Source organism: Hyperoodon ampullatus (genome assembly GCF_949752795.1).
Source record: "Hyperoodon ampullatus genome assembly, chromosome: 9".
NCBI lineage: Eukaryota > Metazoa > Chordata > Mammalia > Artiodactyla > Ziphiidae > Hyperoodon > Hyperoodon ampullatus.
In genome coordinates, this window is record NC_136922.1 from 104,185,353 (window position 1) to 104,329,531 (window position 144,179).

Consider the following 144,179-nt stretch of genomic DNA (forward strand, 5'->3'; position numbering starts at 1 on the left):
AAAAACGCATGCAGAACAAAAGAGCATGCTGAACAGGCAATTCTCCATCCTACCTCAGTCTCCTCCCTGTGGAACCATTGTATTTTTTTTTAATTTATTTATTTTATTTTATCTTTGGCTGCGTTGGGTCTTTGTTGCTGCACACAGGCTTTCTCTAGTTGCGGCGAGCAGGGGCTACTCTTCCTTGCTGTGCGCGGGCTTCTCACTGCAGTGGCTTCTCTTGCTGCGGAGCACCGGCTCTAGGTGCGTGGGCTCTATAGTTGTGGCTGGTGGGCTCTAGAGCACAGGCTCAGCAGTTGTGATGCACGGGCTTAGTTTCTCTGCGGCATGTGGGATCTTCCCGGACCAGGGCCCGAACCCATGTGCCCTGTATTGGCAGGCGGATTCCTAACCCCTGCACCACCAGGGAAGTCCTCCACTGTTGTATTGTAGCAGGAGGGTTTTGTACATGTGTTCATATGCGTGTAGCACCCTTCCTTAAACCAGCGCCATACACATCTTTTTTTTAATACATATGACAACAGAGTTCTATATTAAGTTTCTTTTTGAGCACCCTAACTGACAGAAAGTTGTATCTAAAATTGAATTGGAATTTCTGCAGATTTCAAATGGTTAAGTCCTTATTTGGGCTTCTAGAACTTTACAGAATGAGTTGACCTCTTCTACGCAGTGATGGTTCTGCAAGAATATCAAGACAGCGATCTTCTCTCATTTATCTTCTCCAACCCTCTGTAAGCAGCTCCTTGCTCCTTTTGTGTTTGTTCATCCCTGTCTTCCTTAGTCTTAAGCATAAAGGTGAGATCATTAGGCAACATTTAAGTTAGCTCCTGATCTCTGCTTTTCTAAATATACACAACACCTTGCCTAACCTGTCGATTCCTTTCCTGGATTAGAAGGAATAAGAATAAAGAATTAAGTAGTTAAAGAATGACTGAGTCTCCTACCCCAGCTTCCCCTAAGCAAATTTGCAGGTGAAGCCTGAGGACGCAGGCGGATTACGTGGGCAAGAGAACAACCAGTTGCAGGCAGGCCATGTGAGCAAGACAACATGACAAGGAAGATTGGGAGAAGGCAGCAGTCCTGCACGCAATGAAAAAGTGACGAAGAATCCGACCTCCTGCCTTAACAATTAACTGAGATTTTTTCCCTTTAAAAATGGTCATGGCTGAGCAGAATCTTTGGAGTTGGTCTCTGGACATAAGTCCGCCTTCTCCCCAGATCGCCGGCTTTTCTGAATAAAGCAACTTTCTTCTCTACTGAAGCCTGCCCCTCGACTTATTGGCTGTTGAGTGGCCAGTGGCAGAACCTGCATTTGGGTACACCTCTATCTCTCCCCTCACCTACCCCTTTACCACATGATTCATCTCTGGCCAAAATATTTTGAGTTTCTTTATTCCTCATGTGGCATTGTAGAACTAAAATAATTGTACACATTTCTTGCCAAAGAAAAACATTCATAAGAGTAAGCTTGCTTGGAATTAAATAAAATGAGTTAATTGCTTTTGTGAAAGGTTTGTTTTTGCCATTATAACTTTATTATGCCATTACATAGCATATATTATGCTATCATAGCATTAGGTTATAGATGGTTATCTTCTGAAGACTCTATCTCAATTACCTGAGTTTCACTTGCATAAATAAGTCAAATACTCATGTGATTTTTTTGCAGCTGCAAAAGTAAACTTTCAAAATCAAGATAACTTAAAAAAAAGTGTACAGTGTATCTCCTAAAGCAGAAAAAAGTTTAAATACATTTTGTTCTATAGCATGTTTATAGATACCATCAAATTTTCTTATTGAAATGCAAATCAATGGATTCAACTGAAAGACAATTTAAATCCCCAGCTATATAAAATCTCTATGAACTGGAAATCATTTAACTGTAGGAATTAATTTGGCTCTCTTCCTCAGAGTTTTGAAAATGGAGCTTCGACAGGGTCTCTGTTTGTGAAAGAATTTGTGCTTCGACATAAAGATCAAAACACAAGATTGCAGGAAATATTTTAGGACTTTCCCAAATTCTTAAAATGTGTGTGCAAGGAAGAAAAACACTGGATCTGAGTTAGAAGACTTTGGTTTGTATCCCAGATTTACCTCTTGTTAGTTTTTTATCTATTTGAGCTGCAATTTCCTCACAATACCATTATCTGCATCCTATCATTATAACCAGTATTTAGTGAGCATTTACTATATGCCAGCCACCGTACTAAGTGCCTTACACAGAAGATCTAAGTAATCTACACATCAACCGCATGAGGATCATACTCTTATTAACCTGTGTTACAAATGAGCAACAGGCTCAGAGGGGTTAACTAGCTTGCCCAAGGTCACACAGCCCAAAGTGAGGGAGTGGGAATTCACAGGCAAACAGTCTGGGCTTCCCCACCCCCAACTCAGGGGTATTTGGGGGGGATAATATTTTTTAAGTGCTTCCTTACTTGTGTTTCTTTCATTCTATTCTACACATCTTCCTTTAAGACACTTATGGAATCTTTCTTTTTTAAAAATCTCAACTGGCTCTTGATTTGCACATTTTAAACTCTGCATTTCTTTTTCTTTTTCTTTTTTTTTTTTTGCGATATGCGGGCCTCTCACTGTTGTGGCCTCTCCCATTGCGGAGCACAGGCTCCAGACGCGCAGGCTCAGCGGCCATGGCTCACGGGCCTAGCCGCTCTGCGGCACGTGGGATCTTCCCGGACCGGGGCACGAACCCGTGTCCCCTGCATCGGCAGGTGGACTCTCAACCACTGTGCCACCAGGGAAGCCCCAAACTCTGCATTTCTAACCTGGCATTCAGCATCTTTAAAATATGCTTCCACCCACCCATCTCTCTAGACTATCTCATAGAGACGTACCCTTGTGCTGCCCCTTGAACCCGAGTTGTGCTTTTTCTACTGTTCCCTTTCCTCTGACCAAAAGGTCCTTCTCAAGGGCCATGCTTTTGTGAAGCTAGATTATTCCTGCCTGGAGGGATTTCTTGCCACCATGCCTGGAAATCTCGTGGCAGGGACTGTGTAATTCATATTATTTCCTTAGATACAGGATCACGTAGAGTTATTTGTGCACACGAATTACCTCCTTTCATATCCTATAAGATGGTAGAAAACAATGTACAGCTCTTTCTATACCCATCACAGGAACTTGATGAGTGTTTCCAGAAGACAGGGATTGCTGGCTTTTTTGGGAAGTGGGATGGGGAGGGATTTGTGGCCCCAGTGGGGGTGAATGAACAGCCTTAGTAGTATCACTTCTACTTTGTTTTGCCAACAAAGGAAAGCTGTTAAGCCTCAGGCCATAAGGAATCACAAAGCCAGTCCTTGGGCTACATTGCATTCCAAGTTTACCTGGGGGCGTTGGCGGGGTGGGGGGAGGTAGAAAACCTGAGCTCTTCTCCAGTTCCGGGACTGTCATTCACTAGAAGCTCTTTCAGCCCGTCTTGAAACCAGCATTTGACCCTGTGGTTTTAGGTCGAACGGTTTATGTAATCGAGTTAATAACGGCACCCGGCAGTCAAAAGTACCCTTGCATTTTTGGTTTTTTGCAGTACTCCTCATAAAGCTAATATATTTAAATTGCTGTGAAGTAGACAGCTGAGTATCCCGTCATCTCTTTACAGTAAGGGTTCAGAGTCCTTTCGCAACTGGAGCGGAGACAGAAAAAAAAAAATTCCTTAAAATGTGGCCTCACACAGACAACACTGCCTCCTAGTGTCTAACATAGGTACTGCCTCACATCCGCGGACGGGAAGCCACTGTGGGTTGGAGACGGAGGTTTTGGAGCAGGTTTGAGTGGGTTTTTACCCGCCAGCAGAAACCTCAAGGACAGTGAAAGTTTCATCACAAAATGGATCCCAAGCAAGGAACTTCTGACTTTTCAAAACCAAGATTCAAACCAGGTCTTCCAACTCATATCCCTTCCTGAGCCTGGCAGGTAGGGGTGCGACCGCAGGAGCTGTGGCAGAGGCATGCCCCTTATAAAGGCATTCACTTTTCTCAATGTTTAAAGTGTCATGGGAGCCCAAAAATACTTCAGAGGACCACATCAGACGCTAAGTCATCAGTTTGCACTTAAACGATTCTGCGTGGGAGAAAAGAGATTTTCTTTCTCTTGGAGTTTCTGTTTTATTAAGAGGTTCCCAGAGCCAGTGAACTGAGCTCCAGAGTTTGCAAATACAGGCTACTTGTTTTCCCAGTGCCTGTGTACCGCAGACACACGGCAGGGTTAGGGATACTGGGGTCTTGTAACCAGGATGCGTGACTGGTACACACAGCGTTCCACACTTAGGAAGGTCCCACGCTTGGGTGCACATGCTGATGCTATCTTGAAATTCTTAATACTTTCAGAACCATGGCCCCCACCTTTTCATTTTGCACTGGGACCTGCAAGTTATGTAGCTCGTCGTGCATTTGATAGAATTTCCTACTTTCTCTCTTTTCTCCCCATTTCTTGCCCCTACTCTATGCTCTTGGCACCATGCTATGCCCTAAGCCTTGCCAGGAGAAAGAGAAGAGTCTTGGTGATGGTAGTCTGGACCCATCTTTTGATTCTCAACCCCAGACTCTGAGATTAAGAGTCTGTGTCTTCTTTTGAAGTGCACCTGCCACGGTCACCCCACAACATGGACAGTGAAGCCCAAACATCACAGTTTTGACCCATCATCTCTTATTGGACCCTGTCTGGCTACCATGTTTATTCTTGCTCCCCAGCTGTATCTAAACAGCCAATAACCATCCTGACAAACCTAGGTATCAGGTAAAGAAGCATCTGGGGCTGAATGCTGTTTGGCGCAGGCTAATATTCTGACGTAGTTCTCTTTTATAAAAACATTTTTTTAAATTTTATTGAAGTATAGTTGATGTTGTGTTAATTTCTGCTGTACAGCAAAGTGATTCAGTTATACATATATATACATTCTTTTCATATTCTTTTCCACTACAGTTTATCACAGGATATTGAATATAGTTCTCTGTGCTATACAGTAGGACCTTGTTGTTTATGCATTCTCTATATGATAGTTTGCACCTGCTAGTTGCAAACTCCCTATCCATCCCTCCCCATCCCTCCTCCCCCTTGGCAATCACAAGTCTGTTCTCTACTGACATATCTCCTTTATTTATTTATTTGTTTGTTTGTTTATTTATTTTTTGGCTGTGTTCGGTCTTCTTGCTGCTTTCTCTAGTTGTGGTGAGCAGGGGCTACTCTTCGTTGTGGTGTGTGGGCTTCTCATTGCACTGGCTTCTCTTGTTGTGGAGCACAGGCTCTAGGTGCACGGGCTTCAGTAGTTGCAGCGTGTGAGCTCAGTACTTGTGGCCCACGGGCGCCAGAGCACAGGCTCAGTAGTTGTGGTGCGTGGGCTTAGTTGCTCTGCAGCATGTGGGATCTTTCTGGACTAGGGCTCGAACCCGTGTCCCCTGCCTTGGCAGGCGGATTCTTAACCACTCTGCCACCAGGGAAGCCCTCCTTTTGATCACAAATTTCCTTGTATAACTTGTCATATCCTCCTCCCTGCCCACATCTGGCAGGTTTCTGCTCTCCTGTGTGACTGTCTACTTACCTACCTACCAACATCCTATATTCTTCCTACCTACCTGCCTATAAGATCACACACCGAACACCACCTATGTGCCAGGCACTACTAATAGCTTATACACACATACCCTTCAGTCTTCAAGGTCAGTAGTTTATTTCTTCATTTTCCACTTGAGAAAACTGAAGCTTACAGAGAGGTTAGGTAACCTGATGGAGTTGGAAACATCTCAGATTCTTCTGAACCCAAAGCCCATACTTCTTCCTCTACACCAGCGGTTTTCAAAGTGTGGTCCCCACAGCAGCACCTGGAAATTGGTTAGAAATGGAAATCCTAGGCCTCACCACCTCAAACCTATTGAATCTGAAACTCTGGGGGTGGGCCCAGAGTTTGAACAAACTGTGTTTGAACAAACCCTCGGGGTGACTCTGAGGGACGCTCAAGTTTGAGAACCACCATGTTGTATCCCATCCCTGTCTGCCTTCTCTACATCCTGGAATTGGCAACCAAGATTTTGGACCCTCACATGGTCCCTGAACTGAATCCTGCCCTCTTCACTCCAGCTGCATCAGAATATAAGCATCACTGCAAAGGGCAGATTGCATCCTGGCTCTGGGTTCCTGCTTTTTTGCCTTCTCTCTCCCTGTGCCTTTTCAAGTGGCATATCCCAAACCCAAATCATCTTTTCCCCTCCTCAAACATGGCCCACCCTCACTTCTTCCTTTTGGTTAATTATTTCACTTCTGTACCATATACTCAAAATGGAAATCTGAAGTTCTCTTTACCTTTTGTTGCCTTTGCTACCCCATCTATATCATCTTATAAAATCTTCATCCTGCTCTTCCAGCTGTAATACCAGTTTCCTCAGATTCTTACTACTTCTAGCCTTTTAACTCTAGAATGTCTGTAAGAGTCATTCTAAAGAGCAGTTCCTGAGCCCACCCCTCAGATATAAAAAATCTCAGTCCTTTGGTCTCTCCCTGCCCCACAGCTCTCTATGTGTCTTTTATGGCACCTTCCTTGAATTGTAATAATTTGTGTGCTTGTCTGGAGTGTTGGCACAGTAAGAAAATGAGACTGGTTTCCAGAAACCATTCAATATAATCAGCTTTAGTTTTTAGGTTTTTTTTTTTTTAATGTAGTCACATCAGCTGGCTGATTAGACATCTGCCATTGGAAGAGAATTTGATGGGCATCACCGACATTTTTGCAGACCAATAACGAACATCCCCAATGACCGGAACAAACTCCCAGTAACCCAGAAACCACTTTTCAGTGACCGCATTAAGAAAAGCTCTACAGTTGAAAGCAGAAAGCTTTTTAAATGACCATAGAATCACCTTTGGAAAAGTTGCCTTAGGGCCAGTATCAGAGGTAGACAGATTCTCAGCATTAGGGCCCTAATGACACAATTACCACCACCCTCCTCATTTAGTCTGCTTCATTAAGCCCTTGGTTTCCATTAACTAAATCCAGTCCTTTTGTTGCTGGTTGAGGTAATAAATAGTGAATGGCACCTTTCTCCAGCCACCCATTTGATTAGCTTAAAATGACCTCATACTAGTTTTACATACTAGCATGACTCACACTGATGTCATCAGATCCTGCTAAGTGACTGTTGATTCCCCATGGCAATCAGCACCTTCCCAAAAGCTTCAGCAGAGAAGATTATTAAAAGCCTTTTGCTCTAAATTTTTTTTTTGGACGTTGTACAATAAGCTTTAGCCTTGAGGTAATTGTCTCTGTTGACATATTAAGTCTTTAATTTTTAGTGTCTTGCATGCAAACAACTTGTTGAGAATGAGCCACCCTTACATTTCCAGTTTTGAGTGAAAGCCATTTTCTAAGACTAAATGGAATAAAAAATCTAAATCCAAGAATCACTTTTCTCTGGTTAGAGAATATTAGTCAGTGTTTTAGGTCATGAATTATTAATAATAACACCTGACATTTGTGTCACTCATTTCATCAAAACACTCTCATGTGTATTATCTCATTTGACCTCCCAATAATCCCTTCAGGTAGATGGGTAGGCATTGTTAGCTCCCCTGTTGACAGCAAGGATGAGTGAGTTGATCAGGGTCAGTTAAGTAGCAGAAGGTCAAGTAAGTAGCAGAAGGAGAACTCCAGTCTTATGTCTACTTACAGAAGAGGTTGATACTAAGAAGTCTTTCTAATTATCAGTAAGCAATAACTTAAAAAAAATTTTTAAAGCGGACTGGTGAGCCTAGGAAATAGAGGAAATAGGAGATAAGAATAGGAAGAATGAGGTGAAAGCGGAAGGAGAGAAAAGAAGGAGAAAATTTTCTATTAATGGACATCAAATCTCAAGCAGTTTCAAACTTACAGCCTCTTCTTTTTACAGAAGACTTCCGGATTTAATTATTACCGTAGAGAAGAGCTAGAATTTAAATGGTGGAGATATTTTTTTTAAAGTTAAGATCTGTGAAATCAGAGAGATGAAAGCATGCATATGAGAAAAGAATATCTCTGTTCAACAGCCAGAGTCAAGCTGACCTTAATGCAAAAAGATTCCTCTGCTAAATGAGGTCCCACCCATGGGACCTCATTTACTCCTAGCTGCTCCCATCTCTTCCCTACTGGTATGAACCTGCTGTCAGGTGGAGAGAATAGCCTTCCACCCACACTTCAACTGTGCTTATTTCCCTCTGACATAATCCAGCCCATTCTGGCCCATGACCCAGTTGAACAGATGGATCATGTGTTTGCTCTCATGTGAAGACTCTTTGTAAGGCTGATTTGGAAATTTAAACAAAATCGACGATTCGGTACTGGTGTTGACGGTGAAATATTTTAAAATAATTTGTGGGACTTCCCTGGTGGCGCAGTGGTTAAGAATCTGCCTGCCAATGCAGAGGACATGGGTTCGATTCCTGCTTTGGGAAGACCCCACATGCCATGGAGCAACTAAGCCCGTGACCCACAACTACTGAGCCTGCGCTCTAGAGCCCGCGAGCCACAACTACTTAGGCCCGCGCGCACTGTGACGAAGAGTAGCCCCTGTTCGCCGCATCTAGAGAAGGCCTGTGCACAGCAACAAAGACCCAACGCAACCAATAAATAAATTAATTAATTAAAAAACCCAATCTGCTAACAAGTGCAGATTGCCAATTTAAAAATTAAATAGGGGAGGAGCTTCAAGATGGCGGAACAGTAAGATGCGGACATCACCTTCCTCCCCACAAATACATCAGAAATACATCTCCATGTGGAACAACCCCTACAGAACACCTACTGAACGCTGGCAGAAGACCTCAGACCTCCCAAAAGGCAAGAAACTCCCCACGTACCTGGGTAGGGCAAAAGAAAAAGAATAAACAGAGACAAAAGGATAGGGACGGGCCCTGCACCCGTGGGAAGGAGCCGTGAAGGAGGAAAGGTTTCCACACAGTAGGAGCCCCTTCGCGGGCGGAGACTGCGGGTGGCAAAGGGGGAAGCTTCGGAGCCGCGGAGGAGACCGCAGCCACAGTGGAGGGGAGGGCAAAGCGGAGAGATTCCCGCACAGAGGATCGGTGCCGACCGGCACTCACCAGCCCGAGAGGCTTGTCTCCTCACTCGCCGGGGCGGGCGGGGCTGGGAGCTGAGGCTCGGGCTTCAGTCGGAGCGCAGGGAGAGGACTGGGGTTGGCGGCGTGAACACAGCCTGAAGGGGTTAGTGCGCCACGGCTGGCCGGGAGGCAGTTCGGGAAAACGTCTGGAGCTGCTGAAGAGGTAAGAGACTTTTTCTTCCCTCTTGGTTTCCTGGTGCACGAGGTGAGGGGATTCAGAGCGCCGCTTAAAGGAGCTCCAGAGACGGGCGCGAGCCGCGGCTATCAGCGCGGACCCCAGACACGGGCATGAGACGCTAAGGCCGCTGCTGCTGCCGCCACCAAGAGGCCTGTGTGCGAGCACAGGTCACTCTCCACACCTCCCCTCCCAGGAGCCTGTGCAGCCCGCCACTGCCAGGGTCCCGGGATCCAGGGACAACTTACCCAGAAGAACGCACGGCACGCCTTAGGCTGGTGCAACGTCACGCCGGCGGCTGGTGCACCGTCACGCCGGCCTCTGACGCCAAAGGCTCGCCCCGCCTCCGTGCCCCTCCCTCCCCCCGGCCTGAGGGAGCCAGAGCCCCCGAATCAACGGTTCCTTTAACCCCGTCCTGTCTGAGCAAAGGACAGATGCCCTCAGGAGACGTACACGCAGAGGCGGGGCCACATCCAAAGCTGAGACCCGGGAGCTGTGCGAACAAAGAAGAGAAAGGGGAATCTCTCCCAGCAGCCTCAGGAGCAGCGGATTAAATCTCCACAATCAACTTGATGTACCCTGCATCTGTGGAATACATGAATAGACAACGAGTCATCTCAAATTGAGGAGGTGGACTTTGGGAGCAAAGATATATTATTTTTTCCCCTTTATCTCTTTTTGTGAGTGTGTATGTGCATGCTTCTTTGTGTGATTTTGTCTGTATAGCTTTGCTTTTACCATTTGTCCTAGGGTTTTGTCTGTCCATTTTTCTTTTTTTATTCCTTAAAAAATTTCTTTTTCTTAATAATTTTTTATTTTAATAACATTATTTTATTTTACTTTATTTTATTTTATCTTCTTTCTTTCTTTCCCTTTCTTTTTCTTTCTTTCTTTCTTTCTTTCTTTCTTTCTTTCTTTCTTTCTTTCTTTCTTTCTTTCTTTTCTCCCTTTTATTCTGAGCCATGTGGAAGACAGGCTCTTGGTGCTCCAGCCAGGCATCAGGGCTGTGCCTCTGAGGTGGGAGAGCCAACTTCAGCAGGACACTGGTCCACAAGAGACCTCCCAGCTCCACATAATATCAAACGGCGAAAATCTCCCAGAGATCTCCATCTCAACACCAGCATCCAGCTTCACTCAACGACCAGCAAGCTACAGTGCTGGACACCCTATGCTAAATAACTAGCAAGACAGGAACACAACCCCACCCATTAGCAGAGAGGCTGCCTAAAATCATAAGGCCACAGACACCCCAAAACACACCACCAGATGTGGACCTGCCCACCAGAAAGACAAGATCCAGCCTCATTCACCAGAACACAGCCACTAGTCCCCTCCACCAGGAAGCCTACACGAGCCACTAAACCAACCTTAGGCACTGGGGACAGACACCAAAAACAACGGAAACTACGAACCTGCAGCCTGCAGAAGGAGACCCCAAACACAGTAAGTTAAGCAAAATGAGAAGACAGAGAAACACACAGCAGATGAAGGAGCAAGGCAAAAACCCACCAGACCTAACAAATGAAGAGGAAATAGGCAGTCTACCTGAAAAAGAATTCAGAATACTGATAGTAAAGATGATCCAAAATCTTGGAGATAGAATGGAGAAAATGCAAGAAGCGTTTAACAAGGACCTAGAAGAACTAAAGAGTAAACAAACAATTATGAAAAACACAATAAATGAAATTAAAAATTCTCTAGAAGGGACCAATAGCAGAATAACTAAGGCAGAAGAACGGATAAGTGAACTGAAGGTACAAGAGTGGAAATAACTCCTGCAGGGCAGAATAAAGAAAAAAGAATGAAAAGAATTGAGGACAGTCTCAGAGACCTCTGGGACAACATTAAATGCACCAACATTCGAATTATAGGGGTCCCAGAAGAAGAAGAGAAAAAGAAACGGACTGAGAAAATATTTAAAGAGATTATAGTTGAAAACTTCCCTAATATGGGAAAGGAAATAGTTAATCAAGCCCAGGAAGCACAGAGAGCCCCATACAGGATAAATCCAAGGAGAAACACAACAAGACACATATTAATCAAACTATCAAAAATTAAATACAAAGAACAAATATTAAAAGCAGCAAGGGAAAAACAACAAGTAACACATAAGGGAATCCCCATAAGGTTAACAGCTGATCTTTCAGCAGAAACTCTGCAAGCCAGAAAGGAGTGGCAGGACATATTTAAAGTGATGAAAGAGAAAAACCTACAATCAAGATTAATCTACCCAGCAAGGATCTCATTCAGATTTGACAGAGACATTAAAAGCTTTACAGACAAGCAAAAGCTAAGAGAATTCAGCACCACCAAACCAGCTTTACAACAAATGCTAAAGGAACTTCTCTAGGCAGGAAACACAAGAGAAGGTAAAGACCTACAATAATAAACCCAAAACAATTCAGAAAATGGTAATAGGAACGTACATATCGATAATTACCTTAAATGTAAATGCATTAAATGCTCCCACTAAAAGACATAGACTGGCTGAATGGATACAAAAACAAGACCTGTATATATGCTGTCTACAAGAGACCCACTTCAGACCTAGGGACACATACAGACTGAAAGTGAGGGGATGGAAAAAGGTATTCCATGCAAATGGAAATCAAAAGAAAGCTGGAGTAGGAATTCTCATATCAGACAAAATAGACTTTAAAATAAAGACTATTACAAGAGACAAAGAAGGATGCTACATAATGATCAAGGGATTGATCCAAGAAGAAGATATAACAATTGTAAATATTTATGCACCCAACATAGGAGCACCTCAAAACATAAGGCAAATACTAACAGCCATAAAAGGGGAAATCGACAGTATCACAATCATAGTAGGGGACCTTAACACCCCACTTTCACCAGTGGACAGATCATCCAAAATGAAAATAAATAAGGAAACACAAGCTTTAAATTACACATTAAACAAGATGGACTTAATTGATATTTATAGGACATTCCATCCAAAAACAACAGAATACACATTCTTCTTAAGTGCTCATGGAACATTCTCCAGGATAGATCATATCTTGGGTCACAAATCAAGCCTTGGTAAATTTAAGAAAATTGATATTGTATTAAGTATCTTTTCCGACCACAATGCTATGAGACTAGATATCAATTATAGGAAAACATCTGTAAGAAATACAAACACATGGAGGCTAAACAACACACTACTTAATAACCAAGAGATCACTGAAGAAATCAAAGAGGACATCAAAAAATACCTAGAAACAAATGACAATGGAGACACGACGACCCAAAACCTATGGGACGCAGCAAAAGCAGTTCTAAGAGGGAAGTTTATAACTATACAAGCCCACCTTAAGAAACAAGAAACATCTCAAATAAACAACCTAACCTTATACCTAAGGCAATTAGAGAAAGAAGAACAAAAACACCCCAAAGTTAACAGAAGGAAAGAAATCATAAAGATCAGATCAGAAATAAATGAAAAAGAAATGAAGGAAATGATAGCAAAGATCAATAAAACTAAAAGCTGGTTCTTTGAGAAGATAAACAAAATTGATAAACCATTAGCCAGACTCATCAAGAAAAAAAGGGAGAAGACTCAAATCAATAGAATTAGAAATGAAAAAGGAGAAGTAACAACTGACACTGCAGAAATACAAAGGATCATGAGCGATTACTACAAGCAACACTATGCCAATAAAATGGACAACCTGGAAGAAATGGACAAATTCTTAGAAATGCACAACCTTCCTAGACTGAACCAGGAAGAAATAGAAAATATGAACAGACCAATCACAAGCACTGAAATGGAAACTGTGATAAAAAATCTTCCAACAAACAAAAGCCCAGGACCAGATGGCTTAACAGGCGAATTCTATCAAACATTTAGAGAAGAACTAACCCCTATCCTTCTCAAACTCTTCCAAAACATAGCAGAGGGAGGAACACGCCCAAACTCATTCTACGAGGCCACCATCACTCTGATACCAAAACCAGACAAAGATGTCACAAAGAAAGAAAGCTACAGGCCAATATCACTGAGGAACATAGATGCAAAAATCCTCAACAAAATACTAGCAAACAGAATCCAGCAGCACATTAAAAGGACCATACACCATGATCAAGTGGGGTTTATTCCAGGAATACAAGGAGTCTTCAATATACGCAAATCAATCAATGTGATACACCATATTAACAAACTGAAAGAGAAAAACCATATGATCATCTCAATAGATGCAGAGAAAGCTTTTGACAAAATTCAACACCCATTTATGATAAAAACCCTGCAGAAAGTAGGCATAGAGGGAACTTTCCTCAACATTATAAAGGCCATATATGACAAACCCACAGCCAACATCGTCCTCAATGGTGAAAAACTGAAACCATTTCCACTAAGATCAGGAACAAGACAAGGTTGCTCACTCTCACCACTCTTATTCAACTTAGTTTTGGAAGTTTTAGCCACAGCAATCAGAGAAGAAAAAGAAATAAAAGTAATCCAACTTGGAAAGGAAGAAGTAAAGTTGTCACTGTTTGCAGATGACATGATACTATACATGGAGAATCCTAAAGATGCTACCAGAAAACTACTAGAGCTAATCAATGAATTTGGTAAAGTAGCAGGATACAAAATTAATGCACAGAAATCTCTTGCATTCCTATACACTAACGATGAAAAATCTGAAAGTGAAATTAAGAAAACACTTCCATTTACCATTGCAACAAAAAGAATAAAATATCTAGGAATAAAGCTACCAAAGGAGACAAAAGACCTGTATGCAGAAAATTATAAGACACTGATGAAAGAAATTAAAGATGAAACAAATAGATGGAGAGATACACCATGTTCTTGGATTGGAAGAATCAACATTGTGAAAATGACTCTACTACCAAAGCAATCTACAGATTCAATGCAATCCCTATCAAACTACCACTGGCATTTTTCACAGAACTAGAACAAAAAATTTCACAATTTGTATGGAAACACAAAAGACCCTGAATAGCCAAAGCAATCTTGAGGAAGAAAAACGGAGCTGGAAGAATCAGGCTCCCTGACTTCATACTATACTACACAGCTACAGTAATCAAGACAGTATGGTACTGGCACCAAAACAGAAATATAGATCAATGGAACAGGATAGAAAGCCCAGAGATAAACCCATGCACATATGGTCACCTTATCTTTTTTTTTTTTTTTTTTTTTTTTTTTTTTTTTTGTGGTATGCGGGCCTCTCACTGTTGTGGCCTCTCCCGTTGCGGAGCACAGGCTCCGGACGCGCAGGCTCAGCGGCCATGGCTCACGGGCCCAGCCGCTCCGCGGCATGTGGGATCCTCCCAGACCGGGGCACGAACCCGTGTCCCCTGCATCGGCAGGCGGACTCTCAACCTCTGCGCCACCAGGGAAGCCCTGGTCACCTTATCTTTGATAAAGGAGGCAAGAATATACAGTGGAGAAAAGACAGCCTCTTCAATAAGTGGTGCTGGGAAAACTGGACAGCTACTGGAATGAATTTAGTAGGAATGAAATTAGAACACTCCCTAACACCATACACAAAAATAAACTCAAAATGGATTAAAGACCTAAATGTAAGGCCAGATACCATCAAACTCTTAGGGGAAAACATGGGAGAACACTCTATGACATAAATCACAGCAAGATCCTTTTTGACCCACCTCTAGAGAAATGGAAATAAAAACAAAAACAAACAAATGGGACCTAATGAAACTGCAAATCTTTTGCACAGCAAAGGAAACCATAAGCCAGACGAAAAGACAACCCTCAGAATGGGAGAAAATAATTGCAATTGAAGCAACTGACAAAGTGTTAATCTCCAAAACATACAAGCAGCTCATGGAGCTCAATATCAAAAAAACAAACAACCCAATCCAAAAATGGGCAGAAGACCTAAATAGACATTTCTCCAAAGAAGATGTACAGATTGCCAACAAACATATGAAAGAATGCTCAACATCATTAATCATTAGAGAAATGCAAATCAAAACTACAGTGAGATATCATCTCACATCGATCAGAATGGCCATCATCAAAAAAGCTACAAACAATAAATGCTGGAGAGGGTGTGGAGAAAAGCAAACCCTCTTGCACTGCTGGTGGGAATGTAAATTGATACAGCCACTATGGAGAACAGTATGGACGTTACTTAAAAAACTAAAAATAGAACTACCATATGACCCAGCAATCCCACTACTGGGTATATACCCTGAGAAAACCATAATTCAAAAAGAGTCATGTACCAAAATGTTCACTGCAGCTCTATTTACAATAGCCAGGACATGAAAGCAACCTGAGTGTCCATCAACAGATGTATGGATAAAGAAGATGTGGTACATATATACAATGGAATATTACTCAGCCATAAAAAGCAATGAAACTGAGTTATTTGTAGTGAGGTGGATGGACCTAGAGACTGTCATACAGAGTGAAGTAAGTCAGAAAGAGAAAAACAAATACCGTATGCTAACACATATATATGGAATCTTAAAAAAAAAAGAAAAAAAGTTGTCAGAAGAACCTAGGGGCAAGACGGGAATAAAGATGCAGACGTACTAAAGAATGGACTTGAGGATACGGGGAGGGGGATGGGTAAGCTGGGAAAAAGTGAGAGAGTGGCATGGACATATATACACTACCAAACGTAAAATAGATAGGTAGTGGGAAGCTGCTGCATAGCACAGGGAGATCAGCTCGGTGCTTTGTGACCACCTAGAGGGGTGGGATAGGGAAGGTGGGAGGGAGGGAGATGCAAGAGGGAAGAGATATGGGGTCATATGTATGTGTATAACTGATTCACTTTGTTATAAAGCAGAAACTGACACACCATTGTAAAGCAATTATACTCTAATAAAGATGTTTTAAAAATAAAAATAAAAATAATTTGTATGGAATATGTGTCTTTTTACGGTTTCCTGAAGCAGCCTGGCTGGCTGGCAAGTAATTGTCAATCCATTATTCAACTGTTTATTGAGCATTTATTTTGTTTTCTGCACTGTGATAGGCACCAGTTATAAAAGCTTAACATTTGACAAGTGTATCACTCGTTTCTAAAGCATGTTTGTGGCAGCGGGGAAGGCGGAGATAAATTAGGATTTTGGGATTAACATATACACACTATTATATATAAAATAGATAAACAACAAGGGCCTACTATAGAGCACAGGCAACTATATTCAATATCTTATAATAAAGTATAATGAAAAAGAGTATGAAATAGTATATATATATATTAATGTATAACTGAATCACTTTGCTTTACACTGGAAACTAACACAACATTGTAAATTAACTATAATGAAAACAAAACCTTAAAAAATAAAGCATGTTCATACTCATTTTCCCCCTTACTCTCATAACCTCTGAGATGGATGGACAGCATAGGTATTATTCTCTCCTTTTGGCATGTGAAGAAAGAGGTACACAAGGGTGAAGGGACTTGGCTAAAGTCCCTATTTGCCAGTTAGTGACCAAAATATGCCAAGATAAAACCATTTCTATCGACTTCCACTGCCTGGGTAGTTCACCTAGAAATGTTGTTTTGTTTTTGCTTGGTTTGTGAGTCATGGAATCTTTATACATAAGGGGGATGGGGAGGAAACTGTGGACTCTTCTTTTTTTTTTTTTTCTTTTTTGCGGTACGCGGGCCTCTCACTGTTGTGGCCTCTCCCATTGTGGAGCACAGGCTCCGGACGCGCAGGCTCAGCGGCCATGGCTCATGGGCCCAGCCGCTCCACGGCATGTGGGATCCTCCCAGACCGGGGCGCGAACCCCTGTCCCCTGCATCGGCAGGTGGACTCTCAGCCACTGCGCCACCAGGGAAGCCCATGGACTCTTGTTTCAGAGTGAAAGATTGGATAAATTGTCACAGAACTTTAACCCAATTTGTAGACAAATTTGTAGGGTAAATAGGAAATGATAATCTGAGAAATGAGTGAGACTCTATTAGCATGGTTACCGAGCATTGGAAATTGTGGGAGTACATGTGTCAGTTTATTGTTTTTCATTTATACGTGCCTGTTTGTATATAACATACATTCAGTACAAACAGTTCAATGAATTTTTATAGTGTGTACAATGGAGTAATCACCACCCAAAACAAGATACAGACTATTTCCAAGAACTGAGAATGTTCTCTTAGGTTCCCTCCCGGGCACTACCCCGCCCTCCTCCACCCAGAGCTAGGAGCTATTCATAGTTTTGTAACATGAGTTTTGTCTCTTCTTCACCTTCGTATAAATGGAACCAGAGGGTTTATACTTTGGCTCAACACAGTCCCTGTGAGATTCATCCAAGTTGTGTGCAGCAGTGGTTTGTCCTTGTTAACTGTTGTGTAGTATTCCATGAATGACTACACCATTATTAATTTATCCATTCCAAGGTAAATAGGCATTTGGGTTATTTCTAGTTTTGGGTTGTTATAACAAAGCCACTATGAGCATTTTCGTACATGTCTTTGGAGGATATATATACTATTAATCTTGGATATATACATACTTGGGGATAGAATTGTTGGGTCACCTGGTAGGCATACATTAACGTTAATCAATACTGTTAAACAGTTTTCCAAAGAGGCTAGACCAATGCACGCTCACACCAGCAACGTACGAAATTTCTAGGTGTTGCACAGCCTCCCTACGCTGGTTAGCGCAGCCAGAGGCTTGATCTCACTGAGCTGTGATCATTTCAGCAATCCCGGGGGTGATGTTGTATTCTTTCAACAAAACACACCTAGTTTCAGGTTTTCCTGATAATAGTTTATCTGTGCCATTTATACTTGAGGGTCAGTTTTGCTAAATAGGTCATCTTTGGCTCACAAGAATTTACTCCATTTTCTTCTGGTATGAAGTGTTACTGCCAGGAGTTTGATCATAATTTAATTCTATTTCTCTTATGTATATTTGTTTACCTAGCTGTTCAATGGATGTTTTTTCTTTAAGAAGTCCAGTTATTTTACTAAAATTTATTTATATTTGTTTATTTATTTATTTATTTTGGCTGTGCCAGGTCTTAGTTGTGGCATGCATGTGGGATCTAGTTCCCTGACAATGGATTGACCTAGGACCCCTGCATTGGGAGTGCGGAGTCTTACCCTCTGGACCCGCAGGGAAGTCCCCTAAATAAATAAATAAATAAATATAAAATACGTTTATTTATTTGTTTGTTTATTTATTGTATTTTTGGCTGCGTTGGGTCTTCATTGCTGCACGTGGACTTTCTCTAGTTGCGGCGAGCAGGGGCTACTCTTCGTTGTGGTGTACCAGCTTCTCACTGTGGTGGCTTCTCTTGTTGCGGAGCATGGGCTCTAGGAACGCGGGCTCAGTAGTTGTGGCTCGCGGGCTCAGGAGTTGTGGCACGTGGGCTCAGGAGTTGTGGCGCACTGGCTTAGTTGCTCCATGGCCTGTAGGATCTTCCCAGATCAGGGCTCGAACCCATGTCCCCTGCATTGACAGGTGGATTCTTAACCACTGCGCCACCAGGGAAGCCCCATGTGTATCTTTATAAAAGGCAAAGAGGCAGAAGAAGATTTTATGAAGAGACACACAGAGGAGACGTGATGTAAAGATGGAACAGAGAGATGTGAAGATGCTGGTCTGAAGCTTGGTGGTGTTGCAGCCCCAGCCAAGGAGTGCCGGCAGCCACCAGAAACTGGAGGAGGGAAGGAATCAGACTCTCCTCTAGGGCCTCCGGAGGGAGTGCAGCCCCGCTGACACCCCGATGTGGACCCAGTGATACTGATTTCAGGCTTCTGGTCTCTAGAACTGGGGGAGAATAAACTTCAGCTTTTTTTTTTTTTTTTAATGTTTTTTGGTTTTTTAGCCTGGAGGCATATGGGATCTTAGCTCCCCGATCAGGGATCGAACCCTCACCCGCTGCGTTGGAAGGCGAAGTCTTAACCACTGGACCGCCAGGGAATTCCCACTTCTGCTGTTTTAAGCCACCACGTTTGTAGTTACAGCAGCCACAGGAAACGAATACAAAGATCAATCAAGGTGATTCAGTGAATAGAGAGGCCCAAAGTGATTTAAGGAACTCACTGAACTCAAGTTGCGGAACTCTGAGTCAGTTGTGCACAAAGCCTCCACCTTCCCCCCAGGAGAGGGATTGTACCACGATTTACTTTCCCATAGGGCCAGCAGCTCATTTACTTTGACAGGACAAGGACCTGTAGTGGCCCCAAAGTCCCCAGGTGGCGTCCCTAGACCATTCATTTAAACAGCTTCACCCCCAGTTCAGAAGGCCTGGGACCAAGAACCTGGCTCTCCCCCGCTGACCCGGCGGCTCTTCTCCAGCGCTTCTAGTGGCTACACTACTGAGAGCTCTTTCCAAAGTCCTGGAGGAGTCCTGCCCCAAGACTCGGAGATCCAGACCTTCGAGGAATTAACACCATCTGCTGTATTAATCATATTTTTCATTTTCTGCATTTTATGATGTTTTGACATATTGGGATCCGGCTGGGTAGAAACTGCCTCTCCCAGGGCTAAACCCACCTGCAGACACTCCTTTCATATGCAAACCAAACAGCCCTGGTTCTTATCTCCAATTACTTCCTTTATCTGACTCACACCCCAAAAGTATTGTCGCTCCCCTAAATCACCCCAGGGCCATGTACCAGACTTGTGCCCCAAAAGCCACTGAAACCATTCAAACCAGCCAACCCTAGCCCTGTCTTGCCTTTCCTGTGGGAACCCCAATAAAGGCTGTGCCATACGCCTTCCTTTCCCTCCTTTCTGCCTCCTGACTGGTCCTGGGGCTTCCCCACATGGCCCTGCATGCTGTGACCTGCCTCTCATTTCTCCAGGAGTATAACATTAAACTTTTCTTTCAACAGCATTGCCCTCTTCATGTCATCACTTGGTCACCATTATAAATTAAGACTTGGGCACAAAATACCAGCAGAGTTTAGCCAATGACTGACAATGTTATCAATTAGTGTATGGGTACCCCAGCTGTATTGCCCTCAAGTGGGATAACTTTGAATTTCCCCATGAGAGGAAGTCCAGATGCGCAGAGGTAGCTGGCTAGATAAGTCATCTTTGGGTCTTTCCCTTTCCCACCTCGTACCCCCTACAGGTGTTTTCTGCACTTCCAAAATAAACGATTGGCTTCTGATCCCTTGTTTCTGGATCTGCATCTGGGTGACCCCAAACTAAGACAGAAAAGGAGACAAAAATATACGTGCAAAAAGAAAAGTGTCTGGGTGGTGCAATAAATGTATAAAGATGAGTGAAGGGGAACAAAGGAGGGTGTGGTTAGTTCTACCCACCTGGAGTAGACTTATTGGCACGAGATGGTTCTTGAACTGAGTTTTGTAATAAGTAAGTGAGTTTTGAAATAAGGCAAGGAATCTGGGGTGGGCCAGGGGAGGGAGTGATTTGAGCCAGGAGAGGATTCCAAGAGGGTGAGCAGAGATATAAAACAATCGTGCATGGTGGTGAATTGCACTGAGGATCTACGCTTGTCAAGAGGTGAGGCTGGAGATGTTGGCATATCACGGGGGGCCCAGTGTTCAATCTTATAGGTAACAGGGATGCTTTGAAGGGGCTAATAAATGATTAACTTGATCAGATTTGAGTTTCCCCCTGACAATGCCATGGAATTTGGGAGATGATTTAGGAAGAACAATTGCAAAATCCAAGGTAAGAGAATAAGGATATGAATAAATGCTGTAGCATCGTCAATGGAGGGGATATTCACAGGGATGCCACAGAGGGAAAACTAACAGGAATTGGGCGTAGGGGCTGGGGAAGAGTCAGGAGATGCTGAGAAAAATTATCCCAAACTTGGAAACAAGGTAAAAAGGTAGGCTGCACAGCTTGTCAATGACAAACAAGGGCGAAAAACCCACCCAATGATTATCACAGAATGTACTTTGTTTAGCTCATTGTTTACTAGTGACTGAAGTTCCCAGACGTAAAGAAGTTACATGTTAACTTGTAGATTTTTGTCTGGTAGAGATGCAAATAATTTCGGTTCAGTGGAAAAGAAAACCCCAAAGGTTATGTTTGATTGCCCTCTAGTGTATTAGCGAGTTTTTAATCCAATCCATCAATCCTATTCTAATGTTTCTTCATTAATTTGCTTATACATACCTACCTTCTCATTCGATCTTTGCACCAGTATTAACATCTTACTATTTCCTGCATTAATTAGTGAGTTGAATAATATATTTGACAGATGTTCATTTTACATTTACATGAGAGTCATGATTTTCTCATTTTGAAAATTATAATCTAGTAGAGTGCATGTAGGACGTTGGGTATCTGGCTCTGGTGACAGTGTGGAGAATGAGAATGGTCCGCAGAGAGAAGATCTAGTTTGTTGATAAAGATAATAACATCTCTTTCTATGTGCTTGAACTTGAGGTGTCCTTGTGGTATCCAGAGGTAAATGTCTACTGACCTTCTTTCCTGGAGACAGGAAAGAACTTAGGGAGTGAAGACAACAATTTTGGAAAGGCAGAGGCTCTAAATAAGTAACTGAGCATGATGAGCGTTGGAGTGGTCTCTGCAAGTATACTGTACACACACGCATACACACACTCACACACACTCACAGGGGCAGGACAAAACTACTGCTAATTGCTAATTTGTTTTTTCATCAGAAAAATGGAGTGCTCCTCAAGCTTCATATGCTGAGATGGAGAGTCTACCAAATAATTTAAAAATCAAATTAAACAGCAGAATAATTACTTTCAATCCACAGATACTTCGAGAGTTTCATTGACAAATTAACATAACACTCTTGCTGCAACCGTGTAACAATCAGACCAAACATAAGGATACCAGCCTTTGCTTGTCATCAAAAATAATCTTCAGATATTACTTGTTCACAAGGTGGGAGACTACTTAAAAAGTTACCCAGAACTTGGATATAGGGTCAAAAGGTGGGTGACATGTCCTTTCAAAGCCACAAAAAGGTGAAAGCTCATTGAGGGTTTGTCCAAGAGGATGTTCTTCGACTCGCTCTTCACTGCTGATTACAGGGAGAGGATACGGCACTGTAATAAACGTTTGGCACTTTGCGAGAATATGCACTGAAATTTTTTCTTCAGTTATAAGGTATCACTTTTTTTCACTCATTAAATTTCCTGAACACTTAATTTAAAGCAGGAATTGATGGGGCACCTTCGATTAAGGAAACATTGTACTATTTTAGTTGAATTTTACTTATATCCTTGTAAGTATTCATGTTAACTAATCAAATCTTCTAACTTTCCACTTATCCACCTAAGACATTGACAGGAGTGTGATATCAATGGCTGACATCAATCAATCAATCAGTTATAAAGCACAATTATGAGACTAAGACTTGTTAGTCCCTTTTAATTTTCTTCTCCAATAGAGTAACTGTTTTGATTGCTAGATACAGCAAAGCAAAAGACATGCAATACTTTGATTTTCATGGAGCATTTAAGTTTTATATTTTGAGTAACACTGTCATCAGCAGCTATAAATATAAAATATATAAAAATATAATATATATATTCTATATATGTAATGTCTCTGAGTACATATCTTTGTTCTAGATGTCACAGCATTATAAAGTAAGGGGGTGTGGGTAAATGGTCCCTTCAATAGTTACACATCTTGATTAAGGCTTCTCATTTCTCTTCCTCTGAAGAGCCAGTGGGGTGAGAGTTTAAAATCATTGGGATTTCTGGGAATTCCCTGGTGGTCTAGTGGTTAGGATTTAGTGCTTTCACTGCCGTGGCCTGGGTTCGATCTCTGGTTGGGGAAATGAGATTCCTCAAGCCTCGTGGCATGGTCAAAAAAGAAAAAAATGTCATTAGGATTTCCACTTGAAAGTGAGCTGAGAAAATACAGTGACAGTAATGGAAAATTAACCTAGGTCATCTTGCTGCCTTTTAATATTTCTGAGAAGAGATGGTTATAATAAATGGTCAGTTAAAATACATGTGTCTCCCCCATCCCATGTTGGTTATGGAAAGTGAGCGGTAAGGTTGTACATGTCTGAACACAATCCTGGTAGGAGGGAACCTTTGACAAGACCTACTATCCTTGCTCACTATTTATAGGCAGAAATGAAACAAGTTATGGGAAGGTTTCTTCCAGAAGAGGATAAGGCACTTCTGGAATATCTTTGTCCACATTTTCTCTGGGTTGTTTTTGCTCATCTGAGTGAGACGCTGTTGACATATCGAATTTCTAGGAACTTGTAGAATGTAAGATGCTGAAGGACACTAGTTGTTAGGAATCCAAAGGCGGGGAGAGCTGGAGCTGATAAATGCACTGGCTATATTTAGAAAATGAGGACAAAGGGTATAACTAGAGATTATAGTCCAGTCTACTTAATTTTTTTTTTTTTTTTTTTTTTTTTTTTTGTTTTTTTTTTTTTTTTTTGTGGTACGCGGGCCTCTCACTGCTGTGGCCTCTCCCGTTGCGGAGCACAGGCTCCGGACGCGCAGGCTCAGCGGCCATGGCTCACGGGCCCAGCCGCTCCGCGGCATGTGGGATCCTCCCAGACCGGGGCACGAACCCGTGTCCCCTGCATCGGCAGGCGGACTCTCAATCACTGCGCCACCAGGGAAGCCCAGTCTACTTAATTTTAATTCTAAAAATGTTCAGAAAGCCAGTTGCGAAAATCTCAAACATTGACTTTGTAAAGGACACATTTTATCAGACCAATCCTAATTTTCTTCTACAATAGTGATTAACTACTAGAAGAGCTTACAATGGGTGTGAGACATTTCAATTTTAGGGAATTTTTGGCCTTTAAATTCTGAATAATACACGTCCTAGTAGGTTGTGAAATCTTTGGCACTTACTAATATTAGGTTGATTTACATCACACACACACACATAAAATGATTACCTGGGGGTTAGCATGAGTTACCACGGGGCTGTGATTCCTTGCAACAATTCTGAAGTTCAAAAGGGCTCTGAAAACAGAAGGGTTTTTGTTCGGTATGCGGCAAACTTTTTGGCTGTAAAACTTGACCTGAACCAACGTGAGGCTATTTTCAGTCTTTATACTACTTAGTGTGAGGAGTCCTATATTTCACTGCAGAAATGTTAGAATGATTGATTACAGCACGCTGCCCTGACCCCTGCTGATGTTACCCGACGATCTATACCTGCACCATTTCCTTTCTGAAGCCTCGAAATTCTGAATTCTGAAATGCACCTGGAACTAAAGGCTGTGGATAAAGGACTGTAGAAAAGTATTAAATATTTTCTCTTAGCTTTTTAAAAAGAAAGGATTAAGAAGGCGCAAATAATACGTATGAATGATACTAAATTTCCAGAGGTAGTTCACATTGGCCTCCTTTTTTTTCATAGAATTAAAAGACTTTTTGAGAAGGATCCCCTGGTCTAGCCCCTTCATCTCACACATGAGGCAGCTGAGATCTAGGGAGGCTACGTGCTTTGCTTAAGGTCCTGTATTTCAAAACCCATAGGAGGGGCTTCCCTGGCGGCACAGTGGTTAGGAACCCACCTGCCAAGGCAGGGGACACGGGTTCGAGCCCTGGTCCGGGAAGATCCCACATGCCGCGGAACAACTAAGCCCGTGTGCCACAACTACTGAGTCTGCACTGTAGAGCCTGCGAGCCACAACTGCTGAGCCCGTGCGCCTAGAGCCCGTGCTCTGCAACAAGAGAGGCCACTGCAATGAGAAGCCTGTGCACCACAATGAAGAGTAGCCCCCCGCTCACCGCAACTAGAGAAAGCCCGTGTGCAGCAACGAAGACCCAACGGAGCCAAAAATAAATAAATAAATATATTAAAAACAAAAACAAAACCCATAGAGGACATTCAAAATGGTTTTCTCAGTGACTTTTTATCAAGTCACTGCCTATAAATGGCCCTGTCCAACTGCAGAATCGATCATCTGTAGCCTTTTAGTTTGGTCCTGCCTACCCACCCCCCCCCCCGAGTTAATGAGAAAATAGCACAAAACAAAATAAAAAATGATTAGGATTCCCTTCATCCCTGGTGGGTGGGGTGAGGACTTGGTTTAGTTGCCGTCACGCCTGCGACCTGGGACCTGGGACCCAGACCTGGGGCTCCGCGGTCAGGGCTTGGGATTCAGCATCCACTCAGGGCCACTTGCTGGGTTACATGCCTGAAGCTCGGTGCACGGGGCCTTCACAGCCTGTCGAGAGCTTGTCACCTTCCTGGAGCTCGGACATCCAAGCTGGGTATATGTAAGAAAATCCATGAGGTTGCAGGGCAAATAGAATTCTGATTGTATCTACTTTTTACATAGTCAGACACAAAGCTTTGCTAATATCTAAGAGCCTGGTGGCTACGGGTCAGAACTGTAGCTGGTGATGTGACACTGCTGGAAAGGGAAGAAGAGGGGACACTCCAAGGGGCTGACACAACCCCTCCATGCCTCCTTGCTGTCAGCACATCGTGAAGACGGCAGTTTACGTGCACAGGGTTAAGTGACTTTATACGTTGTAGTATCTTCAAAAATTTTTTTAATTTTTATTAAAGTATAGTTAATTTGCAATGTTGTGTTAGTTTCAAGTGTACAGCAAAGTGACTCAGTTATACACAATATATATATATATATATATATATATATTCTTTTTCAGATTCTTTTCCCTTATAGTTGATTACAAGATATTGAACATACTTCCCTGTGCTATACAGTAGGTCCTTGCTATTTATCTATTTTATATATATTAGCTTGTTTCTGCTAATCCCAGGCTCGTCATTTATCCCTTCCCCACAGCTTTCCCCTATAGTAACCATACTTTGTTTTCTGTCTGTGAGTCTATTTCTGTTTTGTAAACAAGTTCATTTTTTTAGATTCCACAAATAAGTGATATCATATGATATTTGTCTTTCTCTGTCTGACTTACTTTACTTAGTATGATAATCTCTAGGTCCATCCATGTTGCTGCAAATGGCATTATTTCAGCCTTTTTTATGGCTGAGTAATATTCCAATTTATATATGTACCATGTATTATCTTAAATTGTGTGATCTTCACAAAAGTTTTGTAATGAGATGGGGAATGACCCTGAAAATACTTTGTACCACACATAGGTTCATTGGTTGTTTCATCACAGAGTAGTTCAAAGAGTCTTCGAGTTTAAAGAGGAGCTATTCATTTCTTAGCTTTTGTGAAGTATCTTTTTCAGCAAGTTGGGCAAAGTTTAGTAATGAAACGAGTACAGAAGGAAACCAAATTTGATATCAGACTTTGAATAACTGTATCACAGTGTTAAATCAAGATCTCGTGAAATAAGGAAGCACAATTAATCACAAAGTAAAGTGTGTTTTGTTCCATTAATAGATGAAATAAAATGAGAATTATTTTAAAATATTATTTATTTTATTCTTTTACATTTAAATTTTGTGTATGTTTTAGAATAATATTAATGCAGTAGCATATATACAAAACAATATATATATGCACAGACACACACACACACATATACACACACACACACATATACAAAGCAAGTTCAAAAATTTTTTATAGCAGTGTATGATCAAGCATTTGGAGACCAGTGCCCCAGGACCGGCTCCTGCCCTGTACCCTCAGCAGGTGTCCCTGGTTCTGACCCCATCTTGCCTTGGAATGATGATATCTGACCCTGATTCTCTATAGCTGGATTGAACATTTTCATTATTAACGCCAAAATACCAATCTGGAAAAAAATGCAAAAATATTCCTAGAGAGAGATGACAGTTTAATGGGTTTACATTTGCTAAAATGCATTAGCATTATGAAGTGTGGCATGGAAGGGACCTATTCAAATTCCTACTCTGTTGCTCACCAGCCTATGCTCTTGGGCAATTTCTTAACCTCTCTGGGACTTGGCTCCCTCATTTATAAAGTGATGACAATGCATCTTCAGAGGGTTCTTGAAGCTTAGGTTCAAATAAGGTAGACTTTATGAGAAAACCGGAGTGTCTACTGCATCCTTAACACTCTCACTTCTCTCCATGGCTCCCACTCCCGAGAAAGGTCCTTCCCAACCTTTTTTTACACGTGGGCAACCCTCCCACCTAGAGAGCCAATACACTCTCTGAAAAAGAGTGTTGTCTATTTTTTTTCATCACTGCTTCCCTGGAACACAGCACAGGTGTGTGGAAGAACAGTTGAAGGAGCTGTTAAATGTTTGCTGATCATTTAACTTTTCCAACTCTGTAAAGAGGGCATTTCGATATTCCAAAGCTGCAGATGAGGAAACTGAAACTAGAGGTTAAGTAACTTGTCCAAGACAGCGGAGCCGGTCAGTGGCAGAGCAGGGCTTGTAAGCTGAGCTATTTAAGACTAGCATACGTAACCGTAGAAATCCATGGAAACTTTTCTGGAATAGCTTGTCATCTTTTGTGTTTTCCCCCTTATTTTCCAGTACCTTCTACTCCATGGACAAAGTAGCAAAGGCAAATACAAGAGGTGGCTGGGTTTTTGTTGTTGTTGTTATTTGTTTGTTTTTTTTAACCTAGCAATTGATCTCACCGGCCCAACCAATTGAGCTTGAGAACTTGCATCATTTTTCTCTTTTGTCAACTGTAGGTAATCCCAGTGAGGGTTATAAATATAACTGTATCACTATGAGGATGGCTACTGCTATAGGCTTTGTGAAATTCTTCTGATCATCTGCCTGCTTGTATATTACTTGGGGGGGGGCGGTCAGGGTGGGGATTCTAGGTAAGAATCCAGAGAAGAACTAGAAGGCATGATCTAACTCTACTGTTTTGGTGAAATCCTTGCAACTTCTTGGTAGATATTGCATATTTCCAGATACTCCCGGAGCTTACACATCTGCCACCAAAGCAGGGATGGCAGACAGAGAAGTTGTTGCCATTTATTGAATGCTTATGAAGTTCCAGGCACACTTTCTGTCAGTTTATTTAATCTTCACACCATTTCTACATGGTTGGCCTTGTTTCTCCCTCTTTTACAGATGAATGTATTAAGTTTCAGAGAGGGTGAGAACTTGTCCAGGGTAACTCAGATTGCATGTGGCAGAGTCAGAACTGGAACCATGTCCACTTGGATCAAGATCCCCACCTTTAATCACTACTCACACCATCTCTTGTGAAGATAACGCCCAGAACTGCCGGGCTGATTGACAAGTTTTCTTCTTTCCAGAATGAAAACCAGTGACTATCATTGAACACAAGTGTCTTGCCTGATGCATGTGCTGTTTTGGAGTCTGATTGCTGCCTTGGAATCCCGGATCCACCACTTAGTTCTAAACTTGCTTCCCTATCTACAAAATGAGCATAATGACAATAGCACCAAACTCCCAGAGCTGTTTTAGGGATTAAATAAAAGTACTCATGTAAAGCATTTAGCACAGTGATTCATAAGGTTTTTTAAATGTTAGCTATTTTTCACAGGGAACTATATTCAGTATCCTGTGATAAACCATAATGGAAAAGAATAAGAAAATGAATGTATATATGTAAAACTGAATCATTTTGCTCTACAGTAGAATGAACACAACATTGTAAATTAACTATACTTCAATAAAATAAAAATTTAAAATGATACCTATTTTTATTATTAGACAGTTCCCAACGTAAATATGGATGGAGTTCCAAAATTTCATTGTACATTCAGTTGTTTGGACTCAGAACATATGAAGAATATTAGATGTTCTATTTGATTACCCATAAATACTATTATTGTGTCGCTGGCAATGTATGGACTTAGATGTGCATCCCAGAAGCCGGGGCTCTGCAGGATAAGGAAGGGGCACAGCACAATCTACTCTATCCCAGGGCTGTTCTCTGTGGGGGGCCAGGTCCTAGAGCCCTCAAGCTGCCTTAAGCCCTTCCTCTATGGTTCTAGGAGGTTTTCTGCTTCAATATTATTCTCTTCCTGCAGCAGTAATTAAATATTCAGTGCCTCTGGCCGTTGTCCAAGCCTTAAAAAAAACAAACAATCCTCTTCTCCCTGCCACGCTTGCCCTCTGTGCCCTGCATCAAATATCCTGTTTCCTCAGTAGCTGGCTCAGGAAAGCAACCGCTAATGTATGATGATCTGTGAAAGCCCTAAACCTCTTAACCTTCCCAGAGTTGTTTACCTTTTTGAAGAAATGGAATCTAGAGTTTCAGGCAGCGACACAGAGAGCAATCCCAGAATCCGTAGCTCTGGGATATTAATGATGACCTTCTTACAGTGTCGTTTTGAGAATGAAGTGCCCTCAGACAGGGCTAATGGGTCCACTATCTGTTTTCTGACATAATACCTGTAGGATGGAAGGTACTTTGAGGCAGACCCGCTTTACCTGGAAGTTTGACCTGGGATCATCTCTCTTAAGTTGACCTTGTTTTCGTTATCACTTCTTTCCTTCTTCCATTCCTTAAACTAGTTTTTCTAAGAGCTTCTGGATTAAAAAAAATAAATAGTTGTAAGGTAGATGGACTCTGGTAAAAACTGGGACCTCTGATGGGGTATGTGCTTGTTCAGTGACTAAGGGATTGTTGATGTGTTAGCAGAACGCAAGAAGGATATGCAAACCAGTGACAGAGTGTGTGGGTGACAGATAGCTGAAGACTAAGGTTCCTGTATTGTCCAAGCTAAAATTTAGGACACATGATCTAAGTACAAATAAATTTATGGAGACAATGGGACCAAATAATTGAAACTGGGATGTACGTCAAACTTACGATAGCTGAAAGAGCCGGGCAGATAACTGGAGAGAGAAGACTTGTGGTGCAGTAGGAAGAGTTTTGACACTTCTATGTCCCTGTGCCATAGGCAAAGACAAAGATGAATAACCCAAAGCCTCACCTTGCCTCTTCCAAACATAACAGAGAGTTAGTGACATCCTTTTTACGGCACTGGAGGAATGAAGAGCATCTGCCCTCTCTGCTCAGCTCCAGACCAGCATTTCCAACTGCTTCCTGAGCATCCTTCCCTTGATGTCTCGGAAGTGCTTCAAAGGGAACTTGTTGGTCCTTCTTTGATCTCAGTTCATGGCTTCCCCATACACAGAACCATACAAGCTAAATATAGCAATTATTTTGTCTTCCTCTTCCTCACTTAAAAAAAAAAACCAACTGGTCCCTGAGACCTTTTATTTCCATATTTCTACCACTGAAATATCTTTTCTATCCCTATTGCCATCATGACCCTCTATTTCAACTACTTCATTGGTTCCTTAGTTAACATCCTTGCATTCAATCTCATCCTCTCTATTCCCTCCAGACATCCACACACACACACACACACACTTTCCTCCTGCAAAATCTTTGGATATTTATTGTCTAGAATAAACTATAATGTCATACAATCTTGCTGAAGCTTTTGCCCAATTTGATTTCAGACTCTTCTTTCTAACTTCATCTCAACCAACGAACGTATCCGGCATTGGCTCACACCGGACTAGTCATTTCCTGAAATAAGCCTCTGTGCTTTTGCAAATGCTGTTCTTCTTTTCCCACTTTTCATTGTTTTATTTTTAGATGTCTCTCCCTCTGTGGAGCTTGTCTTAGGTCTCCTGATGAGAATTAATTATTCTCTCCTTGGCGTTCCCTACAACGTCCCCATCTATCCTAGCATGTTCAGAGACTGACATGTATACATTTCCTCCTCTTCCCCTCCCTGCACAGGCGTTCATCTTTAGACCCCAATCACTTAGCCCACTGCCAGCATCTAAAAGGTACTTGCTAATAAATGCATAAAGTCAGAGCTGAAATTCAAACCAAGGGAATTTGGCTTCCAAGCCTGGACCTTTCACCAATATAGACTGTGTAGCTCTGAATCACAAAATCTTTAGCACCATGACTGAAGTGTCCTTGGTCACAAGGGAGAGCTGGTAAGAGGATGAATGATTCAACATAGCTCATCTCCACTAATGGAAAAATGTCTCAAATCTTAAGTATTAGTGACGATAGGTCTATGTCAATCCTTTTTTTTTTTTTTTAATCCCTTAGTTATAATCCAAATAGCTGGAACAGAGCTGTGTGATTGTGGCCACAAAAATCTAAGGTTAAGAGAATTGCTAATCAGAGGAAAGCAGTCACTGAGAATCTGGGCAGTAATGATATTGAACACTTTACATGTTACAATGCCTGGTATTTTTATAAGCTAATTTGAAAACTCAGAAAAATCCTTCCTTACAGATAAGGCAACTAAAACTTAGAGATGTTAAATAACTCATGCAGAAACATATTTAAGTTTCTGAGATGAGATCTGAACACAGTTCTGAAAGACTTCCAAATTTAGCCTCTTTCCATACTCCAATAAACGAGTAAAATTAATTTTATACATTTTTTGTTGGTACAAACTAATACAACTAAAAATATCTGGATTGGGACTTCCTTGGTGGCTCAGTGGTTGAGTGTCCGCCTGCCGATGCAGGGGACATGGGTTCGTACCCCGGTCTGGGAGGATCCCACATGCCGCGGAGCGGCTGGGCCCGTGAGCCATGGCCGCTGAGCCTGCACGTCCGGAGCCTGTGCTCTGCAACGGGAGAGGCCACAACAGTGAGAGGCCCGTGTACCACAAAAAAAAAAAAAAAAAAAAAAAAATCTGGATTAAGAATACAGTATAATTTTTATCTTAACTGATAGCTATTTCTTATCAGTTATAATTATTGGGAACACAGTGACCAAATGTTTTCCTGCAAACTACTCTTGCTTAGAATTCATATTGCACCTTGATAAGTAAGAAGCACAAGAAATAGTAAGATAAGACATGGAAACATTGTGGTTGTGTGTCCAGTTTCACATACACTTTGTTGCAACCAGAGTTTCAGCTGGATGAAAAGACAAACTCAGCACGTATGGGTTCTCACTTTGCACCCTCCTACCTGTCACTGTTCAGGTAGAAACTCTTTAAGTTTCCCTGCACATCTTTTCCTGCCCAAAGGGACCAAGTCAATATCCAGTGAAGACATGTTGAAATGGCACAGTCTTGCTTCCTTTATTCCCTTATAATTATATGAGTTCTAGGATGCTTCTAAAAAACGTTCTAGAATGAGCATCAAAAAGGAAAGGAGAGGCCCCTGGGAAGACAACTCCTCCAAAACCTGTTGCTTGTGAGATTGCACAATGGCGAGAAACGTCTGGACTTAGAGCTCTTGGCAGTACATTCTGTCCAGATTGCTTGGCGTCCAATTCCGCTACTCAGCAGTTTCATTCCGATTGGCAAAAGAATTAGATTTTTATTGGATATTACTCAGTCTCTAGAACGTATAGTAATTGCCTAATGGGAGTTCATGGGCATTTGTTACTGGAAATAGAAAACATTCAAGGTGAAGAGCTCAAAAATTTCAAAGTGTATTTGAAATTATCAAAGGACTGGGTTAGTCTGAAGGACCAACTGCTGAGATTCCTTCTGGCTGTAACATACATTGAACCTATGCATACCAGATGCTGGCTTTGAAACACTTTAGCATTTTCCAGTTTTCTCAAGGGCGCCTAAAGAAAGTGCCCAGAACAAAATTAAACTTTTAATATATCCTAATTTGAAAAGTACGAGTCTCCAGTTCTTTATTTCAGAGAGGTTTTTATAATAGCTCCCTCATGGGATTGTTATGAAGATTAAATGTGTGATGGAGTGAAAATGCTTTGTAAACTAAGATACTGTTATAATTTAGTTTTCTCCATGAGAAGTGGATAGGAAGTAGTTACAAATAAAACCATAAGACTGTTTAGTAGAGCAGAAGACCTCATTAAAATGCACATCTGCAGACTTCATCTGTAGACTCTGACATAGAATTGGTGATTGATTCTGATTAGAGCCGTGAGGAAGCACTCATCCTGTTTTGTTGAATGAATAAATGATGTGGATTTGAACTGAAATTGGAAGGACGAGTGAGCTTTGAATGGAATGGATGTAGAGGATGGGGTAGGTAAAGAAGAATGTTCTAGACTGAGGAGCCTGCACGAAGACCAGACAATAGCAATGGTTTGGTCCGCGGTCGGCTGTGCCCAGACGTGTCAAGGGCGTCATGCGAGATGAGATTGGAAAGGTGACTTGGGAACAGATCATGGAGGACCCTGAATGCCAACTTGAGGGTTTGGATCAAATTCCGTAACAATAAGGAGTCACTGAAGGTTGTGGGGAAGGGAGACTGACATGATGTACAAACTTTCTGGGTTTTGCCATGTTGCTTCTCCTAGCAGCATAATCCACCCCAAGATGTCTTGGATGGGCAAAACATGGCGATAGGCTGGCTGGCAGGAAGCTATGGAGTAGTTTAGCAAGAGTGACAGTAGCAGAAAAAGCAGGGTCATAGACACATGGGATTCAATGAACAGCACAGGAGGGGAGCAAGAAGAGGGGTAGGGGATGGAGGACCAGTTTTCCAGTCGGAATCATTGCCATGGGTGGAGGCAGAAACAGCAGTTGATCTGAATAAGGTCAGAGCTTTAGGTGATTTCCTTACCAATCTTGTGGTTTTATGTCTGTTATCAATTCAGCACACTCCGGCCAATCAGCTCCAGCTTGGACCATTTTCTCACACTATTGCCAAGACCTCTGGGTGGTCCTTTGAGTGCAGTGACAGGCCCTTCCTCTTAAAGGAGAATGCCAGCTACTTTCAAAGGAACGGACCCTACTTTTTGGGTACTCCTTTCTCTATTTGTATCCTCATGGCAACAGAGAACACACAGATCGCTCCTACCCAGCTCTGCAAATTAAGATTCACAGAGCTGCTAGGTGGGCAGTTTTTCAAGACAGCCTTTAGTTTTTGTGTTCTTTTTCCTTCTTGGCCCAGCACGACTAGTTAAATGCAGGAAATTAAGATCACATTGTCCGAGTGTGCCTTGACTAAATTCCATTAGATTGACAACCCCAAAAGTCCTGATTATTTTGTTTTTACGTTGTCTTCATATGCATAAAAATGCATTGTAACCAGCATCAAAAGATGTTTATTAAAAGTTCTTTTGAGAGGGATGCTGGGTTATGCAGCCCTCAGGAGAGTAGGAAACGGTCACATCATCTGCCACGGAAGTGATGCTGAATTCTATACAGGAAGCATTCCGGTTCCCCTGTTTCTGCCTTTTTGGGGGTTGGGGGAGGGGAGTAGGAGGCTATTGTTGGGTAGAAGCACGATAAAGAGATGCTCGTTCCTGCCACAGAAAGCCAACTATTGATGAAACATTCCTCTCATTACAAGGAGACTGTAGAATTTTGCTAAGTATGTTGGAGGGAGCAAACCTTAGCAGTATAATTAATAGAGACTGTACTTGAAGTGCTTCTTACAGAATGGGAGGTTTATTTCTCTGTGGGTGTTTTGGCCTTTGTCAAAAGGGATGCCATCAGTCTCTGATCTATAGGAGTTTATGATCTAAGAAGAATAACACACAAGAATGGGTTGTAATGTATATAAAAAACAGTAAAAACACAAACACAGAAATTATACATAACCTTTGCTTTTATTTGCTTTTGATGATGACAGCAAATAAAAGCAAGTGTCATGTATAATTGAGAGGCTTAAAAATTGCTGGATAGGGCTTCCCTGGTGGCGCAGTGGTTGGGGGTCCGCCTGCCGATGCAGGGGACATGGGTTCGTGCCCCGGTCCGGGAGGATCCCGCGTGCAGCGGAGTGGCTGGGCCTGTGAGCTGTGGCCGCTGAGCCTGCGCGTCCGGAGCCTGTGCTCCGCAATGGGAGAGGCCACAACAGTGAGAGGCCCGCGTACTGCAAAAAAACAAAACAAAAAACCAAAAAAAAATTGCTGGATGACTTTCATTTATTCAATAACCATTCACTGGGTGGCTACAAAATGCCAGAAGTGTCCGATGAACTAGAGACATAAAATTATACGAGACATAGTTCTACTCTCAGAGAGCTCCTGGTGTACCAAGGGCTATGGAAGCGTAACCATTATCATGCCATCAGATAAGTGAAAATGTGGAAGGATGTAGGAGGCTCTCTGGGAGCCCAGAGGAGAGAGCGATTACTCCTTCTGGAAGTTGAGGGAAAGCTTCAGAGAGTGGGCAGATCTCCACCTGGGTCAGCAAGGATGAATTCTTTATTTATTTGATTAATTTATTTATATATTTTTTTGGCCACACCACCCGGCATGGGGGATCTTAGTTTCCTGACCAGGGATCTCGAACCTGTGCCCCCTGCAGTGGAAGCACAGAGTCTGGAATGCACTGGACTGCCAGGAAGTCCCTAAGGATGAGTTATTTAAATGACAATTCCAAGCAAAAGCTAAAGGAGTGAAAAGGCATAGAATCAGTTAGAATATATGGTTTAATTAGGAAAATAACGAGTGAGGCAGAAACTATTTGTTGTCATTCCCCTTCTTGCTCATTAAATCCCATTCCCATCAGGCATTGGTACCATATGCTTCTGAGGACTTGAGGCCCCGCTCCAGCCTCAGTATGGTCTTTAAAAGTCTAAACCAATCACAGTCTATCAGTTCCCCTTACCAATGACTGCTTTTGGCATAGGCTGGTGTTATGAGTTGAACTGTCTCCCAAAAAGACATGTTGGAATCCTCACCCTGGTACCTGTAAATGTGATCATATTTGGAAACAAGGCCTTTGCAGATGGAATCGTGGTAAGATGAGATCATTAGGGTGGGCCTTAATCCAGTATGACTGGTCTTTATAAGAAGAGAACACCATCTGATGATGCAGAAACACACAGGGAGAACACCACGTCATGAAGAGGCAGAGACTGGAGAGATGCATCTATAAACCAAGGAACACCAGGGTTCTCTGACTTTCCTCCTAGAGCCTTTCGAGAGGGCTGGTCCTGTTGACATCTTTTTTTTTTTTGTGGCTGCGTTGGGTCTTCGTTGCTGTGCGTGGGCTTTCTCTAGTTGCGGCAAGTGGGAGCTACTCTCCGTTGCTGTGTGCGGGCTTCTCACTGCAGGGGCTTCTCCTGTTGCAAAGCATGGGCTCTAGGCACACGGGCTTCAGCAGTTGTGGCATTCAAGCTCAGTAGTTGTGGCTCGTGGGCTCTGGAGCGCAGTCTCAGTAGTTGTGGCGCATGGGCTTAGTTGCTCTGCGGCATGTGGAATCTTCCTGGACCAGGGCTCGAACCTGTGTCCCCTGCATTGGCAGGCACATTCTTTTTTTTTTTTTTTTTTTTTGCAGTACGCGGGCCTCTCATTTTTGTGGCCTCTCCTCTCCCGTTGCGGAGCACAGGCTCCGTATGCGCAGGCTCAGCGGCCATGGCTCACGGGCCCAGCCGCTCCGTGGCATGTGGGATGTTCCCGGACCGGGGCATGAACCCGTGTCCCCTGCACTGGCAGGCGGACTCTCAACCACTGCGCCACCAGGGAAGCCCCGGCAGGCACATTCTTAACCACTGCAGCACCAGGGAAGCCCCCTGCTGACATCTTGATTTTGACCTTTTACCCTACTGTGAGATAATAAATGTCTGTTGTTTTAGGCTGCCCAGTTTGTGGTACTTTGTTACAGTAGCCCTGGGAAACTCATGGAACTGGATAATGAAATGAGAGAAAGCAGCTAGGGACTTCCAGCGACAACTTCCTCCCTCTCCTTCTTAGAAAAGAACCAAGATGGGGCATTTCTCCCTCTGTCTTTGCCCATTACAGTTATGGTGGATGGAGCGGCTGTACCCATTTCACAACAGCAAGGGGATCTGTCTGAGCACCAAGGCCAATCTGCAGAGTCTGGTAGAACAGAATGTACAGGCCCACAGTGATGTCATGGAATGGTTGAATTATCCTGGGATTTCTGGATTTTCTATTATATGAAACAATAAAATTTGCTATTTCCTGTGCCATCTTAAGGGAAAACACCTTAACTCATACATCAAGGGTTAGTGGTGTCTAGAGGAAATAATTGAAGTCAGGAAGTCTTTTGTTTACTACCAGCTACTGGCCATGGTCACCATTTCCAATAAGTCCTATGCAAAAGGGACACTCCCCAAAAAGGCACATCCTTTATTACGAGGCAGTTCCAAATTCCATTAAGGCTTCTTCCCTGGTGAAGGGGACGGGCCTATATATGACTCTTGAGGTCCTCCCGGCCTTTGTATGTGTTTCCCATCCCAGAAACATTCTCCCACCCCACCCTCTCCACCATCAAGCTATTCTCCACCCACCTTCTGGCTTTCAGCTTAGACACCATTGCTTTGAGAAGATATCATTGACTCCCAAGACAGGTTTAGGTGCCCTGTTAATGGCTTTCTGGGCACCCTGGACTTGCACCAACTTGGATTACACTGTATTGCAACTGCCTGTTTACTGTTGCTATCTCTCACTAGACTCTAAAGTCTTGGGGGCAGAGACTGTAAATGTCCCACTTACTGTTTCATGCCCAATCTAATACAAGGCCTGTCTCATAGTAGGCACTTGATAAATATGTATTAAGCGAATGAAAGACGTGGCAGTGCTGACAGTCTGCAGTCTAGAGTTTACAACATTCTGTTGAGGGCCATGGAAAAGTGGGGCTGGGCAGGGCTTTGGCAAAATACAAAGGAGTGAGCCTTTGCCCCCAGCCTCTGGGTCCTATACTGGGATTCCTCCACACTCCTGACCTTTCCTTTTCCTCCCACCTTCTACTTTTCTTTCTAGTTCCCTTTAAAAATTTCTAGATCTGGCCCTTATTTGAACTGAATAGGTTAAAAAAAAAAAGGAATGATCATGGGTTACCTACCAACTAATCTACTAATTTTCCTAGGGAAAAAGCAGTTTAAAAGTGCTTTTAAGGGACTTAAAAGTTGCTGGTCCAGTGGTAGGACTCCACACTTCCACTGCAGGGGACATGGGTTCCATCCCTGGTCGGGGGAACTAAGATCCCACAAGCCGTCTGGCAAGACCCGCCAAAAAAACAAAAAACAACAACAACAAAAAACATGTGCTTTTAATACCAGTTAAACTACACGGAATTATGTCTCCAGAAAGCTCCTAAAAAATAATGTCAGGAATTTATTAGAGGGAGGGAGGAGGAAGGAAGTGGGACTTTCAGTACCTTCATAACATAGGCGGTAAGTGGTTGCCTACTTTGGTCCCAGGGTTCCAGTAAGAACTTTTGGACATCATCCCATCTTTGATACTTGAAAACGTTTTCCATAATGATCTTGGTGTAGTGTTAACCCAATCTAAGGTCATTCATTTCTAAAGGCTGACCATGCATTTGTTTTATAGGTTTTTCTTCTATAGAGGAAGGCATGCAGTGTTCTGGTAGGTATAAGAATTCTAACGGCAATTTTTTTCTTTATTCATTCAAAAAACATTTGGGTGCCTCCCATGAATGCACCAAATACCGTGCTAAGCATCCGGTGATCAATGGTAAGATATTCAGGAGCCCTATCCTAGCGGAGTTTATATTCCAATGGGAGGACAGACTACAAATAAAAATATAAATTTGCTCCCAATGTTGTGAATGAAAGTAATAGATTGTTGAGATAAGAGAGTAACGTGCAGGGAGGGCACCTAGTGGGTGATCACAGACAACTAATCTAAGAAGGTGACATTTGAGCGGAGACTCAAAGGATGAGAAGGAGTCAGCCTTCGGAAATGGGGTCACGTTCACCGTAAGTCAGTTAAAAATAGCCCTCAGTCTCTCAAGCAGCAAGGTTGGACGTATGGGCAACGAGGCTCCGCCGCCAGCACTAAAGATGGCGGACAGGGGGCGGGGACGGGGCTGCCTGCGCCGTGATTGGTCAGTCAGGAGATGCGTCACGTGGGCTGAGGCGAGCATCCGGGCTCCCGGCAGAGGCGCTGCGGAGGCTCCCGGGAGCGGGCCGCGCGGGGCTAACGCGGCAAGCGGACAGCGGCGGGACCTCCCGGGCAGCCAGCGTGGACGGAGCGGCGCGCGTGCCGAGCATGGCGGGCTCCCTGCCTCCCTGCGTGGTGGACTGCGGCACCGGGTAAGAGCCGCGGGCGCCCACCCGCTCCCGCGCGGCCCCGCTCCAGCCCCGGCGCCGAGCACCTGCCCACGGCCCGCCCCCTGTCTCACCTGGAGGTGCCCCGCTCGGGGCCCGGGTCTCGGCCGACAGCTGGGCAGGTTCGGGCGGCCGGCCCGTCTCCGCGCCCCGCTCCTCTCCTCCACGCCCGCGAGGGCCACGCGCGGAGCTCGCTCCCCTTGATGCGAAGAGGACCGAGGGGAGGAGTCGGGCCGGCTTGCCTTGCCTCCCGCCTCCTCTCTCCGCGCTCGGCCGGGGCCTCCCGGGATGCCAGGTTTCGGGCGGGCGGCTGCAGACCCCGCTGCCGTCACTTGCTTTCTGCCTGCCTGACGGTGCCCCTACCTTCTCACATTCTTAAAAGGGGCCCTCGTTTTGGGTTCCCAAACGCATGCCATTTCTCCTTGCTGATGATTCTCACTTACTTGTGGAGGTTTTTATATTCATCTAGCAAGTTGACACCTTTTTTTGCAGCCCACTCTGCTCTCTTCCAGGAGTGAATGGTTCTCTCGGGCTAAGCTCTTGCTTTACTTTGCGTAGAGTTGCCTTTTCACTTAAAAAAAAAAAAGAAGACTCCATTTTGAAAAACAGTCTAAATTTGGGAAAGCCTGTTTGTGGTATAGTTTTTATTTCGCATTACTTTTGGGGTGTGATTGCTTCTTTTGATGTTGTTGAGATATGCAAAAGAGACCTTAGGAAATTTCCTGTACTTTCTTTCAGTGGCCCCCGCTTCACTGACTTTAGGAAGGTGCTCACCGAATCCATCTAGCTGGTGGTTTAGAAATTCAAGCTTGCCTGCTTGCAGTGTAGGTGAAGTACCTAATAAAGTAGACTGGAAGTAAATTTAGCCTCTTAAAGATCTTTCAAGATGGGGTTTTAATCATTTTTTCCACAAAATATTCCATGGTATGTTCACCTTAGCCTTGATTCTTTTCTGTAGAGAAATGCACTTGGTTTCGTTTCCTTGACAACCTTGTAGGGGTGTCTTCTTTAATTTGCTTCAGTCTGTCTCCTACGGATCGTTCTTTTCTTTTGCTGCTGAAGCCACCGGTAGTGGTTACAGGCTGGAAAAAACTGCCTCTTTGCTTGTACTAATTTTCCCTTTTGAAATACACATTGTACCAGAAGTTCCGGGGCTCTTTATTTTAGAAGTTGTTTTGCTATCCAAAACCCAAGCCCAAAGCAGCATTGATATTAACCCCCCGCCCAGTTGTTGGCTTCCTTATTCAACCCCTCCTCCCAGGAACTGGTGTTCACCCCACACCCACCTGAGGTCTGTTTGTGTCAAGAGTGCAGGCAGCAGGTAAAAGAATTTTTCCTTCTCACATTTTCACGTGAGATTTTTTGTTTTTGTGGTTTGGGTCTTGTAAAACTATTGAAATGCAAAGCATTTCTTGGCAGAAGCAGTAAAATGTGCCCACAAGATTTGTCATACCTCTACTAATAGTAAGCTGGGGACCTGACTCATCATTCTTGCTGTAAATATCTAAAATGTGGTGCGCAGTTTTGACTTTTTGAGGTAGGTGGTATCTCACTTGGAGATGTAACTTCAGAATATCTTTGTTTTATGGCCCAGTTATGTTATTGTCTTCAGGCTGTCGTAGGCTTTGGTGTCAGGACTTAGAAACAGTGGCCGGGAATCTTCCCAGTGGGTTTCACATGGACATGTTCTGTTGTGGAAACAACAGTGGTTAATTATAAATTTCCAGTGTCCAGTGTGTGGCCAGATGGAGCAGCCTGGAAGAGCCTAAATTTATTTAAGCATGTTAATAGCTCTTATATTTCCCATAGAGCTAAGTGGTTTTTGGATTGACTTTTACCTCAAAATACAATAAAAAGGGGTAAAATGCAGATTAAAAATAACTAGGACCAAGGAAAAGAATGGGCCTGGGGCGTCACCCTAAACTGTAGACCAGTGGTGCAGCCGACCAGCGTCACATTTGGCCTTAGTCTTCCTGTCTGACAAAATTATAAGAGGGTCATCATCAGTTATGTAATTCCTGTTATCGGGAAGGAAGAGAAATACCTGTTTCTCAGGTGAAAAAACTTTTCCTAGTACTAAATTCTAACAGAAAAATTCACACTGAATTATACATAGTGGACCTTAATGATTGAGTAGACAGTGTACTAAATAGTATTTTTTAATTGCAAATAAATTTCATCCTGGGAGCCTGGCCTCCTCTAATGAGCCCTGAGACCAGCTCAGTGAGCACAGGCGAGCTGGGAGCCACGATAATATGGACCATGGCTCTGCTTGCTCCAGAGATGAAGCATCATTTACTTAAGTGAATTACTAGGCTGCTTAGTGTTCAGAGAATATCCCACAAAAACTAGTGTTACTTCTCTTAACTGAACTTTTCATATTTTTGAAGATTTTTATATTTTTAAACTTACTTTGAAAAATGTCAGATCTACTGAAAAGCTGCAATAAGAGTACCGAAAAACCTGCTATATATTCTCTATCCAGTTTACCAACTATTAACATTTGCCTTATTGTTCTCTATATACTATACACATTATTATTTTTCTGAACTGTTTGTAAGTCTCAGGCATCGTGCTGTTTTATACCAAGATACTTCAGTGTATCCTTTATGAAAACAAAGACCTTCTCTCATACAGTCACAGACGAGTGATCAAAATCAGAAAATTTAACGTTTATGCAGTAGAGTTGTCTACTAAGTCTGGATCCCATGAATGGTCCCATTATGTCTCTGGACGCTCAGCTCTCTGCCCTCATCCGGCACCGTACACTGTGTTTGCCTGTTCATCATGTCTTTTTAGTCTTATTTCACTGGGCCAGTTCCTTAGCCTTTTTCTGTCTTTCAGGACAGCGACATTTTTGACAGTCAGTTGTTATGGATCATGTTCCTCAATTTAGGCTTGTCTGGTGTTTCTTTATGACAGATACAGGGTGTGTATTTTTGTCAGGAGTACCACAGAAGTGATGTCAAAGCTTCTCAGTGCATCACATCAGAAGGCTTTTCCCCTCCAGCTTTATTGAGATGTACTTGACACACAACGTGGCATAAGTTTAAGGTTACAACGTGTTGATTTGGTACATTTATATATTGCAAAATGATTATCGCATTACGATACTAACACTTCCATCCCGTCACGTAATTACCTTTTTTTTTTTTTTTTTTGGTGGGGAGAATATTTAAGATCCACTTGTCTTGGCAACTTTCAAGTATAAAACCGTATTATGAACTATAATCACTGTGTAGCCCATTAGCTCCCCAGAACTTACTCGTCCTATCAGAAGGCTGAAGATAGTTGATGACGTTCATTTGGATTATCTGGATACGGTGGTGTCGACTAGATTTCTCCATTGTACGGTTACTGTTTTCCCCTTTGTAATTAATGTCATTTGTGGAGAGATATTATGAGATTATGCAAATACCCTGTTCTTCCTTAAACTTTCACCCATTAGTTTTAGTATCCATTGGTGCTGATTCTTGTTCTAATGGATTATTACAGTGATGGTTGCAATATTGTGGGTTTTTTTTTAAACTTCAGTACTTTCTACATTTATTAGTTAACATTTTACTATAAGGATGCACTTTTCTGTGGCTCCCCTTTATTTATTTATCGTCTGTATGGGTTATTGTCTCGTTCAAAGAGTTATTTATGTCATTCTTACTGTATTCAATGGATTATTATTTCTTATTGCCATTATTTGTTTTGATGCTTAAATTGTCCAGATGTGGCCAGCAGAAGCCCATTCAGGCTGTTTCTGGAGTTCTTTAGACATGTCCCCATCATTTTTTGAGCATTTTGTTATTATTCAAAAGACTGCAGTGTAGCCAGTGCAGTGCATTTGTCTTTTTGCATTTTTTGCTGGAGCATCTCTGAGATAGGTTTCTAGAAATGGGATTTCTGGGTCAAAGGCTAAGTGCATGTGTAATTTTGCTGGACAGTGTCACATCCAACTCAGTAGTGTGTGTCTTCACCAGCAACGTGTGAGAGTGCCTACGGCTTCTTACAGACTCACCAGCAGAGTAATTGCCAAATTAAAATTTTTTTTACCAATCTAGAAGGTAGGAAATGATATCTTATTGTAGTTTTAATTTGAATTTCTTATATTATTATGTGGGAAGATGAGCATCTTTTCATGTGGTTAAGAGGCATTTGCGTTTCTGTTTTCTGTCTCTTCATTTCTCTAGCCAGTTTTTCTGTGGGTTTTTAGTCTTTTGCTGCTTTATTTTTAGAAGCTCTTTATGGATTGGGGTGTGGTGAGGGTCCCACAGACCACCCGCAGGCTCATTGATTTGCTAGGAACAAGCACAGGATGATAGTGAAAAGGTAAAAGCAAGAACAGCCAAGGAAAAAGGCACATGGGGCAGAGTCTGGAGGAAACCAGGAGCAAGCATCCGGAATCCTTTCTCAGTGAGTCACACAGATGTGCTTAATCACAGCCAGTTGTGACACACGTGTGAACCGTTGTTTACCGGGGAAGCTTGTTAGAGACTCAGTGCCCAGAGTTTTTATTGGGGGCTGGTCATGGCACCTCCTGCCTAGCACAAACCAGAATTCCAGAGTCCCAGAAGGAAAGCAGGTGTTCAGCATAAACTGTATTTGTGTTAATTTTATAATCTGCTACTTTACAAAATGCTCTTATTGTTTGTATGAATTTTTCCCTTGATCTTTAGGGTTTTCCAGATACAGAATTTTGTCATTGACAAATAGAGATTGTTTTCCCTCTTCCTTTCCGTTTTTAGGAGCTCTGATTGCCTTTTTTAATTTAATTTAATTTTTTAATTTATTTTTGGCTGCGTTGGGTCTTTGTTGCTGCACATGGGCTTTCTCTAGTTGCGGCGAGCAGGGGCTACTCTTCATTACCGTGCGCAGGCTTCTCTTGTTGCAGAGCATGGGCTCTAGGCGCTCAGGCTTCAGTAGTTGTGGCACGTGGGCTCAGTAGTTGTGGCTCATGGGCTCTAGAGCGCAGGCTCAGTAGTTGTGGTGCACGGGCTCAGTTGCTCCGCAGCATGTGGGATCTTCCCGGACCAGGGCTCAAACCCGCGTCCCCTGCATTGGCAGGTGGATTCTTAACCACTGTGCCACCAGGGAAGTCCCATTTTCTTTATTTTGACATACTGCAGTGGCCATTGCCTCCAAATAATGTTAAATAGCAGTGGAGTTAGTGGGCGTTATCCTTTTGTTCCTTACTTTAGTGGAATAGTTTCTGGTGTTTCTAAAATAAGTAAGATGCTGGCTTTTGGGCTGCTGTGTGTATGTACATACTTACACACGTATACAAATATATGTTAAGAATGTTATACAGATATGTTAAGAAAGTATGTGTCAACTGCTGTATTTTGGAATGTTGTAACATGAATGAGTGTTGCATGTTGTATGATTTCTTTATAATAAATGGAACGTGTGGTTTTCTTCCTGAGCCAGTTAATATGGTGGATTTCCTAATATTGAACCACTCTTGCATTCTGTAATAATCCCCACTTGATCGTGCTGCATTATTTTTTGATGTGTAGGTAGATTCTGTTAATATTTTATTTAGATTTTCATGTCAGTATTAGTATGAATTATAGTTTAGTTTTCTGGTGCATTCTTTGTCAGATTTCAGGATCAATGTTACAGTCTCTTCATAAAACAAATTAAGAAGTTTTCTTTCTTTTTCTGTGCTCTGGAATAGTTTAAGTAATTTGGGGATTTTCCGAGTTTTAAAGTCTTGGTAGAATTCCCCAGTGAAACTGTCTGAGCTTAGTGCTTTCTTGAGAGGAGAGTCCTGCTGCTCTTTACATTTCTTCTAAGGCTGGTTAGACTTCCTACCTCGAGTGGAATCAATTTTGGTATGTTGTATTTGTCTAAAGAAAAATTCTATTTCATCTAGATTTTTCAAATTTATGTATGTAGTAGTCTCATGATTTTTAAAAATCTTTGTTTTTATGGCTATTTTTCCCTTTGTTGCTCAAATTTATTTTGTTTTCATCCTTTTTTCTTCATGGCTTACCTAATGATGTGCCTATTTTGTGGATCTTTTTTTTTTTTTTTTAAAGATAAGCTTTGGGGTTTACTTATTAGTTCTGTTATTTTTCTGTTTTTTTTTTTTGTGTATGTGTGGTACGTGGGCCTCTCACTGTTGTGGCTTCTCCCGTTGAGCACAGGCTCCAGACGCGCAGGCTCAGTGGTCATGCTCCACGGCATGTGGGATCTTCCTGGACCGGGGCACGAACCCATGTCCCTTGCATCGGCAGGCGGACTCTCAACCACTGTGCCACCAGGGAAGCCCTATTTTTCTGGTTTTTGACTTATTTCTACTTTTATTTTTATTTCTTTCTTCTGCCTTCCTTTTTTTTTTTTGAGTGGATATTAAATTCATTTTAATTTTCCCTTTATATTGAAAAAGTATTTAATTTTGGCTGTTATGTCTTTAACTATATGTATCCCTTACGTACAGGGATTTGGGTATAGTTTCTCATTATCGTTTTCAAGACATTTCTGTAGTTTTCTTCTGAGTTTCCCTCTTAACTCAATATTCCTATGCTAGTATGTTTAAAAAATTTCAGGTAAAAGGGCCTTTTTGTTTTTGTTTTTAATTCTAGTTTTATTACATTATGGTCAGAGTGCTGTTTATATTCTGTTCTTTAGACTTCACTGTGTCTAAGATATGGTCAATTTTGTGAATGTTCTGTATGTACTTGGAAAGAGGAATATTCCCTATAGGTATGTTTGGAGTTCAGTGTATATCTATATGAGCTATTGTATTAATGATGTTATTTAGGTCTTCCAGTTTTTTGTCCACTTACTCTTTGACTGAGAATGGTGTGTTAAGTGCTCCTATCACTAGTGTGTTCCTTGTTTATTTCTTCTTGCTTTGTGAAAGTTACTGCTGCCTTATTGAGTGCCTGCATGTGTAGATTTGGCTGATTGATTTTGAACTTCACCAGGGGTGATATAGGTGGGTTGTTTGTTGGGAAATCTCCTGGTCTTACGGCCTTTGGCTCTTTCCTCTTGAGCTGGTCATTTTCCCCAGAGGATATACTTCTGATCGTCTGCTTGGAGGGTGGGGTCTGGGTGCTTGTGTTGTGAGAGCTGAGCTGGGAGCACAGAGGGCGTGGGAGAGGGCCTCTGAGCCGTCAGCTTTTTTCTGTGTTCAGTCAGGTAACCCCTTTCCTTTCAGGATGGCTCCCGGACTCACCCAGGCCAGGTGACTTGGGAGTCCAAAGGCGCTTGGCTTTACACTCTCTAGAGTCAGCTTGTGGGAATGCGGGGGTCAGGGAACGGTGGTCACCCCGAGGTGTGGGGCGGGAGGGAGCACTATCACCTCAGGTTCGTGTTTTGGGCCGTGCAGTCCTGGTTCCACAGGTGCCCGTGCAGCCACCCATTCCGGGCCTTTTCAGGGTCCGGGGTGTGTCGGGCTCGTTCTCAGCTTTGCCCACTGCTGGACTGTGTACGCCTGCAAAGCCACTTCCTACCGGCCCTCTGCTCTCCAGGGCCAGAGTTTTGCGGTCACCTCCTCTTTTCTCCCTATTGTTGTGGTTTATATATCTTAAAAAAAATCATTTTGCTTCGGTTTTAGTGGGGCTTCGGGACAGAGTGAAACTAGATCACGTTCAGCCCACCGTTTTACCTTGGAAGTCAGAGTTCACTTGATAATGCGCCAAACCCACCAAGAGGCCACACATCCTGATCTTATATTTACTAGCCATAGGGCAAAGAATGCTGCTGTAGAAGAAGAAATGGACAGGTATATAGGGCAATGTAAAATTTACAGATCAAATAGAGAAAAAGAAAAGAAAGGATATTGGATTTAGATAAAAGAATTAATAAATTTGAACTTACATGTGTAACTGTGTCCTATAAACAGAGACTACCCTTTTCTGTATGACAGACAACCCAAGAAACATTTGAAGACCTTGATCATATGTTAATATACAGGGTACAGTGTGGGGAGTGTATATTATTTAGAACTCTATCATTAGGACCTGGGAGCAATTTTAGTTTTATCAAAATCATATTCTGAGTCAGTGTAGTCACTTTTTAAAAAACGGAAAACATCTTAGGAGAGGGTAGAGCTATTCTGGTTGAAGTTGGACGTTTGAGACTGGACCTCATAAGAGGTCTCAATCAAAAACTCCCTGCAGGATACAGTTTCAAAAACACTGTTTTAAAATGTGACATTTCCACTTTCAAACATAAATTAATCAAGCTTACATTGTCACCTTCTGCTCTAGACACATGGTTGTAGGCGGGATATATATAAGTATGTTGAGTTGACGGTAGTCAGATTAATCCTCCTCACTGCAGGCAGTTACTGCTGTGGGCAGAGGGGCCTTTAACAGGAAGAGTGAAAGCAGTTTTGCACAAGGACCTTTTAAAATGTTTGGGGCAAATAAGGATATACGTTATTTACAGAAAGAGACATTGGAGGATATATGAGAATAGGATGGAAGGCGAAATGGGGTAGATGGGTGTAGGAGTGAGAGTGAGACTTTTTATAGGTACCTTTTTAGAGTGTTTGGAAGTTTGAGAACATATTTGGTTAACAGGCAGAGTTGTAACTCTTGGTCTTGCTTTATGCAGCTATTGATCTGTTTCCGTATCTTCTGTCTGTCCTGATTTCCGTATGAGAAAAGGTCTCAGGTCAGGGGATGTGTGGAAGGTGGCACTGAGTTTGAGAATATGGCTGGCAGTCTGTAAGCTTAGTTTATGTATTTTTTTTTTTTGTTTTGTTTTTTTTTTTTTTTTTGCGGTACGCGGGCCTCTCACTGCTGTGGCCTCTCCCGTTGTGGAGCACAGGCTTTGGACGCGCAGGCTCAGCGGCCATGGCTCACGGGCCCAGCCGCTCCGCGGCATGTGGGATCCTCTCCGACCGGGGCACGAACCCGCGTCCCCTGCCTCGGCAGGCGGACTCTCAACAACTGCGCCACCAGAGAAGCCCTTAGTTTATGTATTTTTGAGAATGATGCTTGCCCCCACCATGCTGGCTGTCCTTTGGGAAGATGGTGTTCAAATAAACAAACAAAAAATCAAAGCCTTTTAATGTAAAAGTTGTTGATCTTAATTCCTTATGTACACATGTTTGGGAAAATCTGATTGATGTGTCTCTTCATGTATCAGGTATATCAGATGTACACAGAACTGGAAGAGAAACGATACAAAATTTTAGTGTAGGGAGAGACTTTCAAGGTAGAAACTGCGAAGGAAATTATTCAGGAAAATAACTGGTAGATTTGATCACCTAAATTGTTTAAACAATTATATTTCAGAAAATGTATAACTGAAGGTAAACAACAAACTCAGAAAAATTAGTAATATATATGAGCAAGCATTAAAATCCTCAGTATGTAAGAGTTTACACAAATTGATAAGATCCAAAAGTCTAGTAGAAAAATTATCAAGGACAATTCATGGAAGAAATACAGATCATGACTACACATCAGATAACATTCAGTAGTAAAATAAAATTATTGACTGTGAGATCCTTTTACTTTTTGAATTAGGAGATATTTTCCAGAAATGGTAATGTTTAACATTGAAGTAGGGATTGTTATTACTCACCTTGAACCAATGAAGCAACTAAAGTAGGCGGGATTAAAGTCAGAGCTAGTGCTGCGCTTTGAACCCAGCACTGTGGGCCCCATTAACTCCCTCACAATATGAAAATATACTGTTTTGCAACTATTTTTGCTATGAACTTCCCTCTGAGAACTGCTTTTGCTGCATCCCATAGATTGTGTAGGATTGTGTTTTTACTGGCATTTGTCTCAAGGTATCTTTTAATTTCCTTTTTGGTTTCATTGTTGACCCATTGGTTTTTTAGCACAACTGTTTTCAGATTATATCTATATATGGCCAGTAACATAAGTCTGCTTCATTTTTGTTGGTTGTGTTGCATTTTATTGAATGATTGCAATATAGTTTATCCTCTATTTATGGCATTTGAGTGTTTCCAGTTTTTTCGTTGTTTTGCTGTTATAATGCTGTAGAGAACATTTTTTGTGCATATCTTTTCATACATGTAAACGTGCTTCTGTGGGGTAAATACCTAGAAATGTGCTATTTGGACAGTAGGGTGTATGCGTTTAAAACTATTTGAATAATATGGTATATGCATTTATAATGTTGATAGGTAATGTGAAACTTCTCTTTGTAATGACACTTCATCCTTTTAATAACACCCATGTATAATTTATATTGGCCCAGATTTTGAATGCTTTTGCATTAAATTTATAGGTGAATTTAGTGATATATGATGTTTCTTTTAAAACTCTTGACTCATCCTGTATGAAGAAGGTGTGTCTCTATTTGTCTCCTTGTATATGGAGAGTTCTTCACATCATATGGTTTATTCTCACGGGTAATATTTTTCTGTGTTGTTGCCATTGTGAATGGGATCTTTTCATCCAGTGTATAGTCTCACTTGTTACTGGTAGGAAAGTTGCTGATTTTTGTCTCTTCGTTGAGTAACTGGCCATCTTGCTGAATTCCCTATTGCTTTTAGTTTTTCACTTAATTTCCTTTGATATTCCAGGTCTGTAATTATGATTTACAAATAAATTTTGCCTTCTCTTTCCCAGTACTATTCCTTTTATTTAGTTCTTTGTGATTTGTATTATCTGGTTCTTCCAAAACAATGTTAAATGAGAGTTATGGTGGTGGGTCTCCTTGGCTTCATTCTGTCTTCAATAGGAATGCTTCTGGTTTTTCACTGTCTTTTGGTTTGAGAGATTCCCCCCCCACCCCATTATCTCTTCCTAAGGATTAACTATTTCTGTTTTGAGCCTTTTTTTTTCCCGCTACTAGATTTTTTTCATCACACCTTAATTACATAAATAGTTTGCATTGAAAAGCATTTCCTACATTTTTTTTTTCCATAGAATACTTAAACACACAGTATTCTAAATAAGACAGACTCGGTACATCTGAGTCCTTTCTTCTGAGCCTCTAGCCAGTATTAAACTTCAACATTGTAGGTACATTTTATCTGATAATGTGGTAGGTGTAGATGGTTTTGTTAGAACGTGAGCGTGAGGATGGGGAGCTTGCGTTACCTAAAAATTCACAGATGATGGCATGTGGTATAGTTTAGCCAGTGATTCCTGGGCTGGTTGATCATCAGAACCATGGCAGGGGAGGGGCAGGGGATGTTTAAAATACGGATGCCCAGGCTCCTTCTCTGTGATTCTGGGACAGGTCCTGGGAATGTGTATTTTCAGAAGCTTCCCAGGTGATCTGATCAGTCAGGCTTGGTACACTCTTTCTAGATGCCTACCCAGATGATCTTAAACTCACCTGCCAGATAATGTGGGCCATGCTACTGTGAAAAACTCAATCTGAAACCATGTTTCTAACAGGTGACCATTTAAAAAAAAGTATAATTCACATCACTTATTGTACGGCTTTCATTTATTTATTTTTACATTACATTTTTCTTTTTTTTAAATTGAAGTATAGTTGATTTACAATGTTGTGTTAGTTTCTGGTGTATGGCTAAGTGATTCAGTTATACATGTATATATTCTTTTTCATTATAGATTATTACAAGATATTGAATATAGTTCTCTGTGCTCTGCAGTAGGACCTTGTTGTTTATCTGTTTTATATATAGTAGTTTGTATCTGCTAATCCCAAACTCCTAATTTCTCCCTCCTCCCTCTTTCCCCTTTGGTCATCATAAGTTTGTTTTCTGTGTTTGTGAGTCTAACAGATGAACATTTTGGGGAACATTTTGAGGACAAGGACCGTGTTTCCCCTCGTCTCCCTCTCTCAGTGTCCTCATATGTGCCTGCTACATAATTTCTAGCTAGTAAACTGGTTGGAATGTTTCTTTGTTTGCATAAATGGTGTCTTGAACACTTTACCTGTTTAAGAGTTGTGTTTTACTTGTTGATTTCTTTTTGGTTGTGTTCTTTGTATAGTTGCACCATTGTAAGATTACCTCTAATGGGGTGTGCCAATCTAGCACTGGGTTGTCCTCCTAGGAGAGAATTTTAGGAGGAGCACTTGTTAGTTATATTTACAGTGTTCTGTTTAATAGGGTCTTGTTGAAGTTCTATATGAACCTGTATTGATGAAGATTTTGTTAAAATTTAAAATTTGAATGTCTCTTAAAAAATATTGTTACATATCCTTACGTTGTGATTATTCAAAGTGAGAAAACCTCAGGTGTATTTGATGCTATATAAAAAATAGCACAGGAAGATTCAAAGACATTAAATTACCATAAAGTGATCTGAGTAATTTGTGCTTTTGCCAGTGGTTTTAATGGTTTCAGTTTTGCTAGCAAAGGAAGGGAAGACCTCATATTAGTTGTTAGTGCCTGCAAATATTAATATAGTTTAATGTTAGTTTGCCTCAGTCATGAAGATCATTGTTTGCCGAATGTCACTGCTGCAAGGTACTCATGTGATTCTGTGACAGAAAGCCTCCCTCCTGTGAGGGCTGTGCTGTCTCAGAACACGGTGACTTCAGAATCTAAACACTCTAGCAGCTGTTGCCAAGTGGCATGTGGTAGTGGCATCATCAGTATATAGCTGAATTTTAGAGCTGTGGGCCTGAAAAGGGCCCCATGCATTTCTGCAGCCTGACCTTTTGCTGCTGTGGGCCATTGTTTATGATTTCAGGGCACAGAACGTGGGATGGAGTTGAGCCATGGTTGTTGAAGGACACCTGGTACTTTTAGTTTCACTGCCGGTGCAGTTTATCTCCATCACTTCACAAATTAGTTTGTGGTGTTTAGAGTGGGCACAGCAGAAAGACTGAGTAATATGATTTGGGACACAGAACGTCCTGTTTTTTAAAAAAAATTTTCAGGGACTTCCCTGGTGGCACAGTGGTTAAGAATCTGCCTGCCAGTGCCTGGGGTATGGGTTTGATCCCTGGTCTGGGAAGATCCCACATGCCGCGGAGCAACTAAGCTCGTGTGCCACAACTACTGAGCCTGCACTCTAGAGCCTGCGAGCCACAACTACTGAACCCACGTGCCACAACTACTGAAGCCCATGCGCCTAGAGCCCATGCTCCGTGACAAGAGAAGCCACCACAATGAGAAGTCTGTACCGCAGCAAAGAGTAGCCCCTGCTTGCCGCAACTAGAGAAAGCCTGCGTGAAGCAACGAAGACCCAACTCAGCCAAAAGTAAACAGATCGATAGATTAAAAAAAAAAAAAAAAATTTCCAAAAATTTAAATTAGGAAATATTTCAAACATACAGAAAAATAATAGTAAAAAATAACTGAAGCATATAGCTAGCACTGTTGTAGTGCTCATTCTATTTATCTTTTTAATATATTAACTCACTAATCCTAGGGGGTAGGTTGTATTATGATCCTCCTTTTAACAGATGGAGAAACTGAGATACAGATAGTTACACATTTGGCAAATAACAGAGCTGGGATTTGAACTTGGGCAGTCTGGTGCCAGAGTGCATGGTCACAACCAATACAATACACTGTTGCCTTTCAGAAATACTGAAAGTAATATAACGGACCTGAATGATACTTAGCGCCTAATTTTAATAAATGTTAGCATTTTTCTATACAGTTGACCCTTGAACAAAAGTGGGGCTAGGGGCACCGACCTCCCCGCCCCACAGTTGAAAATTCGTGTATAACGTTTGACTCTCTCAAAACAACGACTAATAGCCTACTGTTGACCTTACTGACAACATAAACAGTCGATTAACACATATTTTGTTGTATGTATTATATGCTATATTCTTAAAGTAAGTTAGAGAAAAGAAAATGTTGTTAAGAAAATCATAAGAGAAAATACATTTATAGCACTGTACTGTATTTATTGGTACCATAAGTTTACATCATCTGTTTACAAGATGAATCATCTGTCAGTACCTACATCAGTATTATGCAAAACACTGTAGATGTTATATGTGTTACTAACACTAGACATCAAAAATGAAAAGAAATGTGAAAAAGGAATTCATATTTATTTACAGTGCATTTCAAGCATTAATAACGAAGAGGCAGCAGTATGATGGAAACCTAGTGTAACTGATACATCTGCTTCTCGGTAGCCCAGCCTATACACTGATGGGTGAACTGTTATAGAATTTTTATGGTAAACAGTATTACAGTCCCATTCATAATACAGTTTTGGAAGCATTGTTGCATTTTAAACACCACCACTTACCTGTGATGATAGACTGATCTGCAGGTTCTCCAGTTACTGGAGAGAGAGAGAGAGAGAGAGAGAGAGGCATGCTGTAATGTAACTCTTTGAAAGCAAAGTAAGAAAATGAACACATTATTAATTTTATTTATTTTGTTTTATTTTATTTTTTTCATTTTATTTTTTTATTGAAGTATATAGTTGATTCATTTATTAATTTTATATTATATATCACTTAACCTTGTGCCCGTGTAAGGATAGGCTATCCAGTTCAGTGTAGGTCTTGCACACGATCTTCTACACATATATTTTTGTATATTTGTTGGAAAAAACCCACACATAAGTGGGCCCGTGCAGTTCAAACTTGTGGTGTTCAGAGGGTCAGTGGTATAAATATTTGTTTCAGGTTATTTTTTTTTTTTGAAATAACCCTATTACACAAAACCAAGTGCGAGAGGTTGTATTAGACAATGTCTTTGGTCTTTTCTTGTCCCATCTAATTGTTTTTCTGACTGTCAGCATCCCCCCCTTTCAAACACTGGTTCCTTCCCCAGCAGTTGGCCAGCGATTGCCTTTTCTTACACCTGGTAAGAACTCATTCAGCAGATACTTAAGGAGTGTCTGCCACAGCCAGGGCTGTGCAGGGTGGAGATAAAATCAAGAAGAAGGACCCTGGGGCTTCCCTGGTGGCGCAGTGGTTGAGAGTCCGCCTGCCGATGCAGGGGACATGGGTTCGTGCCCCGGTCTGGGAAGATCCCACATGCCGTGGAGCGGCTAGGCCCGTGAGCCGTGGCTGCTGAGCCTGCGCGTCCGGAGCCTGTGCTCCGCAACGGGAGAGGCCACAATAGTGAGAGGCCCGCGTACCGCAAAAAAAAAAAAAAAAAAAAAAAGAAGGACCCTGTTCTGGTCATGCTGCAATTTATAATCTAACAGTGTGGGAGGTGGGCTTCTTTAAGTACGAGGTGGGTGGTGTGGCTGATGAGCGAAGTGGCCCCTGTTAAAAGCACAGACTTAGGTGCAGTGCAGTGATTCTAGTGATTTCTGGCCTGCTTGTTCGCTTCTCTGGACTTCTTTAGCCTTGGGTCAGTCATTCACTTTGTTTATATTTGTTATTTGGAATTTACTTCCAGAAAAATGGTTCAGTTGAAGATGATCCAGAATTCTTAAAGTTCAGTATATATTGCCTCCCCTGGGCCCTGGGTTGGCTTCGACTCTCCTTTTGGGTCTGGCGAGCCCTGGAGTAGAGGACTTGTGGGTCCACTTGGTTTGTGTACTTCGGTAGAACTTGGGAGTGCCCTCAGATGGCTCTTGCCTTTTATAAACGCCTTGTTGGGCCTGACAGGTCTCAGGGCCTGGCCTTGCCCAAACTCTTGTGACACCAAGACCTTAGTTCCTTGGAGACTGAGCAGTAAGGCATGATGCAAGTGGACCCGACTTGCTTTTTTTTGTCTCCCTAAACCTTATTTATTTAATGTGTGTTCAAAAATAGTAAAATTAGCATATGGTTAAAATACATTTAAAAATCATAAAATCAATTTATTAGAACTTGGAATGTATTAATCACATCAAAAAATTTAGTATCAAGCATCTTGAAATAATTCGTAAAATAGCATGAATTAATAAAGTTGCCTTCAGCACTGCTAGGAAGTGTTTTTATTCCTTGGGAGCATTACTGTAGAATGATGGCTCCTTGTCTCGACCTGACCTCTTGGTACAGAGGGCCTGCTGAGAAGGGGGGCACTCAGGAGTCTTTCCAGGGTCACATTTCCAGCAGATGGTTCCGGGGGGTGGTCCCCACCCCACTTTTTTTTTTTTTTTTTTTAGGAGATAAGCAAATGCTTTTGGAACAGATGGTAGTATTTTGGCATTCATTTTAGTTAAGACTTTTGGAATCCATCGTAAAGAGTATCTTGACAGAAGATGGGCTCGTTCTGAAATGAGGTGATAGAGAGCTGCTTCTGTCGGATGCTCTCAGGACCTGGCAGTAGCTCTTCCAGACAGGTGCCATGATACTTTAAGAAAATTATGGAATTCCCTAACCCCCCCAAAAGTTCATGAAGTTTGGGAAGTAAGTACATTTTTTTGAGAGGCAGCTCTGGAATTAGAGCCTGCATATTCAGATTTGGGTTCTTTTTCTGTTCTCTAGCTGTTTGGCTCTGGGCAGCTTAATTAACTTCTCAGTGCCTCAGTTTTCTCATCTGCAAAACAGGGATAATATTTACTTCCTTTGTAAGATTTTTGTAAAGATTAAAAGAATATAAAAGCACCATAAAATTATTAGGGATACACAAATGTAATTCATGTGTTAATATATGAATTTTTCCAGTAGAAACAGGCATAATATTTTATGTTTTTGTAACTGCTTGCTTATCTGAAATTGGCGTTTGATTCTTAGTCATCACGAGGTTTTTTTTTTTTTTTTCTTTAATTTCACGGGCATATTTTCAGTCTTGATATTTTAGGCCTTGGAGAGCTTATAATAAAAGACATTAATGGGATATAGAGGAGAGTATTATTATCTAAACATGTGTTGATGACTTTGTGCTTTTAGGTATACCAAGCTTGGCTACGCAGGCAACACTGAGCCACAGTTCATTATTCCTTCATGTAAGTAAAGCTCCACCCTCGGTTTATAAAGGATTGTGTTTCTTATAATTGTTCTAAACATTCTAATTCTGTTTTTCAAGGTATATGAATTTACTTGCCGTCTTCTTTTAGATGACTGTTCTGGTTGCTGGGGAGTTATTTATGTTGGCATCTGGCTGCTGAGTATTGCTATGGGCCGGAGCTGTCACCTAAGCCCTCCCAGCTTTCTAGTCCTTTGATTCTCCTCTGATACAGTCCTTTGTCACAGTCATTGGAGTTTCAGCTTGGGTGGTTGGCAGAGGCCTTCATTCAGTCATACATGTCTGAGCTGCTTACAAGAAGTATATGTGGTTCCTTAAGGTTAATTTGTAATTTTAAGTAAGTACAGTTTTATTAACTTAGCACTTTGGTGGACTATCTATTGTATTACACTGTTCACTTTATTGAAAGATTTTTTTTTTTTTTGAAAGGAGAGGCCTGTTTTATTATGTTCTGAAGTGTTCTGTTTTTGTTTCAGTGTTAGTCAGTAGAGCATAATAAGGGAAGAAACGTCCCCATTTTGGCCAGAGTGCATCCTGCCCACTCTTTATTCACAGGAGACCCCAAGGTCAGGTTGGTAGTCCACAGGGTAGAATTCTTCTCTGAAACTGTTTAACTTCCGGGTTATTTTTTGGAGACCGTTTATCAAAGAGGCAGGTATGTCAGTCAAGAGTGAAGTGAAGTTCTGCCTCCTAAATGTAGCCCTTGTAAGATAAGCCACGACCTTAGAAATTGTAAGCCGTTATGGGCTCAGGGACTTCTGAGTAACAGGCTCTTTGACCACCGTGGAGCGTGAGCAGCCTCGCAGAGCAGTGGGGAAGGAGCTTAGTTATTAGTGTTTGTTCAAGGGAGACTAAAGCCTTTTCGGTGGATATGGGTATTCAAATAGCTAGAAAGTGCACCCTCGTTCCTTGAGAACATTTAATTCACCTCATTCCAGGTCCTTGCTTGCTGGATAACTGATCATGAACTGGATTTTCTAGGTCTAAATACTTGGTTACTATGATGGGGTGTCCTCGACAATAGGCACGATTGGTCTGCTGGTCCTGATTTTAAATTCATGGTTTGTTGTATTAGTTTGCTAGGGCTGCCATAACAGAATACCATAGACTGGATGTCTTAACCAACAGAAATTAATTTTATCACAGAATAGAAGCTTGAAGTCCAAGATCAAGGTGCCATCAGGATTGGTTTCTGGTGAGGCCTCTCTCCTTGGCTTGTGGATGGTGCCTTCTCACTGTGTCCTCACATGGCCTTTTTTTGTGTGTGTGCATGGCTGAGAGAGAGACCTCTGGTATCTCTTCCTCTTCTTATAAGGACACCAGTCCTGTGGAACTGAGGCTCTACCCTTATGACCTCATTTAAACTGAGATGTCCCATCTCCAACTACAGTCTCATTGGGGGTTAGGGCTTCAACATAGGAATTTTGAGGGGACACAGTTCAGTCTATAACAATTGGCATTCTGTAGGATAGATCAGTCTTCTGTGAATTTTATATTGTGAATGCCAGAGAACTGGATCATTCCATGCTGAATTGGTAAATTGGAATTGGACTTTCTGATTTTTCAAAGCAGATTAGTTTTAACCCTGTGAAGTTCAGTAGCTCTAAGAGGATTACCTTGCACCTCTTGCTTTAATACAGTTGTCGGCAGCATTCAGTTGGCTGCACCACTTCACCTGTCATCGTTAACAGAGAGGGGATTGAAGTCAGCTATTAGCCGGATTCCATTCACTGTCAGCAGGCGCGGCAGCTCTCGCATTGGTGCTGAGAACAGCAGTGGTAGAAGCTAGAAAGAAAAAGGTCAAGGAGGCAGGAGTAAAGGAAGAGTTACACCCTTGGCTGAATTTGTTGCAAGAGTTAGAGAAGCCATGGGGGACAGAAGGGAGTGTGTTGGGACAGGTGGACCGAGGGCCTCGGGTACCTTGGGCAGCAGGCCTGCTGCCCTCCCAGTCCTGGCATCCGAACCCTGTTTGTCCTTACAGAGGCTCTGTTCACAAGGTGAAGTTCAAGATGCAAAGTGGCTTCCAAAGAGAGAAGGGGGCTTGTCTGTACATGTGTGGCTGTGTGGAGAGTGCCGGAACAGGGCCTTTCTGGTTCTGGGGGGAACAGAGGGGAGGCACCCCCCAGGCAGAGGGGGCTGGGAGAGCGGGCTGGGAACGTGGAGAAGGGCCAGCACTTGTATCTTAAGGAACTGTCATTTTATTTTGCAAACGGGGAACCTTCGCATTGTTTCCCAGGCTCCCTCAGGGGCCTTGTCCCAGACTAGAGAGTCGCCGAGCCCTGTCCTGGTCCACCAGGGCAGCCCTGCCTGTATCTTATTTATTTGAGCTTCTGTGCAGAATTTGCTTGATTGTTTGAAGAAAGGTTTTCTCTACCTATTTTTTCTTTTCCTTTAAGTTGTTGGAGAAAGTTGAGAGTCATTGAAAAGTTTCAGGCAGAGGAGTGTATGTGTGGTGATCACATCCATAGAAAGAGGATGTGGGAGGGGTCAGGAGAAAGTGAGTACATTTTAGACAGTTGATGTTTGAAGAGTTCAGGTGTAAACGTCCTGTAGGCAGCAGGGTAAAAGGTTTGATGCTCTGGGGGAAGGTCTAGACTGGAGACAGGGATTGAGCCCAGAGATGCTTTTGTTTCTGAATGTCTTTTAAATCTTTATTTTGGAAAACAAAAGAAAGAACGAAAGATAATATAACAAAGACCCATTTACCTACCACCGGGAATGAACGAATGTTAACACAGTTGCACCTTGTAAGTACCTACTACAGGCTTACATCCGTGTGCGCGCCAGCCCCCTTTCCTCTCCTGTCCTTCCCCGCTCTCCCTCCTTTGCTGGACATTAGCTGTATTCAGTCCGCACTTCATCCTTATGTTACAGATGCAGGACACAACGACAGTATGTAGTATTTTGTGAATTTAAACATTTCCAAAATGATAATTATACTGTAAATAACTTTCTACATTGGTTTTTTTTAAACCCTCAATATTTTGTTTTCAAGATGTATCAGTGTTGCTATATACAGATCTAGATCAGAAATCTAATACGTGAATCTACATTTGGGCATTTTCCAGTTTTTTCTCTGCTGTACAATGATACAGTAAGTATCTTCTTATCCATATGTGCTAGTTTCCCAAGAGAAAACATGAGAAACGGGGTTGTTTCATCACTCAGGTGTGCACCTCTTCAGCCTTGTCAGCTATTGCCAAACGGCTTTTCCGAGCGCCTGGACTGATTTAAATGCCCATCAGCAGTGGATGGGTGTTTCTGATTCTGCACATCCTTGATGACAGTTGATCTTATTTGACTTAAATTTTTGCCAGTCTAATGAATGTAAAATGATGTCTCATTTTATAAGTCTGCATTTCTCTGATTACTAGGAAGGTTGAGCACCTTTCATTGTCTGTGTATTTGCCCATTTTTCTGTTGCATTTTTTTGTCTTTTTTATGGAGTTACAGAAACTCTGTGTATACTTTGAATACTAATGTCTTATAAATATCCTCTTCTATTTTATTTATTTATAATTAATTTATTAATTTATTTATTTTTGGCTGCGTTGGGTCTTCGTTGCTGCGCGTGGGCTTTCTCTAGTTGTGGCGAGCGGGGGCTACTCTTCGTTGTGGTGCGCGGGCTTCTCATTGCAGTGGCTTCTCTTGTTGCGGAGCACAGGCTCTAGGTGTGCAGGCTTCAGTAGTTGTGGCACGTGGGCTCGGTAGTTGTGTCTCGTAGGCTGTAGAACGCTGGCTCAGTAGTTGTGACGCACGGGCTTAGCTGCTTCGCGGCATGTGGGATCTTCCCGGACCAGGGCTCAAACCCGTGTCCCCTGCATTGGCAGGGGGATTCTTAACAACTGCACCACCAGGGAAGTCCCTCTTCTCCTATTTTAAGATGTCTTTAAAATTATTTTTTAATCCCAGAAGTTTAAAAGTTTCATGTAGTTCAGTTTTTCAGTCTTACCTTTTTTATAATTTGTTTCTATTAAAAAATGCATTTATAGTCTAAAGTCATAAAGACTGTCTGTATTTTCTTCTAAGAAAAAAAATGTTTTTTTATGGTGTGGGAGAGAGAGTTAGTTGTTTTCCAAATGGAAGGCCAGTTGCCCCAGCACCACTTATTGGAGGGTGCCTCTTCAATCATATTGAGGCACTGTGTATGGTTGGGAATATTTATGGTGTTTTTCTGTTGCAAATTCATACTGTATTAAATACTATTACTTTGGCATGTCTCTTTATATCCGATAGGTCTGGTTCCTTCTCCTTTTTCTTTCTCAGAGTAGGTTTGACTATTCTTAGGCCCTTACTCTTTATCATAAATTTTAGAATCAGTTTAAGGTCAATGAAAAATTATGATGGGATTTTGATTAGAGACACATTGAATTTGTAGATTAATTTGGGAAAAACTTGATATCTTGGGACTTCCATGGTGGTCCAGTGGGTAAGACTCCACACTCCCAATGCGGGGTGCCTGAGTTCGATCCCTGGTCAGGGAACTAGATCCTGCATGCATGCAGCAACTAAAGATCCTGCATGCTGCAACGAAGATCCCGCATGCCACAACGAAGACATGGCGCAGCCTAAATAACTAAATATTAAAAAAAATTTGATATCTTTATGAATTGAATTTTCCTATCCAGGAGTATGGTATATATGTTTTATTGTTTTTTCATGTTTCTTATGTTTTTCAGTAATGTTTTTCAGTATCCTTTAAAAAGCTCATACATACCTTTTGCCATATTTATTTTTAGGTACCTTTATTTTTTTTGCTGTTGTGAATTTTTTTTTAATTAAATTTTCTAATTGTTGCCACCATAGTAGGAATGCTGCTGAATTTTTAAAGTTGTTTTTGAATCCAACAGTCCTGCTGCCCTGTCTTATTTGTTCAAATAGCTTGCAGGTTCTCTTAAGTTTTCTATGCAAGCTATTGTATTAACTGCAAATAATGGTTATTTTGTCTCTTCCAACCCCAGTACTTCATATTTTTTTCTTGATCTGGCTGCACTGGCTAGAACTTCTATCAGTGGCTAGAACTTCTGTCAGTGACTAGAACTGGGGATAGCTGGTGCTTTTGTCTTTCTGTTTTAAAAAGAATGATTTTACTGTTTCACTAGTGATTGCTGTAGGCTTTTGTGGAAATGCTTTTTCAGGTTAATACAGTGCCGTTGTATCCCTAGTTTACTAAGAGATTAAAAAAAATTTTTTTAAAATTATGAATAGATGTTGACATTTAAGGCTTTTTGTGTATCTCTTGAGATGATTATGTGGTTTTGACACTTAGGCTCCTAATATGAATTACATTGATATATTTTTCAAATGTTGAACACTTTTATTTTATTCTTGAGATAAACCCTACTTGGTTATGAAATATCAAGTACATGCTGAATTGTATTTGCAAATATTTATTTGGGATTTTTCTATCAATGTTCAAAAGTGAGATTAGTCTATAATTTTCTTTATTTTGTACTAGTTTTGTTTGGTTTGTACATCAAAATTATACTGGCTTTATGAAATGAGGTTGTTAGCTTTCTTTTCTGTTCTTTGGAATAGTTTATATAAGTTAGGAATTATTGTTTGAAGGTTTAGTAAAATGTTTGACATTCTTTTGAGAAATATACTGGATATTTTTATTTTAAAAATTACTGTTGTTGGGATTTCCCTAGTGGTCCAGTGGCTAAGGCTCTGCTCTCCCAATGCAGGGGCCCCGGGTTTGATCCTTGGTCAGGGAACTAGATCCCACATGCCGCAACTAAGAGTTTGCACGCTGCAACTAAAGTTCCCACATGCTGCAACTAAAAGATCCCACATGCTGCATCTAAAGATCCCGCATGCCGCAACGAAGATCCCACGTGCAGCAACAAAGATCCTGTGTGCCGCAACTAAGACCTGGCACAGCCAAACAAACAAATAAACAAACAAATAAATAAATGTTAAAAAATAATTACTGTTGTCTGTCAACTGCTGTAGCAAGTGTTCTTGAGATATAGAATTTTTATCTAAATCTTTAGGTATATTCTTCCTTAGATATACTCTCCCTGATAATCTTCCTTAGATTGCTTTCTGATGACTTTTTAGCACTTGGAGAATAGCCTGTGTCTTCTGGTTATACACATTCTATACCCATACAGTTTTTTTTTTTTTTTTGATCTGCAGAACTTTTTTTACCTTGTTCTTTATTAAGTTTAATCTTGTTAGTTTTGATTCATCATTATAGCTAACTGAGGTGCTTTGTTTTTTAATTTGTTTAAATAATTTACAAGCTCATACATACCTTACAACTGTATTTTATTTGTGTTTAAAATATTTTATTTTGAAATATATAGAGTCACAGGAAGTTGTAAAGAGAGTTTAGAGAGGTCCTGTGTACCCTTTTTCCTGTTCTCTCCAAAGGTTACATCTTACACAATCATAGTACAATATCAAAACCAGGAGTTTGACGTTGGAACAGTGTAAGTGCAGTTCTCTGTCATTTTATCCCATGTGTAGATGCCTGTAACCACCACTGCAGTCACGATATAGCACTATTTCATCACCACAAAGAAGTTGTGTTATTTCTTGATAATTACACGTGTTATTATTTTATTATTACACGTGTTATTTCCCATGTTGTTTCTTGATAATTACACGTATATCCCTCCCCTCCACCGTCCTTGCCCACTGACCACCACTAATCTGTTTCCGTCTCCATAATTTTGCTGTTTAGAGGATGTTATAGAGATGGAGTAATACAGTATATGTGTCCTTTTGAGATTAGCTTGCTCATTTGGCATAAAGCCCTTGGGTGCCATCCAGGTTGTTGCATGTATCAGTAGATTGTCCCTTTTTATTGCCGAGTGGTATTATTCCAGTGTGTGGATGTGTACCACAGATGTTTAAACATTCTTCTTTTGAGGGGCATCTCGGTTATTTCCAGTTTTTAGCTGTTACAAATATAGCTGCTATGAACAGTTGTGTACAGGTCTTTGCGTGGACATAATTTTTCATTTCTCTGGATAAATCCTGTGCATAGCACAAGTTGTATGGCAAGTTTGTGTTTAGTGTTTTTCAGTAACTACCAGAGCGCTTTCCACAGTGGCTGTGTCATTTTGCACTCCCACCAGCTATGTATGAGAGAGCCAGCTTCACCTTGACAGCGTTTGCCATTGTCACTGGTTTACTTTATCTGTTCCGGTAAGTATGCAGTGATGTCTCATTCTCCTCCTTATTTTTGTTTCCCTAACGGCCAGTGATGGCAAACATCTTTTCATGTGCTTATTTGCCATCTGAATATCGTCTTTGAAATGTCTCTTCGTGTCTTTTGCTCTTTTTTTAATAATGTTGCTTGTATTTTTACTGTTAAGTTTTCAGGGTTCTTTGTATATACTAGATATGAGTCGTTTGTCAGACATGTGGTTTGCAAGTAATTTCTCCCATCATTTAGCTTGTCTTTTCATCCTCTTCACAGGGTCTTTTGCAGAGCAAAAGTTTTAACTTTCGATGAATCAGCTTTTTGATTCATTGATTTTTCTCTATTTTTTCTGTTTTAAATTTCATTAATTTCTGCTCTTTATTTCCTTCCATTTTCTTGCTTTGGGTTTATTTTACTCTTCTCGGTTCTTAAGGTGGGAACTTAGATTATTGATTTGAGACTTCTTCTTTTTTCTAATGTAAGCATGTAGTGTTAAAAATTTCCTTCTTAGCACTACTCTAGCTATGTCCCACACATTTTAATATTTTGTATTTTAATTTTCCTTCTGTTCATGCAGTTTTTATTTTCCCTGAGACTTCCTCTTTGATCCATGGATTATTCAGACCTATGTTGTTTAGTTTCCAAGTATTTGGGGGATTTTCTCATTATCTTTCTGTTATTGATTTCTGAGTTAATTCCATTGTAGTCAGAAAGCACACTCTTATGGTTTTAATTCTTTTAAACTTGTTGAGGTTCGTTTTATGGTCCAGTGTTAGATTTATTTTGGTCCCATGTGCACTTGAAAACAATGTGTGTTCTGTTCTTGTTGGGGGGAATGTTCTCTTCATGTCGGTTAGATCCTGTAGGTTGATGGTGTTGAGTTCTTCTATATCCTTGCTGATTTTCTCTCTACTTGTTCCATCACTAGTTGAGAGAGAGGTAAAGTCTATATCTATAATTATGGACTTGTCTTTTTCTCCTTTGCGTTTTTGTTTCATGTTTTGCAGCATTCTTTGGTACACACACATTTGGGATTGCTCTGTCTTGACAGATTGACTACTGCTATTTAATGTCCCTTTCTATCAGTGGTAATTTTCTGTGCTATAAAGTTTACTTTTTCTGATAGCAGTATGGCCACTCATACTTTCTTTGATTAATATTTTTGTGGAGTACCTTTTTCCATCTTTCTAGTTTTAACCTATATACAGGCATACCTTGGAGATGTTGTGGGTTTGGTTCTAGACCACTGCAATACAGTGAATATCACAATAAAGCGAGTCACACGAAATTTTGGTTTCCCAGTCGATTTAAAAGTTATGTTTACACTGTACTGCCATCTGTTAAGTGTGCTATAGCATATGTCTAAAAAAACAGTGTACGTACCTTAATTAAAAAATACTTTATTGTGGGCTTCCCTGGTGGCGCAGTGGTTGAGAGTCTGCCTGCCGACGCAGGGGGTGTGGGTTCGTGCCCTGGCTCGGGAGGATCCCACATGCTGCGGAGCAGCTGGGCCCGTGAGCCATGGCCGCTGAGCCTGCGTGTCCGGAGCCTGTGCTCCACAGTGGGAGAGGCCACAGCAGTGAGAGGCCCACGTACTGCAAAAAAAAAAAAACAAAAAAACTTTATTGCTAAAAATTGCTAACCATCATCTGAGCCTTCAGCAAGTCATAGTAGTAACATCAAAGATCACTGATCACAGATCCCCTTAACAAATATAGTAATGATGAAAAAGTTTGAAATATTCTGAGAATTACCAAAATGTGGCACAGAGACATGAAGTGAGCAAATGCTGTTGGAAAAGTGGCACCAGTAGACTTGCTTGACTCAGGGTTGCCAGAAACCTTCAATTTGTAAAAAAGACTAAATAAAAGCAAAGCACAGTAAAACCAGGTGTGCCTGTATATTGTTATATTTGAAGAGAGTTTCTCATAGACAATGTAGAGTTCAGTCATGTTTTTTTAATCCACTCTACCAATATCTGTCTTTTAACTGGTGTGTTTAGACCATTACATTTATTGTGATTATTGATTAGTTCTTTTTCTGTTTGTTCTTGCTGTTTTTCATTTCTTTGTTTTGTTTTACCTAACTTCCTATGGATTACTTGAGTATGTTTTAGAATTTCATTTTGACTTACCTGTGGTGTCTTATTTATTTATTTATTTAGGTTGCGCTGGGTCTTAGCTGTGCCACGTGGGATCTTTGTTGTGGCATGCAGGCTCATAGTTGCAGCATGTGGGAATCTAGTTCCCTGACCAGGGATTGAACCCAGGCCCCCTGCATTGGGAGCGCAGAGTCCCAACCACTGGGCCACCAGGGAAGTCCCATATCTGTGGTGTTTTGAGTGCTTCTCTCTGTGTAGCTTTTTAAGTGGTTGGTCTAGCTATTATCTTATATATACATAGCTTTTCTTCGTCTGTGGTGTCAGCATTTACCAGTTTCAGTGACATGTAGAAACCTTATCTCCCTTTATGTCCCTTTACCCTCCTCCCTTTCTGTTATAATTGAGGTTATACATTGAGAAGCACATTAGCATTATAACTTTTGCTTTGACTGCCAAACATAACTTAGCAAACACAAGAGGAGAAGGAAAGTAATTGTAATTTCCATATTTTTGCTCTTGTTCTTCCTTTCTTCCTGATGTTCCAGGATTCCTTCTTTTATCATTTCCTCTCTGTTTAGAGAACTTTCTTTAGCCAGTCTTTTAGAGTAGATATGTTGGTGACAAATTCTGTTAGTTTTTGTTCATCTGAGAATGTCTAGATTTGCTCCTCATTTTTGAAGGAAATTTTGCTGAATATAGAATCCTGAGTGGGCAGTTCTCGCAACACTTGAAAATATGCAACTTCCTTTTGGGCTACCTGATTTCTGATGAGAAATTTGCTGGAGGCGTTCAGAATTTTTTCTTTGCTCTTTAGTTTTTGGATTTTTTTGGGTTTATCCTCTTTGGAGTTTATTCAACCTTAAATTTATAGGTTTATTTTATTTTTTTGCCAAATTTGCCAATTTTTTTTTTTTTTCTCACCACACAGCTTGCAGGATCTTAGTTCCCCAACCAGGGATCGAACCCAGGTCCCCTGCAGTGGAAGCGCGGATTACTAACCACTGGGCCACCAGGGAATTCCCAAATTTGACAAATTTTTAATCATAATTTCTTTGGATGCTTTTCCAGCCCTACCTCCTTTCTCCTCTCATCTGGGACTCGGAATACATGAATATTAGATCTGCTGTTGTCCAGCCCACATGTCCCTGAAGCCCTGTTCATTTGTTTTTCAGTCTGTTTTCTCTTTGTTGTTCAGGTTGGGTTATTTCTGTTGCTGTCTTCAAGTTCATTGACTTTCTCCTGTCGTTTTCTGCTGCTGAGCTCATCCATTGACATTTTTATTTCAGGTATTGTGTTTTCTGGTTCTAAAATTTATGTGGGTTTTGTCTTTATATCTTTTATCTTTGCTGTGACTTTGTGTTCCTTTGCTGACTTCCTTTTATTTTTCATTTGTTTCAGGTGCATTTGTAGTTGCTCATTGAAGCATTTTATGATGGCTCCTAAAATCTTGTTTGGTAATTGTATTATCTGTGTCATCTCAGTGTTGGTATCTATTGATCATCTTTTCTCATTTTACTTCAGATATTCCTGGTTCTTGCTATGGCGAGAGTTTTTTTTTTTTTTTATTGAAACCTGGACATTTTGGGTATTATATTATGAGATTCCAGATCTTATTTAAATCTTACGCTTTGGCAAGTCATTTCTGATATCGCTCCAGCAGGGGAAGGGGGATACCCTTTGTTAATGCCAGTTTGGGGCTGAAGTTCAGGTTTTCCTCTTGGCCGTTGTTGACACTCATTTGGGGAGGGGCTCCATGTTGCTGCTGAGTGTGGGCAGGGGATCAGACCCCTGACTAGGGCTCTGCAGGTACCATCCGCCGGGAGGGTGAGGGGTGGAAGTGCTGGCTTTCCACCGGGCCTCCTCTGGCAGGACCCCGGCGTGGAGGCAGAGGGGTGGAATGAGTCCAGGCTCCCGCGTGGTGTCTACACTGCGCGTGGGGGGTTTGTTTTTCTGTCGTGTTTGACTGGAGTTGGGCAGTTGTATGTTTTCACTTCCCCTTTCACCTCCTTTGGCTGGAGACAGCAGGCTTTGGGGGACTGTGTTTGTTTGTTCCCATTGGTGTTTCTGGGTTGTTGGCTTCCCTGGCAGCCAGTGTAGGACACATGAAACAAATGAAAACCTAAAAGTCACCAGCGTGTTGTTCCTTGGGTCCTGAGGTCTCTAGCCAGTCTGCTGCTTTCTCTTCACCGCTCAGCATTTTTATGTTTCTTTTCAAATATAAAGTCCAGGGATTCTAGCTGCGCTTAGTGAGAGGAGTAGGGAAAAGTATGTTTACTCCACCTTTCCAGAAGAAGTCCAAATTTAATTAATTTTGAATAAATAATACATTCATGTGACATACAAATTAAATGCTGTAAAAAGATGCACAGTGAAAATTAACTCTCTACCACCCACTTCCCCTCTTAGATGGCAGCTACTGTTTCTGGTTTCTTCCTTCCTGAGGTAACTCTACATGTACCAGCAAATATACACAGACATGTTTTTACCTAAGTGGTGGCATACCACGGACACTGTTTTGCACCTTGCTTTTTTTCTCCTGATGCTCCATCTTTGAGAACGTTGTGGGTCACTTCATGAACTCCTTCATTGCTTTTCGTGGCCTCATGATACTCCATTGCATGGAGATGCCACATGTGTGTAAGCTGTTGGAATGTTTAGGTGCTGATCCTGGTATCTGTTATATTTGTTGTCCTTTCCATCTTAATGTTCTCCGCACACTTGTTGTCTTTGTTTACACCTGAGTCAGGGTCCTGTAGGAAGCTGTGGTGTGCTGGAGAAAGCTGCGGGTGATTTAGATCTGTGTCCTCCGATGAGTCATGTATATACTCCCTGAATACTCAGAGATGCCCACTGATAGCTACTCTTTAGACACATTTCTCCATCATGTTCGCAAGGACTGTTTGGACCACATGCTTTTCATAGGTATGAACAAAAGATTTTGAATATAAGCTCCATAAACCTTTACTCTCTTTCATGGCTGTAGTTGCTTCCGTGTAATAGTTAAAAGAAGCACGCTTTATGGTTTGTTGCTGCTACTGCTGCTAAGGGCCACTAAAACATAGATCTCCTGTGATTTGGGGTCAGAGTACTTACATCTCCCTTTTGGGAGGGATAAGATTTACTTTGTTGTCAGGTGAATTTTTGAGTATGGTAGCTTCATTCTCACTAAGGTTAGCATTGTTTTCTTTAAGGTGGTGAGTTTTCTCTTGGTTAGATATATTGCCCTCAAATTTTTGACAGACTTGAATGAAGTCATGAAATGAAGAATCTTTTTGTCTTTGTCTCTTTGCAGTCTTTATGTTGACTTGGAAGTTTAATTCTAAATTTGTGCATAGTTAAGTTTGGTCTTGCCCAGAGGGTGGAATCTGGCACTGCCACATGGCGAGGAGTTTTGAGGTCTGCTGCAAGCCCTCTCTCCAGGGGCCCTTGAAATGCTAACTGGTGCATCGGATGATTCTGTGTCAGTGTGCCACTGGATGGCATGGTCGGTGTTCAGAGATGGGTTGCGTTTGTTTCCACAGGTTGCCGTAGTAAGTGTTGGCCCTCCAGACTTTTCTGGCCCCATTCGCAGCCCCGTGGCCCTGACGGGCTCACTGCTTCTGACCTGGATGCTTTCTCTGGGCTCAGCCCCCAGCATTTCCTGCAGAAATTCTGTCCTTTAGATTTGCGCCACCTTTCGTAACTTGAAAGCTTCGAGACTAAATGTGGCAATGAGTTGGAGTGAGAAAAGGAGATGGGCAAAGTGATTTCTGTCCTTTTTTTTTTCCACCTCTTCAGCCTGTTACTTAAAGATAGCTTTCTGAGAAAAAGGATTAAAATTCACTCCCGTAGCTTTGTTGCTATTCTTCATTTGTGATAAATGGGGGATTTCAGATAATCTACCTTTAAAAATAATTGTATTTGTTTACTGATTTGTTTTGGAATAAATTTGATGAAGAGTAGTTTTTAGGAACTCAGAGTTTAACCAGGGGTTAGGAGTTTAAATGGAAAATTGAATCTTTGTGAAGCTTTCCACATTTCATTAGATGTTAATTCTGGAGTTAAGTTTTATATGATTATTTACTACTAAGTATATTCCTAAGTATCAAGGTAAAGCTCTTATTAAAATAATGTTTCAAAAAAGCCATTAATATTTTTACATAATACAATTGTTTGATTATTGTACTTTTCTTTTTGTCAGATACTAGTCAGCAACCTCTTAGTTTTTCTTTTAATGGGAAATCAGGTTTTTTTTTTTTTTTGGTAACAAGACTAAAAATATGTTTTAAATCTGACAGAGTTTCATGAAAATGACATGAGGCGTTTTTCAGTTTACTCTTTTCTTCTGTATTATATTTAAAATTTTGTCTCCTATATTGTATTTTAAAATTTGGAACCTATTTGATACTCCATGGGCATTTCACTTACTATCTTGAGGAATTTTTTTCAGATGAAACTGAGAAATTTAGTAATGTAGCTTTTGTCAGCATTAAAAGCAGACCAGCTGAGTTCTTTTGTGCCATGCTGAAAACAGTGCTGGAACATGGTAACTTGTTTCTGTATTACTTTATGTACTCATTGGTAGAGTCTTTTCTATGAACACACTCGACCCCAAATAAAACCCTAACATTGGAAATTTACTTGTCCATACATAGGGATTTTATCATCCTCTCTTGATCGTTGAAATGAATGAGTGTGGTGATGGACTCTTTGTGCTGTTTTTCCCAAGGTATTGCCATCAGAGAGTCTGCAAAGGTGGTCGACCAAGCCCAGAGGAGGGTGTTGAGGGGTGTCGACGACCTGGACTTCTTCATAGGGGACGAAGCCATAGACAAACCCACGTACGCCACAAAGGTAAACGCCTACTGGGATCCGCTTCTGCAAGTGCACAGCCAAGAGCAGAGCAGCAGGATGAGTGATGCAAAGTGGCGCTTTATGTAGAAACTGTACTTGTGAGTTGTAGAATAGATTTTATTCTTACGTGTGAAAAGAGGCTTTGTTGTTGTTTTTGATGAGGGTATTTTTGATGTGGGGAATCAAGTGAACTTACAAATGCAGAGTTGACTCAGGGACCGCTGGGTTGTGTGGAAAGCAAGGTCTGTTCCTGTGGAAACCTGCAGGTTGACTAATTAACCTGTCATATGTGGAAAGTTGCAGATTGATCAGTTAAAAAGAAGCACTAAAGTTATCTAACTAGACATTTGTTCTAAAACAAACACTCCCCAAACTCCAGATCGAATGGTATTGTCGATTAGCTCTGCTTTTCCATCTGTTACCCCATTGTTAAGACGACTCTTTGTGCTTAGAAATGGGTGGAGTAGAATATAAACAGTAATGTCATGTAATCTTTCTGGTCAAGTGCCTGTTGTTTCTTTATATAAATTAGCATACACTCCATGCAGAGGAACACTGTTCAACAACTTGCCGTCTTCCATCTCTTCCGGGCCAGTGCTGTTGTTAAACTGTTGCTCTTACTGATGTGAACTGAAGCTTGATGTAGTTTGGTTTCTCTTGCTTTAGTGGCCAATAAGACACGGAATAATTGAAGACTGGGATCTAATGGAAAGGTTCATGGAACAAGTGATTTTTAAATATCTTCGAGCTGAGCCTGAGGATCATTATTTTTTAATGGTGAGTAACTGGACCTAAGAGGAATATATCCCTGTAAATTCCAAGTTGCGTAGATTTTAACACTCCCCAAGATGTTCTTCCCTGGGGAGTTTTTAATGCCTGCTAAAGCTGTTTGTATGAATGGGGGTGCTTTTTGGGCAAATAACGGAAAGCTCAACAAAAATGCCTGAAAACCAAAAGCGGCTTATTATCTCATGAAACAAAAAGGCCAGAGTCAGGCCACTCCAGGGCTCGTTATTTCAGCAGCTCAGGGATGGAGGCAAGGACCAGCCTAATTCAGTAGTTTGGCCTCTTGTGTTGGTTACCTTCAAGCCCCAGGATGGCTGTCCAAGTTCCTTTACCACCTCTTGTTGTATTTGCTGTCAGAGGTAGAAGCACTTTTTAGGAATTAAGAATCCCTTTCCTAGAAACCTTCCCAGCAGATTTACCCCATCCATCCATGCCTAGCCTGGTCCCTTGCAAGGGGAATGGAATTACCTTGACAGGTTTAGATTGATCAAGATTCTCTCCCTTGGGCTGGTGAGGGGACAATGTCTGATCACCTGGCCCCAAGAGGGTAGGTACCTAAACAGGCCTCTAACAGCAAGGAAGGTGGAGGGAGGAATGGATTTGGGTAGGAAACCAACTGTGCACTTGGATGTCCTCGAGAAGTAACTGGATGACTCTGATTTTTGCTGCTTTTATAGCAGAGGAAACTGAGTCAAGATGTTATTTTGCCAGGGTTTAAATCACACTCTAAAATAAAATTGAGCTGAGTTATGGGCCCTGATATTGTGGTACTTAATTGATCTTGTTCAAACAAAATAAAGCATTACAGAGAAATGAAAAGAAATATCTCTTGGTTATGGAGTCTGTTCTACTTGTTTGACTCAACTTCACATGTTTCCTTCCATGAAATGTTCTTTTTAAGTTAAAATTAATTACATGTACAAAACACTTGCTTTGTGGAGAGCAATTGCACATAGCATAAGCTGCACATTACAACCTACGTAATTTAGCTTTGGATTTTTTCCATGCAAGTGCATTGTCAAATGGTCCCTGGTCCCCAATTATATAGTTCTTTCTAATGTTAAATATGGAGTGTTGTTTAGAATTATCTGGCTTAAAATATGTTAACTACAAGGCTATTATGGTAGTTAGTGGAATCTATATATTTAATATCTATTACAGCAAGTCCTTGAAAGTGCCCTGGTCTTTTTTTCTGGCTATATTGCCATAACTAGGAATTGCCAAGTGTGAATACTGTGTTTTACAGGCCACCATGTGTTTTCTCTCCTGTGCGTCTACAGTGGTGTATGTAAAATAAATGGAGCCAGGAAACTGACAGTGTGTCTGAGTGGCTTTGTCTTTAAAGCCTCAGTAGATCACAGATTCCTACCTGTCCCATCTGGCGTCTTTCCATCTCTCGCGCATTGTGTAACAACTTGTTGGACAGGACTTCAGGAGCGCATGCCGCCCAGCACTTCTGTCTGCCTCAGCTTCCCATGCCAGGTGGTCCCCTCTCACTCCACTCAGAGGGACGCTTAGTCCTAGCCTGTGGAGCAGACACACACCACCAGGACACAGCCTACAGGAATTGTTTCCTACAAGAAATTATTTTCTGCTTTAGCTGGCATTATAGGCTAGTAAGATAAAACCACTTTCTCGGAAGGAATTGGAGGTGTTTGGTGTGAATATGGAAAAGTCCATTTGCCAAAAATGAGTACCTGTAATGAATATTCAAAAATAATCAAGTTTATTAAATTAAACAGAGAAAATATTGTGTTCTGTGTATTGTGCTTTGAATTTTGCAAGGTCAGTTCATTGCATGATGTGACTGAGGAAGTAATGAGAATGGTACATTTCTTTCAGGTTTATGCCCTTAGTCGTCAGTTCATGGAATAGTTCAAGGGGAGTAAAGCAGGTATAGAGATTTATGGCCGAGCCTAGAAGTCAGTTGAAGACATTTACTGAACTGCTATATCAGATAATGCTTTTTGGTATAAGAGAGTCTAAAGGGGTTAAATTAAAGGTCCCTCAGTAGCCCCCCAAATTGTTCTTTCTGACTGCGGTGACCAGATGCCTGAGCGTATAGGTGAGAATGAGCTCATTACGGCTCACGTTTTTCAAGACATTTCAGAGATTCGGCTGTATCGGTCATGTGGATCGAGCAGATAGCAAATGGGAATCCTACTCTTTTCTCCAATATTGAAGTGCCCAGAGTTCAGAACAGAAGCATGTATTTTAAAGAACTGCAGTGCTCTTGAGTGGAAATCGAGTTACAACTTTAGAAGAGATTGGCAGACTTTTTGAATATGAGTCAAGGAGGAAGAGCAAGCAGCACGTGCTGATCAAGAACGCCTGAGAGCCAGGAGCCGGGAACATGGACATCCCGGCTTAGAGAGAGGGAGAGAGAGAGGATCGCCCTTCCTTCATCTGGGTCCTCAGTGGCTCAGATGACACCCGCCCATGTTGGTGAAGGCGTGTCTCTGTTCTCAGTCCGCTGAATGCTAATCTCTTCCAGAGACACCCTCACAGACACACCCAGAAATGATGTTTTACCAGCTCTCCGGGTGTCCCTTAGCCTAGTCAAGCTGACCATGACATGTGGTAAGTCCTGACTCACCATCATAGTTGCCTTCCTGGCTCTTGAGAATGATGTAGACCCGCTGTGTCCAGTACGGAAGCCACCGGCCGCTGCGAAGGCTGACAGCCCTGGGTACGCTGAGTCCATCACCCCTGGCCCATGTGCCCTCCACCTTACAGTGCCTTGTCATCTCCTCTCCTGGTCTCCCTCCCTTCAGGATTTATATTTTTAAAAAGGTTTCTTTACTGCAATTATAGAGAGGCTTGTGGGTGGAGCAGTATTAGGTACATGTGTTCAGTTTGCTGTCTTTATCCAGAAATATGGATTGGTTTTATGGAACGGATTAATTCTTTATTTTTGAATTAATACCAGATGATGTTTCACCATTATTATGAATAAATTTGTTTGTGTAACTTGCATTCATGTGATGTTTTAATCATATGCTTCAGTATTAAAAAAATAAGAAAAACTTGATATCCCCTATTTAGATCTTGTTGTAAATAATGGTTTGGGGAAAGTTCCATTTAAATTGGTCTCCTAAAAGAACAGTTACTGGTGGTAAACATAAAAGAAATGGAGGATTGAGGAAAAAATGGGTTTATGATTATGATTCTCAGAACCCATAAGAATATGCCTTTAATAATGCTGAATTTGATTCAGGAGCCAGGAGAACCTATTTAAATTGTAAACATTCCCTTAAATAGAAGTATGTAGATTTTAATGTAAATTCTTCACAGGTGGCGAATCGTTTGGCAGCAAGTAATTAAATATTGGCTTTAGCAAGTTAAGGGTTTTATTTTCCTTACATCCATTTGTAGTAGGGAGGGCAGTGCTGGCAGGGCAGCATCCTGGTGTCATTAGCGGTCTCTGTGCTCTGGTATCTCTAGCGTATGGCTTTCATTCCAAGGTCACCTGATGACCCCACGCTGGCTCCTGCAGCTCCATCACCACCTCTGCATTCCAGGAAAGAAGGCATTAAGAGCAAGCAGAAGGGAGTCTACTGCTCGAGCCTGCCTTCACCCCTGTAAGGAGCTTTCCTAGAAGCCACATCCATCAGCTTTTGCTTCTTATTGGCCAGAACTTAGTCACTTAGCCATCCCTGTCCATGAGGAAGTCTGGGAAATGCTTTTCCTCTGGGCCTGTGATTGATCAGTGGTCTGTCATTAAGGCAGAAGGGAGAATAGGTACAGGGAAGGCAAGTTGCAGTGCCTTCCATAATGATGTGACTACAGGTATGAAGACAGTGGCAAGGTGAGAATTCATTCAACTGTCTTCACAACTCTGGCTGGATGTGGCGAGTGTCGTCCCCATTGGGAGCCAGGAGGCCAGGAAAAGCCATGTCGAGATGCACTGCTGCTTCTGCTCTGTGTTGCCGTCTTGCCTCTGTGAGTTTCTCCATCTGGATAAATAGATGAAGAAGTTGTATTGGGGGTTTCTGTGGTCTTTACACACAGGCTGTAACCCAGGGTTTCACAACTCTTGTAAAGATTTTTTTTTATTATAGAGCTGTAAGTGTGATTTAGAAAATTTGAAAGGTATCTGTGGGACTTTTTACATCCCATTAACATAAATATTAACATTTAGCATATCTTCATTTAATCTTTTCACCCATGTTTTTGTATGACTTTGCATTCAATATTGTGTCCCCTGTCCCTCTTCCCCCATTTTCTTACACTCTTTCATTGTCCTCATTTTAATGGCTATACAATCCTCTGTCCAGTGAATATTTCCTATCTGTTTAGCAGTTTCACTATTTTTAGATGTTTACTTTTGTTTCCAATTTCTTGGTTTTCTAAGAAGTAATATGAAGTAATCTTTGCACAGTGTTTTCTATATTAGCATTTTTTATATTAAAAATATAAAAATTATATATGATTTGGGGGTACAGAAGTATTAATAATTTTGAATCTTTAGCATACCGTTTCACGCTGAAATCTTCAGTGTGCTAGAGGCCACGTTATTAGAACTCTTGTCAGCATTGATTAATATTTTTGATTATTTGTTGTCAACTTGCATTTTTAATAACTTTGACCTTAAACATTTTTCATGTGTTTATTAGCTGTATTTTCTCTTCCGTGAATTGCCTATTCATGTCCTGTGTTTTGTACATATCAGTGTTTTATTGCTTTTCCTATTGCTGTGATTTCTATGATCTTTTTTTTTTTTTTACCTAAAAGTTTCTTTTGTGATAAAATGTACATAAAATTTACCATCTTAACCATTTTTGAACGCACAGTTTGGTGAATTGAGTACATTCACATTGTTTTGCCTCCCTTACCAGCATCCGTCTCCAGAACTTTCTCATCTTCCAAACTGAAACTCTGACCCCCTTCCTGCTTCCTCCAGCCCCTGGCACCCCCCATCCTACTTTCTGTGTCTATAACTATAACTATTCCAGATCCTCATATAAGTGGAATCCTACAGTATTTTTCCTTTTGTGACTGGCTTATTTCACTTAGTATAATGTCTTCAGGGTTCAGCCACATTGTAGCATGTGTCAGAATTTCCTTCTTTTTAGGGCTGAATGATATTCTGTCTTATATATATGTATCACACTTTGTTTATACTGTGAACTCTTCCATATAATAGATAGGAAGCTTTTGTCAGGAGCAGATACTTTTTTTCTCAATGGATTTTTTTTCCCTTTGTAGATTATGTTTTTGAATCTGTAAGTTTTTACGTAGTAAACTGTTTTCCTTTGATGTTTATACATAATTTTCATCCATTTGGGATATATTTGGAACATCATTTGACACTGGGCTTAAACCCAGGAAGAATCCAGGAGCCAGGGTCAAATCTACTTCTTGCTGGGAATGTCTTCTGTAGGCTCACTTTTTGCTTCAAACCAAATAGGCAGCTCTTAGCCGGCAGGCAAGAAATGTTCCTCGACTGTGCTCACACTTTTCATGCCTTTTTAGTCTTCTTCTCTGGATCCTATTTTCCCCTCTACTCAGTTTAAATGCTTTGTTTATAAAGTTAACTTATTACGGTGCTTGCATTTCTCTTCATGGTGAGAAAAGATTTTATAGCTCTCTGTAGCTAATATATGTACTTTCTTCCAGTGTGACTTACATCATCGATGGTATAGCTGACATTGATTCCGCGCTCGCTATGTGCCCTGCTCCTCCCCTCACCAAGTATTTACACGTATTCACTCATTTAATCCCACCAACAACCCTGGGGGGAGGTAGTTACTAGGCCTGTTTTTCAGGTGGGTAGGAGGTGCTTTAAGGAGATACATTGTAGCCAGTACTGCTGGAAGGTGCAGCTATTACTCATGTGCTTTAAATGCAAGAAATCTAAAATAGTAATCATAACACAGTGCCAGCTGTGTGCTGGGCACTTTAAGGTATGAACAAATTTAATCTCAACCCCCTGAGGTGGGCATGTTAAAATAAGTTATGTTGTTGTTGGGTGACTTTCAGATCCCTTATTTACAGTCTGCTTTGGGTGACTTTATTATTTCTCACATATGTCTTAAGATTGCTTTCTCTCTCCCATCCAGGGAATATTCTATAGTGATTCTAATCACAGTCATTAAAACTTACTTGGAGGCGCTGCGTTTGAGCTTTCCATCATTGCTGCACAAGAGTCTAAGCTAAAGCCCCCAGCGAGCTAACAGCCAGACTTGCTTATTTGTTTGAAGCGATAACACGCACAGCACAGAATTCAAAAGGTGCAGAAGGATTTCCAGTGCGCGTGTGTCTCCTCCCCAGCTCTGTGCTGCCCACCCCCGATCCCCTTCCTGGAGGAAAACACCTTTACCGGTTCTTAACCAGAGATAATTGTGCGCAGGCATATGGATTGTACATAAACTTGTTTTATAAAACGGTAATGAAATACACATATGGTTGTAACCTTGTTTTTTATTGTAAAACCTTTAAAAATTGTGATTAAAAACATGAAATTTACTCCCTTAACCTTTTTTAAGTGCATAGTTCAGAGTGTTACCTGTATTCGCATTGTCGTGTGACAGGTCTCTAGAACCTTCGCATCCTGCAGAACTGAAGCTCTGCCCGTTGAACAGCTCCCTTTTCCTCACCCCCATACACCTTGATTTTTTTTAAAAAAGTTGTTGATACAGAAGAACATTTAAGAATGTGTAAAGTTTGGAGATGCCTTTCTCTTTTCACTTACCTGTTTATCATAGAGATTGTTTCATACCAGCACGCAAAAAGCTCATCCTTTTTAATTGCTGCAAAGTGTAGCATTTTATGGATGTGGCATAATTTGTTTAATCAGTTTCTAGTGATGGGCATTTAGGTTTTTTCTTTTTTAATATTTATTTATTTGGTGGTGCCGGGTCTTGGTTGCGGCATGCGGGCTCCTTAGTTGCAGCTCGCACGTGAGATCTAGTTCTCTGACTGGGGATTGAACCCAGGCCCCCTGCGTTGGGAGCATGGAGTCCTAACCACTGGACAGCCAGGGAAGTCCCAAGGTTTTTTCTGATCTTGGAAGCAATGCTGACTTTGGACCTCTCTGAGGCACCTTGTTTTTTCTTGCCTAGAGAATGTAATTTGATTTTGTTTCATGGTCTTAGCTAAGAGACTGTCTTTAGTGAGTTTCTCACTGGTACTTGCTGATGATTTTAGTAACAGTAACTCACCACATGCTGGGTGCTGCCCTGAGCACTTTATTTAGACTCCTGTGAGGTCAGTGCTAATTACACACTGAGAGAGGAAACCACCTTCTAAACTTAGTAAAATTGAAGGTGGGACGAGCTCTCCTTTTACCCGGGCTGGTGTGGCATGCCACTGTGTGACAGGTGTGTGTGGCCTTAGTTCAGCTGTCCTACTATATGCTTTGCTTTCTGGTTTTAATGTGTTTTATTTATGTATTAGTATTTTAAGACTTATTATTTATAAAAATAATTCATAATAATTCATTAAAACTATTTTAATATAACTGTCCTTCTGTATAATATATTTACCTGTGTTTAGGTATGATTACTTCCTACTGTGCTTAGTGATCAAGTTGGTACATTTCCACATTTTCTTACCTCCTCTTCCTTCCTCTGTCACCTGCTTTTGATTGATTATGTTACTAAACTTATTCTACTATTTACAACTTTAGGTTTACTGATGTCTCTGATACTCTATAATAAGACAATTATCTTTTGATTCCATGGTACAAGGATATCAATGTCTATATTCTGTCCTTCCATCTGTACCTCTCAACTTGATGCTGGTTCTGCTGTTTTAATTTATAATGTTTGCATTCTGTTCTATAGCTATTATTCCCTGGAAAGAAAAATCTTTATTCCTACATCTTAAATGGATTAATTGCTCACTGTGAGTCTTTGGCCGTACTTTCTGCATTCTTATCTTCTAATAGTTAATTCATGAAGGTTTCATAGGAACCAAATTCTCCCAAGTTCTTATATGTTTAAAGGTCCTTTGTTTTTGCAACATACTTGTTTGGCAGTGTGGCCAGATGTAGAATTCTTGGGTCACACCTTCCTGCCCTGAAGACTCTGTAAGTGTGGCCCCAATGTGTCCCAGTGCTACAAACGTCGCCCTGAAGACTCTGTAAGTGTGGCCCCATGTGTCCCAGTGCTACAAACGTATCTGTGTTGATGACCAAGGCTGGCTGTACTTTTCCTGCTTTAAGGGTGTTTTAGGTGCTTGAACTAAGCATAACAAAATCCCACAGGCTGAGTGGCTTACACAGCAGACATGTGTTTTCTCACAGTTCTGGAGGCTGTAGGTCCGAGATCAACGTGCTGTCAGGGTTGGTTTCTGGTGAGACCTTCCTTCCTGGTGTGCACATGGCCGCCTTCCTGCTGTGTCCTCATGCGGTCTTTCCTCTGTGCATGTGCGAGAGAGCTCTCTGGTGTCTCTTCCTTTTCTTACAGAGACATTGGTCCTCTCGAATTAGGGCTTCCCCCATGACCTCATTTAACCTTGATTACCTCCCCAGAGGCTTTGTCCCCAGATGCGGTCACACTGGGGGTTGGGCTTCAACATAGGTATTTTGGGAGACACAGCTCAGTCCATAACAAAGGGTAATGTGGGAGTTTTTGCCAAAAGGCCCAGAGAATTTTTATTTATTCTTTTTTTCTTTCTTTCTTTGTCTTTGTTTTGCAGCTTAAATATGTGATGTATAACCATATTTATTGACATGGAAAAATGTTCACAACCTATTGCTGAATGACAAAAAAGCAGGTTTATTTATTCTTTTTATCTTTCTGTAATCCTGTTAATTTCTTCCTATTTGATAATGGTTATTATTTTTAAATAGATATTTGAATTTTTTGAAATGTCTTTATCATGATTTTCATCTGCTGTATTTTTACATTTTTCTGGGTACATGTTTTTTTGTCTGCCATTTGTTTTTCCCGTTACTTTCCTCTCTTCCCTCTCTTTTTCTTTCAGTGTCTTTATATGGTCTTTGGCTGGTTTCTCTGTGTTTCTTTCCTCATCTTTGAATGAGGGGAATTCTTCCTGGACAGGCTGTGTGTGTGAGTTGAGGCCGGGCGGGGGGCAGTGTCTGGGTGAAGCTGCTTCTGCCCAGCTTTTTCTGCCTCGCAGCTGATGGCAAAGATGCTTCGTCTAACCTTGTGGCCTGTGCTCTGATGGCAGGTGGGGCTTGGGGAGGGAGACTTCTCAGCTGTTCTGCTCAAACTGGTCTTTTTCCAAGCAACGGCTCACTGCTTTTCCTCTCTCTGGAGACCTGTGTAGCTTGCCTGGGGTCTGAAGTCACCGGTGTTCCCTCTTGGCATCCTTACTCGTCTTGGTGGGGTTATTACTACCTTTGGCAACTTGCTGCAGGGCTTTTCAGTTTCAGGGTGTTTGGGTGTTATGTTATCGAAGGTAGAGTTCCCTTTTCTGTAACTTGTTCCTGTCTTGGGGTGGTTAATAAGAGCAGAAGTGTTTAGAGAGGACTTTACTCTGCTCTGTCAAAGCTTTTTTTTTTTTTTTTTTTTTTTTTTTGCAGTACGTGGGCCTCTCACTGTTGTGGCCTCTCCCGTTGCGGAGCACAGGCTCCGGACGCGCAGGCTCAGAGGCCATGGCTCACGGGCCCAGCTGCTCCACAGCATGTGGGATCTTCCCGGACTGGGGCATGAACCTGTGTCCCCTGCATCGGCAGGCCGACTCTCAACCACTGTGCCACCAGGGAAGCCCTGTGTCAAAGCTTTTAAGCCCCGCAGCCAAAGTTCTTTAAGACAATTTCTTTAAGTACAAACTTCTTGAGAGTACGCTCTGGGTGTACACTACCTGTAAAATCAGGAAGTTGTACAGCATCCTAATTAACATGCTTTTAGGTTAACTTTTTTATGATTCTGATACAGTTACATGAAATCTGGGTGAACACTAAATATAGTGAATGTTTTCTTACAGACAGAACCTCCACTGAACACACCAGAAAACAGAGAATATCTTGCAGAAATTATGTTTGAATCATTTAATGTACCAGGACTCTACATTGCAGTTCAGGTAAAAACAAAGTGATTTTTATGATTCCCAAATGACCTTAGCTGTCTAATAGTGGAAGACATGGTGATTCTCAAGGCCTCGGTTGTAAGATTGTGCTGTGCGTTCTTCCTTTTCCACACCCTACACACACACCCACACACACCCACCCCATTCAGGTTTGAACTCAAACACTGTACAGACCATGTTCTGTAATTTATATATTTATGTTTTTACTGCTGGTATAGAGTTTGTCCAGCTTTTGTCTTTTTACATGCTTTAGAATCTAATGTATTCTTCTCTGGGTGACAAGATCGATATGATGGTTCTTTTTTGGCTTCTTTCACTTCTGATCATAAAAAAGGAAAGATACTATAATATCTGCTAAAAAACAAAACATATGTCTCTAGAGGGTTCCACCTTTGGGATTTGGGCTCCTGTGGTTCCATGAGCTTGTAGGACTCCCTTTGAAGCTACTTGTTCTTAGTGTGGGGATTTTTGTTGGTTTTGGATGTTGTTATTTATCTGCCACCCTATATAAGGGAATTGACTGAGATTTGGGGGAATAAATTTTTAAAAAGTATCTCCTAAAATGTTTTCTGCCTATTCCAGTCCCTTCTAAGAAAAAGGAGAAGGAGTTGCATAGAAAATTAATTTGGGAGATGGCACAGGCTGTTGCCTCTGGTGATTCTCTCTAGCTTTTCTTTGCAAAACTTTGATTTATTTTATTGAAAACTTGACCCCTCCAGATGAAGTATACAAAATTTGTGTGTTGTTCAATTTGGAATTTGAATTTTGGGGGGAAGATGGAGGATAGGGAAGGGAAAGAGGTACCCATAAGAAAGGTCTTGTTGATTGAACCTAAGAACAATCAGGTGCAGTCCTTGGGAAGAGTTTCCCCGAATGCTGATGGTCTCCGTGTCTTTGGTGCAGGCAGTGCTGGCCTTAGCAGCGTCTTGGACCTCGCGACAAGTGGGCGAACGTACATTAACGGGGATCGTCATCGACAGTGGGGATGGGGTCACCCATGCTATCCCAGTGGTAAGCAGAGTGTTGAGTGCTTCACTTTCTGTAGGCCTCCCCCGACTGGACGTAAGGGGAGAGACTAAAGGAAAAAACCCTTCTGTAATTAAAATACCACTTTAGAAACCGTAACTGTACTTAGCAAAGGTAACAAGAGTCTTTAAACTCAGTTATGTGAGAAAGAAGAAGAAAACCAGTGTCTTCGGTGCTGGCAAGTTGGAATTCATGCTGGGAAATTCATGCAGTCAGGATGTCAGCAGTCCTTCGGGGTCTCCAGGGCTCTGCTTGATCACCGGGGGTACATCACCAGGAGGGCCTTCCTGGCTTACGTTCTGAGCTGTCAGCTTGGGTATCAGTAGGTGTGGTGCACGGCCGCTCTGAAGGATGAGCTCTGTGTTCTGTGACAAGATGCGGACGGCTTTACCCAGCTCATGCTTTAGAGAAATCGCTTCTTGTTTTTCAAAATTTATTTAAGAGCCAAGAAGGGGAGATTGTTCCTTTTGACTTGCAGAATGCTCTGCAGTGTCACTTTTTGGTTTTAATTTTCAAAATATTAGACAAGTGATTCCTAATTCAGGTTCAAGAGACAATGTCTATATTTTTCTTTCGGTCCAGTGGACTATTTAAATGAATTATTTGAAGTTTGCTTTTTTTTTTTTTTGCGGTACGTGGGCCTTTCACTGTTGTGGCCTCTCCTGTTGTGGAGCACAGGCTCCGGACGCACAGGCTCAGCGGCCATGGCTCATGGGCCTAGCCGCTCCGCGGCATGTGGGATCTTCCCGGACCGGGGCACGAACCCATGTCCCCTGCGTCGGCAGGCTGACTCTCAACCACTGCGTCACCAGGGAAGCCCCTGAAGTTTGCTTTTTTGAAGATGAATCGAAGCTGCCTGCAAAGGGACACACAGTGGACAGTCAGACCTCTTCCTTCTCATCTTCCTCCTCCAGGCCCCCTGCTCAGAGAGCCCTGTTACTAGTTATTTATGTATATTACAGGCATATTTTCTGCATATATGGTGTGTGTGTGTGTGTGTGTGTGTGTGTGTGTGTGTGTGTGTGTGTGTGTATAGCTCCTTTTAAAAATGCAAACTGGGTTTTTTTTATAAACCATTTACTTTAATTGAAAAAAGAGCCACCGTTTTCATTTCAGGAAGTCGGAGGAATGATGTACTAAAAGGCTCTAAGGCTTTAGTTCCTGAAAGGCCAGGAGTCGCTGCAGGGGACGGTCGATGTGGTCCCCGTGCCCTTGCCGGTGTGCCCTCCGCGGGGTGAGGGAGACGGGGCAGAGCCTGCTCTGTGCTCGGAGCGCCCCTCGGCCGGGCTCCGAGCACCTCCTCCTTCGTGGGCTGTGACAGTTGTTGGTGCCCCTTGAGGAGTCACGCTGGCCGGCCTCCTCTCTGAGGGCTGCCCTCAAAGATGGGCACAGACCAAGGTCTTGAGAGGTGCCTGTGGGCCCTGCTTCTTGGCCTTCCTCATCCATCTGATTGAGGAGGAGAAAAGAAAACGAGTGCCACACAGTGGACAGGCCCACAGAGAAAGCCGTTGTTCAACTCTTTTATGTTTCTTAGTTCAGTTTTTTTGCTGATTATAAAAATTACATTTGTTGTGCAATATTTGGACAAAATAGAGAAATGTGAAGAAGAAAATAAAATGACTCATAAACCCACCCAGAGGGCTGCATCATACTTCTGGTTGTATAGCCTTCTAAGCTCTTTTTCTTAAACACACGTGTGCACATTTTAAGCAAAATTGGAATATCCTATGTCTGATTTTGTATTCTAATGGTACAAGGTAATCCTAAAATTATCTTCTGCATGTTGGTTTAATCCCTAATATTTTTTCGTAGGGTTAAATATTCTGTGAAAAAATAGTAACTACATAATAGCCCATCACGTGGGTATAACCTTACTCACTTATTTTCCTGTTGTTGGACTTGTGGGTTGTTTTAATATATTTAATGCCATGATGAAGCTGACTGATACTTATTTAACGCTGGTTGAATTCATTTTAGAAAATGTTATATGTAAGGCATGGATTATAAAAATTGTGAATAGTTTGTGTTAGAACTCATATTCTTAGGAGTTTTGAAGTTGATCTTTATTATTTTAATAATTTGTACATACCTTTTTTCTTGATCTTAAAATATTTTATAAATGGCTCAGACTCTTCGGAAAGGCCACACCTACTCTTACTTGTAGAAGTAGGTACATCAGAAGAAAGCACACGAGGAATTCAGTGACTTGTTCTTGCAACTTAACTGGCGACTGTATCTGTGCTTACGATCGTTAGAACTGATGCCCCCGAAACGTGGAGTCACTCCTGTCCCTCTGTCTAAGGGGCACCTGGCACAGAAACCGCTGCTTCACGGGAATCGCGGAGTGTTTCTTCTCTACCTGATGAAGCTGGGTAGGGCTTCTCTCTCTGACTGTCAGCTCTGTAGAGCAGCCGGAGGCTCCGAGCCTGGCTTCCGTGGCGCCATGCCCGCAGGGAGACGCACAGTGGACAGTCAGACCTCCTCTTCCTTCTCATGTTCCTCCTCCAGGCCCCTGCTCAGAGAGCCCTGTTACTAGTTAGTTATGTATATTACAGGCATATTTTCTGCATATATGGGTTGTGTGTGTGTGTGTATAGCTCCTTTTAAAAGGTGTGGGCCCTCGGGGCCTCGGGCCGAGCTGCGGGCCGCGGGCAAAGGACTGTAGCTCCCTTCCTGGCGCTGGCAGGGGGTGGCCCAGCGAGAGGATCCCAGCTCCTCCTAGCGTGGTCTCACACGGCAGAGCATTTGGGTGAACTGGCCAGAATCACTCCTAACAAGTGCCACTGTTTGTACAGTAAACGGGACCGTTTATTGAGTACCTAACTGCTGGTCCCACACAGGGCTGTGAGCTGGACTTCCTCTGCTTCATGAATTCTGTATCATAAACCCCGTCTGCCCCATATTATGGATGAAGGAACTGAGGATGAAGCATGTTACCAGACGTGTCCACGGTCGCTCAGCCCACAGATGTGGAGCCGGATTGAGTCCAGGTTGTTCGAAGCCATGTCCTGCCTGCTAACCCAATGGTTGACTTTTAAATACAGGTCGATTTATAGTTGTTTTAATGATTTTATAGATAAACTTCTTCCTTTTTGTTAGAGGAAGAAAAAAATGATTGATCCATTGTTCTGACAAACGGCAGTACTTTCTGGAAATGAACCATTTCATGTGGTTTTTCTCTTCACATTCCTGACGAAGACGTCATTTTGGTGGCTTACGGGGCATCTCCAGTTCTACTAACGGAACTGTGCCTGCGGTCGTTTGAAAAGACCTCCAGACCTGAGCTGTGCACAGAGCGGGGACTCAGTAAATGCAGTGACGCGGGCGGGGCGGGAGACTGACTCAGCGCCCAGGGAGCCCTTCTCTCCTGGAGTCGCTCACACGCCGTCTGTCTCCTCTTCTTCCTAGGCAGAAGGGTATGTCATTGGGAGCTGCATCAAACACATCCCTATCGCAGGGAGAGATATTACGTATTTCATGCAACAGCTGCTGAGGGAGCGGGAGGTGGGGATTCCTCCGGAGCAGTCGCTGGAGACTGCCAAAGCCATCAAGGTAAAAGCAGGAGCAGACGGGGCCGCTTGCGGGTGACAGAGGAATGGTGTTTGGGTGCTTCCCTTGCTGCTGAGACCCCCCGCCCTCACCTTCCTTCCTCCCCACTCCCCGCGAACGTGGGTCTCGATCTGTTTACACTCGTGGAGCTTCTAGCTATACATGAGAACAGCCTGATCGCTGGGATCGAGCACCCTACGCAGTACAGCATCGTTTCATTGGTGCCTGAGCAGGTAGAACCTTCAGTTAGCTGGATGCGTTTCCCACGTCTCCCTCCAAGTTCATTTCTAGAATAAGGAACAGGCAGCAGCAGCAGCAGCGACCGTTAGGAATCCTGTGAAGTCAGCCAGTATTCAAACTAACTTCCAGTACCTGTAGTCTGTGGTTCTGTGCGCTGTGAATTACAGTTGAGAGTAATGCTGTTCTAGGGTGGAATCATAAAACAGAATCCACATGTAGTTTCCAGACTGTAATTACCATGCTGGAAAAGTTACAGGAGGTTTTAAAATGAAATCAGTAAGAGTAGAAGAAAAATGGCTCATTGGTCCTTTTTTAAAATGCCCGCTTGACCTGATCCATCAGTCTGGTCTTTGTATGACTCTGTATGTAGCAGTTGACAGACCCTGTTGAAAGGAGCTTTCTTTTCAGGTTGCAAAATTAGGACAAATTATTGTGTTTTTTTAAAGCCAAAATGCAAGAGATGCTTAGTAATACAAGCGTGATCTTCATATAGATGAAGAGCAAGGGTTTTGTTTGTTTCTGGAGAATTTAAACGTGGGGATGACACAAGGCCTTGAGCATGCACTTAGCTTCTGAGCCGCAGGGGAGTTTAGCCTGTTCTCCCGCGCCCCCATCGCTGCTCCCTGGTTTCCTCGCACTAAGCACCCAGGACCGGGCTGGCTAAAAGGAAAGGAAGCATGGGGCGGGGGCGGGACTCCTGCGTTTCACCCGCCACTCTTGGTGAGCACAGGTGTTGTGAGCCCGGGTGCTCTGGCAGTCGTCAGGGCTCCTGTGAGGAGGGGCCCGCTGCCCCGTGTGCCCAGGACGGGAGCACCTCGAATGCCCAGCCAAGGCACCAGGGCCCGTCCTTCCCTTCTGGTGCGAAGGTTATAGAAGCAACATAAGACTTTCTTTTTAGAATAAAATATTTCCCCAACTTTCCCTCTTCCTCTCCTTGCCTTCCTTCAAGGAAAGAGATTTGGATCTCTGATCCAGGTTCCCTCGCCACGCCCTCTTTCACAAATGGGACCCGACCCTCGGGGTGGATGTGGGGTGATCAGAGCCCTGAGTGTGATGACCGGGAGGCATTTCCTTTACTTGCTGGCTCTCTGGGGTCCGGTTCTGGCCCTGACCCTGGAGCTGGCCCATTCCGGCCCTGACGGTGTGTCGCTCAGCAGTGAAGGTCAGGCGTGCAAGAGACTCCTGTGTTCTGCAGATGAGCTGCACCGACCCTGCTGTTTGTTCTCGCCTCACTTCTCTCTGTGATGGAGGAGATCCTGGAAAGGGTGGTTAGAGCCCCTGCATCCTGTTACTCCCAGGGTCACAGGTGGGCCTGAGTCTGGTGGGCTCTGGCACACACTGTCCTTGCGGTGGGAGTCCAGAACTTGGGGCTGACAGGGCTGCTCTCCGTCCAGCTTCACCGAGGCGTTTCATGTCATCAGTTAAGGCAGTTGAGGTGCCCTAAGAAATCGACTAGGCCTCTTAAGGCAATGTAGTGTTTCTGTCTCCAGTCTGTGGATTTAAAGTCACATGGACTGACTCGCTCTGTTGTCAACGAGCAGGGTTGTGTAGCTTAGAATTCGACAGAGTATATCAAGGATGGTATTAGGATCTGTTTCAGGGATTCTCAGAAACTTTAGACTTCATATCATGAAAAGACCTTCAGAGGTCCTTCTAAAATGTGTAGTGAGCTCCAGCTGTGTGCCTGGTGTTGAACAAAGCCCACCTTGCCCACAGGCAGCTTACTTTCAGAATCTGCCACCCAAGTGCCACCTGCTGCTTTGCTGAGGTTAGCTCTCAGGACAGATGGTCAACCCAGAGATCCCCAGCCAAGCGTCACCAGATGCTGAGGAGACACTTTCCACCTGTCAGGCTGGTCCGGTGCTGGGGTGGAAACCATGAGTGTCTCCTCTTGTACGGGCGTACGGCAGCTCCATCCTGCCTAAGCGGGCCTTTTCTTTTGTCCGTGGTACCTGCCGCCTTCTAGCGTGCTGTGTCACTTACTTATGTATCACGGCTGTCACTTTACTCTCTCGACTCTCAGCCAGAGCGTATGCTCCAGTGGGCAGGGGTCTGCATGTGTTCTGTTCACTTGAGCATCCCGTGTGCCTAGGCACTCAGTGAATACTGTCGTGGAGCTGATGACTGTGCTGTGTTGGGCTGCACGGCAGGTTCACGCCCCACTGGTGGACCGTGGTAGGCATGGGGGTGAGACCCACCGCATTCATCGTGGGGGATGCGGTCCACTGGTGCAGCGTGGATGGTGGTGTGTGCCTGGCCAGGCGCTGTGGAGGGGCCCAGGAGGAATAAGGAAAGCGGAGAGGGATAACTTTAGACGTCACTTCAGATGATACTCAGCAAAATTTGATAGGGTAAAGCTGAGGTTCATAGCCGAGCTGCAAAGGAAGCAGATTTACAAGTCCAGAGCGTAGTCGTGAAAAGTCTGTGAGGCTTGGCCACACGTCCATACTGGAGTTGTGTGTGAGTGGGACTCATTTCAGGGTGTTTGATGCTGGGGGTTACTGGGTACTTGTCAGAGGGCAGACTCTGGTGACATCTCTTCGTGTGTGTCTGCAGGAGAAATACTGTTACATTTGCCCTGATATCGTCAAGGAATTTGCCAAGTACGATGTGGATCCTCAGAAGTGGATCAAACAGTACACGGGGATCAATGCAGTCAACCAGAAGAAGTTCATTATAGATGTTGGCTACGAAAGGTTCCTGGGCCCTGAGATTTTCTTTCACCCGGAGGTAAGATGTTAGCTTTTTGAGTGTGAGGTATGGCACCTGTGGAGCGATACTGCCACCTCGTGTGTGTACGGAGCGTCCCCGGTGGGGTTTCCTGAGCAGCTCTCAGGCCGCCTGTCGTGAGGACACTGGGGTACACGCTGCACCCTTTGCAGCTCTTACAGCCCCTGTGCAGGTTGCCTGCTTGACTGATGCCCCTCTTTAGACTTGGTTCTCCGTTAGAGATAATGAGTGATTAGGGAGAAGCTTTAAGAGCAGTAGAAGATATGGAAATGAAATTAATCCATAGTAATATGAAAACGAGTTAATCCCGGGGACCGAATGCAGTCTGCCTTTGTATGGGAGTAGGGTAACATGTAACATGTAACCTTTCCATCCTTGGTGATGGTCCATCCTAGTTGCAGTTTTTAACCCAGTTGGTCCTGCTGTGTTCCCTGCTGCAGGTTAGTTAAAGCTTCTGTCTGAGGACTAACTTTTCCATTAGTTAGATGGGCTTTAGGAATTACAGATATCATCATTTTAACTATAGTCACAAAGAATTATTATTACTTTTGCAGAAGCAGTCATCAAGAGGCAACATTTTAAGGTTTAAATAAAGTGGATTTTATTTGTATTTTGGTATATTTTTCTGCCTAATTCAGTTTACATTTGATAAGTAGGTTACAAACTGCTGCCTGTTTTTAGATGTGTATGACCATTTTGTATAGGGAAATGGCACACAATGTATGCCTTACTATAATCTAATAATCATGCCTTTGATATTACTGATTTAAAATAGACATAAAACCGAAAATGTCCAGTGAACAGCTGGTGAGCAACTGGATGTTACCTTCTTCCCCTTGAGTACGTTAAAGCTTTCCTTGATTTTTAAAGTGTATTTAAAGTTTTTTTAAGTTGAATTATTTATACTTTAACTTATTTAACTTACGGAATTGAATCCAAGACTGCTTACTCAGTGACATGATTGCTACCATATTGACTGTTTCATTTAAAAGCCACCCCCCTGAACCCTCCCCAGGCTTCTAGCTCATGTTTACAGTGTGATCTTTCATTGACTGTGTTTTTTTCTTGTATCATGGCTAGTTTTTTCATGATGTTAATATTCATAAGTGGTATACTTATTCTGTACTCACAGCGTTTTCATTACATGGCACATACATCATGCACACGCGTTTCACACTCTGACAGCAGGATTCACCGTGTGTCCTAATGCAGAGCTGGTCTGTTTTTGCTACTCTTTGATGTTTTCCCCTTGCTGACCCCACACATGTCATCTCCTGAGGGCACATGTCACCATCACCTCACGCACAGTCACTTGGGTTCTTCTGACATATGAACATTTGACGTAGTCATTCCAGTGTGACGGTTTTAAAGGTATAGTACATTCTGTATTTGTTAAAGTTACTTTTTAAAAAGGTTATTGAGAGAAATGTGTAATGTTTCTTTTATATTTATATGAAATTCAGTTTGCCAACCCAGACTTTATGGAGTCCATCTCGGACGTTGTTGATGAAGTCATACAGAACTGCCCCATCGATGTCCGTCGTCCACTGTATAAGGTATAAGCTGCCTGGGTAAGGTGCTCGGGTTCATTCCACAGTTAAAGGCCCAGCATTCTTGGAATAATAGGTTCTTAACGTCAGTGTGCAGATGTTCCTGTTTCACTCCTGTCTTACAGGATTTGTTAAAGGCCAGCATACTGGGGAAATATTTTTCTTGGAGTGGAGATGACTTAAATGTTTGGAAATAGGACTCAGCTCACCAGAAGTGTTTAAGTATTCTCATGGCTTTATTCTTACCTGGCCAGCTGTATTTTAAACTGGACAATTTTAACGTTATGTATTGATGGAAAGATGAAGGGTATCCTTCCCCTCATGGGTTCCATGAATTCACTGGTCTTGCTTCATGCATATTTAGGCTTGTGCCAAATGTGCTGTTGCCAGGAAGAGGTCAGAGCCGGAAGTGAAGCAATCAGGTAGAAAATACTCATGTAATTTTCAGCCCTCAGCCTCTGCCCTGTCTTACCTTCTCAGCCCAGGGACCTGAGTTTAAAGAGGAGCATATTAGGCTCAGGAGTGAGGGCTTAATAAATTTTGTTTCATCTACACAATGGGATACACTACGCAGTCTTTAAAAAGAATGAGGTGAATCAGTGTAAATTCAAATGAAAAGATGTCTGTAGTATACATTGTTAAGTGAAAAAGCATGTTGTAAAGTTTACACGTAGTAGTATTTTATTTAAAAATATAGTTTGCATATATATATGAAAAGGTTTTGAATGAATGCTAAACTCTTAAAGAAAATAACATATCTTTGGGGGTAGAAGATGCATAACTTTTACCTTCTACTTCTTGTGTTTTAAGATTGAAATTTTAGAGTTAACAAATGTTATTTTTATTATTGGAAAACATTTTCCTATGTAGACAACTTTTTATGGGTGAAAACAAATTATAATTCTATTTTTATTGTTACATGTCCTTAATTAAACAGCTCTCTCCTCCAACAAAATGTGCAAGAAAGGGAAACTAGAGACAGGTGGGAGTATTAGTAAGTTTAGTAAAATACATGCCTTGCTCTCCCTGCTTCTTAAATCTCACTTAACATCAGCTGTGTCTTCTTGTCCATGAAAGCAAGGAACAGGTGTGCACGTTTTAGTCTTTATTTCATCCTAACGGAAAAGAAACTTCTGCCGGCGGTTACAGATTGTTCATGGCTGAGATTTTTTCTCATCAGACAGTTTAGTTCACTTTCAGTACATTTACAGGAAGTAGAGATGGCCTTGTAACCTGAGCTCCTTGTTTAATAGATGATGGCCCTGAGCCCCAGAGATGGGAAAAGGAGGCAAAACTAGAGGGACCTGGGTCACATGGAGCAAACTGGTCTTGGACTTCTAAAAAAAATTACTGAGGTATAGTTGATGTACAATATTATGTAAGTTTTAGGTGTACAGCATAGTGATTTGCAATTTTTAAAGGCTATATTCCATTCCTAGTTGTTACAAAATATTGGCTCTGTTCCCTGTTTTTGTGCAGTAGATCCTTGTAGCCTGTTTATTTTATACGTAGTAGTTTGTACCCCTTAATCCCCTACTCCTGTCTTGCCCTTCGCCCCTTCCCTCTCTCCACTGGTAACCATTAGTTTGTTCTGTATATCTGTGAGTCTGCTTTTTTTTGGTTATGTTCACTGGTTTGTTTTCTTTTTTAGATTCCACATATAAGTGAGCTCATAGTATTTGTCTTTCTCTGATTTGTTTCACTTAGCATAATACCCTCCAAGTCCATCCATGTTGCTGCAAATGGCAACATTTCATTCTTATTTATGGCTGAGTAATATTCCCTTGTGTGTGTGTGTGTGTGTGTGTGTGTGTGTGTGTGTGTGTGTGTGTGTGTGTGTGTGTGTATACACCACATCTTCTTTATCCATTCATCTGTTGATGGTCGCTTAGGTTGCTTCCATATCTTGGCAATTGTAAACAATGCTGCTATGAACGTAGGGGTGCATATATCTTTTTGAGTTAAGTGTTTTCATTTTTTTTGGATACATACCCTGAAGTGGAATTGCTAGATCATTAGGTAGTTCTATTTTTAGCTTTTCGAGAAACCTCCATACTGTTCTCCATAGTGGCTGCACCAATTTACATTCCCACCAACAGTGCACGAGGGTTCCCTTTTCTCCACACCCTCTCCAACATTTGTTTTTGTGGTATTTTTGATGATAGCCATTCTGACAGGTGTGAGGTGACAGCTCACTGTGGTTTTAATTTGCATTTCTCTGATGATTAACGGTGTTGAGAAACTTTTCACGTGCCTTTTGGCCATCCCTATGTCTTCTTTGGGAAAATGTCTGTTCAGATCCTCTGCCCATTTTTTGATTGGGTCGTTTGTTTTTTCTCATGTTGAGTTGTATGAGCTGTTTATATATTTTGGAGGTTAACCCCTTATCAGTCGTATCATTTGCAAATATCTTCTCCCATTCAGTAGGTTGTCTTTTCGTTTTATTGATGGTTTCCTTTGCTGTGCAAACGTTTTAAGTTTAATTAGGTCCCATTTGTTTATTTTTGCTTTTATTTTCTTTGCTTTAGGAGACAGATCCAAAGAATATTGCTGTGATTTATGTCAAAGAGTGTTCTGCCTGTGTTTTCTTCTAAGAGTTTTATGGCCTCTGGTCTTACATTTAGGTCTTCAACCCATTTTGAGTTGATTTTTGTACATGGGGTTAGAGAGTGTTATAATTTCATTCTTTTATATGTAGCTGTCCAACAGACAGTTGAGTTTTGAGAGGGGTTAAGCGCCGGGTAGGATCACTTAGCTAAGTGGCAGGGTTGGATTTTGAGTCCGCTTGCCACACCTTTGAAAACGCGTGCTTTTTCCACCACATCACACTGAAGATTGTGTAAAATGTGGCAGGAAGACGATTCCGCAAAGAGGGAAACCCTGTCCCGACTGCTTCACCCCCTGGAAAAGTCACTTCACCCCTGAGGCGTTCGAGGGCTTTCTGCTCGGCCCTGGTCGCCTGAACCTGCTCCGCCAGCCGCGTGGGTGCTTCTGTGCGGGACCTTGGCCGAGCTACGGCAGCCTTGCGAGTGGTTTAGGACCTCAGTAGGCTTGGTGGGGGGCTGACTGGCGGTGGACCGTGTTTGTCTCCTTTGTCGGGCTCTCTACCCCGTGGGGAAGGAGGGACACAGTGGGGCCCGGTCTGCGCTGCCACCCAGCAAGCAGGTGAGAAGCTAACCCTGGTGTCTCGGTGCTCACAGCACACGTTCACTTGTGTGTTCACGGACTGTCCCCTGCGGGGCGGCTCCCCTGGAGTGTCACCCTGGTGGTCACCCCTGTGGGGGAGCCGGCTGGCAGGCACCTGGCTCCCGCCCGTGGCCCATCGCTGCCACGTGGCCCGGCCGCACTGCCAGCCCTGGGCGTGGGGAGGGTGAGGACTGTCTGCTGGCACCTCTGCCACAGCCACCACGAAGGGGACTTGTTTCCAGAAGAGAGGGCTTGATGAGTGAATGCAAGTGTAATATCGAAGCCTAAAAATGCCCTTTCCTGCGTGTTTGCCTGCCAGGTAATGGCTGTCGTCGTGCTTTTCCCCATGGTGGTTTTAGACCAGGGGTTGGCCAGCTCTTTCTGCAAAGGGCCAGATGGTAAGTATTTTCAGCTTTGTGGGCCATTCGGTCTGTGTTGCTGCCAGAGGACACGTGAGTGACCAGGAGGGGCTGTGTTCCCAGGAACTTTGTGTATGAAAACAGGCGTTGGGGACGTAGGCGGGAAGCGTGATTCTCACACTTTCCGGCTCAGGCCTCACACACTCATTCACTGACTGCAGCCAGGGCTGCTGTTGGGAAAGGCTCCTCTCACCCCAGGGCCCTGTGGCCCCCGCAGGCCACTGCTCTGGCCCCTCGTCTCCAGAGGCCGTCACCCCGTGTTCCGGGCTCCCGGGGCAGCATCCTGGGCGGGCGGCCTTGTTCTTCGGATTCGCTCTGAACTTTTGGTCCCGCTTTCCTCCTCCTCCTCCTCCTCCTCCTCCAGAGTTTAGCCGTGAGCTTGCCATGGAAAGAACCTTCCACTGCGACATCTGTGTTCATGAAATGCACACATGTACAGTTTGTGGGATTTTGAAAGTAATTAAGAGACATACTACATACAGGTGCTTCTGCAGAACACGTGGGCGTCTTGCTCTGGAGAGCTCTGTTCACGTGTCTTTAGGTAGCATGTCTTTCCTCTCCAGCCTTACCGTTACTTTGTCATTCCCTCCTCTGTTACCGATGTTTCTTCCTACCTGCTGGGCCCCCTTTTGTCAGTGTCCCAGACACGTGCCCTGGGGCTTAAAAAGTACTCAGTAACCACTAAAGAAGTAGGAAGCAGGTTCGTACCCAAAGAAACTCATGATTGCCAAGGGGAAGCAGCCTGTCTGCTGAGCCCTGCTGGATTCCGTGCCTGGGCAAGGTGCCCCTCCAGGAGGCTGGTTTCCTGACTTCTGCCTCCGTGCACTGTTCCCGCAGTGCCCACAGGCTCAGACGGGTTGCTGAGGTGGCCGAACCAGCCAGAGGGGAAGCCACAGGCCTCGCAGGAAGGGTTCTGAGGCTGTTGCTTGGTGCCCTGAGCTCTGCTGCTCAGCTCACAGCCTCAGAGGAACGTGTCTCCCCGTGGCCTCACCTGCTCCCAAAGGCGCTGTCTGGACCAGTCGGGCCTGGACGTCTTATGTTTCTCAGGCTCAGTCTTGGGAACTGTAGGTGGAGTTGCTTATGGAGAAGTGAGCAGGAGGAAGCACCCGAGACCTTCTTGGTCTTTGAGCTAACACCTTCCTCAGGCTAGTACACAAGAAAAAGAAGTTGGTGGAGAATAAAATGTGGCTTTGAAAATTTAGAATCTTCAAAAACGTAAAACAGTTTTTTTTGGACAAAAGGAGTTATAACCTAATTTTTATTTCAGTCTGGCCTGTAGATCAGAAGGGTATTCACATGCCCGCTTTTTCTGTTCAGTCTCTAAGTATGATGGAGGTCGGGTCTGGAGGGGACTCGTGTGTGAGAGCCAAGTCTTGGAGGCCTGTGATTTCCCCACGAAGCCAAGTCATTGCAGGCAGCAGGTGCTGCTTGAAACAAGACGTTTTCGGCCCTGGCTGTCCATGGGCGTCACCCCAGCAGCATTAAAATATACTGATGTCTGGGTCCCACCCCCAGAGATTCTGATGTAATTGTCCTGGGCATCTGGATTTTAAAAGCTTCCCAGATGATTTTAATGTGCAGCTAAATTGAGAACCACTGTTAGCAACTAGTCCACTCTGGGGTTAGTCAGCGTTTAGTAGCTTTCCTGCTTTACTCGAGGGCAAAGCCAGTTTTGAGTTGCTTTGTAATGCAGCTGGGTCTCTACTAAATACAAGACACTATTGTTGTTAACTTAGAGGACTTAAGTATGTATGAGAGATGGATCTTGTCTTCAAGAGCTTATAAAAAAGCTAAAAATAATACTGAAATAATTCTCACGGGAACCACCACAAGCTAAATGTCGTTTATTGAGGTGTCATGGAAATTTAATGAGAAGGGCTCAAGGACGGCTTGGAGAAGGTGGCAGGGAGCTGGTCTTAGGGCTCAGCCTGCAGAGAGGAGGTGGGGATGCAAGCCAGGGGGAGGGCACTTGGCATAGGTGGCAGCGCGGGCGCAGGGCAGGGGCTGCAGAACCCCGCCCCGGGTGGAGCCCAGAGTGGTACTGAAGGTGGTGGGGAGCAAGTCCCGGAGGGGGGGCGGGGCTGGCAATTCAGTATTTTTAGACCTGCTTTGGCAGTGGGCTGGGAGTTGTTAAAAATTCTCATTCCTTGTGTTTGTCAAGCAGACGTGACTGCATCTTGATGTGGTTCAAGGAATGATTTTTCTGGAACAGATTGCTTGAATTGGGTTGTATGTAAGTATGTTAATACCTTTTAAGTCAGAGGAGCTATTGCAAAGTGAGTTATATATGTATTTTTATTCTTAATGGTGAACGAGTTGAAATATCTTTAATACTTAGAGATCGAAATACACATTTTAAGACGTTATTGGTTTGTTCCACCCTTTTCACAGTAGACCTTCTATTCAGGTGAGATCCCAAGTGCAGTCTGACGTGTGAGCAGATGGGCGGGTGGTTTGGGGCCAGCTGGTGGACAGAGCAGGCTCGGGGCTTGCCGGTCCGGCCCCCGGCTCCACGCGCACCCCCATAGTTGATGCTTCCTGCCCAGGTGTCCAGAAATGACAGGGTCCATGTGCCGCTGGGGAGGGACGAGTGACGTCGCAGCTGAGCGTTGACCTGCCGGGTGGAGAGGAACTTCCAGAGGCTTATTGTTATGAGAGAGTGAGGAGGGGCCGATGGTGACTGTTTTGACACCGTTTTGACAATGTTGAGCAAATGTGCACTGAGCCTCCAAGGAGGGCCCGGCCTCACGTGGGCACCGGGATAGACCCTGACGGGAGTGTGTTGGGCTTGAGGCCAGCGCCTCATTCTTGTTCCCAGGACCTCTAGCTCCTTGGAAGAGGCCCCATCCGCGTTAGGGAGGACGCCCTTAACGTTGACCACATCTGCAAAGTACCTTCACAGCGACACCGAGGTTGCCGTGTGGGTCAGTCATTGGGTGCTGTAGCCAGATCAAGCTGACACACAAAGTTAACCATCCAAGAAGCCAGGAAGGAGCAGTCGAAGAAAGAAGAGAAAGAACACTCTGGGAGTCAAGGGGGAGACAGCTGTCATCAGCTGTGTCAGGTGACGCTGAGAGGTCACCCAGGACGAGGGTTCTCGGTGAGGGTGCGGGCAGAGGCCAGGTTACAGCAGCTGAGGGGAGGAGTCACTGGGGGAGAAGACGTGCAGGTAATTCTCGGAAGACATTCGTCGTCGGTTTTTACGTCTCCTTTGGTTAGGCAGCCGTTTCGAGCCAGCCTGGAGTTGGATTTCCTCTAGGACAGGGCGGGGCATCATACGGCCCACCTTTGAGAAGTAAGTTTGTTCAAACTTTGCTGGGATTGCAGTCTTTGGGTTCTGTCTGAGTAAAAAAGCTCTTGTGCCGGGACTTCCCTGGTGGTCCAGTGCTTAAGAATCCGTCTTGCAATGCAGGGGACGCCGGTTCGATCCCTGGTTGGGGACTAAGGTCCTACATGCCGCGGGGCAACTAAGCTCTCGCGCTGCAACTACTGAGCCCACGCGCCACAACTAGAGAGCCCGCGTGCCACAACTAAGACATAACGTGGCCAAAAATAAAAATAAATATTTTTATAAAAGTTTGAGAACTGCTGTAACAGAATAAGTTGCATGCTTCCCTAAAAAGCTGTGAATTTTTTTATTTTAAAAAAAGCTCTTGTCCCTAAAGAGGGACAAGCCTTTCAAAATTTCCACGTAGGGGTGGTTGCCGGGAGAGTTGTCGTCTTAACCTGTAGCATGCGGTGGGGGTGGAGACTTCACTGTGAGCATCTTACTTTGTGCCTCTGGTTAATGGAGGAATAGCATGGTGGATAGGGGCACGGCGTGTCTGTCAGACGGGATTAAGAGTACGAATAGAGTCTCCAGCACAAAGTATACTTAACGTTACAGGAATGGGAGTTTTTGTTATTTTTAATACTATATAAGGTATTGAATGAGCTTATTATTAACATAGACTTTGTCTTTCTGGCTTAAACGTCAGGTGGCTAACAGGCTATGTGTATTGTTCATGATGATGTATGCTAGGATGTTCTTTACTAGCATAAAGACAGGGCCTTTGCTTTTGTAGAGGTAGTTTACGATTGAGGCTTTTATTTGACATCATGGGATAAACAGTTACGCAGCAGAGTAAGCTGCAGTTTGTAGAAGAACCCAGTCCACACGGTGGTCTGGGTACGCAGATAGCGCAGCCGCACTGAGTGAGGAGGTGCTGTGCAAATTGGGCTCCGCGGCCTTTCAGCAGGTTGGCGGACAGCACCATAAAACACCATCTTAGTGTAGGAAACGTAGACTCTACAGGTGAGCGAGGATTATCGTTTCTGGCTTAAAATGCATTTAGAAAATTTGAGAAGTGCCAGAGTCTTTAAGAAAGAAAACAGTAACCACTGACTTTATAAAAACGACTGAACTTTTCCCAAAGTGGTTGTATCATTTATACTTCCACCAGCGATGTGCAAGAGTTTCATTTGTTTGTATTTTAACCTAAACTTGGTGTGTAATGGATTTGGTTTGTATGATCCTGATTACAAATGCTGTTGCCTATCTTTTCACGTACTTATTTGTCATTTGTGTATCTTCTTTTGTGAAATGTCTGTTTGAATCTTTTGCCCATTTTTTAATTGGCTTGTTTATATTATTATTGAGTTGTAAGAGTTCTTTTTATATTCTGGATATAAGTCCTTTGTTAGATGTATGTATTGCAACTACTTTTTCCTAGTCTGTGGCTTGTCTTTTCATTTTCTTAGTGGTATCTTTTGAAGAACAGAAGTTTTCATTTTATAAAGTTCAATTTATCAGTTTTTATTTTTTACGGTTCACACTTTTTATGTCCGATCAAAGACATCTTTGCCTACATCATAGTCATGAAGACTTTAAGAAGATATTTTCTTCTAGAAGCTCTGTAAGCTTTAGCCCTTGCATTTAAATCTGTGATCCATATTGAGTTAAATTGTATGTGTGAAGTAAGGTAAATAAGCAAATGTTCATTTCTCCTCTGTGGATATTAATTATTCAGCATCATTTGTTGCAAAGACTATTCTTTTCCTGTTGAAGTGTCTTGGCTACTTTGTCTGAAATCATCTGACCACGTATACACAGTGTATACACAGCACCGTTTTTTGTTTTTTAATTTTTATTTATTTATTTTTGGCTGTGTTGGGTGTTCGTTTCTGTGCACGGGCTTTCTCTAGTTGTGGCGAGCGGGGGCCACTGTTCATCGTGGTGCGTGGGCCTCTCACTGTCACGGCCTCTCCCTCTGTGGAGCACAGGCTCCAGACGCACAGTCTCAGTAGTTGTGGCTCATGGGCTTAGTTGCTCCGCGGCATGTGGGATCTTCCCAGACCAGGGCACGAACCCGTGTCCCCTGCCTTGGCAGGCAGATTCTTAACCACTGCTCCACCAGGGAAGCCCCACAGCACCGTTTTTATTGTTGTCTGAATGAATGAAAAAATGAATCTTCTGTGTTACACCTTTGAAAGCAACTCAAGATCTTGCAATGCTTCTGATCTTAACGAACATTCGTTTTCATACCCTGGTGAGTTAATTTTTAAATTAAAAAATCCATTACAGAGATATGAGAAGTAATTGCAGCAACCGACCCAAGACTGTATCCTGGAGTGGAGAGAAAAATGCTAGAAAGAGTGCTAATAGTGCAGGTGACAGAATTGGAAGAGCAGTGATGGATTTAGATAAAGTTTTTTTTAATCAATATAATTCATGAAGTCGAGAATTGAACTGTGAGGCTTATTCTAAGATACGATGCCCAGAATATCAAGAATGCTTTTAAATTGTGATTCTCAGTAGCAAACAGATACGCAGTTTATGTGAAGGTGTTAGCAGGCGAAGAGACCTGTCTCTTCAAGAAGGTGGGGATCAGAATGCCCTTGTTTGACTCTGTTAAGGTTGCCATCTGACCTGTCCGGGACTTGGTCCTGGTTCTCGCAGCTCCTGGCCAGGTCGAGGAGGAGCGTCGGTGAGCAGGGATGACCCCTGGGAGCGGCGTGGGTTGGTGGCCCCTTGGCTCTGATAGGAGCCGAACCGTCTCCTGTTGTTTCGGAGCGATTTCTCCACAGGTGACTGGCTGCAGTGGTGATTATTCATGATGTTGATCCCAGGGTAGGATGTTGTCTGGAAGATCTAGATTTGCCGTTTGTCAAGAGAAAACGGGGAGGGGTGTTGGTAGGAGACGGCCCTTTGAGAAATGGAACAGGCAGCGTGTTTTCACTTGGTTATAGTTGAGGAAGAAGCACCGAGAGAAAGAATTTGTGACACAGGAAAAAAGTACAGTTTATACTTTCTTGATAGCATTAGCTCTGCTTCGGTGATCATCTTTTCACATAGATTGAAGTGTGTTATTCAAACAAGCGATGGGGCGCGTGGGGTGTGTTGTGGGCAGGTCAGTAGGCCAGCGTGGGCGGGTGATCTCACGCAAGGAAACCTCTGCTTTGTGTCTTTTAGAATGTCGTGCTTTCAGGGGGCTCGACGATGTTCAGGGACTTTGGACGTCGCCTGCAGAGAGACTTAAAAAGGGTGGTGGACGCCAGACTGAGACTCAGCGAGGAGCTCAGTGGCGGCAGAATAAAGGTGAGGCCCCTCGACAGCACAAGTCAGCGGGCGCCCGTCTGGGCAGCGAGGGAAAAGTGCAAGATGCAGCCACTCTCAGCCACCGTGTGAAGTGACATTCAGAGGTTTGTCACCTGGACTCACCCCAGGTGTGCGGTCAGGGCGGATACGGACCTCGTGAGGCAGCTGCGCAGCTTTACACTGCCCACCGACCCACGCACGCCAGCAGTTTCCTTTGTGTGTAGGAGGTCAGGCGTGTAGTGTAATGACCAGCATCCCAAGGAGACGGGTCAGTTTACAGTGAGGAGATTTAACGGCCTTTGGGAACATTCTCATTAAACCCAGGTGACTGACACGGGCAGGGCGTTAATGCTGTGTTCCTCCAAGATAATGATTCTTAACTAGCTGGTGAATTAACTCAGTTTACCCAGGCAGGCTTGGGCTTTGGTATGGGGTGAACGGGAGCTAACCTGCGTGTCCTCACCTAGTGTGATCACACTGTTGGCAAAGTGTAATTCTTATAGTATTTTTGGGACACTTAGTGTTATTTGGAATTATCTCTAAATGCTAAAACATCTAATTTGTTTAGTTAAAAAAATCAGTTGGGTTATTTGCTTGGATATTTTACTTTTTAAAATGCCTTTAGATAGAGGTAACCTGCCCTTGACTTGTGTGCTTTCTTCTTTGCACCTCCTGGGGCCGGGGGGAGGGGGCTGGGGGCTGGGGGCCACGTGAATTTGGCAGCAGGAGCGGCTGAGAACCTTCCTTTCAGGGCAGAGTGCAGAGGTGCTTGAAGCTGAGGGCAGGGCCTGGGGCGTCCAGTAGGTGGAAGGGCGTGTGCACAGGTGAGTCAGCGCACATCACTTCCCCTTCCAGCCCAAGCCCGTGGAGGTCCAGGTGATAACGCATCACATGCAGCGCTATGCGGTGTGGTTCGGAGGCTCGATGCTGGCCTCAACTGTAAGTCCTTTTCTAGATTATGCTGTCTTTTCATCTCTGTGTTCCCTGCTGAGTTTGAATAAATACTGTCTTTTGGAGGTTAAATTATGTGTGTTCTAATTGTGTGTGGCTCTAAACAGCCGCACGTTTAATTCTGAGATAGAAGAAATAACTTTAATGACCATTTAAACTGCACAGCTAATTCGTAAGCATCCTTGCCAATTAGGGGTTACAGAGAATATGGATAAGAGAATCCAAAAATAACCTAAAACATCTTGCATTAATCATTAGTTCCAGTGACTTTTCCGAGTAATTACTACTTTCTTGCCTCAAATTTGGGACTGGCTAACGAACTGCTGATTTAGGGTGAGCACGTAGCTGTTCCTAAATAGAAGCTGAATGAGTTTGGAAAAAATGAAATAAGCTCCCATTTTGAAGAGGTCAGAGTCTGTGACAGAGGCCATCGGGGAGAGGGTGGAGGTTTGGGGTGAGGAGAGTTTCTCGTTTGCTTGGTCGTTGACTTGGTTTCATTTCCCTTCTGGAGCATTTATGCTCCGTCTGCTGGTTGCCTCTTGTAGCCGGAGTTCTTCCAGGTCTGTCACACCAAGAAGGGCTACGAGGAGTACGGCCCCAGCATCTGCCGCCACAACCCCGTCTTTGGAGTCATGTCTTAGTGGCGGCTTTGACACCGCCCTTCCAGTGGTGTCACGGCGGGTGTGCAAGTGTCCTTCAGACCCGGAGGAGACCGGCTCCTGTACGCAGTGCGTGTGCTGTGGTGCCGGGCAGCCCAGCAAAGCCATCTCCGTGCCCGGCCTCCCCCCACCCCTCCCTGCTCTCCTCTCCACCCAAGCTTCGAGTCCACAGATCCAATTCCGGAGGAATTCAGCTGCGACTCTCAGATTTGTTACGGAAAACCCTAGAACACGGCGCAAAATAGCTCCCCACCTAGGGCAGAGTATGGGGCTCTCAACCCTTCTCCTCCCAGACTATTTTTGTAAATAAAATGTTATAAACTTGAAATACAAATTGATGTTTATATTTCCTATCATTTTGTATTTTATGGTATTTGGTACACCTGGCTGATCCCGAGCACGAGTAGATGTCGATGTCATGGAGTGTTGTCATAAAACGTTTTTAACTGTGAGGCATGTTCTGATGTGTTTGTAGGCAAACAAAATAAAGCAGAGCAAACTTTTTTGGCCACATGTTTGCTGGGAAATGGTTACACTTTATTGGAGCGATGGGAAGTGTAAACACTAAGCAGTGTTGTATGAGAATTATTACAGACAACGTATCTTTTCATTTGCTTGTTGGAACTTTCTGGAATTTTATAGAAGATGCCGGTTTGTTGTTGGTGAGTGCTGGATGAAATACTACCTTGCACCATTGTAATAAAAGCAGTTAGACTCTTTATAAAGATCTCCTCTCGTGCTGTAGTGGTCTTTTGGTTTTCCCCTTTGTGCCTGAACTTCTTTCAAAGAACACTGAAATTCGTTTCGCGTCTTTGGAGGCTTTGATGATTGACACCAAGTTTTGGGGAGGAAGTTTCCTAAAGTGATGTGGATTGCCTGTCCTGCAGTGACCACTCGGCCGCTGGAGGTGGTGTGGATGGGCCTGTGAGCGTGGGGGGCCGGGTGGAGGGACGCACATCGTGGTTCCCACCACGCCTTCCTGGGAATTCAGAATTCATGGCTTTAAGCTTTGAGTAGCTGAGTCTGACATCTGCTGAGTGGATTGCTGGCTTGAAAGGTAATTTGCTAAATTAGGAGATTTAGTTTTACCCCATTCTTTATATAATACTTAGGTTATTTTTTTTTTCTCTCTCTCTTTTTTTTTTTTTTTTTTGCGGTACGCGGGCCTCTCACTGTTGTGGCCTCTCCCACTGCGGAGCACAGGCTCCGGACGCGCAGGCTCAGCGGCCATGGCTCACGGGCCCAGCCACTTCGTGGCATGTGGGATCCTCCCGGACCGGGGCACGAGCCCATGTCCCCTGCATCGGCAGGCGGACTCTCAACCACTGCGCCACCAGGGAAGCCCTTTCTCTCTCTTTTTTTTTTTTTTTTTTTTGCGGTACGCAGGTTAGGTTACTTTTTAAACTGTTATTTATGGTATTTCTTCTAGGTCATGAAGTATGTTTTTTTCTCTGAAAATGTGCCTTTGTAAAGAAACATTTGGTTTTACTTTTTAAGGTTAAGAAGTTTGGGGTGATAAAGGAATCTTTCTGCCCAGTGTGGTGAAATCGGTTTTCCCGGGCCGTAGGCGGGCCCTGCCACTTGCGCCTGATGCTCAGCGACCCCAGGCCCTCCAGCTCCTCGGTGGAGAGTCTCAGGCCACTTGGTTCTAACTTTGTCCAAACTCTGCTTTGGATGCTGCTGGGGTCTGCTCTGCTCAGGGCCCCGGGGCCAGGCTGCTTTCTCCTGGTCTTCCAGCCCCTGTATCCCAACTCTCCCAACTCTCGTGCAGGCGCCCCGTGCACCCTGCATGTGGGCGGGAGTCACCTCCCCTGACACTGCTTCCGCCGCCTTCCTCGCTGTTCAGGAACCGTGGGGCCCTCGGGGCCCCTCCTGTCTCCTGTCTCGGTGGGCGTCTTCCCACTGGGGCCCTTTGCCTCCCCAGCTTCACCGTCTCTGCGCTTCTCACAGAGAACGCACCGTTTCTGCCTCGCTTGGTCCCCCCTGGCTTTGATCGGCCAGGTGCTTTGCTGGCAGGTGCATTTCCCCCAAACTCCTAGAGCAATGTGCTCCTGTGTGCCAGTGCCGGCCCCGGGCTTCAGAGGGGTCGTGCCCACTTGCTGTTTTAGCTGCCCCTCAAATGACCCTGTGTCAGGAGCCCAGTATCACCCACCTCGGCTAAACTAGAACTAGTGTAACCCGTCCTTCAACCACAGAACTTGTAAGGCTCCCGTTGCCCTTGTTTGGGACAAGATTATGTTTGAGACTGTACTTTTGTTTCTCATCTTACAGAATCTTCATCAGAGCATTTCATTTTAACATAACGTGGGTGGGACAGTGTCGTACATGAGAACGTGACTGGTGTGATGAGGGGCCCTCAGCTCCGGCTGAGACCCCTCCCAGATCCCGTGCATCAGGATGGGGGGAGTGGCAGGGAACAAGGAAGGCATTCATTTTTCACTTTCTGTTTTTAAGCCCCGTAGGTGATGCCCGTCTGTAGCTGGGTCTGAAAACCCTGCGGAGCGGAGGAAGGACTTTTGAATCTGGATCTAAATTCTGGCTGTTCCTTAGGCAGGTGGTTTCTCTTCTGTTTCCTCATCTAGCTGAGAATTGCAGCGGCCCCACTGCTGTTAGTAGATTGGAGTTATAATTTTTTTGTTTTTTCAATAAGCCTGCCAGATACTGTAGGTAGAAATGGGATGTGATTCCGCAATGTGCGTTGGTCATTCTATAAGGAGGAGAAATGCTTAGAGTCGTTAGTAATTTTAAGAAAACCTACACATACCTTTTCTTCAGATGGAATTAGCACTGGATCATAATGCAGCAATGAGTTAGGTATTAATGGAGTTGATGGGTAAAATCAACCTTCTGTGATGCCTTATAAATGCCTTAGAACTCTCAGCGAACAGTTTTCTATAAAAAATTTCAAGCAATGCACACTTTAACAAAACATTCTAAAATGATAAGTCAGTAGTTTTTACAACTATTAAGCCTGTAGATACGACAAGAAGTCACTTCACCGCATTTGACAGATATAAACATAACTTTATGATGATAAGAATATTACAGGAACGCCTTACTTAAGGAAAACCTGGTTAACTGGTGTGTGACCATCTGCCGGTGTTCCCTTACTAACAAGATGCGGTGCGTGGCTCTGGGTTGCTCTTTACAACCCACCTGTGGGAACAGCCTCTCAGTTTTTGCAGAGGGAGCATTATCACCTCCTCCTGAGGGCTGCCACTTCTGCTTTTATTAATTTTCTAGCCAAGATGGGATCAAAGAACATGAGGCTTATGATTTTTTTCCTAAATGTGTGAGGGGTAGGGGAAGAACACAGGAGAGGGAAGTTCAAGATACCAGTGGGGAGGCTTCCCTGGTGGCGCAGTGGTTGAGAATCCGCCTGCCAATGCAGGGGACACGGGTTCAAGCCCTGGTCCGGGAAGATCCCACATGCCGCGGAGCAGCTGAGCCCATGCGCCACAACTACCGAGCCTGTGCTCTAGAGCCCGTGAGCCACAACTACTGAGCCCACGTGCCACAACTACTGAAGCCCACACGCCTAGAGCTCGTGCTCCACAACAAGAGACGCCACCGCGATGAGAAGCCCACGCACCGCAACGAAGAGTAGCCCCTGCTTACCACAACTAGAGAAAGCCCACGCGCAGCAGTGAAGACCCAATGCAGCCCCCCCCAAAAAAAGACACCAGTGGGGGGAGGGGTAGGTAACTCCTTGATCAAGGTCCTCGCAGAGGTGGGAGATGATGTGGTCCAGAGTCGAGGGGAGGAGAAGCCCAGGATGCACCAGATCCTTCTAGTGGAACAGATCCACAGGGCAGGGGACGCCCTTCAGTGGAACTTCCATGTAGCCCGGATGGAAGAGGCAGGAAGGCAGCGAGTCAGCTTCCTTAAGGGTGGGGTTTTGCTGGGCAAGTGTGGCGACAGGGCAGGTGTCCTGGGGGTTCTCTGTCCTTGAAGTCTATGAAGTCCGGGTAGGTGGGGGAGTCAAGGGAAGGGAGGATTGAAGGTCCTGAATTTCAAGGTCAGGGGGGTGGGCTCATAGGGAAGATGTCAGTGTTTAAGATTTCAGAGGTGGAGCACTTCCCAGTGAGAACAGGATCGTTGAAGTGAGTGGTCATCGTGTAGAGGCCATTGGACATGGAAGAGACGAGGGACTTTTGAGATGAGCGTGTTGGGTAGATTGGTGCGCGCTGGCATCATCCAAGTGGGGTGGGGCCTTGGAGGTGAGAGCAAGATTGGGACCCAGTCGCCAAAGTCCCGAGTCCGTTTGCGTAGTGGCCCCGAGCTGAGCACAGAGTGTGTGGGGAACTTTGCCAAGTGCTGACTGCACGTGACCTTATTTAATCTTAGCAGCCTGTGAAGTTGGCATTACTATTATTCCCCCATTTTCCAGGTTGGAAACTATGGCTCAAAGAGATTTAATCACATGCTCGAGACCACACAGTTAGGAAGCAGAGAAGTCATTATTTGATCTAAAGTATGCATTCACTGAAATCATGCCATTTGCAGCAACATGAATGGACCTAGAGATCATCATAGTAAGTGAAGTAAGTCAGAGAAAGACAAATATCACATGATACCACTTACATGCGGGAACTAAAAATATGATACAAATGAACTGATTTACAAAATAGAAACAGACTCACAGAAAACAAATTTATGATTACCAAAGGGGAAAGGGTGGGGAGGGATATATTAGGACTTTGGGATTAACAGATACACACTACACCTGGCTCTGTGCTGGGAGCTGCCACTGTATGACCAGTGTGAGGATGCCTCAGTTTTGGCTATGCGTGTTCCATAGACATGCTTTAGTTAAACACACTGGGATTTGAACGTTCCTCTTTGGTATCACGGTGTTATTTCAGGGGGTGGTTGGTGCACAGCATCCTGAAGGGATCAGCCCCAGAAGGGGTTTCTCTTGCCCTCGGCCCCAGCACCGTCGATGTGTGAAGCCTTCTTTGACCTTCCCCACCGAGTCAGCCTCTTCTTACCCACGCACCAGCTATGCCCTCTGTCCCTCACCTGACTGAGGTTCTGGAAAACGGGACTGATTTTTGTGCCCCCAGGACCTTCGCAATGCCCGGCACGTGGTGGGTGCCCGTTAAATATTGAATTAAAATTTCTGTTCACACGAAGACTCCATCCCTGGTTTTTCCAGGCTGGGTATGCTGTATAGTGAGAAGTGTTGTGTGTTTGGGTAACCTTGGATGAAAGCTGGGTTTTGGGTGTCTGGGGTGTTACCCATCATGACTTTAAGACTTTTAACGATATAACATCTATCTCTTGAATGGATAAAGAAGATGTGGTACATATATAAAATGGAATATTACTCTGCCATAAAAAAGAATGAAATAATGCCATTTGCAGCGACATGGATGGACCTAGAGATTATCATACTGAGTGAAGTAAGGCAGACAGAGAAAGACAGATATCATATGATATTGCTTATATGTGGAATCTAAACAAATGGTACAAATGAACCTATTTACAAAATGGAAGTAGAGTCACAGGTGTAGAAAACAAACTTATGGGGGAAGGGGGGAGGGGTAAATTGAAAGATGAGCCTTGACACACACACACACGACTACATATAAAATAACCAACCAACAAGAACCTGCTGTACAGCACAGGGAACTCTAGTCAATACTCTGTAATGACCTATATGGGACAAGAATCTAAAAAACAGAGTGGACACGTGTATATGTATAACAATCACTTTGCTGTGCACCCGAAACTAACACAACATTGTAAATCAACTGTACTCCAATAAAAAGGTTTTAAAAAGATGGAATTGTACACAACATCCTTCCCCCAATCTAGCTCTTATATCAAATAGATCAGTGGTCGCCTGGGAGAGGATTGGGGGGTGGGGAAGGTTAGGAGGAAATGTACCTACCAATAGGTATGGGGTTTCTTTCTGGGATGAGTAAAGTGTCCAAAGTTGATCCTAGTGAGGATTGTGCAGCTCTGGGAATACACTAAAAGCCATTGAATTATACACACTAAGTAGGTGAATTCTGTAGCATGTTAATTATATCTCAGTAAAGCTGTTAAGAACTTAGTAGGTTTCTGAAAAAAAAAATCTGGCTCTTAAGCCATGACTCCAGTAGGTGTTCCGTATACCTGACAGGTGGGTGTGCGATGCCGTAGCACACGTGTGTGAGAGGACCTCCCTCCGCTGTGTCACCGTCTGCAGTGTGGTCAGCCGGAGAGCCCAGCGGAAGAAATGACCCCGCAGGAATCTTGAAGACGTAAGTATATTTTATGGTAGCGATGGCCAGTTCATTCTCCAACTTAACTAATACGCCTATCGAGCTCTCGTGTGACTGAAGTACCGACAGTTTTGTGATGAATTCATTTTTTAGGATCCCTGCATTTTATCTCATTTGTAAAAAGTACGATTGTGCTGAACAGGCTTGTGAGGTTAATCAAGCATGTAGCTTATTTCAAACCGCAAGAGAGCGCCATTAAGAATATTTATCTGTTAAATAATCCTTTATCTGATTGAAGGGCCACGAGAGAAAGAAGTGCGGGGTGCGCTGAGACACACCGCAGGGGCCCTGGGTGGCGTCACAGCTTCCCGAGCAAGTGACACCCAGCTGAGACCACGAGAGACGCCAGCCGGGTGGAGGTGTGGGGAAGCAGCCAGAAGGGGCTGATGTGGCAATTAAATGCCTCACTAACACACAGGCCCGGTATGGATGAAGTAGAGGCATCCAAGGTGGGGCCGGGTGCAGAACTCGGTCTTTCTCTGGAGACCAAAGTCCTCAGGCACGTGAAACAATTTTAAACATAAGAGTGGATGATCCGGTTGGTACAGCCATGCCTGGAAGTTCCAGCCAAGAGCTGTAGCTTTTCTCGAGAGTCTGAGCAGACGTGGAAGAAAAGAGGGGAGTCAGCCAGACGCGAGGGCTGCTCTGGAGTGTTCTCTTGGGAAAGTTGTCTCGTGAGACCAGACGGTCTGGCAGAGGCAGCCAGGGAAGACAGGCAGAAAGTTCAAGCCTTACCCTGTAGAACAGTGGGCAAAAGGAATCAGAGCAGCCAGCTCCTACGATCTTCAGATGAAGGTGGGGAATGGGTTTTTGGGGTTTTAGTATAATAGAATATACGGCCAGTGGATGCAGTTAGTTTTCAGTTTTAAAACTGAAAGACAATTGCTCCTGCTGAATTTAGAAGTAGTAGGTGTTTTTCACTCTTCTTAGCTCTGTGCTTTGTTTCTTTTGTAGAAAAAGCTCCTGTGATTTGTCCGTAATCAGTGGTATTTGAGAGCTATTACAGAAGGACTTACGATACAGCACAGTGTAGAAAAAGTGCTCTAAATAGTAACTAGAAATAAGCTATCAAGAGAAATAAGTTTGTGAGCTATAAAGGTACAAATGACTGGTATTTTCCACTGACGTGACTCATCTTCATTAGGATGGTATACTGAACTTGCATTTCTGATTATGCAGTCATTTTCTTGAGCTGAATTAGTATGTTTTAACATTTATTCATTAGCTCTTAGTCTATGATAAATTAAACATTATAGGTAATCAGATCATTATTGCGTGATATCATTACAGTGCTCTGAATTAGAGTTTAAGAACATTATTACAATAGTGTACGTAACTTAAATGTCCCCTACTGGCAAAGATGAATAGCATTATGAACTTCCTGGTGGTATGCCGTTCATGTCCGGGTTGATTTACAGTTGAGTAACTTTTAAAGAGCTGACAGCCCTTGTGCCGAGCCTTTGTGAACAGTGTCCCTTCCAAGAAGGACGCCACCCTCTGTAATTTGGTGGTGATCACTAAACCACTCATAATAATATGTGTACTAAGTTTGTCGTGGCAGTGCCCTGAGAAGTTGTTATATTCATGACATAGTAAAGTAGGTGCCTGGTTTCACAATGTCACATTAGGAAATCAGCTACCTGAAAACAATAATGATGTCGATAGGGCTTAAAAACCACACCTGGGGATAGTTTTTCAGGATTTTGTTTTTTCTTAAAAAAAAGAAAAAATCACTGATACATTCACACAAAGGGATATACATTTTTGAGCGTATATATTTTTTCTTAAATCTTATACTCTACCATTCCAGTGGACTGCTCTAGAAAGCCTTGGGGCTGTAAATATTGGACTTCTGCTTATTCAGTTCCTTACCCAAGGGGGATGCTTGTTGCCGGTGTGAATAGAATGAGAAAGGGACTTGGTGTTCTTTCCCCAACATCAGAGATGGATTTGTGGGGATGAGAGTTACAGACCTTTAGACCAAGCAGTTCACCTCTCCCCGCCCTCCCCACGACCAGGTCCTCTTGACGATGTGGGATGAGAAATGACTGATGGTGAGCAGAATTGCAGTCTGTGTCCACCGCACAGAGTAGGGCTTGCTGGGTTACACAGGACTTGACCCAGAGACCCCATGGAGACCAACAAAAATTACTCAGGCCTGCTCACAAGTGAACTGTGGCTTAATACCAAGCAACTGCTTCCGATGTGCTTGTTATAGCAGAGAGATGAAAAACAAGTTCCAGGCTCAGATATATTTAGGAAACCTTGTGTTAAAGAAAGCACATTCCTTTTTTCTTTTTTTTTTTAGAAATCATCTTTCTTTACTCAGTTGACGAGAGCTTTTGATATGCTGGGATGCGTCGTGTCCTTCTGAGCACAATGTAGTGCGCTGCGTTCCGCGTCTACACCCTGGCCCCCGAAACAGTAACACCTCTCGGCACCAGTGGTCCAGAGGACAGAGTCTGGGGAATCTGTCCTACTGAGATCCCCCAGGGAGAGCCGCCTTCGGATCGGGTTGTCGGTGGAGGGCCCTCTCTCATTGGTAGACTGAGGGAAAGCGAGGTTTCTAAAAAGGATTTTTTTGTTTTTACTTTGGAATAATTACTTTTATTTTACTGTGAACTGAAGAGAAATGATAATTCTGCTTCTGATGGTCATTGGTGATAAAAAAAATTAAGGAAAATTGAAGTTACAGAAACTATTTTGGTATTTTGCAGAAAGATTGTAATTAAGAAAATGGGCTGTTTGGCATTTCTTTCCGTAATTTTTCATTTCTTATGCTCTTATTCATCATCTGAGTTGATGCACGCGTTCAGTGTGTTACAGTCTGCAGGCTGCATTCATGCAGTTTTTCTGTAAGGACATAATTTCTATCTGTTCGAGTTTGATTTCAAATATGAACAAAATCCCTGACAGGAAAAGATTGAGAGATGCCAGGGGTTCCTACAGTGCTAACTGGGGTGGGGGTGGGGGATTGGTAGTGTGGTGGTCACTGGGACAACCATTGTTATTTTTTAGGGAAAACAGATTCCTTTTAACGAGTATGAAAAAAATAAGAGCGATATGACGTTATGCTACATCCTTTGTTCTTGGGTGAGAACCCCCAGTTTTCTTTACTTTAATCTCCAGTCACTATTGTGTGCTTTGGGGAATATTCTTTTTTTTTCGGGGGGAGTGTGGATATTCTTAAAGAGGAAAATAATTTTTATTCATTTTAATAGTTTTAGTGGGCATCCTCTTTGTGGTTAGGGCAAAGAGTTTCTAAAGGGCATTTACTTTCAGCCTTTTTTTGATTCAGAACTTCGGAGGGTGTGGTCAACCTTCCATCGCGTAGGCTCTTCCCGTTCTTATCCAGGGGGGACTCTGATTGTCCCCCTGCCCTGCTCTCTGGCTGTTTTGCTTCATGGCAGCACCTCTTCTGGAGAACGTAGAGGAAAATTAAAGATGAAAACGGCTTTCTTTTAGTTGTGGGAAAAATAATTGGTGGTAAAGAAGATAAAACTTTGTTGTATGGAAATAAATGAAGAACCACATAAGTAAGAGGTGGCTTACTTAGCGCTGGTGGAGCGTAGGGGTCCATCCAGGGGAAGGGGGCTCCGGGGCGCCCTGGTGGAGGCTGTGGGTGCGGGGGACCTAGGACGGCTAACTTCCCCACGTGATTGGTTAGGGGAGCATGTTGGGTTTTCCCCAGTTGGTCCTGCGTTGGAAGTGGGGGCAGAAATTAGGGAAGCTGTCCGTCATTGATAGAGTCCTGGCTGTCTTGGGCTGGTTGCTGCACATGTGGTTTGGCTTCCTGGGCTGATGCTTGTCGAAGAAAAATTAATCAGTTGATCTAAGAAAGAACTGGAAAATTTTATTTGAGCCAAATTTGAGGATTATAACCCGGGAAGAGCATCTCCGAAAGCTCTGAGAACTGTTCTGCCCTTTACAAGCCAAGGCATAGTTATATAAGTTTTTTCTTGAGACAGAGCGGTGTACATTAAATGATGTCTTATTGACAGCTTGCACAGTCCAGATCTAAGTGCCATCGCAGCGGGCCACGGGACCCTTATGAGCTCAAGGAGGAACGTTATCTTTTTTTTTTTTTTTTTTTTCTTTCTTTTTGCGGTACGCGGGCCTCTCACTGTCGCGGCCCCTCCCGTTGCGGAGCACAGGCTCCGGACGTGCAGGCTCAGCGGCCATGGCTCACGGGCCCAGCCGCTCCGCGGCACGTGGGATCTTCCCAGACCGGGGCACGAACCCGTGTCCCCTGCATCGGCAGGCGGACTCTCAACCACTGCGCCACCAGGGAAGCCCATGGAGGAACGTTATCTTTTAAGGAGTTGTCTTGATGCTGGGAGAATGTTGCTGTTTTTGGTTGAGCAGGTATTTTTGCTGATGGGGGAGGTTTGATTGATTTAATGGTTTAATGCAGATACACAGTGCACAGTGTGGGGAGAGAGGAGGCCAAAGGGCAGAGAAGAATTTTTATGTTTAAATTTTTCTTGTCTTGCCATAAAATATGAATTTTATTTCACACGCTGCAGGTTGTGGGTCTGAGGCAGGTTGTCACATATGGTCTGGCTGCTGTCTGTTCATATATTTAGTCTCTCAGTTGGAAAAAGGAAATTTTGAGTGATGTGTGAATGATCCAGACTACATTTTTAAAAAGTTTTTTCTTTTTTTTTTTTTTTAAAGAATACATATGCTTTATTAATTTAAATTTTTGGCTGTGCAGTGCGGCATGCGAGATCTTAGTTCCCTGACCAGGGATCGAACCCACGCCCCCTGTGTTGGAAGCGCAGAGTCTTAACCACTGGGCCGCCAGGGAAATCCCATCTACATTTTTCCATTCCCCAAAGCACAAAAGTTGACTGCCCCAACCCTGAGTCTATGCTGCTGTGCTGCTGTCACTTTATTTCAATAAAACCTTTGAAGTATTTCTACCACCGAATACATTTTTCCTTAGAAGACTTCAAGTGGTGGTGAAAAGAACCTCAGACGTAGCTGCTATGCCAGTGTTCTGGTCCCTGCTCTGGTCCTGCTGTGCTGTGTGGTCCCTGTGAGTCCCTGGGCCTCCACTGGCCTTGGCGTGGATATGATGAGGTCCCACGACTCTCTCTGGGGTGTTGTGATGATACAGTGAAGCCCTGGAAACAGTTGAGGAGACCTGTATCAGTTTCCCAGAGCTGCAGTAACAAAGTACCACAAATAGGTGGGCTTAAAGCAACAGAGATTCACTGTCTCACGGTCTTGAGGCCGGAAGTCTGAGACCAGGGTGTCGGCAGGGCCGTACTTGTGGCAGCAGAACTCTGGTCTCCATGGCCTGCTCCCTCTGTGCGCGTCTGGGTCCACCTTTTCCCTGTTTTTAAGGACACCAGTCATCTCAGAGGAGGGGCCCACCCTGCTCCAGGGTGACCATCACAACTATTACATCCTCAAAACTACTTATCTCCTGGGACTTTCCTGGTGGTCCAGTGGTTAAGACTCTGCGCTTCCATTGCAGGGTGCACAGGTTCGATCCCTGGTTGGGGAACTAAGATCCCGCATGCTGTGTGGCGTGGCCTGAAAAACCAAAAAACAAAAAGCTACTTATTTCCAAATAAGGTCACGTTCTGAGGTACTGCGGGTTAGGACTACGACATATGGGTTTGTGGGGAGGCCATTCAGTGCATAACGAGACCCCTGAACACACAGGCCTTGGGTTCCTTGGAGCTGATAGGTATCCACAGTGCTCCTGGGGTCTCAGTGGGCAGCTGTGAGCATGGTACCCAATCAGTTTCCTCACCTGTAAGAGGAGGGTCGTGATGCATACCTTGTGTGTTTGGAAGGATTACATGGAAAGGGCTCAGCACAATTCCTGGAACAGAATAGCTGTTAGAAATGTAACCAGGGACTTCCCTGGTGGTCCAGTGGTAAAGAATCCGCCTTACAATGCACGGGACGTGGATTCGATCCCTGGTCAGGGAACTAAGATCCCACATGCTGTGGGGCAACTAAGGCTGCGCGCCACAACTACTGAGCTCGTGGGGGCCTCAGTGAGAGAGCCCACATTCTGCAAACTACAGAGCCCAAGTGCCCTGGAGCCTGCGAGCCACAACTGGAGAAGAGAAAACCTGCACGCCACAACTAGAGAGAAGCCTGTGCACCATAAGGAAAGATCCCGTTCGCCTCAATGAAGATCCTGCAAGCTGCAGCTAAGACCCGACGCTGCCAAAAACACATAAATAAATAATAAATAAATATTTTTTTTTAAAAATAGAAATGTAACCAGGAGCCCCTCGGTCTGCAGGAATGCAGGGATCTGCATGGGGAGAAAGGGAACAGCGTGTCTCTCACTAAGGGATTGGGTGTCCAGGTTCAGGGGAGAACCTGCTTCCTTCAGCCTGCGCTCTCAGCCGATCTGACTTTTCCAGACATGGAAGGCCCAGCTCAGGGCTCGCTTCTCCTCGAAGCAGTTGGCAATCTTCCTGTGTTCCTTCGGCCCAAGGACTTACCGCTCCCTGACGCCTGGGGCTCTGTTCCTGAGGGCAGGGCCTCGCTGAGGGTCTTCTCTGCACACTGGACTCCACGCCTCATCACCAGGCCCCTCGCTGACTGGTGGCAGGACCCCGTGCAAAAAGAAAACACGGACCCCTGTGCGAAAATTATTCAGAATTTCAGGATGGCAGGCGTAGGTCTTTCGACCTGGGTGTGGAGCCCTGTGTGATCACGTGGCTGTTTGTCCACGAAGCCGCCAGAGTTTCCCAGGAAGAGACAGTCAAAGGACCAGAGGCGCACAGGAGGGAGATGCGGCTGGATGCTGCGAGGACCGCCCACCTCGCAGGAGCCACCGCTGGAGGGGGAACCCCTCCCTGGAGGGAGAGGACGCTGCTGTTAACACCCTGACTTCCTCCTGGTCCTTCGTTAAGGATGCCTCTTATTACAAGGCTGTGTCCCTCCCGGAGGAGCACGGGGTGAGACAGTGCAGGGATGGATCTGCCACGGGGGCCGGGCGTGGTATTTATTGATTCATGAGTCTTCTTGTAAAGCAGAGGAGAGAAGAAACAATTATGTGCCAGAAAACACATTTGATTTCTTAAGGGCATCCATTAAACTTTTACGCCTGAATCGTAAATTAGAGCAGCCTCAGGGCTGCCTGGAAGGGCCTTCTGCTTTTTCCCGCCTGCGCGTTGCTATGGTGTCCTTGAGTTCAGGGTTTAGGGGGAAGCTTGAGCATGGTGGGCAGACTTGTGGCTTGTGGCTCAGCCCTGGGACAGAACATGGACACTCCTATTGATGGACCAGTTTGCTTCTCCACCTAATCTCCTTTTCCTTCTGGTCAAGCACAAACTGATTATCCAGCTTAAACTTGTTGTTTGTGTCAGACAAGTAAAGTGAAGAATTAAAAAATTCTCAAAAATGTGTCATGAATATCATATGCTCAGCATAGTTGGCAGGGCCCCCAGTGGGCATAGACTGTGAGTATCACTTCCAAAGCGAGTCTCTCCTTGAAATAAAGTAAGCACAGGATTGTAAGAACAACCGTGTCCACAGATTTCATGCTCGAGCTTTTATAAACTATTGATCAATTCAAACAACATTTATCTATCTTTCACTTTCTCAAGATTGTCTTTTTTTTCCCCCAAAGTGTATTCTATTAATAAATGTTAGAGGTTGGCCAAATTGAGGTTGTCCTTCAGAACCGATTATTCTCATTTTCGATTTGCAAAACATATAGTTTACCTACAGATAGGATACATTGAAAACGAGATAAGTTATTTCAACAGAGTTAGGTTGGGAGGGGATTTTAAGAAATACCTGCATCAAAACTTGCTTCTGCTCTTGATACTTTCAAATTTAAATAATATTCAGCAGCAGAGAGCTTGAAGAATAATATATAGGTTTAGTATAGAATTCCTGAGGGAATGAGCAGGAGTTTGCATACAAAATACAGCATCCCAATGTTCCACTTTCCCATGTATCAGGGTTTTAGTTACAGACCACAGAATGCAAGTTCATTATTTATTTATTTATATTAATTAATTTTTAATGAAGTATAGTTGATTTACTAGTTTCAGGTGTACAACATAGTGATTCAATATTTTTATAGAGTATACTCTACTTAAAATTATTATAAAATATGGGCTTCCCTGGTGGCGCAGTGGTTGAGAGTCTGCCTGCCGATGCAGGGGACACGGGTTCGTGCCCCGGTCCGGGAAGGTCCCACATGCTGCGGAGCGGCTGGGCCCGTGAGCCATGACCGCTGAGCCTGCGCATCCGGAGCCTGTGCTCCGCAACGGGAGAGGCCACAACAGTGAGAGGCCCAAGTACCGCCAAAAAAAAAAAAAATTATTATGAAATAATGGCTGTATCAAGTTAGATTTTAAAAGAACAGGAGTGCTGGTGGCTTCAGAAGACCCAGGAGGGCCAGAGCACAGTCATCAGGAAAAATGCCTGGAAGCCAACCAGAAATGTAGAACCACTGGCCCAGCCCACCATGTAGCTCCTGCTCTCACTGCTACAGCCTGAAAAAAACACAAGGCTGTAACCCTGTGCTGCCCAAGATGACTTCTCAGGATGGGGCTACTCCTTCCCATTGCTGCCTCCTGCCCGGGCAGACCCTGGTCACATGTGGAACGCCAGCTGCAAGGCCATCTGGGAAAGGTCATCTGTGTCCACCTGGGTGGATGCACCCTCTGGGGTAGACCTGTCATCTGGGGTAGACGTGTCCCCCCAGGTGGATGTTTCCTCCTGGGTGGATGTGTCCTTCTGGGTGGATGTCTCTTCTGGGGAAGACGCGTGCCCCTAGGTGGATGTGTCCCCTTGGGTGGATGTGTCCCCCCTGGGTGAATGTGTCCTCCTAGGTGGATGTGTCCCCCTGAGTGGATGTGTTCTCTGGGGTAGATGTGTCCCCCTGGGTGGACTTGTCCCCCTGTGTGAATGTGTCATCCTGGGTGGATGTGTCCTCTGGGGTGTACGTGTCCCCCTGGGTAGATGTGTCCTCCTGGGTGGGCGTGTCCCCCTGGGTGGATGTGTCCTCCTGGGTGGATGTGTCCTCCGGGGTGAATGTGTCCCCCTGGGTGGATGCGTCCCCCTGGGTGGACACGCCCCCCTGGGTGGATGTGTCCTGGGTGGGTGACTCATGCTGCTGTGTCTGGGAGAAGGCAGTTGCAATGCCCGGTTCACTTCAGGCTTCCTCAGACTCCAGCTCTTTTTCTCCGTACATGTGTTACCAGTCTGATCCTAAATATGGTGATTTATTTCCTTCGTCGGTGCATCTGAACTCTGTCTCTGAAGCTGTTAAAATGAAATCAAATTGAGTTCCTCTCCGGAAGCAGCACATGTGTGGAAGAGGCTGAACTCAGGGACCAAAGAACTGAAAGAACAAGAGAAACGATTGTGTGGGAAGGACATGCTGGACCCTCTGTCCCCTTTGTCAGAAGATGCAAGGACATAGATTGGCTAGTTTCACATTTAGTAAAGTTGTATTTTTAATAGGATCAAATTCTTTTAACCATTTTAGAAATGAAAATGTTATCCAGTAACGCAGAACTGGGGGTCAGCTGAAGACGGAGGCTCAATTTTACTATCAGATTGGAATATGAGATGTACTGAGGATTAGAGCAGGGAAAAAACAGAAAGAAAGAATTTAAACTGCTCTTGTAGTAGCTCTATGACTTCTTCTTCAGGGTGAATAATGATTCCTATCAGGCAAATAAGAAAATATTCCCATTTCATGAATCTAATTATCTACAAACAAGATTTCAGGGGTAGAGGAGGTTGGTTAAAAATACTTAGTGTAGGGACTTCCCTGACAGTCTAGTGGTTAAGACTTCACCTTCCGATGCAGGGGGTGCGGGCTCGATCCCTGGTCAGGGAGCTAAGATCCCACATGCCTCGGGGCCAAAACACCAAAACATAAAACAGAAGCAATACTGTAACAAATTCAATAAAGACTTTAAAAATGGTCCACATCAAAAAATCTTAAAAAGAAAAAAAACAACTTAGTGTAGAAGCCTATTTTTTTCCCCTCCATATATTTATCGGTCTAGTGTAAGAGTGGAGCTTTTATTTGTAAATAAAAGGATCTACTTATTTTGACTGCTTGTGAAAAAAAAACAGTATCAATAGTAGTTTCAATACATAAGGTTTTATTTTTTCCTGTAGGCAGGCCCTCCATGGCTGGCATCACGATTTCCCTGAGGGCCTCGGGGACATGCTCCTCCAAACGTTCTGACCTACAGTCCCTAGACTGTGGCCCTGGTCCTCATAGCCCAAAGTAGTGGCTGGAGTGCCAGCTGACACACATGCTCTCCAGCCAGCAGGATGAACAAAGTGGCTAGAAAGGGAGTGGCTCCTCCCTCTTCAGGATATTTCATGGAAGCACCATCCAGCACTTTCTTGAACTTGATTGCATGGCAATAACCAACTGCCAGCGACGGTGGTAAAATGGAGTCGTTTGGCTGGGGGACAGTGGGCTTAGCTAAAAATCAGTGTTTCATGATTAAAAAACAGGAGAGTGGATGTTGGGCATTGATGAGCAGTCTCTGTCACAGCTGAGCTGAAGGATCAGTTTTTTTTTTTTTTTTGCGGTATGCGGGCCTCTCACTGTTGTGGCCTCTCCCGTTGCGGAGCGCAGGCTCCGGACGTGCAGGCTCAGCGGCCATGGCTCACGGGCCCAGCCGCTCCGCGGCATGTGGGATCTTCCCGGACCAGGGCACAAACCCGTGTCCCCTGCATCGGCAGGCGGACTCTCAACCACTGTGCCACCAGGGAAGCCCCAAGGATCAGTTTTTATAGATCTCTGTTTAAAAAGGGTGGACTGATGCTTCAAGGACAATAGGGCCTCCTCTCCTGGCCTAAGTGCTTCAGAACTGCCCCTGCCCCGAGATCCCACATGTGCTGACATCAATCTCCATTTCCCAAGAGTCAGGTCGGTTGCTTCAAGGAGCACCAACGGGGTTTTCAGGCCTCTTTTCTTTGATCTTAGCCTAAGGAAATAGGACACTTTCCTGGAAGATGCTCATTGCTGGCTTTTAATTCCCCATGAACACAGACGATTCTGTCTTCTTCGGCCCGTTGAGACTAGGAATGAGGTGATAGAAATAACAAGAAGAATCCTTCATTTTTATCTTACACTATCCATCTCCTTCCTTATTCCTCTTTCCCTCTGTCTACTGTTTAGAGCAAATAAAACAAATTAAAACAAAGCGCCTGTGTGAGTCTCCCAGGGCTGCTGGCACAAACTATCACAAACTGGGTTGCTTAAAGAACAGACATCTATTCTTTCCCAGTTCTGGAGGCTGGAAGTCCAAGATCAAGGTGTTGGCAGGGCCAGGCTCCCTCTTCTGGCTTCTGGTGGTGGCCATTGTCCTTGGCCTTTCTTGGGTCGCAGCTGCATCACTGCAGCCTCTGTCTCTGCCACCCCATGGCCACCTGCCCTCTGGTGTCTGTCTTCACATGGCTTTCTCCTGCGTCTCTTCTCCTTTTCTTTTTCTTTTTTTTTGGCTGAGCTGTGCGGCTTGTGAGATCTTAGTTCCCGACTGGGGATTGAACCCGGGGCCATGGCAGAGAAAGCACTGAGTCCTAACCACTGGACCGCCAGGGAATTCCCTCTTCTCCCTCTTTTTTTTTCTTTCTCTCTTTTTTATTGATGTATAGTTGACTTACAATATTATATAAGTTACAGGTGTACAATAGGGGGATGTACAATTTTTTTGGTCAATCCCAAACTCTCTAACTATCCCTCCCCCTGACCCTTCCCCCCGGTAACTATAGGTTCTCTGAGTCTGCGAGTCTGTTTCTGTTTTGTAAATAAGTTCATTTGTATTATTATTATTTTTTTAGATTCTGCATATAAGTGATATCCTATGATATGTCTATTTTTCTGTCTGACCTCACTCAATATGACAATCTCTAGGTCCATCCATGTTGCTGCCAGTGGCATTATTTCATTCTTTTTAATAGCTGAGTAATATTCCCTTGTATATATGTACCACAACTTCTTTATCCATTCCTCTGTTGATGGACATTTAGGTTGCTTCCATGTCTTGGTTATTGTAAACAGTGCTGCAATGAACATGGGGGTGCATGTATCCTTTCAGACCATGTTTTTCTCTGGGTATATGTCCAGGAGTGGACAGGACTGCAGGATCATATGGTAACTCTATTTTTAGTTTTTTAAGGAACCTCCATACTGTAATCCATAGTGGCTGCACCAACTTACATTCCTACCAACAGTGTAGGAGGGTTCCCTTCTCTCCACACCCTCTCCAGCATTTGTTGTTTGTAGATTTTTTGATAATGGCCATTCTGACCGGTGTGAGGTGATACCTCATTGTAGTTTTGATTTGCATGTCTCTAATAATTAGCGATGTTGACCATCTTTTCATGTGCCTCTTGGCCTTCTGAATGTCTTCTTTGGAGAAATGTCTGTTTAGGTCTTCTGCCCATTTTTGGATTAGGCTGTTTGTTTTTTTAATATTGAGCTGCATGAGGTGGCGACCTGCAAGGGTGACCTAATCGTTCAGACCCAATGGGAGGGGTATCAGAGGACTCACCAGGAAGGCTGGGTGCACAGATTTGATCGAGAAGATTAGAACACGATGGAGGAGTGGGTAATCAGTTTCTCTGAAATTCTAATTAGGGGTAGCAATTGGGATCTGTAGTTTTTTCTTCTGTGCCGTCTCAACAAAACCAGTTAAGTCTTATTGCATCTATACATCACCATGTGTACAGGCCATAAGCAGGAGAAGGCCTATTTAGCTTGTTGCCTTTTGGCTTTTAATGGAACATCAATTTATACCTGTGTATTAAGCTCTTAGTGCGTATTGGATATTACCTTCCATTTTTCTGTCAAATACCTCTCCCACTTCCCCTTTCTCAGGCATCAGGGAGGAGTCTCTTGTGACTTTAAAAATGGTGAACATGGGACCTCCAGGAAGTAGAGGAATGAACCAGGTGCTCACTAGACGTATGTTGGACCCTCCCAGAACTTTCCGATTGAGTTATTAAATTCCTCAAGGTTTTAAAATTCTACAATCAAGCATCAACTTTATTAATTCCACAGTCTGTTAAGAAGTGGTCCCATTTAGGAATATTACTCAGCCATAAAAAGAATGAAATAATGCCATTTGCATCTCCATGGATGGACCTAGAGATGATCGTACTAAGTGAAGTAAGTCAGACAGAGAAAGACAAATATCATACAATGCCGCTTATGTGTAGAATCTAAAATAAGACACAGATGAACTTATCTATGAAACAGAATCAGACTCACAGACATAGAGAACAGACTTGTGGTTGCCAAGTGGGAGAGGGTCTGGGGGAGGGATGGGGTGGGAGTTTGGGGTTAGCAGTTGCAAACTGTTATATAGAGAATGGATAGACAACAAGGTCCTACTGTCTAGCACAGGGAACTGTATTCAATATCCTGTGATAAACCATAATGGAAAAGAATATAAAAATAGAATGTATATATATGTTTAACTGAATCACTTTGCTGTACAGCAGAAATTAGCAGGACATTGTAAATCAACTACACTTCAATAAAAAAAATAAACAAAGAAGTCAGACCCAAAAGAAATGGTCCCATTGAGAACCTAATGGCGTAAGCCTTGTTCAAAGTGTACCCAAAGGCATTGGCAGATTAGATGAGCAGCCCTCTCTAAAACAGGGAAGTAAGAGTCATGGGACCTGTGATGGTTATTTTATGTGTCCACTTGGTTGGCCTCTGGTGTCCAGTTGTTTGGCTGAACACTAGTCTAGATGTTACCATGAAGGTGTTTTGTAGATGTGGTTCACATCTACGATCAGCTGACATTAAAGACATCACCCTCCCTGATGTGGTTGGGCTGCATCCCATCAACTGACGGCTTTACGAGCAAAAACTGAGGGTTTCTGGGGAAGAAGGAATTCTGCTGCAAGCCTGTTAACATAGACGTCCTGCCTGAGTTTCCAGCTTGCCTGGCTGCCCTGCAGATTTCAGACTCAAGACTGTAACACCAACTCTTTCCTGACTTCCTAAATGGTCAGCCAACACTCTTAAGTTTCAGATGCGCCAAGTCCCTCCAATCATGTGAGCCAATTCCTTAAAATAAATCCCTCTCTGGCCCCTGCCCTCACATCCATGCACATCTCCTTTTGGACCTGCTATTGGAGCCGAGACTGACACACCTGACCTCCAACCCCCTCTCTCGGGCTCAGGGCATCCTGGGAAATTGCCGGCAATGCTCTTTCCTCCTGAGCCCGGACCCGGCCTCAGAGGATACTAGAGATACTAGAGGATACAAACCAGAGGATACTAGAGAGGGAACCTGTTTGCTTTTCTAATTCTAGGAGACATTCTTCATGGGTGTTGACTAATAAATCAGTAATTACTCTCATATTAAGCACCAGTTAATTAATTTTTCAGCTAATGTTTGTGGGCTTCTGATGCCACAGTACTCTGTTTAACATTAAGGGATAAGAGATGGACAAGGTACAGAGCATGGAAAGATCTGGGCTGAGCTGGGAGCTCCTGGGGGCAGAGGCAAGGGAGTGGCCAGGGCAGGGAGGCATCACCAGTTCCCATGACCTCCACCACCCGCTACCTTTGATAAACCGCAGATACGGGAGGGAGGCAAGGCGGGATGCATGATGGGCGGAGAGAGGGGACCGCGTAGGCACCTGTGAGCTTGAAGCCAGAGAAGCCTGGGTTCACAGCGTCAGAGGACGCGCCCACCCCATCCCCCTTTTTAATGCTAGTGATCGTCAAGTGACCTCTTCGAGCCAACTAGATATTTCGTGACAGCAGTCACTGGGTGATGAGGGAGTCGAGTCTTTAAGCAGAAAGGACAGCGGGCCAAGGAGGGTGTAGGAAGCAGTGATGGAGTTGTGCTCTGGCGTGTGGAAGGCTACGGAGGTTGGGGGGTCTGACTGAAATAACAAATGATGCCCTTAATAAAGGAGGAGGAGCTTTGAAATGAATAGCAGCCCAAGATTGGAGATGAATTTTTTAAGTGTTTTCTAACACAAAAAATGTAGCAAATCAATTCCGACCATTAGGAAGTCATGAAGACCTTGTAAGAAGAGCTCATTGCCAAAGGCAGATAGGGAATTCGTGGTGGGTCTGAAGGCCTGGATACAAGTGTCTCCAGGCATTAAGGGAATGGGCTTGCTTGCCTTTTGAACCCAAGTCATTATCTTTGAAATATCTCAGGGAACCGTGCAGAGAAGGCCAATCTGGGTGAGGAAGCTGCATTCCCACCCCCACTGCGCCCTCACCCGGCCCAGCCCGGCGGCTCTGATAGGGCATCAAGGGGTGTGTGGTAACGAGCTGGGTCTGCATCCATCTGGTGCTCCTGGGACGCGCTGACCCCCTGGATGGTGGCTGTTGACCGCTGGCAGATGTGATGGGACCGCTGCAAACGTGGACAGGAAGCAAAGGACTCGGGAGCCTGGATATATGGGGAGCTCCTGGGACCGGAAGAAGTGAACAGTGGGTCTTGGATCATCACACGTCACAAACCAGGAACATTTGGACCGTGGGCTGCTAGCTCCTGTGGGTTTTTGGGTCTAAAGCACACTCATGAAAATTCCCCCTTAATCTTTTTTTTCCTTAATAAGTAATTTTTTTTCATTTTTAAATAATATTTTTTATTGAAGTTTAGTTGATTTACAATGTTGTGTTAATTTCTGCTGTACAGCAGAGTGATTCAGTTATATATATACATACATATATATATATATATATATATATATATATATATATATATACATTCTTTTTCATATTCTTTTCCATTAGGGTTTATCCCAGGATATTAAACATAGTTCCCTGTGCTGTACAGTAGGACCTTGTTGTTTACCCATCCTACATATAATAGTTTGCATCTGCTAATCCCAACCTCATACTCCATCCTTCCCCCAACCTCTTCCCCCTTCCCCTTAATCTTAAATTGTTCAAGCACACCATTTAAACACGGGTAAATGACCTTGGCCTCTAGCTTTTTCTTTCTTTTTTTTTTTTTTTGTGGTACACGGGCCTCTCACTGTTGTGGCCTCTCCCGTTGTGGAGCACAGGCTCCGGACGCGCAGGCTCAGCGGCCATGGCTCACGGGCCCAGCCGCTCTGCGGCATTTGGGATCTTCCTGGACCGGGGCACGAACCCGTGTCCCTTGCATCGGCAGGCGGACTCTCAACCACTGTGCCACCAGGGAAGCCCTGGCCTCTGGCTTTGATGTCCTCAGACCCCTTCCTCTTCAGCACAAATCCTGCTTCAGCTTCTGGACCCCTGACACTGATGCTGGTCCCTCTTCACGGCCATCTCTGTCTGATTCACCTTCCTGTGGGTTTACTGCTCAACTCTCGAGCTGTATGTTAAATGCCTTGATGGTTGCAATCGTACTCTACTTTGTAAAGTTCAATAATAAGTAGTAATGATAGCCATAGGTAGCATTTACAGTGTGCCAGGTCCGTACATGGATCCATTTAATCCTATTATAAGTGAGGACAGGCCCTGCATCTATTGAGTATTTGCTGTGTGCCAGACACTGAACCAGGCCATTCACCGTAGTTTGATTATATCATCCTCAAATCTACTGAGGGCCTAGTGTGTTGTTTTTTTAAAAATTGAAGTAAAGTTGATTTACAATGTTGTTAGTTTCAGGTGTACAGCAAAGTGATTCAGTTATACATATATATACACATATCAATTTTTTCAGATTCTTTTCCGTTATAGGTTATTACAAAATGTTGAGTATAGTTCCCCGTGCTCTACAGTAAGTCCTTGCTGTTTATCTATTTTATATATAGTAGTCTGTGTATATGTTAATCCCAAACTCCTAATTTATTCCTCCACCCGCTTTCCCCTTTGGGAACCATAAGTGTGGGTCTATTTCTGTTTTGTATATAAGTTCACTTGTATCTTTTTTTTTTTTTTTTTTAGATTCCACATCTAAGCGATATGATATTTATCTTTCTTTGTCTAGGCCTAGTGTTCTTATTCTCATTTTACAGATGAACAAACAAAGAGGTGGGCTGGGGCCCCGTCAAGCAGGGAGCAAGTGGGGGAAGAGGAGGACTTAAATATACCAGGTCCTCGACCCCGAACCACAGACCGCCAGTCCCCAGGGACCTCCAGAATGGCAAGACCACGCATTTCTGTCATGCGATCCCCTCAGTCTGAGGTACTTTGTTACGAGAGCCCTAGCAAACGAATACGGTATTCATGGTTCAGATCCTCAAAAACGCTGGTGCCTCCAAACCACCCCCAACGGCCTGTGTGCTGACTTTGACCACAGCAGCCTGTGATCCGTGGAGTCACATGCCGGGCTGCTTCACAGAACTTTCCATGAACTTTCTCCTTGAATTGACCGGCGATCCTGGGGGTGGAGGGTTCTCAATATCTGCCCAACTAGCTTGGAAAAGAGGGAGAAGACTAGGACTTTGCTTAAGCCTAGAACAAATATCTTCCCTTGGATGTCATCTGATGCCTTTTATTTAAAACTTTTTTTGACTTAATTTTTTTATTTTTTAATATAATTTTAAAGGGTACACTCCATTTACAGTAATTACAAAATATTGGCTCTATTCCCCGTGTTGTACAATACATCCTCGTAGCCTGTCTTTCACTCAGTAGTTTGCACGTCCCACTCCACCATCCCTATATTGCCTCTCCCCCTTCCCTCTCCCCACTGGTAGCCACTAGTTTGTTCTCCATATCTGTGAGTCCTGCTGCTTTTTCGTTATATTCACTGGTTTGTTGTATTTTTTAGAGTCCACATATAAGTGATGTCATACAGTATTTGTCTTTTTCTGTCTGACTTATTTCACATAGCACAACACCAATCATCATAATAATAATGACATGGATTGGTTTAAGCACTTATACTCTGCCAGGCACGGTTCTAAATGCTTTCTGTGATCAATTCCTCTAATTCTGACAAAACCTTGTGAATCGCTATTGTCATGCTCGAACAGAAGCATGAAGAGGCACTTGCTGACTAGCATGTGCTTAATAAACAACGTTGATTTTATTTTTTTGCACCTGAAAGGCCTTAAAGATTAGTATTTGGTTTTTGTTTTTGTTTTCACTATTCAGATAAAATAATTCTGGCCCTCATCTCCAAAATTTGTGGGAGGTTTGGCATCTCATTGATATTTTGATGATTTTGTGGGCCGAGGGGGATATATACTCCCATTTTTCCATGCATAGAAATTGAAAATACTTATTTTAAAATTAGGGATGGTGATAGAAAGGAAGCTGGGTGGAGACAAATCAATTAAGAACTTGGAAAGCCAGCTCAAATAATCTACCATATTCATATTCTTCAATACCTTGCCCCAGCAAAAACATAAGCTATGCTGTATGTAATGAGATACTGTGCACATTTGGATTAAGGGATGGGTTTGCCAGGAAGCTGACTGGGGTGCTGATCTAGAATATATATTTAGACAATATTTAAGTAACTCAGAAACACAATACCCGCTTCCCCGTATCCTGACATAATGAACAAAATGTAAATTATTAGCCCCATTCATGCGATAGTAGACTCATAAAAAAATTCATTGCCATCCACTCCAACTAGGGTAGAACGTTATATGACACTCAAGGCATTTAATGAATGTCTTATTTGGAATATAAAGAGATATAATATGTTTACTAATAGAAAAGTCATGTCTTTCCACCTTTGCTAAATATACGCTGGCCGAATGTTAAAGACTTGCTCTGAAGGGGCATCATAGTCCTGATTTTCTGGGCAGAACTTCATTTCCCGGTCCAGCTCTGCTTTACAGTGCCCTGGGCTGGCCCCCAGCAGTGTCTGGGTTGGTGCGCCCTCTTACCTCTCTTTCTGTACACCTTCCACATTCTGAGACCCCCATCGCTATTCCTCACATACCTGGCTTCCTAAAGCTGCTTTTGTGACCCTGAAGATTGCCCCAGTCCGCTTTTAAATGGGGTCACCAGAAAACAATACAGGACACCCAGTTAAATGGAAATTTCTGATAAACAACAAATAATTTTTGAGCATAACTATGTCCTATGCAATATTTCCAGCACATTCCAAACATTGTATGGGACAAACTTATACTAAAAAGTTACTCATTGTTTACCTTAAACTTTGTTACATCTGGCACCTTTCCTTGCCCTGGTAGACCTCAGTAGTGATTTTGAGTAATTTCTTGGTAGAAAGGTGTGTGTGTGTGTGTGTGTTTGTGGTGGAAGTGTATAAGTGACTGCTTGATTGGGTAAGTTAATTTGGTTTATAATTTAACAACAAAATCATCTCTTAGTGAAAACAAGAATATGAATGGTAAGCCCACTGTACAGAATGCTGTCCTGTACACGATCACTGGACACTTTGACGGTGCTTGTGAGAGGCGTGTCTCTTTTCCTTTATCAGTGAGCACACGAGAAGGTCAAGTGCCTGTTCTCCACATTCTGCTTCTCCAAACCACAGGAAGCTTTCTTTTGGTTCAACCCACTCATGCCTTCCATTAATTAGTACATAACGGTGTTTAAAAGACCTGAGCTGAAAATCTGGAGGCCAAGATTTCAATCCTGGGTCCTCACTTATTAATTGTGTGAACCTCAGTGTATTTCCTTTTTTTTTTTTTTTTTTTTTTTACTGTACGCGGGCCTCTCACTGTTGTGGCCTTTCCCGTTGCGGAGCACAGGCTCCGGACGCGCAGGCTCAGCGGCCATGGCTCACGGGCCCAGCCGCTCCACGGCATGTGGGATCTTCCCGGACCGGGGCACGAACCCGTGTCCCCCGCATCGGCAGGCAGACTCTCAACCACTGCGCCACCAGGGAAGCCCCTCAGTGTATTTCTTAACCTCTAACCCTCAGTTTCCTGGTCCCCAAATGGAGGATGTAAATTGAGCTGTCGAGGTTGCCGGGAGGGGGAAAGCTGCTAGGGATGCGAGAGCGTGAGATGGGCCGTCTCTGGGTACCTGGTCCTTCGCTCTCTTCCCTGCCTTTGCCCTCCGACTGCTTAGGTTTCCGGGGGTTGGGGGAGCGTCACCCGTCAAGATGTGTGATTCCGGATGCCCGCGGTCAGCCTGAACCTTGGAAGCAGGTTTCCAGGCCGCATGTCCCATAGGCGGACACCAGAGGGCGTCCCAGCACCGCCGACCGCTCTGGTCCTGGGCGGCTCGCGGATCTGGCTCCGGGCTGAGCGCCGAGTGTGCGGGGCCCCGCGTGGCTGCAAAGTGCTGCGCTCACGATCCATCCTCAGAGGGCAGTTCCGAGCTGAAATCCGAGGGAAGGGAGGACAGATTACATGCATGAACCCTTCCAGGTTATTTAAAAACTTCATCACAGCACGGAGTGGTAATGAACCAAATGGGATTTGGGTGACAGAGAGCAAACTATTTTGCGATCTTACCTTCAGAGAGGGTGTGCCCCTAAAACCCTCATGGCCCTTTGGAAACGAGAAGTCAGAGGAAAGGCCGAGCCTAGGTCCAGGGCCCCCCGCTCCCTGCTGGCCGTGCACCCAGCTTGCTCACTGTGCAGGATTCGCCCGGGAGGTGGACCCAGATGCCTGAACCCAGGAGGGCTGAGGTGACTGTCACCAAATCCTCGTGCTGGGGGGGTCCAGGAGCCTCCCTGTCTCAGGGCTACAATTTTTTTTTCTCTCTCTCTCTATCTCTCTCACCCCCCCCCCACCCCGTGCTTCACCCACCAGAAGCCGCAACTCAGAGGGGGGCAAGGTGCTGCACCCCAACTGTAGGATTGACCCCGATGGTGAGAAAGAGGTCAGCTCAGCACAGGAGTCAGTATGCACGATGGCGATGCTGAATAAGGAAGAGGATATAGGATCAGTACTCACTGCTTAAGAAGGCATGAAAGGGCTTCCCCGGTGGCGCAGTGGTGGAGAGTCCGCCTGCCGATGCAGGGGACACGGGTTCGTGCCCCGGTCTGGGAGGATCCCACATGCCGCGGAGCGGCTGGGCCCGTGAGCCATGGCCGCTGAGCCTGCGCGTCCGGAGCCTGTGCTCCGCAACGGGAGAGGCCACAACAGTGAGAGGCCCGCGTACTGCAAAGAAAAAAAAAAAAAAAAAAAGGCATGAAGGTGTGTCATCCATTTAAGAAAGCTTTTAGCTTAAAATGGATAAAATAAGGTTTTGGTGAACGAATAAATGGAACTAATTGAGTCATCTAGAAATTTTATGTAAGAGACCATAGCTGAGAAGTTGCTGTGTTGATTCGTAAAGACAAAGGTCCTCCGTACTTGGCCGGCTTTAATGGATGGTAAGGATGAAAACGTTTCCACAGGGCCTTTGGGAGTGAGTGTTGTCAGGGAGCCGCACGGGTGGGTGCGTGGGGATGGACAGACGGCAGGAGGGCCCCTCCCCTCCATCCGCCCGAGATGCTTCCCCCTCCTCTCCCTTCTCCATCCATCCCCTGTTTCTAACATCCGCTTTGCACTGTGGTGTGTGAGCCTGGGTCATAGAAACCCCATCCTTCACTTCCTACACCCAAGGCGCCCACCGCCACACTGATGGGCTGGAGCTGCCTTACCATCTCACCTTGAATGCGCAGGTGCCCAGAAGGAAACATTCAGCACCTTCTTGACCCTTGAGATTTTGTAGTCTTATTAGGAAAACTATATATGTTTATATGTGATCAAGGTTAAGCCTCTGATCTATCTACAAATGCTGCAGGATTTCAGAGGAGAAATGAGAGTGAAAAGATGGTGTTTGGCTGGACTTTCGCTGTCAGGTGAAATGTTTTGGAGGGGAGCCCAGGGTGGGTGCTGGAGCCGGCATTATTCTCAGTTGGAGAGATTGGGGGTGAGCCGCAGTGCACCTCACCAGCAGGGTGATGTAGAGAAATGACCTTCTTTTACACAAGGCACTTTTTATCTGACAGGAGAGCTGAGAACGCAAACACCACTTCTCAGAGAACAGACCAGTGCACCAAGGTATAGGACTGTGATCCCACCTGCCTGTTTCACTTGTCTTCATAGGAGTCTAAGATTGACCAGTAGATTTAACTGAAGTTCTTTCAAAAGAGCATCTAATCCACACCAGGTTTTAAATACGAAAACCAAAACATTTAGTGGGCTATATTCTATGGACTTTTATGCCATATACACATCTTAGGCACAGAGCTATGGCTTTTGAAATACATACAGCACTGCCTGATCTATGCCCTTGGGTTGTGCAGTCTTGTTCTTGGCGACCTGGAGAAATTGGAAGGTTCTTCATCACCAGCAGGCTGTGGGCAGCCCTGGAGATAAGAGGTCTGCAGAGCTCCTTGAGGCCACAGGGGACACGTTGGACAGCGGGACGGTGTAGTAGTTCTATTGTCCTAAAGATAATGGAAGATGAGGAGATCCCTTACTTGTAGGATATTTAATTCAAGGCAACCAAAATTTGTTCGATGCGCTTTCTAGAGAGAGTGAGCCTCGTAATGAGTGAGAGTTGGACTGTCCCCTCAGGGAGGGTGGTGGATGCTGCGATGCACCACATACATCTCCCTCCCCCCTGCCCCCAGTGATGAAGGTCTTAGCTCCAGCAGACACCTCTCAGCCGGCAGCCCCCATGGGGATGCCTGGGCTGCAGAGAGCCTCCCCAAGGTCACATCCATTGCCTGGACCCCTGTTCTCCCGCCCACTCCCCCTCCAGCGACTCGCTGAAGTGGGGGGAGGGGGGTAACAGAGTCACTGCCGTCTGGCCTCAACTTGGATCAACTCTGAAGGGTGGTCCCTGGCTCCCAGCCTCCACCCAGGGTCAGCTGAAGTCTTACTTAGACTGCATCCGGCTTGACCCCTCCCTCTTCCCAGTGCTCCCCTCCCCTCCCCTTTCCTCCCCTTCCCTTCCTTTCTCTCCCCTTCCCTCCCCACCCCCACCCCCATCCCCACCCCCAACCCCCTCCCCACCCCATCCCCATCCCCATCCCCATCCCCACCCCCAACCCCCTCCCCATCCCCATCCCCACCCCCACCCCATGCCCATCCCCATCCTCACCCCCATCCCCACCCCCAACCCCCTCCCCACCCCCAACCCCCACCCCCACCCCCACCCCCACCCCCACCCGCAACCCCCTCCCCACCCCCACCCCATCCCCACCCCCCTCCCCACCCCCACCCCCATCCCCCTCCCCACCCCCACCCCATCCCCACCCCCATCCCCACCCCCACCCCATCCCCATCCCCATCCCCACCCCCACCCCACCCCCACCCCCATCCCCACCCCCACCCCCACCCCCACCCCCATCCCCATCCCCACCCCCACCCCCATCCCCACCCCCACCCCCCTCCCCCTCCCCACCCCCACCCCCATCCCCATCTCCATCTCCGTCTCTATCTCCATCTCAGAGTTGGCCTCCCAGGACCCATTCTGGCAAAGTGGCTTATGGTTTCACAGAGGAGACAGCCTTGTGATCACGTGATGGCTGTGTGGTCTGCTAGTGCAGAGGTGTGCACGCCAGAGAATAGGGAGAGAGGATTTTCCCCTCTTGGGGGGCGTGGTCACATCAACCCGAAACTTTATTATTTTTAAGGATGTAGGAGTTCCCCAGGTGGCCTTGAGTGAAGAGGCAAAGGCACAGAGACTGGTGTGCAGAGGGAGGTGAGCACTGCAGCCAGAGGTTGGGATGGCCCGGCACCCAGAGGGCGTGGAGAGACCAGGCAGGACCCGTGGAGCCTGGGGTGCCATGCTCGGGGCTTCACCCTGTGGCCAGTGGAGGCCATGGAGGGACTGCAAGCAGCAGAGGAATGTGAGCATATTTCTCTGCAAGAAAGACCATTATTGTAGCACAGCATGAACTGGGGGTAGGAAGGCAGGGTTCCCACCGAGAGCTGGAGGCCCCAGATCACTCCTCTCTGCTGATTCAAATGCCTCCAGGCCTCTAAGATACAACAGGGATGACATCTCCTGTGAATGGATGTCTCCTTTCCTTAATGCTGCCAGACCCCCTGGTGTGTATCACACAACTCCACTCGTTCTCCTGTGGATTCCCGTACAGCCCCTGTAAGTCCATCAGTCATTGGATGTGCCATTGATCATAGGATATGCCACTGGCTATAGGTTGTGCCAGTGGCTATAAGGTATGCCTCGGTCATAGGGTATGCCAGTGGTTCTAGGGTGCGCCATTTTTTTTTTTTTTTTTTTTTTTTGCGGTACGTGGGCCTCTCACTGTTGTGGCCTCTCCCGTTGCGGAGCACAGGCTCCGGACGCACAGGCTCAGTGGCCATGGCTCACGGACCCAGCCGCTCCGCGACATGTGGGATCCTCCCGGACCAGGGCACGAACCTGTGTCCCCTGCATTAGCAGGCGGATTCTCAACAACTGCGCCACTAGGGAAGCCCTAGGGTGCGCCATATTTGAGGCTGCCTCTGCTCTCTGAACCAGATCACACTTTGACTTTTTTTAATCACAGTGAGAGAGAAATTTGAAGACACCAAGATATAGAAACGGGCTCATGTGTTTGGAAGGCCCTATACGTTCTACCAAGGGCAGTGGTCGGAGTTTCCCGCTTGCTCTGCATCTCGGCCCTGCCTCTGGGGGGGGGACTTAGAATTGTCTGAGCAGGCACTTCCCTGGCGGTCCAGTGGTTAGGACTTCGCCTTCCAATGCAGACAGTGCGGGTTCGATCCCTGCTCCGGGAGCTAAGATCCCACATGCCTCGTGGCCAAAAAACCAAAACATAAAACAGAAGCAGTATTGTAACAAATTCAATAAGACTTTAAAAATGGTCCACATCAAAAAAATCTTTAAAAAAAGAATTGTCTGGGCAGCGCTCTGCCGCGGGGGTGCACACAGAGGCACACAGAGCAACCGCAGAGGGGCTTTCTCACAGGACGGGCAGACAGAAGCCTGGCCCCCTCATCAGCAACACCACAGAGGGGTTCTCTCCATTTCTGTCATGTTTTTAGCCATTAGAGACTTGAGGTGAAAACCAAGGACAACCTCTTTATCTTATTCGGAGCACAAAGGGTGCATCTCTCCCTAATCTGTGACTTTTCTCAGGGGAGAGATTGTCGATGTTGGAGAAATCCAATGACCGCTTTCTTTTCTCTCTAATCTGTACATATCAGAAAGAGCATACAAGCAGGGTTTCCTTCCTCAGGTAATTAGGAGATAAGCATGTGTTCGTATTTTCCATTGGATGAAGGCCTGTCTTCCTGGAGAAGGCTGGCACCTGGGTGGACCTTGCCGTCAGCTCTGTTGGTGTCACTTGCTCCAGGAGGGAGGAAAAAGGATTACGTAGCAGTTGGGGGGTTCCGTCCCTCTCGGGAGTTTTCCAAGTAGTTACCATTATATGATTTATTTCATCTTCAAATTTTATCGAGGACCTATTACATGCCAGTGTATCAGTCTCCTAGGCCTGCCACAAAAAACTACCACAGACTGGGTGGTTTAAACAACTCAGATTTATTGTCTCCTGGTTCTGGAGGTGGGAAGTCCCAGATCAAGGTGTCTGCTGGGTTGGTTCCTTCAGAGGCCTCTCTCTCCTCAGCTTGTAGACACGTGTCTTGATCGTCACATAAATACATGTCTGCCTGTCTTGTATGCACGTCTGACTCTGTGTTCGAATTTCCCCCTTTGATAAGGACACCAGCCATCTTGGATGAGGGCTCCCCTACTGACCTCATTTTAACTTGATTTGCTCTGTAAAGACCCTATTTCCAAATAAGACCACGTCATGAGGTACTGGGGTCAGGGCTCCGAAATACGCATTTCAGGGGGGACCCAGTTTGATCCCCAACAGTTGGCGGGGTGTGAAGTCCTTCTTTCCCCTTTGCCCCATGTCTGGGGGTGTCTTGGTCTATATTTATGTCTATGCCTAAATCCATATAATTTGCAAGAACGTATGCATGCTTCCCCAAACCATGCAAGGGACGTGTGGAATTTCGTTCCTGTAACAGGTCAGCATAGTGACCCATAAGCCCAAGAAGAGAGAGGCGGACACCGGGTGGCCAGCACTGCCAGGCTGCCGGCCTGGGCTCTGCCCACAGATGCACATGCACGGCCAGAGTCTCCCTCATAAAGGACGGCCCTCCCTTGGACCTTAATTTCTCTCCAGAGCTGGAGGCCCCGTGCTCATTGCCTCTGCTCCAAGCTCTTAAGCACGACCCAGATCCCTCTTTTGTGTCCTTTCCAGAATTAAAAGAACCTTCTCGGTCAAGCCTGCAGTCAATGACATCTTTTCTGGCGGCAAAAAGTAAACCACGTCTGACATGTGTGATTCTAACGCACGCTCTGTGCCGTGCAGCCCCTCCCCCGCCTTCTCCAGGGAGCCCGCTTGGGGCTGAGCCACCCGGCTCCCCAGCGAGGACCCGGCGTGGACCCGGCTTCCCCGCAGATCTCCCCCACAGGAGGGGGAGGGAGTGGGGGGCAGCTGCCGAAGGCGAGGGGCGCGTGGAGCTTTAGGGATAAATTGCGCGTTTTCTTGCAGACATTTTGGCAACTGTCTGCCAGTGTAATTTAAATAGTTTTCTTCTTTTAAAACATTTATTTATTTATTTATGGCTGCGTTGGGTCTTCGTCACTGCGCGCGGGCTTTCTCTAGCTGTGGAGAGCGGGGGCCACTCTTCGTTGCAGTGTGCAGGCTTCTCATTGCGGTGGCTTCTCTTGTTGTGGAGCACAGGCTCTAGGCACGTGGGCTTCAGTAGTTGTGGCACACGGGCTCAGTAGTTGCGGCTCATGGGCTCTAGAGTGCAGGCTCAGTAGTTATGGCATGCGGGCTCAGTAGTTGTGGCTCGCAGGCTCTAGAGCGCAGGCTCAGTAGTTGTGGTGCACAGGCTTAGTTGCTCCATGGCCTGTGGGATCTTTCTGGACCAGGGCTTGAACCCGTGTCCCCTGCATTGGCAGGCGGATTCTCAACCACTGCACAACCAGGGAAGTCCCTAAACTGTTTTAAAAAATTAAATCCTGTCCAAAGTTTCCAGTTTAGAGCCGCAGACGGTGTGTTGGTTTCAAGCTGTTTTTCAGGATGATCTACTCAGAACTGGATCTGTAAGAAGCAGCCAGGCCAAGCTGGGAGGGCAGGCCAGGCGCAGGAGTGAAGTCAGCCGTGTGTGCCTAGCTCCCGCCCCATCCATCACCCGCAGCCCCAGGACCCTGGGGACCACTGGCAGCATCAGAGAAGCTCACAGAGTCTGCGTTTCTGACCAGACAGTGCATCTACTTGACCAGCTCTCAGATAAGACAGCCGTGTAGCTTCCTTGTAGAATTACAACCTTCTAGCATTTTCTATTGGAAATCTCTGAAGAGATTCTGAGAATGAACAGCTTCTTGGTGCAAAGATTCTCATCAGACTGTTTATTCCCTCTCTCCCCATGAAGTATGTCGGGAATAAAATTAGAGCCGATCATGTGTCTGGCTACAGTCATCTGGTTAAAGCACTCAGTCATTGGGCAGTTGTCACTCAGAAGGTGGTTTCAGAGACCCTCCCCCCTCCCGACAAAGCCACCGAAGAGCATGTTTCCCACTGCCCCCTCTTGTGCATTCATTATTTTATTTATGTCCCTAAAAATGGCCACCAGGTTCCCTGGGTCTCCATCACTGTATTTGCTTCTACTCTTGGGGAGGGAGAGGGACAGTGTGATGGGGGAAGCAGAGGTAGGGGGTAGGGGGAGGAGGCGATCTGAAAGTGGCGGTGTGAGATGGAGAAGGCCTCGGGACACCTGGTGGTGAGGGATGTGTCCTGGGAACCAGTGATGTGCTCAGGAGGCCGGAGGGGCAGGGCTGGTAGGGGAGGGAACGGAGGAGGGCAGGTGCCCAGGGGAGGTCGAGCCCTGCCACCCTCCGGGTGGGGAGATGGGCCTTGGGGAATCTGCAGGCAGCTGCGGGGCAGGGGATGGGAGGACGGGGTTGAGGGGCTCGTGGTGATGTGGTGAAGAAAGGGAGGGTTTTCTCCAGCTTTGGCCCTGCCGGAGCTCCTGGACCCTCGCTGGGTGGCCGGGCACCGGGCTCCCGGCTGTGGGCGGGTCAGCGTGTCCCCCATGCATGGGGTCTGCTTTTAAGTGCTCGTGTATTCCAGGAGGTCACGTTCAAAGCAGGCATGGACCACCATTCGGAAAATACAGTCTGTGGATTCCCTTACTTTTGGGGAGCAGTCGTACCCCATTGTGAGTTTGCGGCCTGTTATGAATGACGTGGAACATGGAGGTTCCTCTCGATGGACCCCATGCCCTGAGCGACCCTGACATTCCCCACCCCAGGCCCCGGCTGGCTCACCTCCTCCAGGTCTTCTCCATCACCTTTTCTTCTAAACCCACCTGTCCCCTGTCCCCCGAGGATGTTGCTAGGTGGGTAGTTAGCTGTCTGACAGACTCGGGGCAACACTGACCTTCTGATCTGGGGTTATGACATCAGGATGGTGACTTTGGACATTAGCCCGACTGTGAATTGGCTTGGGTTCTCTGTATTTCAATTGTCGTGTGCCGTGTCAGCCAACGCCTGGCTATTCCAACAGTCCCATGTTGCCGGGTCTGTCTCCGTAACAGGGCCCTGGCTGGCCCTGACCTGCAGGGTGGCCATGGGACTGAAACGCAGACACAGCTGGTCCTTGCTTTACGTGACAGGCGTGTTCCTGGAAAGACACACATTGCAGCAGATTTTCCCATGAAAAGTAATGGCCGATGAGGCAGTCCTAGGTGTGTCCCTCTACATTTTTCTACTAACAATCAATATAACATTTCCCACGATTATTTGTAACAATAGCCTACATTAAGTGACAGTGAAAATACATAGCACACAGTGTGGGCGCTAAGAGGTGGGGTTCTGGAGTGGGGCTGGGATCAAATTCCAACCTTTTCATTTCTGGTCAAGAGATCTTTGGTGAGTTATTTCACCTCCTCTGTGCCTCACTTTCCCACCTGTCAGATGGAGGTCATAATAGTTGCTACTTCATGGGGTTGTCTGAGAATTCAAAAGGTGTACATTCCTGGCTCATTGTAAGTGCTCGATAACTTTTAGTTAAAGGTGTTCCCTATAAAACGAAAGGGATAAAGAAATATGCGTGTGGCTTCCTTTGGTTGTAGAGGTCTGTAGGGCTTGCTGGAAAGACACAGATGACCCTGGGGAAGACAGGAGGGTGACTGGTCGTGGATGAAGGAAAACGTCACAGAGAAAGGAAGGGGGAATAGAAGGAGAGAAGGGCCACCGTGACATCGCTGACACATCACGATGACATCATCAAACAATGGTGTTGCACTGTTGGTGGGAATGTAAATTGGTGCAGCCACTATGGAGAACAGTATGGAGGCTCCTGAAAAAACTAAAAATAGAGCTACCATATGATCCAGCAATCCCACTCCTGGGCATATATCCAGACAAAACTATAATTCAAAAAGACACATGCACCCCTATGTTCATAGCAGCACTATTCACAATAGCCAGGACATGGAAGCAACCTAAATGTCCATCGACAGATGAATGGATAAAGGAGATGTGGTACATATCTACGATGGAATATAAAACAAGAATGAAATATTGCCATTTGCAGCAACATAGATGCAACTAGAAATTATCATACTAAGTGAAGCAAGTCAGAAAGAGTAAAAGACAAATACCATATGATACCACTTATATGTGGAATCTAAAATATGACAGAAATGAACATATTTACAAAACAGAAACAGACTCATAAACACAGAGAACAGACTTGTGGTTGCCAAGGGGGAAGGGATAGGGGTAGAGATGGATTGGGAGTTTGGGGTTAGCAGATGCGAACCATTATACAGAGAATGGATAAACAACCAGGTCCTACTGTAGAGCACAGGGAACCATATTCAATATCCTGTGATAAACCATAACGATAAAGAATCTGAAAAAGAATGTGTGTTTATGTATACCGGAACCAGTTTGCTACACACCAGAAATTAACATTGTAAATCAACTATATATACTTCAAAAAAAACAACTGTGCTGCAGAAGGAGATGGTGCTGTGACTTCTTGCAGCTCCGACGCACCCACAGAGCAGAGATGAGGCCACAGACTCCTCATCACGTGACTCCCTGGCCCCCTGGCTCCCAGCAAAGGCTGCCCGATTGATTTCTCCTTGCTCACATCCCTTTAGAACATCACATTTAAATCAAAGAGAAAACCTTGTGTAATTTCCTGGAACCAGAGCTTCCTGACTTTTTGTCAGGCAGGCAGCAGGACAGGAGAGAAGCCAGTCCTACCGTGCAGCACTGGGAATCCCACGGAGCCGGGGGAACAGGGGGTCTCGCAGGGGTGAGGGCACACCCAGGAGGGTTGTCACGCCCTAAGCACTGCAGCCTGGGCAGCTCCCTGCCGTCCCGCGGATCAGCCCACGTGCACGGGCTTCAGAGGATTCCAAAGCTTAAATGAAAACTGCCCACCGAGTGGAGGACTGTTTACCATCCGATCCAAACGCCTCTCCCAGGGGCCTGTCGGCAAGGTGTGAGCTGTGAAGAATATTTCCCACTGCTTTCCAGAATGAATGCTCACACGTCCATTTTAACTTTACTTGCATGGCTGGCAAGAAGAAAGATCTAGACTCGTAATCTGAGAGATTTTGTAAGCTAACAAGAGAATGGATTCAGTTTACATAGAGGCAATGTTACTCAGAAGAGATTGGTTAGGTCAAAGTTATTGGGTTAATTAGAGCAAGTTGGTAAGTGAGTTCAATTTTCTATGGCAAACATTGTTCCTAAGTCTAAGAGGACAGGCATGATTTTCTGCAAAAGCATATTCTAAGATTTCTTCTAACAAACATTTAAGGGGATCTTGAGTTAATCTAGGTTTAAGGTTATAGGTAGGTAATGAGAACAAGTTCTCTGAAGATGGAGGCTGATGATGATCAGACACAGAGCATGTCCAATCTGACCTTAAAGGAAACTTGGTCCCCCTTGGCAGGGAATATATTTTGTTCTGCTGCAAAGCCTGTGGCTGTAACGTGAATGAACAAGGTGCAAGCGGCAAACAGGAGAATGTTTTCCATATCATGCAGAAGTCACATTTTTGTCAGTGATTTTTCCTAGCATGCAAACGAGTAAAAGAAGAGCACATCAAGCTCCAACTAAGCAGAAGAAAAGGGAACAATAAAGAGAAGAACAGAAATCAGTGACCTAGACTGCAGATAAACGAGAGGAAATCAATGACACTGGAAGTTGCTTCTTGGAAAAGATCGACCAAATTGATAAATCTCTAGCAAGACTGATTGGGAAATAAAGAGATAAGGCCCAAATTACCAGTGTCAGGAATAAGAGGGACATATCCTACATAATAAGGATAAGAGAATATTTTGAACAATTTATGCCAAAAAATCCACAAATTCCACAACTTAGATAAAAATGGGTAAAAATCTTGAAAGACAAACTATCAAAACTCACCCAAGAAGAAGTAGATATACTGAATCACCCTGCATTTATTAAAAAATTGAATTTGTAGTTAAAAACCTTCACATAAAGAAAACTATAGGGCTTTCCTGGTGGCGCAGTGGTTGAGAGTCCGCCTGCCGATGCAGGGGACGCGGGTTCATGGCCCGGTCTGGGAAGATCCCACATGCCGCGGAGCGGCTGGGCCCGTGAGCCATGGCAGCTGAGCCTGCGCGTCCGGAGCCTGTGCTCCGCCACGGGAGAGGCCACAGCAGTGAGAGGCCCGCGTACCGCCAAAAAAACCCGAAAAACAAAAACTTTGTCTTTGAAATGTCTTTAAAATCTTTGAAATGATTCTAATAGTTTCCTCTTCCTTCTCCTTCTTCGCCTCGTCCTCCTATTTTATTTTTGAAAGAACTGGGAAGTAGGCATTTCTTTATGGCAAAGGCAAGGTGAGTGGAATCTGCTGGTCCCGTGGGCGGAGATGCAGCTGGGAGGAGGGACGCCGCCAGGCTGTGCAGCCCGAGCTGGTGGCAGCTGCCCTGGAAGAAGGCTGTTTGGGTGCCGTGCAGTTCTTGGAGGATTTGAATGAGGTACTTAGAGTGTAAATCTAGACTTTCAGATTGGTTGTTTTCAGGCTGTTCACATTTTCCATAATTATTATGTTTTTTGAAAATCACTTCGGCTATGTTCCATTTGATAACAATATGCCTACAGCGGTGGTTCTCAACCAGGGACAGTCTTGCCTTGGGGGACATCTAGCCACGTCGGGAGATGTTTTTGGCTGCCATGACTGGTTGGGGGGTGTTATCTTGGTGGGTAGAGGCTGGGGATGTGCCCACACCCTACAAGGCACAGGCAAGCCTGCAACCAAGAGCTGTCGGGCCTGTGTGCCAGCAGTGCTGTGGGTGGAGCCTGGCCTGAGGGTAAAGGACGAAGGGTTTCTGTCCCCTCCTGCTGCCCCGGGAGCCCACGACCTCAGGAAGGCACACTTCGAGACCTCCAAGGGAAGGTGAAGGCTCGGGTGACCGCCACGTGTGCAGCCAGCTCCCCATCCCCAGGGGCCCTCCCTCTGCTGCAGAGGGTTGCACTTGCTTTCACAGGAGCTTTCTTTCTTTCTTTTTTTTTTTTTTTGCGGTACGCGGGCCTCTCACCGCTGTGGCCTCTCCCGTTGTGGAGCACAGGCTCCGGACGCGCAGGCTCAGCGACCGTGGCTCACGGGCTCAGCCACTCCGCGGCATGTGGAATCTTCCCGGACCGGGGCACGAACCCGTGTCCCCTGCATCGGCAGGCGGACTCTCAACCACTGAGCCACCAGGGAAGCCCAGGAGCTCTTTCTTCATTCCTCCCAGCGATCACATCTTTCTTTGGTGACAGGCAGGACTGGGGGTACCTGGGAATGGCACGTTCCTAGGAAACAAGCAGAAAAGCTCATCTTTCAAAAAAAAATTTATTGAAGTATAGTTGATTTACAATGTTGTGTTAATTTCTGCTGTACAGCAAAGTGACTCAGTTATACACATATATATTCTTTTTCATATTCTTTTCCATTATGGTTTATCATAGGATATTGAATATAGTTCCCCATGCTCTACAGTAGGACCTTGTCGTTTATCCATCCTACATATAATGGTTTGCATCAGCTCATCCCCAAATTCCAATCCATCCTTTCCCCACCCCGCTCCCCCTTGGCACCCACAAGTCTGTTGTCTATGTCTGTGAGTCTGTTTCTGTTTCATAGATAGGTCTAAAATATGACTTATATGTCATATTTTATTTTATTATTATTATTTTAAATTAATTAATTAATTTTTGGCTGCGTTGGTTCTTTGTTGCTGTGCGCAGGCTTTCTCTAGTTGCGGCGAGCAGAGGCTCCTCTTCATTGCGGTGCGTGGGCTTCTAATTGCAGTGGCTTCTTGTTGCGGAGCACGGGTTCTAGGCATGCGGGCTTCAGTAGTTGTGGCGCACGGGCTTAGTTGCTCTGCGGCATGTGGGATCTTCCTGGACCAGGGCTTGAACCCATGTCCCCTGAATTGGCAGGCGGATTCTTAACCACTGCGCCACCAGGGAAGTCCCCTATGTCGTATTTTAGATTCGACATATAAGTGATTCATATGGCATTTTTCAGGAAAGCTTAGCTTGACCTTGATCTAAATCCCACACACTAGGAGAGTATTTGCAGCACTCTCCTTGTAGATTATAAGGTCAGAAGGGGAGGGAATTGCTGGAGAAATTCCTGGAGAGAGCCTCATTAGAGGGAGTGGAGCTGGTGTATATTTTGTGTATTTTGTAGGGGGGTGTGGAGGTGGCCAGCCGGTCCCCCTTCATGGGGGGATGGATCCTGCAGCCCCAGATGCTGGGAGGCCTTCAGGACCTATCTTGCCCACAGAGCTGCCTCAGCTGCCGTCCTGGGTACCACCTCCATGTGGGGCAGGGATGTGGCAGCTGGCCAGCGGGCCCCGTGGGGCAACTCTGCAGCATCGTGCCCTTCACAGGTGTTCACGCCTGCCAGGTACCCCTGCTCAGACACCATCACAGCATGGGCTCTGGGGAAGCGAGCTGTGATGGGGAAGAGAGGATTCTGGAGGCTCAACACCCAAGGGCTTCCAGAAGGGACTGGAATGCAGGACTCACCTACAAAAAGGCTGCTCAGGAATGGAAATGTCAAGGCAGTTTGACACAAAGGCACCGCCAGCTGTTGAGATGTGAGGGCTTCTTGGGCAGTGATTCACAGCGGGCTATCTATTTTCCTGGCTGTGCTACCCCTGACAAGATGAAGTGCATTCCTGACATCCAGAATTTCCCAGGAAAGATTTCATTGTCTCGTTCCCCTGTGAGAAGTGAGAAGTGAACTTGATATTTCTCTGTTCAACCTTCATCAATAAAAAATTTTTCTGGTTGGCTTATTCCTGTTGATTCTTAATGAAGTGGTGTTTTATGAGATGCCATTCATTTCTAAACTTCAGAAAGAGGGATATACATGCATGGCAGAGTGGATGCATTAAACGTCGAAATATATATTAATGGCTGTGTGCATACATAACGTGGTGAAATAAATACACAGTTATTAGGGATTTAATACATGTCATCCAGAAAGGGATATATCACACATTAAAACATAATTACTGGCTTGAAATGGAAATAGATCATCTGCTAAACCGGATTCATCAGCCTGACTCAAATACATCACCCATTGAACCAGAGAGAACACACATTGGGTCTGACACCTCACTGCCTCGCCCAGGCCCACGGCCACTGATTTAGACCCAAAGCGCTAGTATACTAAATGGGTGACCACCCCTTGCCTGAAATGTATTGTCACCTAGTGAAGAATATCTCTGTGATAGAGCTCATTGACTGAGAATGAAATCCACTCGGTCAGGGCCACCCCAAGCAGGCGGTTGTTGGCGAGAGGCCGGGCCCGCAGGAGGAAGCAGCTGGGATCTGTGAGTCACTCGGCGATGGGCCAGCTCTCGTCCAGGGACATAGAGGAGGTGGCCTCCCTCCCTGTGGTTTGGGCTGGCTCCCCATCTGCCCGCAGGGCCTGGGGACGGAGGCTAGCTGCAGAGGGGGACAAGCTTCACTGTGTATTTTGTGTATACGTTCAGCTATGTCAGCCCCTTTCTCTGATCTCCAAACACCGTCGTGTGTAGGATGTGCAGAGGCGTGGAAAACCCTTTCTGTGTGCTTCCCTAGGGTCGCTCTTTAGAGGCCTGCCTTCCCCCAGATCACTCGTGCAGCCCACTTTCACCAGAGGGCCGTGTGTGTGCATGATGTTATGTGTGTGTAGGTGGTGTGTCAATTGGGGTGTGTGTGTGTGTGAAGATATGTGTGTGTGAGGTTTGCTTCAGGCTGTGGGTTTGTGTAGCCGCTGACGCGGAGCTGGGGGCTGGAGTGAGGGGATGGGGTGCAGAGGACGCTGGCCCATCATCGTTTACGGGCTGCCCTAAAGAGGCTCATGACTCGGCCGTGGGCCTGACTGTGGAGAACCCAGCCCTCCTGCCTCTTAGGTCCCTCTCAGGAGGGGCTGCGTCTCCGCAGAGAATCGACAGCGCCCAGGGCGCAGGCAGCAGCGGGGCCTCCGCGTGATATGGGGCTGGTGCTGGATCACAGGGTGAGAAGGCTTAGTTTTGTAAGAATCCCCTGTATGGTCTTCCCAGTTGGCTGCGCCATGTTGCGTTCCCACCAGCAACGATGAGAGTTCCTGTTGCTCCCCGTCCTCGCCAGCATCTGGTGTGTCGTGACAGCTCATTGTTGCCGAAGGCAGTTTTAAAGAAATCTAGGTGAGGTTCTCCTTCTCACCTGTTCCCCCCTTTCCTTGCACCTCATTTCACCTCCCAGCCCATTTCCCTCCCAGCCCACACAGCCCTGGGACCCTCGGGACACTTTAAGGGTCTGCCGACCCCTGGAGAGTCTCCACTCGGGCTGGTGGTCATGAGAGGCGCCCTGTGCTCTCGGGAGATGCTCTCCCACTCAGACCCCCTTCCACCCATGCAGTTGTTTTGGGGGCTGTTAGAAAGCAAGGGGCTCAGTTTGCTCAATTCACAGAAATGTTAATGGACTGATAACCCCCGAATTCTCTAGATACTCCCATTCTGAAAGTACAGGTCTCTCATTTGTTCAGTGTGGATTTTGCTGCTAAAGACCGAAATTAATTTAAAACCAGAATTCCTAGATCTCTTAGTATCTCTGCTTCCTCCCCTGTAAAATGTTCCTATTGAACTCTAAGGATGAATATCTAAAGTCTTATTGACCAAAGTGATTAAAGGTGAGAAAACACTGAATAAATCTGGCAGAGTTTTGGCAGTCGTAGGGGTGGGTGATGGGTGTCGGCCACAGAGCAGGCTGGCATTGCCCTTGCCTGTTCTGTGCTTGGCCTCTGAACCACGCTTGCTTTTCAACTTCTTCCCATCTTTCTCCTCTAAAACAACAGGGTCTCTAAAAGTTCCTTCTGACTTTTATTCTCAAACCCACAGAGGCTCCCCAGCAGCAGCATAAAGAGGCCCGTGGTTGGAAGTGGGGGCAGAACAGCCATAGCCGCTCATATATGGGCTGCGGTTAAATCAGGGGCTGACAAGGGACACTTCGGTAACTAAGTCACCCTTATAAGGGGCTCCATTGCTCTGTGAGCAAGTGACACGGCAGCCCCAGCCTGC

General features: G+C 44.3%; 1 protein-coding gene across 7 annotated transcripts; it reads left to right on the forward strand.

Annotated features, from left to right (window-relative positions):
* Positions 1 to 38,921: 38,921 nt before the first annotated feature.
* On the forward strand, positions 38,922 to 101,845 carry ACTR3B (actin related protein 3B). 7 transcript variants are annotated; one of them, XM_079711170.1, is made up of 12 exons: positions 38,922 to 39,002; positions 55,674 to 55,729; positions 69,715 to 69,839; positions 70,506 to 70,616; positions 80,523 to 80,618; positions 81,528 to 81,635; positions 85,059 to 85,202; positions 87,996 to 88,169; positions 89,633 to 89,725; positions 99,776 to 99,901; positions 100,757 to 100,840; positions 101,398 to 101,845. In XM_079711170.1, the coding sequence occupies exons 1-12, from the start codon at positions 38,959 to 38,961 to the stop codon at positions 101,491 to 101,493; spliced, it is 1,257 nt and encodes a 418-aa protein (XP_079567296.1). In that variant the 5' UTR covers positions 38,922 to 38,958; the 3' UTR covers positions 101,494 to 101,845. The 7 variants fall into 7 exon arrangements, with proteins under 7 accessions (XP_079567296.1, XP_079567297.1, XP_079567299.1 ...); XM_079711171.1 differs by having other exon boundaries at positions 81,528 to 81,632; XM_079711173.1 differs by lacking the exon at positions 100,757 to 100,840.
* The last annotated feature ends 42,334 nt before the right edge of the window (positions 101,846 to 144,179 follow it).

Excerpts from the sequence above, each read along its gene's own strand:
- ACTR3B (XM_079711170.1), top strand. The coding sequence starts at position 38,959 with ATGGCGGGCTCCCTGCCTCCCTGCGTGGTGGACTGCGGCACCGG. Across the intron at positions 85,203-87,995 it reads AGACTGCCAAAGCCATCAAG|GAGAAATACTGTTACATTTG; the intron begins GTAAAAGCAGGA and ends GTGTGTCTGCAG. Across the intron at positions 89,726-99,775 it reads TCCGTCGTCCACTGTATAAG|AATGTCGTGCTTTCAGGGGG; the intron begins GTATAAGCTGCC and ends TGTGTCTTTTAG.